At 49.3% G+C, this 119,841-nt stretch overlaps 1 protein-coding gene, 1 long non-coding RNA gene and 1 pseudogene across 3 annotated transcripts; 1 reads left to right on the forward strand and 2 right to left on the reverse strand.

Moving 5' to 3' along the window:
* Positions 1-11,813: 11,813 nt before the first annotated feature.
* Positions 11,814-90,677, forward strand: FBLN5 (fibulin 5). Of its 2 annotated transcripts, none has more exons than XM_066276183.1 (11): positions 11,814-12,367; positions 15,780-15,834; positions 18,670-18,718; positions 23,150-23,404; positions 63,173-63,295; positions 66,715-66,831; positions 70,869-70,988; positions 75,226-75,348; positions 76,422-76,548; positions 80,071-80,266; positions 89,729-90,677. In XM_066276183.1, exons 1-11 carry the CDS (start codon positions 12,351-12,353, stop codon positions 89,888-89,890), a joined length of 1,344 nt encoding a protein of 447 aa, XP_066132280.1. In that variant the 5' UTR covers positions 11,814-12,350; the 3' UTR covers positions 89,891-90,677. The 2 variants fall into 2 exon arrangements, with proteins under 2 accessions (XP_066132280.1, XP_066132279.1); XM_066276182.1 differs by having other exon boundaries at positions 11,815-12,367; positions 18,667-18,718.
* On the reverse strand, positions 52,441-55,139 carry LOC136335126 (uncharacterized). The gene is made up of 3 exons (XR_010731272.1): positions 55,005-55,139; positions 54,524-54,731; positions 52,441-53,135 (listed from the first exon to the last, which is right to left on the reverse strand). It is a non-coding gene; the product is annotated as an uncharacterized lncRNA (long non-coding RNA).
* Positions 90,678-103,934: 13,257 nt separating the features above from the next.
* Positions 103,935-104,503, reverse strand: LOC136335386 (large ribosomal subunit protein eL31-like; annotated as a pseudogene).
* Between the last annotated feature and the right edge of the window lie 15,338 nt (positions 104,504-119,841).

Here is a 119,841-nt window from a genome sequence, read left to right on the forward strand (position 1 = left end):
AACGACCGCATAGATGCTTCACCTAAGATAACGTGTGGAAGAGGATCCCTCAGACAGCCTTTTTTATTCCAGTTCAGAGGTGATTTTATGCATCATGGGGCCCTTGCTGTTTCTGCGAGATAATCAGTCATGTCTGCATTCTTTCTTAAGATGTGGACCTTGAATACTATTCACTGTTCATGTGATGGCAGTATTGGAAGGAACATGGCTTTTAAAGTTGAGAGGTAGATTGGTTAGACCCTTTCTGTGTGACCTTGAACAAAACTACTTTGACTCTGGGGCTGATTTTTCTCATCTCTGAAACAACCAATATAGTAAACCTCTGGGGTTGTAAGGATCAAAGGACACATTCATTCAGAGTCTTTGTTAAATGAATAAATGTGCCACTTGTAGAAATGCTTTGTAAAAATCTCTATTTCTATACAGCTGTCAGAGTTGAGATTACTGCCAAAAGGTGGATAAGTAGGTCGATGTGGGCTTGTTACGGAAGCCAAGAATTGTTGCGAGGAGGTCGGGAGAGGTCACAAGTGTGGAGTGCTTGCTGCCTGGTGAGATCAGCTCTGAGGAGACTCCCCGGCTGTAAGGACCGGAGAGTTGTTGGCTTTGACGTAGAGCAGCGTTGGTGGAATTGTGGGAGGAGAAGCCGTATTCCTAAGATGCGCGATTGGAGATAGTATGTGTAGACCAGGCTTCTGAGAAGTTAGACTGTGAGGGGGAAGAAGGTATCAGAAGGAGAGAGAAGTGGGGTGGAGGGAGAGTTGGATTCCGCTGGGAAGCTCACGCGTGGCGAGAGTGGAGAGAAGGGGTCCCGAGAAGGGAGATCTGCTAGAATCTGAACATGGAGGGATTGGCCTTCGATAGAAGATTCCCTTTATTGGCACAGGTGTGTTGGGAGAGAGGGTGATGTGGAGAGCAGGTGGATTTAGGTGGAGGGAAGTTGTGGGAATTTTCTCCTGTGAGATTGGCAGGGGGATTTATGGGCTAAAACCGAGGGCCCGGGGAGGGTCTGAGGCTTGAGAAATTCACAATTAAGTGGGAGAGCCGGACTTACGTCCACATGACCAGAGTGTGAGAAAGGCTGCGAAGCCCTGACTCGCCCAGCAGACGGATGGGAGGAGGGTGTGGTTGTTCCAGGAAGCACCCTGTGAGCACTCGCAGAGGAAGCAAGCTAGCGAATGTAACGTCGGGCAGCGCTTGCCCTGACCAATTCTAACGAAAGACAAAACGTTAGTAACCTGAACTTGTTTTCCTGTCCTTGAGGCTAGGTCATGTGAAAGTATGACATGATTGAAGGTTTTACAGCTTGTTATTGTCATAATTTAATACATCCAGTAATTGAATGATCCTTGATAAATACACAGTATTTGTTCTGGAGATAAAGAAAAATTCAAGAATGTTAGTAAGTGGATCACTTAAGGCAAATGTTTGAACCCTTAAGTTTGTTTTCTGCCTTGGCTACTACTGTGCATCCAAATTTTAGCCCTTCTGGGTTAAGAAATTAATAATTTGCACTACGATGGTATTTTAACTGTGATGATTTTCAGCTGTTACTGTTTTCTGTGAGTACTCTCCTTTCAGCTCTAACATTCTTTGACTTTAGTGAACTACTTCTGAGCCTCAAAAATTAAATCTCAGTGACTGAAAATATTTGTAAACTTAATGTAAGAGTTTGGTAAAGTTGTGTCCTAGACCTCCTAGGACTGTTAAAAATGTAAGATACATTATTCTTTTCTGTAAAATATAAGGCATTTAAGTGTGGAAGGACATTGCACTGTGAGATGTTTTCCTCTAAGAATGGTGGATCAATGTATATTCTTGAATGAATACATTCAAGGGGCAAGGTCCACTCCAGATTGGTAAAGGGAAACACGATTTCTTCTAAAGAAAAGATTGGAAGCAAAGTAACATGAATTTGTTTCAGGTTGCCTTCCATTTAGGTCTATTTAAAGAACCATGGTGTCTTCTGTGAGTTCATACATACATTAATCCCTTTATAAAAGGAATTTTCAGGCAATCTCCCTGAATAGAAATGGGGTGGTGATGATAAAGGTACAAATTCTAGACTAATGAGGTTTTGTGTTTTTTTTAAACATAGATGGAATTTGTGGTCTTTGAAAACTTTTGGAATCATTTCAAACTCATCCTCCTAAAGCATTAGGCGTGCCTCGTGCCTGCAAGCGTGCAGCTAGATTCGTCTAGTTATGTGCGTTCAGCCCGTGTTGCTCTCTCTGGGGCTGCGTTTGGTAGCTGCAGCTCCTGTGTTGAAAATAGTGATGAGAAACACTGATTCTCCACAAAATTGCTACTTGAGAAATTGACTTCCATTCTTTTGTTTTCACTCCTAATTTTTCCCTTGAAACATTAGCTTTCCTTGGTGAAAAGTAATGTTACTTCTACTGTCATCCTTTAATTAGTGTATGTCATATATTTCAATCATTCAAGAATAGACAATATAGGTATTAGGAGCAATGGACATCTGGCCATGGCAGTGTGAAGAGGTCAGCCAGTCCTCCCTGCGAAAAAAGTGAGTATAAAACCAAAATGGTCAAAAACAACCATTTGGGGGTTCTGGTAATTGCTTTTGCACGCAAGCAACCGAAAATCATTGATTTTTGAAAAAGTTCTAGAGCTTCAGGTAAGAACCACTGACTGGAGTCCGTAGCCTTCCTGCCTGGGTCTCACCCAGCCCCGCAAGCATCCCGGCTTCTCCAGCACCAAGCCAATCAAACATCCACTTTGTTGTTTCGGGGTGAACTCCATTGAGGTGGGAGGGGGCTGTGCAAAAACTTGACCCTTCATCAGTTAAAAGGGGTGAACCAGGAAAGAAACGTGGAGAAAACTCAGTTTTGCTAGCCTCAGGTTGTAATTCCAGGTGAAGCAAGTGGCTGACCAGGGGACATTTAATAAGGAGACCCTGGAACAGAGAAAGCCATGAAGGGTCCTGGCTAATGGCAAGAACTGACCCAGGCACAGGGGAGAACCAAGCAGCCCAGCAGGAAGGAGAGCCTCAGCCAACATGAGCCTGGCCTGTGAGTATTTCCCAGTCTGCACCCAGATCCATCGGCAATGCGTGGAAGCCACGTGGGCTCTAGGTGTCAGCGCCTCCTGCTGACCATGAAGCCGTGCAGCAGCGACCTCTGGGAAGCCGTAGTAAAAGATTCAAATGAGAATAGAACAGCAGAGACATCAGCAGCCACTGGTCTCGTGTGGGGAAGACAGAGTCCTCAGTTTAAAATCCAAATCTCAAAACTCAGAAAAATACATCAGAATCAACAATGGCTACACTACATATAATCTGAATTGTCCAGATTCCAACCAACCACTATGAGTAATGAATTCAAAGAAGAAATTTGACTCATACTCAGGGAAAAAACAGTCAAAAGACGCCTAACAACTCAGGATTAGCAACTCATTTCAGCCTCCTACCGCCTCCTACTTTCTCTTTTTATTTTGGAGGCATTTTCACATAACACGTCCTAACACTGTAACAAGGAGCAGCCAGTGTTACTTTTTGTAGGACAAATAGAGATGATCAAATAACGTATGCCTCTCCTGTTCCTGAATTCTCTAGGAATGTGGTTTAAATTCAATATCCTATCCAGACACACAGAGATCCTTACATGGTCTCCTATACTTGGTGTAAAATCTTTTCTTTAATGCTATATGATAATTGTACATATTTTTTTATTTTTATTGGGTGAAATTAAAAGTTGATGGCATGACATTGTTTCCTCTAGTTTTTGAGGTGTTGATTTTACTGGTCTGGTAAATGCAGGAATCTGGGGATCCACTATTGTATGCGGATTGTGAACAGAAAATGCGGTGTCATGCTATTATAAGGTTATATTAATTATATTAACTTTGCCCCAAACCTCAATACATATTGAGTGTCAGAAAACTGACAACGAAACAGAGGTGGCTACAGAGGATGCCATTCGCTATTTTCCCAAGTGCAGCTCTGGGCCTCCGAGGCAGAGTGTGCTGGCTGGCCAAAAGTCTTTTTGATAGTAGATTTAAAATATAATCATATTTTACACATGATTATATATTAAAACCACAAGTTAAAACGATTTGTACAAAAAGCCCAGGTGTTTTCATGATGCACTGAGTTTCCTGAGAATTCCAAGTATGTGCAGAAAATCCCGACCTCCTTGAACACGTTGGTTGCAGGAAGTACAGTTAGAGACCACATGTAATAGGAGCAGCGATCCTGGGGTAAAGCACAAAACCCTTATTCCAGTCCCTGTCTGCCTACAATGATATGGCCTCGGGTACATTAGTCACTCTGGGCCTTAGTTTTCACATCTGTAAAACTGGGTCACAGTAAGTGATTTATAAGGTTCAGGACTCAGTCACCTCCCCCAGGCAACGTCCCTTTTTAACATTCCCAAGGCTGGGCAGGCACCTCCTTGTGCTCTCCCTTGGCCTGTGCACTACTTGGCTCAGTGACTCACGGTAAAAATCAGAGAGAGAACGTTTCCTAACCTTTATGGAGGCCCTACTGTGCGTAGGCTCCTGCTAGGTGCCTATGAACGCTATTTTCTTTGCAACACATCCTGATGTTATTTTTGCCCCCATTTCACAGCTGAAAACACAAAGCTCAGCAAGGGTAAAAACTTGCTTAGGGTGCTGTATTTGTCAGGGTTCTTCAGGGAAACAGAACAAGTATTTTTAAACATTACGTATGTTTAACATAAGCATGACACAGAGGACAGAAACCACGAAGGATGGGGTGAAGATATCTAAGTACTAGGAAATGTAAAAGGCATGCATTTCCAAAAATGCCATTGGTTAAAAGGTGAAAAAGACAACAGGACTCAGTCACGTCCCCCAGGCAATGTCCTGACAATGTAGATGCAATATAGACGACAATGGAGAAATCTCTTCTCTATAGAAGTAAAGATGGGCAAAGAAAGATTATTGGTGCTCCTTAGAGCTTGTGGCAGAGCTGGCTGCTTGTCCTCCGATGTCCATTTTCTGCTTTCACAGTAAGAGAACTCCAGATTTTTAGCTAAGTAGGTTCATGATCTCTCAGAACACAGACTACATCTCCCAGTGTCCCTTGCAGCTAGGTGCGGCATCAACTTCCATCTGGCGGTCTGAAATGTAGGTGTGGTGGTGATAATGCTCCATTTTGGACCGTGTAGAGGAGGTCAACACCTTAGAGATTGCTAGGCAATAAGATAGAAGGAGCCTGAATCTCCAGTGCCTTAAAGGAACAGAGTTGCCACACTCACCCTAGACCACCAACCTACAGAGCGTGGGCACATGTATCATATCATGAAACACAGCGGTTGAGCTATTTCTTTTACAACACACACCACTATCACCACCACCATCCAAAACCCAAAACCAAAACTACCACTAAGGTGGGATCTTTTTGGCTTTTTTATTAGTTTGCAGAAAGTAAATGAATTCCCCTGACTTGGTACTTGGTGAGTCAGGAGAGGAAATGGATTTAGGGTGCTAACTCATAAGGAGGTGAACATTTGGGTCTGCAGAAAAATAGAAAAGTTAGGGATGGTGAAAGGGATTTGAGAGTCATCTGCACAGTGCTGACAGTTTTCGGGACCTGTGTCCTGTAACAGCTGTAGGACCGGTGACTATTTCCACAACAAGCAGGTAGTGAAAAGGAGTAGGGAGGCTGGATTTAACTGGGGGGACTCTGACTAGGGAGGAGGGGAAAGGGAGGAGGCTGGAGCCAGGATAACATAAAGTCATGGACACGAGAGGAGATGGATTATCAATGGTCAAAGCCTTCAAAAAGACAAAAGAACAATTAAAGATGGAGGGCATGGTACTTGGGCCATAAGAGCACAGGGAAATTTAGGAAGCACCATTTTGGGTGAATGGTGGAGACATGGCCAGATTTCAGGGGGTTCAGGTGGAACCAGTTGGTGAGGAGGTGACCAACAGCTGTACTCGTGTGTCATGGGTACTAACTGTGTAAGCAATAAGTCAGAGAAAGCAAGTGTTCACTTTGAGAAGGAACATACCTTCCAAGAATTGTGGATAAGTGTGCTTAATTAACCATTGCTGGCAGAGGCCTCTCACACATCCTGCATTTCAGCGAAAGGCTACAGACTGAGCTGCCAGACTCCTGCACTGTGTTCCTGCCTGCTGAGCCCACCCTTATGAAGAAGCTCCTGAAAGCATCTCTGGACCAATGGGACTGAAACCTGCCCTATCTAATTGGAACTGCAGAACTACATTCTCATTTTCATCTTTATTAACCAATCAGAGCAGCTCCATAATAACCAATCAGGATGCATGATTCTGACCAATCAGGGCAGTGCTCTTTGGACCAACCAGACTGTGCAAATTTGAATTCCTCATTTACATAAATTTGGACCAATCAGAGATGAAGGTGGGACTTCCTCTATAAAAAGCAATCCTTCCTTTGTCTCGCAGAGCCCACTTTTGGTTTCTCCTGGAGGCTGCATTTCCCAGGTTTGCAAAGTGATTACTTAAATAGTTTCTCCTTTACCACACCACATATTGGGGATTTCTGTTGATATTAGATTGGTGGCAGTGAACTTTTGTTGAAACAAGGCGTGGTGAACTGGACGAATGGGGGCCCTAGAATCAAAGGGGCTTGGTTTAGGCTAGCGTTCGGGTTGTTTATTATCTGTGTGGCCACAATATCTCTGAGTCTGTTTCTTTTTGTTTTTTAATTGATGAGAGAGAGAGAGAGAGAAAGGGAGAGGGAGAAAGAGAGAAATATCAATTTGTTCTTCCACCTATTTATGCACTCATTGGTTGATTCTTCTATGTGCCCTGACTGGGGATCAAACCTGCAACTTTGGCATATCAGGACGACGCTCTATCCAGGGCCACCAGACCAGGGCCTCTCGGTCTGTTTCTTCATGTGCAAGATGGAGGGTTTCCTATTTCATAGCATCCTTGTGGGAGTCAAAGGAAGAGGTGTGTGGAGTCTAGCACAACCATAAACAGTCAATGACATCACCTTCCCTGTTTTGCATTCTCTCCAAGGAAGACATTGTGATGTAGTTATTTTTGGACAGTGAAAAAATAAACATTTTAATATTAATAGTCAAAATATATTACCACCTATATTAATTTTGTAAAACTTCCCCCAATTTGAAGAATTATCTTTAAAAATAATAGCCCATCTGTGTTTCCAACCCATGGCACAGTGAGGAAATTGATTTTGACTGAAGCCAGGAAGGTCCCATTCCACAAATGATAACCTCTCATGTTTACATTACAATTTACATTTTGTGAAGTTGTTCTGTAATTGTGATTGTGTTTGGTCCTGATGGTGGGAGGTGAGGTAGATGTTGGGATCTCTATTTTGCAACTGAAACATTAAAAACCGTTTAGAAAAGGAAGGGATGATCTTTGGAAGCCAGTGAGGGTCAAGAGCAGTTCCTGCTCAACAAACCGCATTTTCTTTTTTAAAATAGAATTGCTAGGTCAGGAAATCCTATTGATAATGTTCATTTTGATGTTAGCAGGACAGTTGATAAAGTCTCCCACCAAGTGGACAGTTGGGCGTCATCAGGACTAGATGGGGAAATGTAAGCCGAGGAGGAGAAATTGGAGGCACCCCAATTTAGACAATCAGCAATGGCCCCAGAATGTTGAAGAGAGGAAAGTGGATGAGTGCCAACCTGGACAGGGTTTCACTCTAGTACCTGTCCTAGTAAGTTATATATGATAACTGTGATAAAGTCAAAGATGTCACCATCAGCAGATCTGTGGTTGTCAAAACTGGGAATGATAATACCTTAGATAATAAAATTTATGTTGAAAAAGATTTGGAAAATTGGTCAAAAATTTAGTAGGGACACATGCAAAACTTTGTTCTCCGTTAAAAAAAAAATTAGCAGCCCTGGCCGGTTGGCTCAGTGGTAGAGCGTCGGCCTGGTGTGCAGGAGTCCCGGGTTCCATTCCCAGCCAGGGCACAAAGGAGAAGCGCCCATCTGCTTCTCCTCCCCTCCCCCTCTCCTTCCTCTGTCTCTCTCTTCCCCTCCCACAGCCAAGGCTCCATTGGAGCAAAGTTGGCCGGTGCACTGAGGATGGCTCCATGGCCTCTGCCTCAGACGCTAGAATGGCTCTGATTGCGGCAGAGCTACACCCCAGATGGGCAGAGCATCGCCCCCTGGTGGGCATGCCGGGTGGGTTCCGGTGGGGCGCATGTAGGTGTCTTACTGCCTCCCCGTTTCCAGCTTCAGAAAAACACACACACACACACACAAAAAAATTAGCAATTCAAGTGCAGGATGGAGGAGATGGTGTTGAGCAGCTTGTGGACTGTGGACTGTTTCTGTTGGTGCAAGTTCAGCCTGAACCAAGAGGCTGATGCAGCCAGTAGAAGGGGAGGCTGCCCAGGCTGCAGCAGGGTCCCATGACCCACAGAGAACCAGGAGTGATCAGCCTGGAGAAAAGGGTACCCGCTCCTGCAAGAGGAGGGCCTGTTTTCACAAAAAGGAAGCTGGCCATGTAACAGAGAGACAGGCCCATGGCACCGAGGTGAGAATTAGGACCCAGGAAGGGTCCTCCACAAACAGGCAAGTAGACTTGGGTTCAATTCAAGACAATTTTCTAACAATCTGAACTGTTCAACAGGGATTGGGGCCAGTTTTTGTTGTCCCCCCCCTTTTTTTTGAGTGGGCTGTTTTTGTGGTTATTTCCTTGTTCATGGAAGTGGATAATATACTAGCTATTGAAGATGTTTTGGAAATGTTGTGTCAGGGTGGGGATTTGGACAGAGTGACAGTCACCAGGACAACTGACGTTTGATTCCCACAACAACCCTGAGAGGTTAATATTATTTCTATTTTGCAGATGAGGAAACAGATGCTGAGAGGTTAAGCGACTTGCACAAGGTCACCTGGCAGGTAAACTCAGACCCAAGTCATTCACCGCAACCCGTATTCTCTCCCTCTTCTTCCGGCCCTACAGCTTTAAGGTGGAAACAATGTCTGGGGCCCTGAGCAGTGGTGCTTTCAGGATCCTCAGTTTGCTCATGTAGAAACAGATACATTGATTTCCTCTCCTTCCTTATCCTTTAGAAAGATTGATAGCATAAATGAGGTCATGCACTTTGTCGTTTAAAACTCCCCCTACTCTGCCAAATAGTCCTACATATATCGAGTATATTTTTCAATAAATTAACTTCATCTTTTGAATAGGTAATACAGACTCCTGGTACAACATTCAGATTTTCCTCTCAACATCTCTTCCTGAGCCTCCTACCCAGGGTCCTTCCTAGGACACTTTTCTGCTTCTGTTTATATACAAGCAGAACTTGTGCATATATTTTTTCTCAATAGTGCATGCTTTACACACAGGTCTACAGCTTGCTTTTATACTTGTTACTATAGTCAGTTGATTTATATGAAATTTCCAATATTGTGCCATTTTGCCCTATGAACTATATGGGAAATCCTTTGATATTAGCACACAGGGAGCTGCTTCAGTATTTTTAAAAAATAAAGTGTAACATACAGAGAACTTCACAAATCCTAATTGTATACTGCCCTGTAGAACCAGCACCCAAATCAATAATTAAAATATTACCAGCAGCCAGAAGTTCCCTTGGGCCCCTCCCACTCACTACCCTGTTTTGATTTCTATATAAATGGAGTCATTCAATATATACTTAAAATTTTTTAAATTTCATTATTGATTTTAATTTTTTAAAATTTTTACTTATTTTTAAGGAGAGAAGAAGGGAAACATCAATTTGTTTTTCCACTCATTCATTCCTGTATTGGTTGATTCTTTCTTTTTATTGATTGACTTGAGAGAGAAAAAGAGAGAGAGCACACAAGAGAGAAAGAGAAGCGTTCATTTGGTCTTCCACTCAACTGCGCATTCATTGGGGGCTTCCTGTATGTGGCCTGCCCAGGGGTCAAACCTGCAGCCTGTTATTTCTGGACGATGCTCTGACTGAGCTAACTGACTAGGGCTATTGGTTGATTCTTGGATGTGCCCTGACAGGGAATCAAACCCGCCACCTCATCATATTGGGATGACACTCTACCCAACTGAGCTACCCAGCCAGAGCTGATATGTACTCTTTTGTGTCTAACACTTTTTTTTATTGTTTGCATGGTGGTCCATTTTTGGAAGTACCTCACTTTATTTAACTCTATTGTTGCCCAACTGATGGGTGTGAAGGCTGTTTGATTATAAGCTTTGGGAGCAGTGAACAATCTCATAAATATAATGTATTTTAAAAAATTTTTATGATGGGAAATTTCCAACACATACAAAGTAAATGGGATAAATAGACACTCAACTTAGACAACTATCAACAATCTGTCATTGTTGTTAAATGTAGTTTTAGAGTACTGTGGGTGCTAAAAAAAAAAGTAATACTTCTCCCCCACCTTCTAAATTCTTCTAGCTGGGCTAGTAATCAAATTCACAGAGACAGATTAACAGTAGAAAATCAAAATTTTAACACATGCACATAGGAAATTCACACAATCACAAACAACACTGTTTCATGTGAGGTGACATTGGGTGTGTATGATATTTTGAACAAAGGAGAAAAGGGAATGGAGCCTTAGATTTGAAGTGAGAATGGGCAATTTACAGGGAGCTGTGGAAGAGCGGAACGTGTGGCTGGTAAAGTTTTGCTGGCCCACCAGAAACAATCTAGTAAATAGGCCCCTCAGACCCCTTCTCATACACCATACTCAGTTCAAATTCAGCTGCTCAGGCAACATCGTAAGCTCCCTTCCCGAAGTAGGTCTTTCCCTCTGAATCTGTGAGGCAGCAAAGGAGGGGGGAGGGTCAAAGTTTCTTTCTGAGTCTTTTCTTAATTACCAGCTTAAAACTTAATATCCTAAAAAAAAAAATTAATATCCTCAAAGGCAGCTTCAGGGTGGCACAGGGTCGGATCGGTCCCCTTCAGTACAATTACATTCACTAACCAGAAAAACGCCCTTTGAGAAGGCTGAGCTGTAGACTTGGAGTCTCCGCTGTAGAACCATGGGGTTACCTACCCTCTCTGAATGGGGAGAAGAATTCCTACTGCAGGGTTGTGGGGAGGGGTACTGACCTCAGCCACGCCTTCCCAGCTGTAGGTAGCTCTGGCTGGTGGAGGGGCCCAGGGAGGATGCACGCGGGGAGGGAGGTGCTTGGACTGCTGCCAGCCCACTTTGGTCTTTTACAGAACAGTGTCTGGGAAGATTTCATTTGATGAAAAGGGTTCCAATGCTTTAAAAAAGAAGGAAAAGATGGAAACCACCGATATAATGACTATAAAGGACTCATCCTAGTGATTTTAGGATATCATCCTGATTGTCCTTTTGTCTTTTCAAATCACCTTTTCTGTTGTTTAAATTACTTTCCAGTCAAGGGGACACTTTTTTTTCTAATAAAAAATTTTTTTTCGAGCTTTGTGCGAACATAATTGACATATAACATTGTGTAAGTTAAAGCTGCGCAACGTGTTGATGTGATACATGGACACTTTTTAATGAAAGCAAGACCGTGCCCGCGGGAATCGCGCGCGGAGGGCGGGGCGGGGCGCGTGTCCCAGAGAAGGTTTGCATTGCACAAGCTGATGTCTTGAGTTAGCGGCAGCCAGATCCCGTCCTCCTCCACCCCTTCTGGAAAATCGTGAGTTCCTGTCGCTTACCCCAAGCCTCTGCTTCATTGGTTCTGGTTTCCCAATAAATCATAAGATTCTAGTCCCTGTCGCGGTGTTGGCCATGAGTTCAAGTTATTGGGAAGGCGTGTTTTCAGGCGTGTCCCCAAGCCAGAGGGTGCTGGGGTGCTGGATCCCCTCCCCCGCCTCGGCCACGACCGCCCAGCCCGGGGATATCCTCCCTGGGTGGGAAGTAAAGGGTCAAGAGGCCCTCCCAGCCCCCCGCCCCCCGCTCTCCGCACTTGCCCGCCAATCGCCTCCAGCGGAGATGCTGGGAGCCCGAGTGCGGCTGCTCGCCCCGGGGAAAGGGCTCTCCTCCCAGCGCTGAGCACTGGGTCCTGGCAGACGCCCCAAGATTGTTGTGAGCGCTGTAATCTGAACCAGCTGTGTCCAGACTGAGGCCCCATTTGCATTGTTTAACATACTTAGAAAATGAAGTGTTCATTTTTAACATTCCTCCTCCAATTGGTTTAATGCTGAATTACTGAAGAGGGCTAAGCAAAACCAGGTGCTTTCACTGTCGGCTCTCCAGTGGCTCGGAGGACCCAGGCTCTCCCCTTGTCCTCTCCACGACTCGCTGCCCCCCCCCCCCCCGGAATAAAATATCAGCGAGCCCCGCGGGCCCAGAAGAGGCCGAAGTTCAGGAACTGCTCCGAGGGTCCCGCACTGCGAGCTCTTTTTCTTCCCCCTTTTTGCTTCTCCGGCTCAACGCATCTTGGACATGCCAGGATTTAAAAGGTAGGTTCTCTCCTCCGGACCGTCTCCTCCAGGATCTGGAAACCTTCCTGAAAACCTGATGGGTGGAAAATGGCTATGGACTGATTTAGGCGGTGTCAGGATATTGGAAAAGGCATTAGCTAGTGATGCAATGATATTGTTAATTATAAAAAGCTGCGCCTCTGTGATTTTCATCTTCTTTTGGGAGTGGGTATTTTATAATACAGTTTCAGAGTCAGCATCCGCGAGAGGTCTGCAAAAACCTCAGAGCTTGATTCCTCTTTCTTTTTTGGAAAGGGCAGAAAAATCAGTGTGCCGTTTTTCCAGAAATTTATGTATTTTTTAAATTCAGGAGACCGATTATGGGTCACTGGCAATTATTTTGCGGCATGGGCTGTTGGACAAGCGAAGGGGCAAACTGCACATCCTGGGGCCGAATTGCCCTCTATGTGGCATTCAGGAAGGGCATGCGACCCAGAGGCTCATGCTAATGAAAAGTGGGGACCGCAGACAGGACTGCATGTAAGCAAACATTGGGCTATTCTTCACGAAAATTGCAATTCCATTCAAGGAATCCTTAAACTTTAAAGCACTCTATCTAGCTTATGTCTGCATAGTCTTTATTGAGCAAACTCTTGAAAATGTAGCTGCTTTAGACAGATTGTGTGTGTGTGTGTGTGTCTGTGTGTGTGTGCACGCGTACGTGCATGCGTGTGTTTGTGTTCACATGCATATGCAAAAAACTAAGCTGTAATAATGTCATTCTGGATTAGGGACATACTGCCCTGGTACTCTGTTGGTCTCTCTGGGTTTTCTCACAGTTTCAGATGGTGCACAAAGTGGGTGGACCCACCAGTTTTCCAGAGTTCCAGGGACCAGTGATGAGCATTAGAGATATCCCCGATATTCCTATAGTTAATTTATTTTTGTCATTTTCTAGAGTTGTTCATCACAAGGTGCAACTGTTTGTGACATATGAAAGCAGCATGCTTTAGGTGTTATTTCATTTTTTTTGGAAAACCCTCTCAATCAGTCTGGAGCTTACCTGGCCCCTAAGGACCCAGCCATGGCTCTTTCTGGAGGCTGGGCATGAGGCTGGACCTCTCAGAGGAGACCGCCTTGGGACTGCCCTGTAGCCGGAGGGAACAGGCTGTTGGGAGCAGGAGGAGAAATGGGGTTAGCATGCCTTTTCCACTAGCTCTTGAAGTCCACTGCATTCAGGCAACCCGTTCTGTCTCCAACATAAACGAGACAGGGTTTTATAACCAACTGAAAGGAAACTTCATGTGAAGAAACAGGAAAACATTGAAATTCATAATATACAGCCTGGAAAATAAATTTGTTATTGTTCTTTCATTCCTTCCAGATATAAATCTGGCTGTCGCAAATATCAAAAAGCCCTGGGATTTGGCTCTGCACTTTATAAGGTCAGAGCTGTCTCCAGCGTTTTTAGAACCTGGCTCATGCGGGCACTTGGATGAAATGAAAACTTGTGGATGCTCAGGGTCTTTATTCTTTGGATTTCAGACTAGATGAAGGAATTGGGCTTGCATCTTCTAGTGTCACATCCGGTTTCTGTTTCTCTGGATGTCACCTTAATTTTGTCTCCCCTTCCCAAGTGTCCAAAACTGTTGATTCAGATGAACCTTGTATTATTGAACACTTTTTATGAAGGGAAGGATTATAAAGTAGAGGTGTATATGAATAGGAGCAGGGCACTGAATCCAACCAGGTCCCAGGTCCCACTGCTGTGCTGAAGAAGCTGTCAAGATCACCTCCTCCAGGAAGCCTTCCCTGATGTTCCTTTTCCTAACTCAGAGCCTGGCTCTCATAACACTCAGTGGGTATTTCTGTCAGTCTCCAAAATGTATAGACATTATTGATTCATGTGGCTCTCCAACCAGCTACCTAGGGCAGTGTTTGGGTCCTAATTTTGTAGCTCTTCTGCCTAGGGTCCACACCTGCAGCTAATAGCTGCTCAGATAAATCCCTGTTAAATTGAATAATAATAGCACCAAATAAAGCTCAATATTTGCATAGATTTTTGTATTTTTTTTTTGCCATCTTAGCCATTTTTATGTGTACAGTTCAGTAGTGTTAAGTACATTCACATTGTTTTGCAACCAACCTCCAGAACTCTTTTCACCCTGCACAACTGAAACACTATTCCCATTGAACAACTCCCCATTCTCTCCTTCCTCCACCCCCTGGCAACCACCACGCTCCTTTCTGTCTCTATGATTTTGATTGCTATGGGCACCTCATATAAGTGAAATCATACAGTATTTATCTTTTTGTGACTGGCTTATTTCACTTAGCATGATGTCTTTAGGGCTCATCCAATCTATAGCATATGTCAGAATTTTATTCCTTCTTAAGGCCGAGTAATATTTCATTATATGTAGATTCCACATTTTGTGTATCTGTTCATCCATAGATGAATGAAAGGTTGCTTCCACCTTTTGGCTATTGTGAATAATGCCGCTATGAACAGGGGGTGAACAAATAACTTCTTTGGAGACCCTGTTTTTAATTCTTTTGGGTATATATGCCCAGAAGTGGAATTGCTGGATCATATGGTAATTATTTTTCTGTTTCCCACCATGGCTGCACCATTTTACATTCACTCCAACAGAGCTCAAGGGTTCTGATTTTTCCACATCCTCATTAGCAGTTGTTGTTTTTGGCTTTTTTTGGTTATAGCTGTCCTGGTGGGTGTAAGGCAGCATTGATACTGTATCTTTAAAGCATGTTGGCAGCTGTGATTTTATTGGAAAGAAGCTTGTGGTGTTGAAGGACAAGAATCTCGGGCTCAGAGAGGTTGGGTGGCTTGTGCATGTCACAGCCGGCCTGACCCTCGATGTCACAACTCCCCCTAAGTCTTCCGGCTGTGCTTCTTCTCCTGTGGCCCAGGTTCCCTGGTCCCCTTACCCCCACAGCCAGTGTGATGCATGCTTTGGGATTAGGTGACTTGCCCCTGACACCTTCCTTTCATCGAACCCAAGTACTTCACATTTGTATTTTGCTTTCCTTTCATTGTGTGAGGGCATAATGACTCCTTCACTCTGTTATCATGTCAGAATCAAGGTGTTTGAAACCCTGACCCATCTCCCCGTGTAGGGAGTGAGATTAGAGCGACTGGCCAATACCTTGTTAATACCAGATGTGTTCTTTGAAGTAGCAAACCCCTTTATTTAAAAAATGCCATCTAACACGTTATCCCAACCTAGGAAACCAGCAGCAGAGAGCCGGTTCTGTATGGGATGCTTGGGGCATGTGGGGTCTCCCTTGGTTTCTCCAGAGTCCCCCTCCCACCATGGAAGTACAAGGTGACATGGCCATTGTAAATGCCCACAGCATGAGCTCTGTGTCCACCCCCGGACCAGGATCTGGAAGTCTCCTGGGCACTCATACCGACTTTCTCTCTCTGCAGGATCCTCACTGTCACCATTCTGGCGTTCTGTATTCCGAGTCCTGGGAATGCACAGGTGAGGTTTTAATTTTGTTAATTCTCAATAAGTGTGTTAAAAGTCAGGCTGCCGAGGCACGCGTTTTAGAAGCTTAGGACTGGTGAGAGCAGCTTGGCAGTGTACCTAAATCGAGTTCTTCCTGATACAGAGATTAAAGCTGGGGTCAGGAAGGCTGAAGCTTGACCCAGGTGATACCGTTCACAAGTGGCAGGGCTGAGACCTCATCCAAGATTCTTTTCTTTTTCTTTTTCCTTTTTTTTTTTTTTTTTTTTTGTGTGTGTGTGTGTGTGACAGAGACAGGGACAGACAGAGAGAGGGACAGATAGGGATAGACAGGAAGAGAGAGAAATGAGAAGCATCAGTTCTTTGTTGCGACCTTGACATTAGTTCATTGATTGCTTTCTCATATGTGCCTTGACCGCAGACCTTCAGCAGACCGAGTAACCCCTTGCTTGAGCCAGCGACCTTGGGCTCAAGCTGGTGAGCTTTTGCTCAAACCAGATGAGCCCGTGCTCAAGCTGGCGACCTCAGGTTCTCGAACCTGGGTCCGCATCCAGTCCGATGCTCTATCCACTGCGCCACCGCCTGGTCAGGCTCAATCCAAGATTCTTATAATCAGATCATACTCCCTCATTTGTGTCCCTTTGGGGGGTGTCCTGACTTCTCTTAAATGTTAAATCAAATGTGCTCTAGTGCTTCTGGGCAGTGGTGCCCCTGTAAGCCTGCACGTGGCATTCATTGGCAAGAAGGGCTGGAACCCAGCCCTCCTCGTCTCCTGAGCTTCAAGGCACAACCTCCTGGCTCATCTGCTCTGCTTCTTCTGCTCCGAGGCTCTGAGACTCCTGAACCTGCTCCCAGGAGTTCAGGCTCAATCCTTGTCTCCACAAGCCAACCCACAGCTCAGCGGGACGGAACAGAAGCCTTACTCCTATAAAACGGGAGGCCCAACGCCTTTCCGAAAGGCCCCTGACTGCCGACGCCCATGACGTTTTCCTAAGCACATCAACTTGCACTGCGGGTTGTACATGAAGCCTACAGCCCTCAGGGCTGTTGGAGATCTACATCTGGAAGGGTCTTTGTGTAATTGTCTTGCCGAGGTTGAAATGGAGGAATTTCCCCAATTCTTCTCTTAGGAAACTCACTGCACCTAAATGAATAGCTTCTGTTTTAAGTACAGACCTCAGAATTAGGTAGAGGGTTTTATAGGGTTCAAAGACCTCATGCTGGGTACTGAGAAGGTAAGGTTAAATAGCACCCAAAGAGAGTGATTGCCCCTAAAAGTAGTCCTGTCCATTCCCAGAAAGGGCTGAGCCAGGACATGCCTTATCAGTGAGATCAGGTGTGAACACGACTGCACCTCGTAACCCCGGGATGACGAACCTATGACACTCATGTCAGCACTGACACGTGTAGCCATTTTCAATGACATGCGGCCGCATGCGGCCACATACAAGAGAAGTATGGGGCCACATGCCGAGAAGGACATTTCATCCTCAGCTCCTGCACGGCCAGGTGCGGTAGCCGAGGATAAAACATTTGCTGTAGTGTAGACACTCTGTGCCGGAGGTCTGTAGGCCAAAACAACAGAACTCCGGCACAGAGCGGCTAGTTCTGGGACTTCCAGTTAGGCCGTTAGGGGATCTTTGACCTCACTTCCAGCCAGCGGAGAAGGGAGCAGGGGAATGCCGTGGGGGACGCATCTCTAGGGGCCCTGTGATCGCCATTACCAGCAACCACATAACCATAGCAACCATCATCCAATCTACTGTTTTGGGGTGTTGTGGATTTCTAATTGACCATCATTACTGAGATAAGTGAGGGGGAGGCTGGGAGAGGCGAGGGCCTGTGCTATGGGTGCTGTTTCCCACCATTAGAAATAGCGGCAACCATCTTAATTTACATAAGATGCAACTTTCAGAATTTCAAGACAGCATCTGGGCTCACGTGTTTGTTGACTTGAGGTCAAAGCTTGAGAATCTGGAAAGGTGCCGCTTGGAGAATCAAGAGGAGTGCCACTATGAACAGGAAATTTGGAGTGCCTGGAACCGATTACCAGATACTTTTAGCACTCTGAAAAATATAGCAATGACTTTACTCACAATTTTTCCCTCTATGTACTTTTGTGAGACCTTATTCTCAGCGTTAAATAATATCAAAACCAACAAAAGAAACAGATTGACAGATGAAGTTAGTAGCACTTGCTTGGGCTTGAAGTGTACAAAATACCAACCTTCAATTGAAGATTTAGCCAATGAAATTCAGCAACAAAAAGTCACTAATAGGCAGGTTAGTTAAAGAATTCCCCCTCCCCCTCACTTATCTTAGTTCACGGCACCCCACACAAGTTAAATAATATCAAGACCAACAAAAGAAATTGACTGACAGATGAACAAAGAAGTCACTAAGCAGGTAAGTTAAATAATTAGGTTTTGTTTTATTAAATACAGTTATATATTACACTTATACATTTTTGTTATTTAAACTATAAATATCGTGAAATTATGGTTTTTTTCTTGAACTGACACACCACTCGAGTTATCCTCAGTTTTTTGGCGAATTTTGACACACCAAGCTCAAAAGATTGCCCATCACTGTCGTAACTAGAGCATGAAAAAGCCCTGTAACCATCTGATAAAATGGTGCTGGTGCTTCAAAAGTAATGCCAGGTGTAAAGTTATTGTACAAATAAAAAGGACACATAGATGTTATAATACAGGTGTTAGTGTTATGGATGCTTTTTTTCTTCTTTATTTCCTGAACTTTCTGTGATGCATTACAATGCTTTTATAATTAAACAAATATAAGCAAGTAAAATGACCTCGTCTCCTCCTTTCCTCTCCTTCTCTGCAGCAGCAATGCACTAACGGGTTCGACCTGGACCGCCAGTCAGGACAGTGTATAGGTAAGAGGCCCCTGAAGATCCTTCGCTGGGGGGGGACGCTCGGTGACGGCCCAGTTGCAGGGATGTTTCTTCCTTCGCTGTTGTTCAATATTGTCAAATCTGTATTAACCTTGCCGTGGGAGAAAACATTGCCACGGAGTGGTTGAGCTTAATGACATCCTTTTATCCATCACCTTTGTGCCCATCACCTTAACCAGGGGGCAAGGATGAGTAAGACTTGAGCCCTATCCACAAGGACCTCTCCAGCTCTACTGGTTTCCTGTGGCTGCCATAATCAAGTGCCACCAACCTAGTGGCTTTTTATTATCTCACTGGTCTGGAGGTCAGAAGTTCAATGGAGGTCTACCAGGCTAATGTCAAGGTCCCGGCAAGATTTTGTTCCTTTCTGGAGGCTCTAGGCCAGTGGCAGTCAACCTGGTCCCTACCGCCCACTATTGGGCGTTCCAGCTTTCATGGTGGGCGGTAGCGGAGCAACCAAAGTATAAATAAAAAGATAGATTTAACTGTAGTAAGTTGTTTTATAAAGATTTATTCTGCCAAACTTAGCAAAAATCCGACATAAAGTATTTGGTAAGTAATTATTATTATACGCTTTAACTTGCTGTAACTCTGCTTTATAAATTTTATAAAGTACAGTTACTTCCCTACTTTATAAGTCACCATTACTGTGGAACCAGTGGGCAGTTAAAAAATTTTACTACTAACAGAGATACAAAAGTGGGCAGTAGGTATAAAAAGGTTGACTATCCCTGCACTTGGCAAGAATCCATGTTTTTGCTCATGTGTGTTGTTAGCAGAATTGAGTCTTTCTTTTTTTTGAATTGAGATATAATCGACATAACATTTTGTAAGTTTAAAGTGTTCACCATATTGATTTGAGATACTTATGACTTGCAGTACGATTACCACTGTAGCATTTGCCAACACCTCCATCACATCACTCCCACTTTTTTTTGCGGAGAGAACATTTATGACCTACTCTCTTAGCAGGTGTCAAGTATATGGTACAGGATTGATAACTGTACTGACGGTGCCGTGCGTTAGGTCCCCAGACTCACTCGGCTGTAACTGAAAGTGGGTGCCTCTCTACCAGCCTCGCCCTATCTCCTCCAGCCCCCAGCCTCGCCCTATCTCCTCCAGCCCCCAGCCTCGCCCTATCTCCTCCAGCCCCCAGCCTCGCCCTATCTCCTCCAGCCCCCAGCCTCGCCCTATCTCCTCCAGCCCCCAGCCCCTGGCAGCCACCATTCTACCTCCTTTTTTATGTTTGGCTTTTTTAGATTCCATGTATAAGTGAGCTTATACAGTATCTGTTGTTCTCTGTCTGACTTATCTCACTTAGCATGATGCCTCCAAGATCCACTTGTGTGGTTGCCAATGGCGGGATTCCCTCTTTGTTGTGACTGAATAATATTCCAACATATCTTTATTCATTCATCCACAGAGGTTGTTTCTATACCTCGACTATTGTGAAGAATGCTGTAGTGAACATGAGTGTTTAGATATCCCTTTGAGATCCTGTTTCTATTTCCTTTGGATATATACCCAGAAGTAGACCTGCTAGATCATATGGTAGTTCTATTATTAAAAAAAAAATTTTTTTTTAATCAAGTGATAGGCAGGAAGGTGGAGAGAGAAACTCCCACATGTGCCCTGACCGGGATCTACCCAGCAACCCCCGTCTGGGGCTAATGTTCTGCCCATCTGGGGCCCCTGCTCCATTGCTTGGCAACTGAGCCTATTTTATTTTAGTGCCTGAGGTAAGGTCATCGAGCCATCCTCAGCGCCCGGGGCCAACTTGCTCATTCAAACCATGGCTGTAGGAGGGGAAGAGAGGAGAAGGAGGGGTAGAGAAGCAGATGGTCACTTCTCCTGTGTGCCCTGACCAGCAATTCAGCCCAGGACTTCCACATGCCAGGCTGACACTCTACCACTGAGCCAACCAGCCACATCCTCTATTTTTAAATTTTTGAGGAACTTCCTTACTGCTTTCTGTAGTGACTACACCACTTTACATTCCCACAGAATTCAGTTCCTTGTGGCTGTAGGACTGAGGCGCCTGTTTCCTTGTTGGCTGTTAGCTGATAACCTTTTCCAGTTTCTGGCTGCCTCCCTCTTCCTCAGCTCATGGTCCCCTCCTCCATCTTCAAACCAGCAGTGCGTTAAATGCTTTTATATGCTTCGAATCTCTCATTTTTTCATAGTCACATCTCTGATCAACTCTTCTGCCTCTTCTACTTTTTTTTTTTTTTTTTGTATTTTTCTGAAACTGGAAACAGGGAGAGACAGTCAGACAGACTCCCGCATGCACCCGACCAGGGTCCACCCGGCACGCCCACCATGGGGCTACCCTTTGCCCACCAGGGGGCGATGCTCTGCCCATCCTGGGTGTCGCCATGTTGCGACCAGAGCCACTCTAGCGCCTGAGGCAGAGGCCACAGAGCCATCCCCAGCGCCCGGGCCATCTTTGCTCCAATGGAGCCTTGGCTGCGGGAGGGGAAGAGAGACAGAGAGGAAGGTGCGGCGGAGGGGTGGAGAAGCAAATGGGCGCTTCTCCTGTGTGCCCTGGCCAGGAATCAAACCAGGGTCCTCCGCACGCTAGGCCGACGCTCTTATCGCTGAGCCAACCGGCCAGGGCACCTCTTCTACTTTTAAGGACATCTGTGATTACACTGGGCCCACCCCGATAACCCCCCCATCTCTTGGTCAATTGATTAGCTACTTTAATTCCATCTGCTGGCTAATTCCCTTTTGTCTGGTAACCTAACCATAGGTTCCCAGGATTAGGACAGACATTGTGGTGGCTGTTCTCCTAGCGCACCATCTAGTGGGCGAGGTACACCTAGATGGAGTGAACTCCACCGGGTGGAATAAAGCTGTCACCAAGTTGAGGTGGTAGCAATGGACCCTGAAAAAGGAGGAGAGTGATACCTTCTGTCTGGGGTCAATAAAGAAAGCCTTCATGGAGGTCACATTTGAGTTGGATCTATGTATCCATCTGTCTATCTAGATATATCGAATTCAGTATATATCCAATTATGTATGTGTGTGTATATGAGATTACATATGAGAAGAATGAACAGGATCCTGAGACGTGGCATTCCAGGTGGCGGGTACAGGGGTCGAAAGAAGAACATTCAGGGTGCAGTATAGAGTGGCGTGTTGTGGACGGAGCACGGGACATATAAAGAGAATGAGAAAACACCATTGCCCCCCACCTCAGATATATATTTAGCTTTTTAATTATATTTGATTTAGGCCAAATCATATATGTCTTTCTTGAGTTCACATCAGCTCAGAGAACCAGAGGAGAGGTAGATGTTTTCAGAAAATAACAAGCGGTGAGGAATAAAACCCGGCCGTGGAGAATCTAGGCTTGCACTCTGACTTCAAGTGGAGGGGTGAGGGTGTGCCAGGGGACGCAGAGAGGGGCAGCGGCCATCTCTTCCAGCCTGCCGGGCATCTGGATGATTTCAGACTGCCAGCTCCTGAACGGGCGTTCAGGGTTCCAACTTTCCCTTTCCCGAGGTGGGAGCTGGCAGGAGCTCCTCAGGTGGGACGGCTGCGTGAGCTGTCGCGATTCAGCGATCTCTGCCCTGGCCCCCTGGCCCACGTGGAGCGGCTCCCAGGCTGGTAGAGGGCCCCGCCTGCAGGGCAGGTCCGCTGCCCACGCCGGAGCCAGAGTTCAGGCCTCCCCTGTGCCGCGCAGCAGGCTGGTGGTTCTCTAGTCTAGTGCACCTGCCTCCCCTTCCAGACACAGCCCGCAGAGCACCAGCCTGGCTGAAAGCGGGCGCTGTTGGCTGGCACGGTGTGAGCTGATGTTCCAGTGAGGCTCCACTTTCTTAAGTAACTGTTGTAGCTCTCGGCCAAGCCTCGTCCTCCCTGAAGCCAGGGACTCTTTCTCCCCCGCCCAGCTGTTATTTGGGGTAGAAATGGGAACAATTCTGAAGTCTATTCTAGTGTTTTCCGAGTATCCTATGGGCACACAAGGGTATCTGAAATGCCATATTTATTTTAATAGTTATATGTTATTTTTACTGTTACCTTCCATTTATGCTAGTTGATAGTGTTTTAATTTGTTCTAGTCATGTACAGTTTTAAAAAGTACATTTACTTGAGTTTCAAATGTGGGTTCATTTGTTAAAAATAAAAGTATTAAGCATGTGATAATGCCAGTTTTTGTGGATAAGGCCAAGACTGTGCTGGTCGTATGTGATGGCTAATGTTCGGGTGACCCTGGTCAATTTGATTCAACTCAGCTGCCGTCTGGGAGTCCCTGCCTGCGATGAGCCTGGCTCTGTTCGGGGACAGGTGCTGGTGAAGCGTGTTTTGGGCGTCCTTCATGGCTCTCTTGGCACAGAGCTCTGCTGAAATCAGCCCCATGCACAGTGTGGCGAGGGGGCCACTGATGCTTGTCCTTCTGTGGCCTTCCAGATGTCGATGAATGCCGGACCATCCCTGAGGCCTGCCGAGGAGACATGATGTGCGTTAACCAAAACGGCGGGTATCTGTGCATCCCCCGGACGAACCCGGTGTATCGAGGGCCCTACTCGAACCCCTACTCGAACTCCTACTCAGGTCCATACCCGGCAGCTGCCCCGCCGCTATCGGCTCCGAACTACCCCACAATTTCGAGGCCTCTCATCTGCCGCTTTGGATTCCAGATGGATGAAGGCAACCAGTGTGTGGGTGAGTAGCCCAGCGCCCGAGCTTCCTGTCCGCTGTGCTGTGGTGGAAGCCATGTCCCCAGCCCAGCTGGCCCACCCAGGGGCGCTAGGCTGCCCTTCAATGCGCCGGAGAAACAATGACTTACTTTCTACATAGCTCTTTCCCATTTAAGCAGCCTGTGTCTCTGGGGACCCTCCCACCTAAGGAGTTGTTTAGGTTGCTGTGTCATTGACAGTTCTCCAGAAAGCTGATTTGTTTTCCTTTATTTTCATATCTATCTATCTATCATCTATCTGACATCTATCCATCCATCTATCTTTTGATCCTATCTATTTATCATCTATTTGAAGACCACGATAATATTTTCTCTATTCAATAACAAATGACTTAGTAAGTGAATCCCAGAATGAGATCTAGAAAGGACCAACGCTTTCTTTTATACATCCCTCCTCACCCTTGAATGGAATGTATGCTCCTGAAATAAAAGAAGCCTTGAGGACCCAGATCAACTATTCTGGGGAAAAAAGGGGGTTCTCTAAGTGGAGACCAGTGCCCTACTGGCCAGAAGGAGCCTCGCGGGTGGGAGCTCATAGCAAGAGTAGGTCTCTGGGATGAAGAAGGTGACCGTGAGGTCCCAAAAGAGTTGCGTGTGTGACAGGTGCCTAGTGAGCACTGGTGTCCTGTTGGCCAGAGCGGCCTCGGGGGAGGGTTACCTGGAATCTTCCCTGGTCACTTGGCTGTGATCAGACCAAAACCTTTGTAACTGTCTCCAGCTTTGGGAGATGGTCCGGAGTGATGATAAGTCCAATTTTTTTTGATCATGTACCTTATCTACAAAATCTTTTTGTACCCTGACTCCCATTATATGCATGTTTATAAATTACATACATATCTGGTTATGCTAATATAGCTTGAAGAGTATAAAGCCTCCATAAGAAATAGAAAAGTTAAAGGATATGACAAAAATGAATGTGAATTGAGGTTCTAATATTTTCTTTTCTTTTTTTTTTTTAATATTAATATTTTTTTATTAAATTTAATGCAGTGACATTGATAAATCAGGGTACATATGTTGAGAGAAAATATCTCTAGATTATTTTGACATTTGATTGTGCTGTATACCCCTCCCGCAAAGTTAAATTGTCTTCTGTCACCTTCTATCTGGTTTTCTTTGTGCCCCTCCCCTCCCCTAACCCCTCTCTCCTTCTTCACCCCCTCCCCCCTCCCAATATTTTCTTTCTTTACTCCAAAAGTTTAGGAGAACCTCAGTCTGCTTAGTGAGATGTTCACTGGTCCCAGTTCAGGGCTCTGGAGTGTTGAGCTGTAACCAACTGTTAGCGATTGTGTGGTTATTTGTAATGTCTTTTATATGTTCATGCAAGTAATTGCATTTATATTTGAATATATGCAAATAGCATGCAAATGTGTGTCCTTCAGAGCTACCAGTCTCAAAGGGTAGGGGGAGGGGGGGAGAGAGGACTAGAGCTGGCGGCCTCTCTGAATGTCGATGTCTGTGCCAAGGGAAAGGATGTGGGATCCAGTCAAGCCTTGGGCTGAGCCTCGGTGGACAAGATCGGAACACGCTTCCTATAGCAAGCAGCAGAACCGTAGGCGTAACTGGAAGAGACTTTCCCACCTTAACTTTGGTGTCTTCATTTTGTAGAACAGGGCACGTGGACTCCAGTGAGTCAGACGCGTGCCGAGGTCGGACGGGAGTCCTGCTCTCCCGACAGCCAGTCTGCACTCTCCTAGCTCAGCCACGCGGCCGCTTGTGTCCAGAGAAAGAAATGATCTCCAAAGCAAGTGCAGAGAAAGCGAGGTCAGGGTGGTGCAGCTCTGCCAGGTTGTCCTGTTGGGCCAGGCAGGCCCGGTGACCTGTGCACCTCTCGAAGTAAAGAAGGGGGTATAGCCCTGGCCAGGTTGGCTCAGCGGTAGAGCGTCGGCCTAGCGTGCGGAGGACCCGGGTTCGATTCCCGGCCAGGGCACACAGGAGAAGCGCCCATTTGCTTCTCCACCCCTCCGCCACGCTTTCCTCTCTCTCTCTTCCCCTCCCGCAGCCAAGGCTCCATTGGAGCAAGGATGGCCTGGGCGCTGGGGATGGCTCTGTGGCCTCTGCCCCAGGCGCTAGAGTGGCTCTGGTCGCAACATGGCGACGCCCAGGATGGGCAGAGCATCGCCCCCTGGTGGGCAGAGCGTCGCCCCTGGTGGGCGTGCCGGGTGGATCTCGGTCGGGCGCATGCGGGAGTCTGTCTGACTGTCTCTCCCTGTTTCCAGCTTCAGAAAAATGAAAAGAAAAAAAAAAAAAAAAAAAAAAAAAAGAAGGGGGTATAATGACAATTCAAGGCACCCCAGGCTTTTGGGAGGGGCTGTCATCTGGTGCCTTGGGCAGTCTCAGGCCCCTTCTGAGGAGCAGCTGGGAAGCGCCACAGCTCCGCAGTGTCCCCCTGTCTCCCACAGGCCTCTTTCCAGGGTCCCAGTGCCCATGAGAATGAGGACATGGCTAGGAAACCTATTCATCTCCTGGTCCCTATGATGGCATGCAGCTTTATGGCTCTAAACCTGTCACACGGGAGCTGTGGAGCCTTCATAATGGCCCTTTTGTAAGAAAAATACAATCTAGGAACCCTAGTGAGGACTGGCACTGGGCCCGTCCATTTCCAGAAAGTTCAGCATTATGCATTCATAAGTCTGGAGTTCTTTCTAACTTCCCTTCACTCCACCCACCATTTCCTGATTTACAGAGGGTCCTTCTGGGCATTGAAAGAGGTGGCCTCATGGGGAGGGGGAGAGAGGGGACAGGGAAGGGAGTGTCTCCTTCCAACACTGTTCCCTCCAGGAAGAGGGATGAGAGAGGTGGGCCTGGGAACCGGCCCCAGGGGAACAAGGCACAGGGGCCCAGAAGAGGGCAAGGCCCCGAGAGGGGACATCGATGTCACTGCCCAGAGCAGGAGAATGATGGTGTTTCCCAGACGTAGGTCTGGCCGTTGGGAGGAAGCATGGAACGGGCGGTGTGCAATGGGGGAGAATTGGGAACCGTTGGAGCTCCGGTGTTTTGAGAGAGGTGGACCGCGTTCTCCTCCACCTCCTCCTCAGAATAAAGAACAACAAACCAGGCCACAACAACGGCAGTGATAATAACAGCAAACATTATAGAGGGCTGTGCCCCAGGACCTTTACATGAACGAGCACATTTCATCCTCCCCGCAACCCTGCAAGCTAGAACTATGGTTGTTCCTGTTATATACTGACACCCCAAAAGCACGGGCGGCTTAGGGAACTCATTGAAGCTCCTGCAGAATCATGGGGCCAAGCCACGATTTGAACCCATGGAGGGTCTGGATGAGGAAACTGAGGTTCAGCGAGGTAAAGGTTGTCCAGAGCTTCTCAGAGAGACAGTACTGGAGCCATAATTAAAGACGAGGAACTTCTCCCTCCCCCCGCCCCGCCTTTTTTTTTCTGGTAAAACTTGGAACCCAGACAAAAGCAGAGAGCATGTAAGGAACACTTCCCTACCTACCACCCAGCTTCAGTATGATCGGTATAGACCCGTCTCGTTTCTTCTTTCCCCTTGCCGTGGGGACGTCGTCAGTCCCAGGCACGATATCATTTCATCCTTAACGACTTCAAAACGTACCTCTCAGAGACAAAATTTCTTTTAAAAAGGTAGCCACAGTACTGACATCAAACCTACAAAGGTCAACAATAATTCCTTTTTCTTCTTAAATATCTAAGTAGTGTTCAAATTTCCCTGATTGTCTCATAAATGTCTTTTTTTTTTTCTTTTTCTGTTGGTTGGTTTGAGTCAGATCCAAACAAAGACTACAAATTACATTTGGTTGACAAACCTCTCAAATCCCTCTAAATCTTTCCTGTGTCCTTTGCCACTTGTCTGCTGAAGAGGCTGAGCGGCTTGTCCTCTGGAACTTCCTGCGTTCAGAGAGGAGCGATCACACTCTCTGGTGCTGTCTCTCCTCATCCCGCTCTTTTCCTGTAAACTGGGAAGAGTTAGATCTCAGACTTGACCCAGTTCGGTTTTCATTGTTTTTGGCAAACCACTTCCCAGGTTTTTCTGTTCCCTCCATGTCCTGGCTGCTTCCCCTAAGTCCGTGGAAGTCTGTCCAAGAGTTTGTAGAAGCAGATGGACACCCCCTTTAACTTTTTCTGATCCCCTTTCAAGCAGTCTCCTTCCTGTACCCATTAGATTGTGCCCTGTTTCTGCAGGTTGGGCAGGGCAGGCTTGGCACCTGGGTCCCGCTGGGCTGCTGAGACTCCTTCTCCACATCTCTGTTTTCAGTTCCTCTTGGATGGTGGCTAGACCCTGCTCCTTCTGAAACAGAGTGTGGTCTGGGTCCGTAAGCCCCTAGAGGTAAGTCTGGATCACTCAGGACACTCGCAGACAGAGTGAGCAGTGACCCAGGGGCCAAGAAAGTTTGTGTCATTTAGAAAAGCAGCATCTTCGCTTGAGGGTTCTCAGCACCTGGACAACCTCCCCGAGGGTGGTGGGACTCACGGCTTGCGAGAATGCCTCCCCCGGCTCCCGGGCCCTTGGAAGATCTGGGACGGAGAGCCAAAAGGACATGGATAATTGGCAACAAGGAACATGCTGCTGGAAGGACATGGTTAATTGGCAACAAGGAACATGCTGCTGGAAGGAAGCCTTACCTGCCTAGACTACAACCAAGACCCCAACCAAAGGCAAAATCACACACATTCCGAGGGTTCTGAGCTGGCTAAAAGACTCCTCAGAAGCAGGACGGTGTAGGGTAACAGTGTTGGTGCCGCAGGCTCCGAGGGAAGGGGGAGCTGAGCTGAGGGGTCAGCGTACCTGGATTTGAACCGCCATTCTGGAACCTTCCAGTCACAGCTCACTGCCTCGCGGCCTTTGCTGTAGGTTCCTGAATGTGGCTGCCACTTGTTTCTGAATGTCCATCTCTTTGGGGGCTCAACTTGTCACCTCTCTGGATGGACATTCTTAGTTCTTCTTTTGCTTGTCAACTTGGCAATGGCAGAGTTAGAGACCCTGCCAATAACTAACGTGCACGGACTGCTTTGCAGCTTAAAAAGCAGCCATTGACTAGAGCCACGCTGTGCAGGGGACGGCGGGAACTCGGGCCATTTGTGATGAAGCAGCGTCTTTGGTCTCCTGGCCCGGGTTTTCCCATTGATCCGAGCGCCTGGGCGGGCAGAGGGGAACACATATGGATCCTTTTGGAAGACGGATGGTTGTTGGCCTGAGCCGTTCTCTTGAGTTATTTTTCCTGAAAGCCAGCCAGTATTTATTCAACTTTTGTGTATAGAGAGCTTCGTTGGTGCCAGGCTCTGGCCTAGGCACTGAGGGGGCAGGGTGTCCAGGCACAGCCACGGGGCTCTCTCCAGAGCTCTGTGTGAAGGAAGGGAGATTAGACAAAAAAGTAAGCAGCTGAAATAGCAGGCAACCTCCGATTGGTTCCTGAGGATGTGGGTGTCTTGGGGTGGAGAGGGGTGGGAGCTAGCAGGCAGGCAGGCCTTGATTCTCACCTGGGCTTAGCTGCCTCCGAGCTGGGAGACCTGGGTCTCCAATGGTAATAAAAATGCCTATTTCATCGACAACTTGTGAAAATGCCTCGTCCAGAGTCTGTGCGGAGTATCCTGCAGCAAATACTGATGGGGAGAGATCTGGCCGGGAGAATAGGAGGTGGGGTGGGAGTGGGTGGGGGAGGCAGCTGTGTCCGCGGAGGATAGCCCCCGGAGAGATTCGCAGGGTCCGACAGTGTGTCGGAGGCCTAATTCTTGAAAACCTCTCAAATGACCTAGAACTGAGCTTGTTGGACAGCCACCTCGCCGGGCCTCACCAAGTTCAGCCCTTTACAGAGACATCAGTCAGAAGCTGCTTCAAAATACCAGCAAAGCATGGGTGTATTTACATCGCAGAACAGAACAGTGGGACGTAGTCCCAAGGTGGCGTTTGCTCCCAGCAGGTGAGACAAGGAGAAGAACACTTAGACTCCTCCCTGAGCCCCCAGTGTCAGGCCTGGGGCTCCTGCAGGTGTTTCTTCTGATCTTTTACACAGGCATGGCCTGTAACTTGAAACCAGGTTTTCAGAAGGAGACCAGAAGGAAAGGAGGAGAAGCCTTCCCGTTGCTGCTGAGATCTTCAGCTGCTGAGGGAACTGGGACCAGGCAGGCCTGGGAGGAAAGGGGACCCAGGGCTGGGGTTGGGGCTCCACTGTTGGCTTTGCTCGGGTGTCCTTTGCACTGGCCCTGGGCAAGCGTGGTCAAGTGCAGCCCACTGCTCAGGTCGTCTGCGCTTGCACCAGGCCTTCCTAACCTTGGGCTGGGGTGGGGAGCCAGCAGGCAGCTTCTCTGGAGCATCTGCAGACAGGGACCACTGCACCAGCTTCCACAGGATGCATGTGAGAATGAAACGGGACGATGCGGGTCAACCGTCCAGCGTGGAGTCTGGCTCGTGTGCGGTTCGGGCTCATCAGGGTCAGCGTAGTTTTGTTTGCATCATTTCGGTTCTCATTATCCCATTATGAATTCTCCTAATACAAACTCTTCGTTTTGTTATTCTGTTATTGTTATTGCCTTTTGGAGGGTGGAGGGTTGAAGTCTTGTCACTTTTCAGCCTCAGGGGTTGGGGTGATGTATACTTCCAAGGGGATCTCAGCCAGGAAGGGACACCAGGAGTCATCCAGAGCAGCCTAAATTGAGATATCACATTGTAGTGGTAAAGGGACCAGTTAGGACACCAGTAAGAACTGTGCTTTGATCCCAGATTTGCTATTTATTAGCTATGTGACATTTAAAAAGTCACTTGGCCTTTCTGGTCTATATATATATATATTTTTTTTTTTGTATTTTTCTGAAGCTGGAAACAGGGAGAGACAGACTCCCGCATGCGCCCGACACCCGGCACGCCCACCAGGGGGTGACGCCCTGCCCACCAGAGGGCCACGCCCTGCCCACCAGGGGGCGATGCTCTGCCCCTCCAGGGCGTAACTCTGTTGCGACCAGAGCCACTCTAGTGCCTGGGGCAGTGGCCAAGGAGCCAGCCCCAGTGCCCAGGCCATCTTTGCTCCAATGGAGCCTCAGCTGCGGGAGGGGAAGAGAGAGACAGAGAGGAAGGAGAGGGGGAGGGGTGGAGAAGCAGATGGGCGCTTCTCCTGTGTGCCCTGGCCGGGAATCGAACCCGGGACCTCTGCACGCCAGGCCGACGCTCTACCACTGAGCCAACCGGCCAGGGCCTGGTCTATATTTTATTGTTTGCAAAAGAAGGGATGGTGGGAAATTAGGGGGTTTTTATCTAGGGATTGTTGATAGAATTTAGACAGTTCATTTTGTGTTTTTCCCCACTAACTTCTAATGAAATTTAACATTACCTTCAATTATATAGGCAATGAATAAGCTATAGGACTCTTAGCAATTCCTGGCAGTATTAACAAGAGAAACACATATATTCATGATGTTGGTTCTGATACCAGTTCTTATGTTGTTCTGGTGCCATGTTGCATAAAGAGCATTTCACTGGACCTGCACTTTCAGAAGCTTAGGCTTTCACAGTAAGATTTATTTGGAGTTAAAAGAGATGGTTGCTTACAGGTCCTCCATGTCTTATCTCCATCTGTCCTGCTAAGGAAAAAGTCCACGCTTTCAGACGGATGAGATCGGGCGCGTTCAGGGTGGTATGGCCGTAGACAGTCCACGCTTTCAATAACCCCAGTATAGAAACAAAAGTCCAGATACTCTGCAGGACAGTTTAGCCCATATTAAAGCTCAGTCCAGCCCAGGTGCTGCTCAAAGCCTGGACTTGGGAGACACTGGCTACCAGCCCGCACAGCATGGGAGCAAGTGGGGCCAGCATGTCCCCAACCAGGAGGGCCCAAAGCCCGGATCTCTTTTCAGCCTGTGTTTATATTTTTGGGCTGGGAAGGACTAGCTATTCTTTAAGCCACCCAGTTAGTTTCTTTAGAGTTTCATGGGCTTGCATTGATTCCTCCCACTAGCTAATCAGATCCTCTTTCTAGGTTAGACTGACAAGCCACTGTGGTCACCATTCCGGCTTCCACTGCGCATGCCTTCAAGTGGAAGCACAGAAGCGCCTGCCCCCCCCCCCAACTGGCAGTCGCTTGGGGGAGATCTTTCCCAAACCTGAGTTTGGAGGGCGGAGGCACCATGGACTCAGTGCACAGTGCACCCCTGAGACGTGCACTTGAGCCTCGAACGCTTTAGTCTTCCCGGAAACTAAGCTAAATGGGATGTTGCAGCTTCTTCGTGAAGCAGGCTTCCCAAGTTTTATAAAACATCATCTTCAATTCCCTCTGCTCTTTTCCCGTCAAGTATCTCGCTGCCCGCCTATGTTAACATTTATACATCACATTACACTGTAATGCGGTAGCAGTTCTTCTGAAATATTTTGACGTTTTAAAATATTATTTGGAAATATCACCCTCACTTATCGCTACTTCAGAATTGTAGAAGATGTTAGGCCAGATGTTAGGCCTGCTGCCCACCTGTTGCATAATGCACCAAGGAAGAAGCATCTATATTACCATATCACAGATTTAAAAAAAAAAATATTTTGACAACTGTCTTTCAGTATAGTTGTTTTCTCTTATAATGCTGTGATTTTAATGTTATGCGACCAGAAGCATTATTCTGAGAAGGGTCCATGGGCTTCGTCAGTCGGCAAAATGGATTCATAGCATGTACACAAAGGGCTTAAATTCTCTGGGCCAGATGATTTTTCAAGCTCCCTCCAACTCAAGAATGTTCTACTATTCTAAACCTGCCCAGTCCGCAGGGAAGCTACCACTGCCCAGCCAGCCTGGATTTTCTGTTAACTCATCATCATCTGGTTTGCTCGGTGATGTGGGGGGTCTCTACTTGTGTTTCAACCAGCCTGTGGGCTCAGGGACGTATGTCTTCTGCCAAGATGGTGTCAACTGTCCGTTTATGAAGCAGCCCCTCCCACGCACAGCTGGAGCTGGCTTTGGGAGCTGGCCCTGACCTGCAGGGAGGTGGGAGCCCACGGGCGCGCCCCGGTGCCTTTGTGGAGTAGACACTTCCCTGGTGCCTCGCATGGCGGTTTTCTCAATGACTGACACATTTTTCTTGGCTCTCACTTATGTTCCTTGATCTGGTCGTGTTTCTTTTAATTATGTTCCACTCTGGAATTAGCCAGTTGTGTGTGGAAAGCAAGAGATGGTGCAAGAGGCCCGAAGAAGTGCAGACTGTCACAGCGGGACCGTCCAGCTCTACTTTTTTTTTTTTTTTTTTTGCATTTTTCTGAAGCTGGAAACAGGGAGAGACAGTCAGACAGACTCCCACATGTGCCCGACCGGGATCCACCTGGCACGCCCACCAGGGGCGATGCTCTGCCCATCCTGGGCGTCGCCATTTTGCGACCAGAGCCACTCTAGCGCCTGAGGCAGAGGCCACAGAGCCATCCCCAGCGCCCGGGCCATCTTTGCTCCAAAGGAGCCTTGGCTGCGGGAGGGGAAGAGAGAGACAGAGAGGAAGGAGAGGGGGAGGGGTGGAGAAGCAAATGGGTGCTTCTCCTGTGTGCCCTGGCCGGGAATCGAACCCGGGTCCTCTGCACGCTAGGCCGACGCTCTACCGCTGAGCCAACCGGCCAGGGCCAGCTCCACTTTTGACGGTTCTGGCTACAGTGGGTGCATGACCAGGTCTCCAGGAAGTGCCTGCTGGAGGACAGGAGGCCACGTCACCTGCCAGGATGCAAGTAGCCGCAAATGCCGGGGCCAGGGCCGCAGACGGGTTAGCTGTATGTGTTTTCATTTAGTGGGAGGTGCATATTATGCTGCTTCTCAAAGACGTGTGACATTTTAATGTGTTGAAACAGTAGAAGGTGATTGTATTTCTGTTGTCTTCAAAGCTAGTAGATTTCTTTTCAAATGCGCCCTTTCGATGGGAGTGAATTGAGCACATGGCTGGTGAGCTCTAGGAGAGGGTTGTTCGCTTAGGGCTGTGCCCACAGGGCAGCCTCTGTAGATGCCCCTGGGCTCTCGCCTGCTTGTGTGGATGGTGTCTGCAGGGCACCTGCGGCTCCCACCCCCACCTTGGTGGGACGCAGGAGGTAGAGCGATTTAGGGGCTCTTTGTGCTATCAGGGATGGATTCTATGAAATAAAGAGGTGAAAATACCACATGAATATTAGTGTTATGGAGAGTGTGTGAAAGAGAACAATAAAACTGATTTAAACCGTAAATTAGGGATCATCTCTGAGGTTGCCAGTAACATGTGTCATCTGATAGGCCCACGTCATAATACCTGCTGGTAGGGGAAAAAAGCTCTTTATTTCCTCAAAGGACCTGGAGGGGCTATTGGCCGGAAGCCGTGGGTGGTAGTATGATGCCATGGGAAGAGGATGGGCTTTAGCTCCAGACTTACTGGGGTTCGAGTCCCACCCCTGCACAGTTGCCTGGATCAGGACATTCACCCTTAGAGTGTCCCATCTACCAGACAGGACAGCAGTGCTTACCTAGTGGGGCAGTTCTGGGGCTTAGCAAGGGATCTGCTTAGTGTCCGACGGCGGGGTCTGCGCTCCCTCGGTGACTGCTGCTGTCACTCCCCTGCCCCCACCCCAGGGGGCAGCAGCTGCTTTGCTCCACATCTACCAATCTCTGCCCAGTGACAGGTCCTAGCGCAGGGTGCTGTTGGCTGCTTGTTGCGGGCGGAGAGGTTTGGGGAGGGAGCAGGACTGCCTTTCAGCTGGCAACCAGTCCTGACACTTCCCTCCTCCACTCTGACCTCACTCAGACCTCAGACAGGCTGCCTCCAGCCTTTCTCTGGGGCCCCCTTAGCTCTGGAAATGACAAGGAGTGACATGGCTACATACATTCTCTTCTTTCATCTGCTGCCAACCTCTCTGGACACATGGACACACGGACAGAAAGACAGACTCTGTACCACGCTGACCGGGCAGGCTGTGAGAGGGGAAGTGCTGGTGGGCTGGGCTGACCCCTCATCAGAGAGACCTCTGAGTCAGATGACCTCCCCCGGCAGACCAGCCCCCTGCTGGGCTCCTGCTGGGAGACAGAAAGACCACGGTTCGGCAACCCCAGGGATGAGACAGATGGCAGACAGGTGCAGGCCTGCGCTCATCAGGGTGTGGTGTTAGGATCAGAGCAATGGACAGGTACTGCACTGGCATCCACTGTTTATCCCAGCGTCTGACAGCATGGGCTCTCCATAAGTGATTGCCCAATGAAGGAAGGAAGGGATGAAGGAAGAGAGAGAGGAGGAAGGGAGGGAGGAAAGGAGAGAGGAAGGGAGGGAAGGAGACTGTGGACTCTGTTAAGCTCAGGCAAGTGAGAGGGGAGTCTGTACTCATTCCCATATTCCACCCCTCATCACCCACTGAAAGCACCCCTACTGTGCTGGGGGCCAAGAGGGGACTGAGCTGACCAAGTGTCCTTGTTCCTTGAGTGCTCTGTGGCCTGGAGCCGTGGCCACCATGTACGCCCGTCCCAGCATGGGCCTCACACTGCTCGCTGGCACTCAGAGACTATTGCCTCTGTTGACTTTACACTGTAGCCGAGAGGCCGATGGGACAAGGTGCCTGAGAGGAACCCTCTGACCAGATGGACTTTACAGAGAGATCCATGCACTGCCGTCCCCCTCTGGGACGTCCCAGAGGGGCCCGTGGGAGGCTGTGTTCTTTCCCCTTGGAGCCAGGGCTTCCTTTCCTCCCTTGGGAGGGACAGGCTCCCAAGGATTTGCCTCCAACCGGGGCCAGCTCCTTGCACAACTCCAGGGGGCGCCATTCAATTGTATGACACACCACTGGCACCCCCTGGAGCCCAACAGCCGGCCCAAGGCTCCTGTTTTTCTTGGAAACAGAGGGACGTGCTTGAGGAAGGGTCCCTAGGCCATCTCCTTGGGGGCTGGCAGGAAAAGGACATTCACAAGATTCCTTCCCTCCAGAGGGCCTCAGACAGCAGACTGGATGTCAAGGACTAACCTTCCATTCCCCTCCAGCTGTCGGAGCCGGGCCAGAGGGGATATGGGGACAGCCAGCACTGGGCCCTGCCCCAGGCCAGCCAGCGTCCTCAGACTCCAGGGGACGGCAGGCAGCGTGGGGCCCGGGAAGCAGGGAGGCTTGGGGGACTTGTCAATGCTGTCTGACTTCCCTTCAAACTGAAACGTTTGCAGAAACCCAGCCAGAGTTGATTTATGAGCTCCACATATTTCGCAGGTCTTAACACATCCCCCAGGAATCAGTGAGGTCAGACAGAACAGACTTTGCATCCGCAACCAGCATGAAATTGGCATTTCCAATAGTTCCCATGGGAATTGGGATAATAATTGAAGGGAGAGTAAATGAAACAATGGAAAGACACACACACGCCCATAAAACCTGACTCTGCTTCATTCCTGTTGGGGAGAAAGACAAGTCATCAGCTGTCTGCATCTTAGCTGGGTAAAGGGATGGCCATCTCTGCCGGAGCCACTGTGACCAAATGTAGCCTGGTGGGCCTGGGCTGCTAGGACAAGCAGTGAACTCACGGCGAACTCAGCAGTGACTGGAGCGTCCCGTACTGGGTCCTCTGGTGCACGCTCCGTAACTGGGACAAATAGACACTTGTGATTATTTATTTAACATCTCTATCCAACAGGAACTTTCTGTCTTGCTCACTGTTGTATTTTTAGTGCCTGATATTTGTTGAACAACCAGAAAAGCTACATGAGGTGAACTGTATGTATGGAATTCAGATGAGCAAGGGAAACGGATTATGCCTTAGATGTCCAAATAGGTTAATTTATTGTTGTTAAGGGACTGGACAGCTTCACTAATCATTTATCAGGCCGGGGTCTGCGTTGTGCCCACAAAGCTGAGTCAGGCTGCATCACTGCCCTGGGGAGTTCACACTCTCCTGCCCAGCGCTGGGGTGGGCAGAGGACATACGGAGCCCATCACATACGTCGTCATCAATGGGATGGGGCCGCAGCAAAGCAGAGACGAGGCCGTCTGTTGGCGCTGGCTGGCGTGGTCGCAGAGACCTTCCCCGAAAGCAGGTGTTCCACATCTGTGCAGCGTTGGATTAAACAGATATTCACTGTGCGTCTCTGTCGGATACTGCCAAGCGCTGGAAGGGGATCTAAAGACGAATGGAGCCCTGGCCGGTTGGCTCAGCGGTAGAGCGTCGGCCTAGCGTGCGGAGGACCCGGGTTCGATTCCCGGCCAGGGCACATAGGAGAAGCGCCCATTTGCTTCTCCACCCCTCCGCCGCGCCTTCCTCTCTGTCTCTCTCTTCCCCTCCCGCAGCCAGGGCTCCATTGGAGCAAAGATGGCCCGGGCGCTGGGGATGGCTCTGTGGCCTCTGCCCCAGGCGCTGGAGTGGCTCTGGTCACAACATGGCGACACCCAGGAGGGTCGCAACATGGCGACGCCCAGGATGGGCAGAGCATCGCCCCCTGGTGGACAGAGCGTCGCCCCTGGTGGGCGTGCCGGGTGGATCCCGGTCGGGCGGATGCGGGAGTCTGTCTGACTGTCTCTCCCTGTTTCTAGCTTCAGAAAAATGCAAAAAAAAAAAAAAAAAAAAAAAAAAAAAAAAAAAAAAATAAAGACGAATGGGACGCGGGTGCTGCCCTCAGAATCTCGCCGCTGAGCGGAGATGAGTGGGGGTGGGGAGGGAGGACATCCATAACCCATCAGGGTCTTACAGGAGCCGGAGTGTGAGGGTGGCGAGAGCAGCGTGGCCCGGTGCTGCTGGAGCGGGGGGCCCGTGGGAAACACGGGTTCTGCTCTGGGAATGGTTCCGATGGCCTTGCTGGGAATTCTGGAGGGTTGAGTAAGAGTTCTGTGTGGGAGATGGGGAAGGGCTGTCTGGGTCAAGGGAGTAGCGTGGACAGAGACATGGAGACGAGAGTTTCACGGCACGTGACGAATACTGTGGGGGCCAGCGTTGGCCATGAGCACGTTGGTCGCCTGCCCATTCCTGGTACCCACTCTGTTGCTGCATGGCCTTGGATGGGGGGCAGGGCAGGATAGAGGGAGAGATGAGGCTAGGAAACTGGCAGGGACTAGACTCTGGGGGCCTTGAAAGCTCTGTCAATGGCCTGGGCTTTGTTCTGTGAGTGCTGGTTTTGCAGTGGGAGAGGGGTGTGTCGACATCTGTTTGGAGAAGACTCCAGGTTGTGGGGCCCAGCGAACCAGGGTCTTGATGTAATCTCAGCACTGCCGCAGCTCAGCGGGTAGTGGTAGCTCCAGCCCCTTCTCTTCCTGGGCTCCGTTTTCTCATCTACACAAGAGGGGCTGGACCACCATCCCTAAGGCTCCCTCCATAGTGGCCACTCAGGATGTGACAATCTTATAACTAGGAGACGAGAAGCGTCTAGAGGCAGGTAGATCCTGCAGGTAGTATCTTTCCCATTGAGACAGGGCTTTTTCACTTGGTCTGAACTCGGGGGGCTCATTACTGGGCCAGCTCGAAAGGATGATCCCCTCCATGTTCTCCGCATCCTGGCTGGAGCCTCTAACCCCGAGGCAGAGGCGGGCCCTTTTCCGGGCCCCTTGAGGAAAGGGGCCTCAGTCCACGGTGGAGAGAGTGGCTCTGACTAGGATGCTAATACGTGGCCTGGTTCCATGAGACATTCTGGCACAGCCTGTATGGCTCCTGGGGAGAGTTCGCAAGCAGTTGGCGTAGAACACAAACTCCCTGTGAAGCCACGAACCCTCTTGGAGTGGCCAGTCAGGTGGAAACCTAGGGGTCCCACTATCAGGCCTTTCTGGGAAATCCCCCACCGCAGACCTCCTAACAGACCCTCTTAAAGGATCGTCTCGATCTCATTTAGCTCCAGAGAGCAGGCGTTGGCCAGGAACCAGGTGGCGTTAGCCTGTGGTCTGTCGGCTTCGCACTGTGGGAGGCTGGGTTCTGTGGTTACATCCTTCAGCGACCTGCTTAATTGTAATAATTTCCACTTGAACACTGCCTCTCTCTTTTCCCGGTGCTTTCACATTCACTAGCCCACTGAATTCTCAGTCAGCCCCGTGGGCAGGCTCAATATTGTGTCCCCCATTGTTGAGGCTACTTGGAAGGGCTCTGTGACTGTCCTGACACCCACAGTTTGTCTGTGGGGGGACCCACCAGAGTGCAGCTTGCTGACTCTCAGACCCTGCCCCTCCCATAGATGTCCTGGTATTCTTTGTTGCTCTCAGGCTACACTGGCCTCCCTTCTCTTCCTTAAACATCTCAAGCTCTTCCCTACCTCAGGCCCTTTGCACTTGCTATTTCCTCTGGGACTGTCTTCTGGCTGTTCATGTTGCTGGCTCATTCTCCTCTCTCAGGCTTCAGCTTAGTTCAGATGTCACTGGCTTAAAGCATCCTATCTCTGACCAACCTGTCCAGAGTAACCATGTTGCCGGTCTCCATCACAGCTGGTACTGTTATCTCTCACAAACTCGAGCATGTGTCAGACCACCTGGGGGAGTTCAAACACAGATTGCTGGATTCCACCCCCAGAGTTTCTGATTCAGCAGATTTGGGGTGAGGCCTGGATTTCCAAGAGATGCTAATGCTTTTGGTCTGGAGACCCCATGACTTAACTTATTTTATAAATGGGAGTTGGTACCTTTTGTCCCCCTTCACCCATTTTTCCAGCCTCCATCCCCTGCCCCTGACTGCCACCGTGCTGTTCTCTGTATCTGTGAGCTCACTTTTCTAAAGACTCCACGTGTATATGAGAGCCTACGGTCCCTGACTTATTTCACTCAGCACAGTGCCCTCAAGATCTATCCATTTTTGGTGCAAATGTCAAGATTTCCTTCTTTTTAAGGGCTCTGTGGTACTCCATTGTGTGTATATGTGGCGTGTGTGTTTGTGTGCACACTCTCTTTACTTGTTCACCTATCAGTGGACACGGGGAGTGTTTCCACGCCTTCGCTGAATTTGTTTGTTTCTTGTCCATCCGTCTCTTACCTTGTCTCCGCTGTCTCCCTAGCGCCCGGCCATCCCTGGTGCTTGCTGCGTGTCTGTTAGTGAGCGCTGGCTGAACACTCAGCCAGGACGCCTTGCTTTATAATCTTCCCACGTGTAAGAAGGGAAGAAGAGCCAACGTTGACGGAAGCCCGGGGAGTTATTCGGTCTGATCTCTTCTCCCCTGTTACCTTTTTCTTTAACTTTTTACATTTGAGTTTTTTGGTTTTTAAGATTTTATTTATTCATTTTAGAGAGAGGAGAGAGAGAAAGGAGAGGAGGAGCAGGAAGCATCAACTCCTACTTGCTTTGTAGTTGTGTCTCATGTGTGCCTTGACTGGGCAAGCCTGGGGTTCCGAATTGGTGACCTCACCTTTCCAGGTCGACACTCTATCCACTGTGCCACCACAGGCCAGGCCGCTTGGGCTTTTACTAAGGGTCATTATTAATTTTGTATATAGTTTGTATGGGTGACTTTTATAAAATCCCAGGTGGATCAATTGGACTGTCTGGGTTCAAGGAGGGTTGTCAGAAGAAGTCCAACCAAGCGACAGGACATCCAGCCCCCCGTGGATTCCCAAGTCTCCCCATCTCTGTGCGGTTCTTAAACCTGGACCCTCACCTTACTGGTCAGCATGGGGGGAGGAGCCCACACGTCCTAACTCTTCTCAGTTGGGACATATTACAGAAGATCTATCCCTGGTCGATGGGTGGGGCATTGCAGGCTGAGCCTATGGCTCAAGGTTTTCCTCTGTGATGAGCAGATTGACACAAAGAGGAGAGTCTTGACCTTGGGCGTGTCAGCAGCACGTTCTAATAAACCGTGACCCAGCCCAGCCACGACAGCAGCAAACCTCTGGGAGCTTTCTGGGCAAGGGAATCGTGCGACTGGCCTGCACAGAACACTTCTCGTGATTCCCAACATGGTACTCGCAGGACTCGCGAGAGTCTGAGGCCTCTGAGGCCCAGGCCTACTCTTTGGAGTCAAAAGAACAACGTTGAGATTTTGCCAGACTGAAACTGAGTTTTAACTGTAAAATTTTATCGTCCCTGGCAAGGGGGAGTTGAAGATAAAACCTGGACTGATTACAGGTCCTCTGAAGCTGTTACTGGGGACAAGGAGTGCTGAGGGTGGCCTTCGAGCTAGCTGGCTGGTACTTCGTTCTCCAGTTGGGAGTAGGGCTCCCTCGCGGACTTACAGGAATGGAGTGTGTGTGTGTGTGTGTGTGTGTGTGTGTGTGTAGGGGACAGGGTGACAACTCATGAGGACACCGCCTCATGGCTGCCATGGACTACGTCTCATGGGAGCAGCTCCTTCCCAAGGGGGTCAGGGAGGTCTCCGCAGAGAAGGGCGTTCACAGTTTAGTGAGGAAACCTGGGGAGCAGGGCTGGGATGTCATTTACCCCGGATCACCGCTAAGGTCATTTGCAGGGATGGGATAAAGCCCAGAGCCTCTGGGTTCTTCATCCCAAGAAAGAGACTGGAAGCTGAGTGACCGTGGGCAGTGAGTCACTGCTCCCCGTGGGCTTCCGGAAGGTTAGTGACTCCTCCGTTGTGAGGGACTGAGGACACAAATGAACAATGAACGATCTCAGATTGACAATTGTGAAGTCTTTGATTTTATTGCCCATGTTCATTTTTATGTCTTCCAAGCAGTTTGGTCAGGCTGGTGTTTGTCAGGGTAAGGTAAGTCGGGGCATGAAACGGGACGGTCTCTTTAAAGTGAGCTCATGGCCTAGGACTCAGTTCCTTGTACAGGACTCTGGTTTCACAGGAATTCTCCCCCAACCCAGTCACATGGAAATGCCACCCTTAATCCGCTTTCAAATTAGAGAGCTCTGTTCTTTCCACATTCAAGCTCCATAGAGACTTGTAAAAGGAGTAAGTTTGGCTGCTAGTATTCTCTCTCTCTAAAGATGAAAAACAAACGAACACAAAATAAATGAGGCAGACACGCCACAGAACAGTTAAATAGAAAGAGATGGAGACAATAGGAGAGGGTGCAACCTGGCCTTTAGCTCCGATAGGAGGAGAGACCAGGGTCGGTTCTGATAGGAGGAGAGGCCAGGGTCGGTTCTGATAGGAGGAGAGGCCAGGGTCGGTTCTGATAGGAGGAGAGGCCAGGGTCGGTCCCAGCGCAGCCTCCGGACCCTGCTGACCCCGCAGCCCCGGAGAGGCGCGTGTGGGCCCCAGAGCAAGGTGCAGGGAGCCACATGCATACCAACAGGGGCTCGTCAGCAAGGCCCCTGAGACCAGACAGGACCGGGGAAGGTGAGGCTGCTCGCTTCCTTCTGGAAGATGCTGGGGGAACACACCGAAGGTGGAAGTCTGCCCGGGCTGTTGTAACAAGCTCCACACACCGCAAGCATTTATTTTCCCACGTTCTGGGGGCTGGACGACAGAGATCAAGGTGTCAGTGACGTGGCCTTCTTCCGAGGACCACAATGGTGGTGGTGGTGGGGGGTCTGCAGGCTTCCCTCCTTGGCTTATAGAAGGCTGTCTTCACATTGTCTCCCCTTTAAGGACCTCTGTGTCCAAATTCCTTCATATTATGAGGATGGCAGTCCTATTGGATTCAGAGTCACCCCACTCACCTCATTTTAACTAATTACCTTTTTAAAGGTAGTTCATTATCTCCAAGTAGTCCCATTCCGAGGTAGGGACTAGGGACTAGGACTTCAACATATGAATTGTGCGGGGACATAGCCCAGTCCATAACATGGGACCCAGTGCTGGTCCTCACAGGGACCCTTCTGAGATCTGAGACCCAGGGGATGCCATTCTCTTTTCTTCCTCTTGGTGACCCAGGCCACACGCAGTTTCTTCTTGAAGGCCTTCTCAGACCGCTGTTACCCCACCCCAAGCTCACTGGGGTTTCCTCCCCACCCCGCACTGAGTTCCCCAAACACTCAGGTTGTTCGTCTCCTGGGCCATTTTTCATCGACTTCCTTAGACTTAATGGGAAGTGTGTCTGCGCTCCTGACGTCTTAAGACCTCATGTCTTATGTATCTGTGTTTCTCTCGCGTCCCTTACGTCCTGTCTGGCACGTAGAGCAGGTTCCATGCTTGTTGGCTCGTTGATGGGCCAGCTATCCCAGGAGGCTGGGTGACAAGCGCCAGGTCAGCAGGAAGATGCGACTGTGAACAAGACGGCAGCAGCGTCCCACCTCCCTTGGGCTCCTTGCGCCCGCCACCCCAAGGCCCAGCTCCTGGACTTACGAGGCCCAGGAGCCCTTTTCGCCCTTTTATCCTTGTTTGACCACACAGGTCAACGGAAGAATCTGCGGACTGGGCGCTCAGCATTCTTAAACCCCCAGAGTTCAAAGAGAGTGACTCCTTTGGCCAGCCTTGAAGAAACTCTTCAATCATTTCTTGAATAATGGCATTCTTTTGGCTCAGCTCTGTGGCTAGACCTCCTTCCACCCCCAGTCCTGTGACCTTCTGTCCCTTTGTTTCTTGGCTGGAAGTCTGGGTCTGCTGCAGAGAGCAAAAGCCGTTTCAGCAGAGCGAAGGGTCCTTCCCATGAATCCAGAGCCACACGCCCCAGAAAGCCTGACTGTGCAGAAACAGCTGGCTTTTGGCAGACTGATTTTGAAAAACAATGCTAATAATTTAAAAGCACTTTGCTCCAGCCTGGTGTATGGCGGATAAAGAATGCGCTGTCGAATGTGGCAAGTCACGCATCTTGTTAAGAGAAGACTCATTTAAGGATTCGCTTTGCAAGATGTCCTCTCACCTTCCCCTTTCACTTCCAGTAGGAAAGCTGCTTACCTGGCACCTGGGGGAGGGGCGGTGCCTGGGGGAGAGGAGGGGCCTGGGGGGGTCAGTGGGCTCCCAGGATGGTTGGCTGTGGGGGGAGAGGCGGGGCCCGAGGGTCAGTGGGCTCCCAGGATGGTTGGCTGTGGGGGGAGAGGCGGGGCCTGAGGGTCAGTGGGCTCCCAGGATGGTTGGCTGTGGGGGGAGAGGCGGGGCCTGAGGGTCAGTGGGCTCCCAGGATGGTTGGCTGTGGGGGGAGAGGAGGGGCCCGGGGGTCAGTGGGCTCCCAGGATGGTTGGCTGTGGGAGGAGAGGCGGGGCCTGAGGGTCAGTGGGCTCCCAGGATGGTTGGCTGTGGGGGGAGAGGAGGGGCCCGGGGGTCAGTGGGCTCCCAGGATGGTTGGCTGTAGGGGGGAGAGGAGGGGCCTGGGGGGGGGTCAGTGGGCTCCCAGGATGGTTGGCTGTGGGGGGAGAGGAGGGGCCTGGGGGTCAGTGGGCTCCCAGGATGGTTGGCTGTAAGGGGGAGAGGAGGGGCCCGGGGGTCAGTGGGCTCCCAGGATGGTTGGCTGTAGGGGGGAGAGGAGGGACCCGGGGGTCAGTGGGCTCCCAGGATGGTTGGCTGTGGGGGGAGAGGAGGGACCCGGGGGTCAGTGGGCTCCCAGGATGGTTGGCTGTGGGGGGAGAGGAGGGGCCCGGGGATCAGTGGGCTCCCAGGATGGTTGGCTGTGGGGAGAGGGGAGGGGCCCGGGGGTCAGTGGGCTCCCAGGATGGTTGGCTGTGGGGAGAGGGGAGGGGCCCGGGGGTCAGTGGGCTCCCAGGATGGTTGGCTGTGGGGAGAGGGGAGGGGCCCGGGGGTCAGTGGGCTCCCAGGATGGTTGGCTGTGGGGAGAGGGGAGGGGCCCGGGGGTCAGTGGGCTCCCAGGATGGTTGACAGCTGCCGGGATGCCTGGGTCCTCGGACCAGTCACCTTTGCTCTCTCCATTGTGCCTTACACACTTCTAGAATTTTCTATGTGTGCCTCGACATGGCAAAGCTTGGGAAGGACTGCTTTAGACTGATGTGTTCTGCGGAGATTTCTAGGAATACAGAGCAGGTTTCTCAATATTTATCTTTTAAAATGAAACACATTCACTTATTACTCTTGGTGTTCTGGCTTTTGACAAAGTAAATGCCAACATAGGACTCTGTGGTTCAATAAAACTGTAGGGCAGTTTGATTACTCTCAGTGTGCTAGTCATCAGAACTCTTGGTTGCAAGGAACGGAGAGACCCAGCTCCAAATAGCGTAAGTGAAAAATAAAATAACAAAACACGAGAGTTAAAAACCACATGCCCACATAATTTATTCTTCTATAACTGACAAGTCCGCGAGTGGAACTGGCCTTAGACATGGCTGGACCAAGGACGCAGCGGTATCACTCGGGCGTGGATTTTTCTCTCCCAGTCCCCTGTGTCCAGCACAGTGGCTTCCTCAGCCTCCGGCGGGCTCTCTGAAGCAGTGGCCCTGGCAGCTCCGGCTCTCCTCTTACCGGTCCAGCAACCCGGACAGAATGCCTCTATGGCTAGAGCCCCAGCCAAAGGGTGAGCTCAGGCTCTGGTAGCTAGTTTGGGTCCCAAGTCCATCCTTGAGCTCATGACTTGAGCAGCAACACCTGGGGCATTGACTTACCAAGCCTATATCAGTCCAGACTTGAAGCCAGTAATGGGTCTAAAGCTACCTGGAACACATACACTCAGAGTGGGGGGAGGTGGTTTTTTGAAGGAAAATTGGAGTGAAGGGATCTTAGATGTTGAGTGGGCAAGAACTATACCTTGGGAGCCCAACTTCCACATGGAAAGAGAAGAAACAGTAGGACCATAATTTTGATCTGAGCCAACAGTGCCAGATAACCAAAGGCCTGCTTACTGGCTGATTCTGTGTACATGGTGCATGCACCCTTCTTGATGGTGGAGGAGGACCACCAGTAAAGAAGGCTGGGGCCTGGAGCCTTCATCTGTGCCACCCACCTGTCCTCAGGTGTGCAGGTACCCGCATTGTACTAATACTCCCTTTCATTATGAACTGTCAGGGAGATGACGTCACAAACTCTTCATAGAAGTAGGTTGTTACTGTGCTCTGAGTCAGTGTCTCCTGCCTTACTTGAATGTTTTGTGCTGCTGTCTTTCCATTATTGCCCTTAGGAAAAACAGAAAGTGGTAGATTGTTACTGTGTATAACCACCACCATCTTCATCGTTGCCACCATCACCATCACCATCACCGTTACCATCCCACATCAAAGTACCTGTGTGTCTCTGATCCTATTTTATTTAAATGTGATACCCTTGGTCATACAAGCTAACTGCCTCCACTCACATGTGCAGCACTGTTAGTCCTTCTTTATCTCCTGGCCCCTTTTCATAGTAAATTTTGGGAATGTCCTTGATTTTCTTATCTATAATATGAGGATAATGCTTATCTCATACAGTTTTTTGGTAAGGATTAAAAGAATGCATACAAAGCGTGTGATGTTAGAAGGTACTCAGTAAGATGCATAGCTATATATAGCCCTAAGATATGTTTCATGAGAGTAATTAACTTCTTCCCTTAAAAACAGCCCCGCTGGTCACTTACAATGAATGACACAATAGCTATTTCTAAGAGCTTTGAACTGAAATGATGATCTGGGTGCCCCATTGCCCTGTACCTGAGAAAGAAAATCTTTTTATTTAATTGAATTTTTAGGGTAAGACCAATTACCATAATTTTACAGGTTTCAGGTCCACAGTTCTACAGCACACCCCTGGCCACAGTATTGTGTGTCCATCCTCTGCCCCCCAGGTCAAGTCTTCGTCCATCACCATTTATCCCCCATTCCTTCCTCCACCTCCCCCACTCACGGCAGTCACCGCACGGAAAGTCTGTAATAGAGAGACGCCTAAAGAAAACCTTCTGAGCAGTCCCTGGGGCTCTCAGCTGGATGCCAGTCAGCCCCTTACTTGCTGTGTGACCTTGGAGAACTGTCTTAAGCTCTGAATCTCGGTTTGCTCTTCTGTTAAATGGGGTAGCAATTCCTGCCCTGCCTACTTCACCGGATTAGTAGTGGTGCAGAAGAGACTTTAGTGTCTATAAAATTTGCAGGACTAATTGTTTCCAGAGCATTAAGAAAAATTGCTCCATTATAATATTTGTGAATGTGTTGTAGCTGTTGTCAGTCTGTTTTAGTAAGCCACGAGCTGAACTGTGGAAAGGGCTTATGCAAGATGTGATATATACACAAAATTCCATGTAACATGTGTAAGCCAGAAGCTTATTAACTATGCCCATGGGAGAAGCCAGTATCCAACCTCAGCACCTGAGGGCTTCTCCATCATGGCGCCCTCCATCTTCCAAGGTCTCTGAGACTTGCTCATGTCATTCAACATGGTGTTCCTTAGCTTCCCATCCATGTTGTTACATGGAGCTGTTGTTTCTTTTTTACTTTTGTATATTTTCCCACTCTGAGACTACACTAGAGTCAGTATTTTGTCCGAAGACATTTGGATTGTCTTAGGTGTTTGCTTTTAGAAAGAATGAGCTAGGAATATTCTCTGGGTAACAAAACTTCTTTTTTTTAAATGAAATTAAAAATTTTAACTGAATTTATTGGAATGACAATGGTTAACAAAATTATGCAGGTTTTAGGTGACAGACTTCTTAATTTTTGCCAATCCAGTAATTGTAACATGTTTTTTTTTTCATATTTTCAATTGCATTTCCCAGGTTATTAATGAAGTTAATCATTTTTTAGTATATTTAGTGGCACTTGCATTTCCTCTTTTGTGAAATAGTCTGAGCCTAATTTTTGCCAATTTTTTTATTAGATTTTCTTTCTTTTTTTTTTCTTTTTTTTTTGTATTTTTTCTGAAGCTGGAAACCGGGAGAGACAGTCAGACAGACTCCCGCATGCGCCCGACCAGGATCCACCCGGCACACCCACCAGGGGCGATGCTCTGCCCACCAGGGGGTGATGCTCTGCCCCTCTGGGGCGTCGCTCTGCCTCGCGACCAGAGCCACTCTAGCGCCTGGGGCAGAGGCCAAGGAGCCATCCCCAGCGCCCAGGCCATCTCTGCTCCAATGGAACCTTGGCTGCGGGAGGGGAAGAGAGAGACAGAGAGGAAGGAGTGGTGGGTGGAGAAGCAAATGGGTGCTTCTCCTATGTGCCCTGGCCGGGAATCGAACCCGGGTCCCCGGCACGCCAGGCCGACGCTCTACCGCTGAGCCAACCGGCCAGGGCCAGATTTTCTTTTCTTTCTGTACTTGTGATTTGTATGAATTCTTTTACTATCTAGATACTAACCCCTTTTCAGTTATATAGGTTGCAAATAACTTCTCTCAATTTGTGGCTTATCTTTCTGGCGTTTTTGAGCAATGGACATTCTCAATGTAGTTGAATTCATTAATCTTTTTCTTTTGTAGTTAGTGTTTTTGAGGGGACTTATTTGAGAAATCCTTCCTATGCTAATATCATACATATGTTTTCTTATATTGGTCTTTTAAAAGTTTTAAGGCTTTGACTCTCATGTCCAAATTGTGTATATGGTTCCACTTTTCTTCGTGTGTACAACCACCTGCTTCTCCATCACCTTTTATCGCCTGCCCCCCCCACCCCCAGCCCATTGCTCAGCAACCCTCAGCTTACCTATCGAGTGTCTACACCTGTGTTGTACCTTTCTGTTCTCTGCCATCTTTCATTGTCAGTTGTGCACCAGTGCCACTCAGTATTAATTATCGTAGCTTTATAATAAGTCTTATTAAATAAGCCAGTCTCTATTTTCTTCAGGAGTGTCTTTGTTATTCTTGGGCTGAAGGCCTTTCAAAAATAAACTGTTGAGATTTTGGTTGTAATTCATTGAGTCCTTAGATAAATTTGAAGACGACTGACATCTTCATTTGATTGATGTTTTTACATTCTTGAACATTAACTCTTTTTCCCTTTTAAGTTTTCTGTATCTTTCAATAAGGTTTTATAATTTCCTCCAAACAAGTCTTGCAGTTTTGTCTAGACTCGTTCCTAGGAAGCTGTTGTTGTTGATGCTATATTAATAGCATCTTTAAAAAATTCACTGTTACTTTTGTTGCTGACATGTAAAAAAGCAATTTATTTGTAAATATTGATCGTAGATCCTTGTGAAATTCTGTTATTATTTCCAGTACTTAGTCTGGAGAACCCTTTATTCTGACACTCACACTATCTGTGAGCAGTGAGATTCTTTTTCTCTGATTCTCATGCATCTCATTTATTTTTCATGTTCTGCTGCGCTGGCTAGTTCTTATAGAATAATAATGAATATGGGTGGTGACAGAGGACAACCTTGTCTTCTTCCTGATGGTAAAAGTACTATGTCTAATGTTTCCTCATTAAGAATGAGTTTGGCTAATTTTTTAAAATTATTAACTGGCATTGATTTTTAGCAAATGCTTTTTCTACAACTATTGAGATAAATATATGCTTAAAGAATCTACTTATTAGGGAATTACATTGATAGATTTTTTAAAAATTCATTCATTCCTAGGATAACTAACTTGGCCATGATATAGTATAATTTATTTAAAGTATACTGCTGGATTTGTTTGGCTAATATTTTGTTTAGGATTTTTAAAAATCGTGTGTATATATTAAAATAACTCATCCTGTTCCTTTTTAAAAATTTTCTTGCTGAGTTTGGTATAAACATATTAGCTTAATAGATTGAGATGTTCTTTCTTTTCTATTTTCTGGAAGGCTAGAATGACCTAGTCATGAAAAGTTTATTGGAATGTGTCTATAGATCATCGAGGTCTGTTTTGTTTTGTTTTCTTTTTGTGTGAGGTGATTTTTAGCTACTAATATAGTTCCTTTAACAGTTATGGGACTATTTGGACTTTTTACTCCTTATGAAGCCAGTTTTGTAGTTAATGTTTTTCTAAGAATTTGTCCTTGTAAGTGTTCAGATGAATTTGCATGAACTTTTTCACAGCATTCTTTGTGTTATCTTTAAAATCTCTGCTGAGCCTGACCAGGCGGTGGCGCAGTGGATAGAGCGTCGGACTGGGATGTGGAAGGACCCAGGTTCGAGACCCTGAGGTCGCCAGCTTGAGTGCGGGCTCATCTGGTTTGAGCAAAAAGCTCACCAGCTTGGACCCAAGGTCGCTGGCTCGAGCAAGGGATTACTTGGTCTGCTGAAGGCCTGCGGTCAAGGCACATATGAGAAAGCAATCAATGAACTACTAAGGTGTCGCAATGAAAAACTGATGATTGATGCTTCTCATCTCTCTCCATTCCTGTCTGTCTGTCCCTATCTATCTCTCTCTCTGACTCTCTCTCTGTCCCTGTAAAAAAATAAAAAATAATAAATAAATAAATAAAATTTCTGCTGAATCTAGTTCTGTTTCTACTTGTAATCTGAATAGCGATGTGCTACCTCATTTCTTTTAATGCTAAAATAAAATCCATATTATTAACCATTTTTAAAGAACCCACTTTGGGGCTTTATTGATATTTATTTATTTATTTATTTTTAACTTTTTATTTCATTATTTTTGCTCATTATCTTTTCTAATTATTTGGATTTCTTTGTTTCATAATTTCTTATGTGGAATGCTTAGCTCATTAATTGTAAAACTTTCTTCTTTCCTAACATTAGCATTTAAGACTATATATTTTTCTGTGTCCTACAGGCGTAGATTATGTAGTACAGGTAGTTCCCGGGTTATAAACAAGATAGGTACTGTAGGTTTGAAAATGTGTAAGTCTTTATATGCACAGAAAGGTAAAAATAAATACCATGTTAAGATAAACATCTGTCTAAGTTGCATTTAATAGGTAAATCCACCTTACATATAAATTCAACTTAACAAACCTACAGAACCTATTATATTTGTAACCCTGGGGACTACCTGTATTTTCATTGTCATTAAAAATTGTGATAATTTCTATGGTCTATGATTTATTTAGTGATGAGTTTCAGATTTTATAGATTTCTGGAGGTTTATCTTTTCATTACTGATTTCTGTTTAATTGTATTATCACCCGGGAATATGATCTGTGTGATACTGATTCTGTGAAGTTTGTTTGGAACATGATTTGTTCACTTTGGTATCCACACTGCCTAGCATAATGCCAAGAATGTAGAAGTTGTTTGGTAAACGTTTGCCGATCTAATGAATGACAGATGAATGAATGTCTAGTGACCAGGCATTAGAGGAATTGTCTCTTCCTGCTCAGCCAAGTCGTCCAATCCTGCCAGCTACATCATATTCCAAATAGCCTTGCAAATGAGCATCAGAGATATAACGGTCCTCCAAAATCGTCTTCTGGCCTGCCCACCGCCTTCCTCCTTTGGCCTGGAAAGCAGACACTGAGTAGGTGGGTAAGAGGCTGCTCACAAAACTGGTTGTATGAGACCATCGGGCCCAGGCTTGAATAATAGAGTTAGGTCATGGCTTTCCATTTATGTCTTCTATGACCTGCAGGAAAGTATTTCTTTTCTCATGCTAATAGTCTCTAAAAATACTTGTAAGGTGGTAATTCCTCCAATGGAAACTCTTCTCACTGGAACCATGAAAGCAATCAGGCATGATCCCCCCTTTTAAACAATGGAAAAATTGACATAAACCTAATTATGAGTCTGTGGTGAGGCTGGTTGAGTTCTTAATCTGTACTTTTTGTTCTACACAATAATCATCTCCACCTCATTTTTGTCACTTATAATAGTAGGATGACAACACCTAAGACTTGCCTAAGAGAATATGAAAGTAGGAAAAAAAAAATTGACTGCATTCTACTTGTAAAGAGCATTTGAAGACAAAGAATGAAAAATATATCCATTCTGTATTAGTCAATATGCATTGTTAAATCAGTGAGTGAATGAATGATCCGTCTCTATTTTGATGAGTACATTTCTCTTTTTGGAATCAAGACCACATGGCCATATGAAGGAGAAAAGAGGAAACCGTTAGCTTCTCTGTCTTTTCCTGAGCCCCAGAGAAGTGCCTTTGAAGATGCCTATTAAATAGGTCTTGAAAGAGGTCCAGACATTCTTATTTTAGAGTAAATCTCAGAAGGTGGCAATATTAACACAGTATAACAACATTTATAAATTGCAACATTTGTATAGTATAACAATATTCATATACTGTAGCAATGGTCATATACTATAACAGTGTTTATATATTGTAATAGATATTTGTAATAGCCCCTGATATGGGGCTAACCAGACAGTAGAAGACACCTTTACTGTGCTCCCCAATACTTTTAAAAGTGGCATCAGTTAAAAGCCCTTCCCATTCGGTCGCCCTCTTACCTTAAGATTTCTCCTGCTCTGTCCTAGTCTGGTGCACAGGCCTTGGTTTTGTATGCAGAGGCAAACTGTGGGCATGTCGCAGCCGTGTTACGTCTTTTCCTCTTGCGTCCTCCAGAGGGCCTCCTTAGCCCTGCCTAGGCCAGCGGTGTAGACAGGGAGGGATGAGGCTAGTGAACTCATCAGGGGCACGGAGGACTCAGATTCATGTACCTTTCCAGGTAAAGGAAACTCAGACCTTGCTTTTCAGGGAAGGAAACAGGCCGAATACTTGCCCCAAGGCCGCCAATGAGCTAGTAGGAGGTTCTGAACTAACCCTGGGCTCTCAACCCTCGTTTTCTCTTCTCTTAGGGGGTGAGTTTCCCACCTGCTCCCTTCCTCCTCTCCCTCCTCTCCTTCCTCCTGCTTCTTGACATGAAGCTGGAACAGTCAGACGTGACAGAGGGCCACTCTGTGCCAGGCATGATTCAAAGACTCTATTTACATGAGATCCTCACAAAACCCCATGAATTTTGTAACATCACTAACTCCTTTTATAAATGAGGAAACCAGGGCTTTTAGTGGCTAAAAACAAACATTAACAAAACAAAAAAACTTGTTTACAGTCACACAGCTAAAAAAACAAAGTGGAAACGGCTGGGTTTGAAACAGGTCTGATTCCAAATCCCATGATCCCACCACCTGTGTGGCCTTTGAACCACATTTCTCAGAAACCCAAGCTGCCCGTAGTCCAGGCCTCTTCCTTTCTGCTCCCCATCCTTCCTCCCCATCCTTCCTCCCCATCCGTCTGCCGTCACCTTTCTCCCCTCCACTCCCTTTCTCCCGGGCTCTGCTCCCACCCCGGGGGGTCGCGTCTGAACCCCGCTGTGGAGAAGGGCCGAGACGAGTGGGGGCTGTCTGGCGGGGGGGGGGGGGTAAGCTCCTCGGAGTCGGGGTCCTGGTCCTGCCGTCTCCCCCCTCACCAGGATTTTGTTTCAGTTCAGGGGCCAGTCCGGTCCCTAGGCGGGAACAGGTCACACAGTGTAGAATGGACTTCAGTGAAGAGATATGCTTTGATTTACAGATGTTAACTTTTTATTGGGGTAAAAACACATAACATGAAACTTACCATCTTAACCATTTTTAAGTGTACAGCTCGGTAGTGTTACGTAGGCTCATATCGCTGTGCACACAGTCTCCAAAACTTGACCTTCTTGCAGAACTCAAAGTCTGTACACGTTACACACTAACCACCCGTCCCCTCTCCTCCCAGTCCCCGGCAGCCACCATCTGCTTTCTGTCCCTAGGAGTCTGACTGCTGCGGATCCCTCAGATAAATGGAAGAACACAAAAGCGGTCTTCTTGTGACCAGCTTATTTCACTTAGTATAATGTCCTCAAAATTCATCCAGGTTATCGCGTGTGTCAGAATTTCCCTCCTTTTTAAGGCTGAATAAGATTCCACGTGTATGTTCACGATGCGTATCTATCACATTTTGTTGATCCATTCATCCGTGGATGGCCACAACAGAGGGTGGGGTCCTGGGGTCCCCGGAAGAAAGTCCCTAAAGGAGAAGCGGGAGGCTGGCTGCCCCATGTGGGAGGCTGGCTGCCCCGTGTGCCGCTGAGCAGTAGGGAGGGCGAGGACTGAGCCGAAGGATGTGATGTCGCGGGGTCGCTGGTGACCTTGATGAGAGAGGCTGCGGCAGAGGGAAGAGCCGGAAGCCTGACTGGAGTGGGTGGAAGAGAGAGTGGGCGGAGCAGAGGCAGAGTGGGGACCGTGGACGACAACCTCAGGACACCTGTGGCAGAGGGGCCCCGAGAAACGTGCTGGGGTCTCCAGAGGGGAACATCGGGCCGTCTGCTGTTACTGGTTTTTCATTAGAATTTCCCCCACTGCTGCTGCTGCTGCTGCTGTGATGATGATGATGATGAAAATTTGTTGGCTAGGAAGCCAAGCGAGCAGCCTTCTGAGCAGGCCCGTGACCCGACTTTTCAGAATCGGGACTATGTTTTGGAGGGCTCACCTTATTGTGGCTTTTTTAAAATATGAAAGTCAAGCTGTTCTGATTGACACTAACCTAGACAGTTCATTAAAACATAAACCTTAAATTTAGTTTTCACTAAAATTAGTTTCATCTCTTCAATCTCTTTCTTTTCTTTCCCCCCTTTCCAGTTCTTTCATCCCCGTTCTCCCTCCCTCCCTCCTCCAGCCCCCTTCGCTGGGCACCTGCTGCTTCCATAGCGGGCTTCCCTCCCCCTGTGCCACCCACGCGTCTGCTCGTGCCAGCAGCTCTTTGCTCTCGGAATGTGCTGTGCCCGGCTGGCGCCTCTGCACAAACCGTGCTCCATCCACTCCTTTGGCTAACTCTTATTCATTTGAATTAGGCTACAAGCTAAGCTGCCATAACAAAGAGACCTTGAACACACGGGTTTAGGTGAGAGAGAATTTTGTTTCTCTCTCCTGGCAAAGTCCAGAGGCAGGCGGTTTGGGACCGGTAGGGTGGCTTGGCCAAACTCAACGTGTGGCTTTCACCTCTGGAGGCAAGGTGGCTGCTCCAGCTCTCCCCATTCATCACACCTGCACCCCAGCCAGTGGGAGGAGGGAAGTAACAACCGGACCACGTGCTCATTCTTTTAAAAAAATTATTATTATTTTTCTATTGATTTGGGGGGGGGTAGAGAAAGAAAGAGGAGAAGGAAGAAAAAGAGAGAGACATCAACTCGTTCCATTTAGTTCCATTTAGTTGTGTACTCATTGATTGCTTCTTCTATGTACCCTGACCAGGAATTGAACCCACGACTCAGGTGTACTGGGACAACGCTCTATTCACTGAGCCACCTGACAGGGCCCTTATTCTTTTTAAAGCATGACCCAGAAGTTGTTGCATGTTACTTTTACTTACATCCCACTGGCCAGAATTTAGCCACATAGCCACATTTCACTGTAAGGGAAGCCAAAAAACATTCTTTACTTGGGAGAATGGGTGTTAGAGGACAATCTCCACTTGTGGCAGCTTCTGCCACATCACACACCTACGTTTACCCAAATAGCTTCCATTCCAGGAAGCCTGTTCCTGCTGGAAGCGTCCCCCTTCTTCTCTCCAGCACAGCACTCACCATGCAGAGAGGGGATTGTCTGGTCCCTTACCTGGTCACTGTAGACCCACATGGCCCAGGTGTTACTTACACTTGACTCCCTAGTGCCTCTAGCAGAGTTGGCTCGTGGTGACCATGTGCAGCGTAAGTGCATCCTGAAGAGCTGTGTTATTGGCCCCGGACTCAAGCACTGGGCTCCTCGTGGCGGGCGAGGAGGGCTAGAGTGGCCTGCTCGTGACCACAGAGAGCTGGATGGAGATAGACAGCCCCTGTTCCTTCAGCTTGGGAAACACGCAATCCTGAAAAGTGTTTAACCAGTTCAAATATTTATTTTAGGTTCAAGTGATATAATCCAACTCTTACCAAGTCCAAAGTGTGGTAGGGAGCAGGGCATGGCTGTTTCAGGCCTGTGCTGCTTGGGGGTGGGGCCCTGCCTTCCAGACTCTCAGGACGCATGTCCCCCCTCCCGCCAGGAGACAGTGTGCCCAGGACGCCCCTCTCTCTCTGTGGCATCATCCCCGCACGCCTCTGGCCCCGTGTTTTCACCCCTTCCTGCCACTCGGAGGTTTCACCTGCTCTTGAGCTGCAGCCTCGGCAGCTGTTCTCTGCCGTGCTGGGGTCGTCTGCTGGAGGTGGGACGGGAGCTCGGGCAGCACCCACGTGGAGGAATGAGGGCGGGAGAGGAGACCAGCACGGTGAGTGGGCCTCGGGATGCAACATCCTCCTCCTTCACCTGCTGGCCCATTTCTTATAACTTATGTTTCCTCCTTTTTCCTAGGCGGCTTCGGGTTCCAGGAATGGGTGTGTGTGAAGGGACTGTCCTATGTCATTGTCCCAGATGTGGGGTACTCCCGATTACATGTTCTCACCATCCTCTGCAGTGCCCTCCACACGCGCACTGTGTTCAATAGCGGTCTTCCCCGTGGCCCTGCAAGCCCCAGGAGGGCAGGCGATGGCGGCCTCATTTCAGCAGCAAGGAAGCAGGTGCAGAAAGTCAGTGACACGCACCAGGTGACCCTGGTTAGTTAGTGACGGAGCCAGACGTGGTAGCAGGGCTTTCTGATCACGGGTGGGGATGAGAACACGTGCAGTTTTAATAGCACGTTCCGAGAGTGACGGCCGGGAATGTCTGCGGCTGATGAAGGGCCGATCGAGTCCTTGCAGTGAGTTTGCACACCTGGGCGTTCTCACAGCCGGCAGCAGGCTGCGGGTTTTGTCCCGAGCTTGATAAGTGGATCTCGTTTCCTGGTTGTGCCCTAAGAGGTCCGGTGGATGCCCATTATCAGGCCAGGCACAGGTGCACCTCTTCCTTCCTTTGACTGTTGAGAAAAAACTTCTTTCCTTGTGTGGGATGTCCAGCTGTCCAGGAAGAACGGGGAAATGACTCCCCCAGGCCAACCACACAGTGTTGTCCAGTTTTTGTTGTCCATGCTCTCAGATCAGCCCTGGGCAAGGGCAGGGGTGGGGGCCTCAGCCCCCAGACACTCCACGCTGGGCCTGGGGCTGTGTCGTCAGACCTCCTTCACCCCTCGGGAGTGAGATACGGGCCGCAGAGCTGGGCGCTGGTTTCCTTTGATGTCCTCTGGCTTAACTGCCTTTCCCCGCTGGCCTTCCTTTCCAGTAGAAGTCACTTCTATTCTCTCTCACTCCAGGCGCTGTTAGCTGCTTAGGATGCAAATGTGGGTCAGATCCATTTCCTGCTTTCAAGAAACTCGGGTTTAGCGGAGGAAACGGAGCTGCACACACGAACCATGTTCTCCAACGTCAAGCGCTCTCAAACTGTTTGTGCTTAGCACGTGTGCATGTGTAAAAGTAGACCCCATGTGCTGTGTTGCCAAGGAAACACACAAAAAAAGCTCTGGGTTTTCTAAGGAGGGGACACACAGCTTTGAGTGGTCGAGCCACAGGGTCTTTGTCTGGAAGCTGCGTTTATTGTACTTTCGGGGGAGACACTGGAGACCGGTGGACTAGTAACAAAGTTATTGCAATCATCCAGAGAAATGACAGTGACGCCTTGGAGTCTTTGGGGGTGGAGAATGTATAGGAAAAGGGGAATGTGCAAGGTTTTCAGAAGAGCTGCATGAGTAGGGAGCGGGCAGAGGGGGAGGGGGGATTTGAGGATGACTAGGGTTTATAGCCCAGGATACTGACAAGCGGTGACACCATGAACTGAGACAGCATCAGACAGGAGGGAGTGGAGACGGGGACAGGGATATCACAGATCCTGACGTGAGAACAGGGAGGCAAGGCTGTCAGGAAGGACTAGGCTCAGAGGGAAGGAGGAGGGGAACTGGAAAGAGGAGGGGCAACCGGGAGGGAAAGAACAGGAGTCAAGAGCCGCAGCCTTTACAGACTGGGCTCTCAAGCAGTCCTTAGAAAGGGAGGGTCTGTTTTCTTGCTTCACGGTCACAATTAGGACCAAAGCCTCATGACCTATAAGTAAAAACACCACGTCTAGATTGGCAGCGAGCAGCCTGTCCCTTTACTCTCAGGACATCTTCAGGATGCTCAGGCAGGAAGGGATCTGTCCGTCCGTCCGTCCGTCCCCCCCCCCCACCACATCCCCCATGACTGCAGTGACCATTCACACACCAGCAAATCTGAATGGATTTGGCCAATCCACTGCCCAGTGTGAAAGGGACTAAAGTCAGCTGATGTTTACCAAGCACTCTGGATGAAAATCATTACTCAAGAACCAAGTCATGTGATCCCCATTAGCGGCAGAGTTTGTTTCTGTAGAAGATCAGAGCTAGAAGGGGCCTTTCAGAGTCTCCTCCAAGCTCTGGCTTTATGGACAGAAAAGCAGAATTCATGAAGAGTTTGGCCCCTGCGTTCCAGCTGGTTTCTTCTAAGAGGAGAGGGTTTTGTGTTGCTTGGGAAGTGGACCGCGTGTCTGTTGCCTACATGGAGGTACAGAGTGAGCAAGCTTCGTACCCTCCGCTTAGTACCAAGCATCAGGAGAAGTGCTGTAAACGCAGAAAGACCTGGTTCCTGGTGATGGCCCGTGGACCCACAGACACATGGAGTGCAGATGGCCTGGGAATCCAACCAGCGAGTTCTCAAACGCTGAGGTCTTTAATTAAGCAGGTGTTTGGGAAGTAGGCCCTGTGCAGCTTTCAGCTTTGGCTGGGCTTGTCTCGCTGAAAAATGGAACTGGCCCAGCTCAGCAGCAGGCCCGAAACTGGCTTCAATCGGAGACGAAGGAATGTACCATTGTTATTTTCTTCCTTCTTATCAAGCCCCATTAATTTGAGCGAGGAAGGAACAGAAACGGGCTGGGAAAACATGTTGTTTCACTGGGTAAAAATTTACTACCAAGGAAATGATTTTGCTGTGTCCAAAAAAGGACTAGTGGAGGCCTTTGGAAAGGTGTAGCCCTCCAAGTACTTTGGGACAGTTCCTTCCAGTGTCACCCATTGAGAATGTTTCCTCTTGGCTGACGGCTGTTCTCACACAGGGCAGAGACGTTCAGCTGAGGTTGTGGGCCTAGTGCTGCCAGCGTCAGCCCTTTGCGGTTCTCAGTCTCGGGGAGGGAAGACACAGGCAGAGGCACGAGTCGCAGATGGTGCGAAGGGTGATCCTGCTCGGCTGTGGGATTCAGTAGGGGACATACATACACACACACACACACACACACACACACACACGGCTTTCGAGGTCTACCGTCATAGCATCGTAGACGGACCCAGAGAAGCTGAAGTGCAGGGGGAAACCGAGCCCGGGAAGGAGTGCTCCCTGCCTTTGCGCACCTCTGGTCACAGTCTCCGAGCACGTGCCTGGGGCTCTCAGGGGCTGGGGGAGTCGCTGGCCCTGGCTCTGGCTCTGGTTGAACCAGAGAACTATTATACCTCAGAGCCCCAGGGCTGTCATCCTGGTATCTTTCTTGACCTCCAGAACGGAGCCTGAAGGAGACAGAAGCCAAGATGCTAGAAAGAGCGAGCCCTGTACCAAGGAAGGGAGCCATGTTTCCTGGGCACCTGCGATGTGCCAGACGGTGGTGACGGGACCTGTGAACACACTAATCTGAGAACTCCGGGCAGCCCATGAGGCAGGCTGCCGCAGCTCTGTTTTACAGGGCACCTGAGGGTCCAAGAGGGTAACGAACCTGCTCGTTAATACTCCGCCATTACGTGCGGGAGCCTGGCTGCACCCCAGCTCTGCCTGCCCCCAGAGTTCTTATTTTTTTGCCCACTAATACTTCCTGGGAGACGCAGGCCTCGGGTCTTTTTCCTCTGAAGTGTCGGTGCTGGGAGAGTGGCCTAGGAAGTCTTCTCGCCATGCGCAGGCGGGAGCCGTTCGTCTCTGCATTGTTGTGTAGTGTTTTCCAGTGTTTGAAGGGCACTCTATTTCAGTTAGAATTTGTTAGGAAAGCAGTTTGAGTATTTCCCTTCTAACTTATTGGAATAAGTGATTAAATATAAATTCATGTGTATATATATCATACATATTATATATAAGTTTATGTGAATATATAATATATAAATATGTATATACATGAATTTATGTAAACTATGTATTTATCCAATATTATATGTTTCATATGTAATATGTACATTCAAATATAAGAAATAGTTGGCATGCATATACATGTCATTTATAGTCAAGCACGTTATGTATAGTTATGTCAGCACAGTACATCTGTATAGCTAGCTGTAAAGGTTTTTATGAAATCTCTTGTGTGAGTAAACACTAAGATTCTATTGGAGCCGCTGGTCTACGTGGGGCGGAAGAGTGGGCTGCATGCTGTCTCCCGAGAGCCGGCCCCCTCCCACTCCCGGGAAGGACATGTCGTCAGCAGAAACGACAGTGTGGTACGTGAGTCCTGAGAGTTCGTCTGACAGAGACAGGCTGCTGTGACTGCTTGCTTCCATCACAGTCACCCGCTCCAAGGTGTCTTTGTGGCCTGCCCCCCCCCCCACAGTGTCCCTTCAGTGGGCCCAGAAGATCCCATTCCTCTGCTGTCCCAGGTCGTTGGGTAGTGTGGCCCGACGACCGGAGGCCGGCTCCCCATCTGGCGCCTCCGTGAGACCTTGCCTGGGCTTGAGGGGCGTTCTTCAGTCACTGCCTCAGGCACCGGCCCACAGGAAGCCCCGTCCAGCTGGCGACAGGAGACGCACTAGTGGTGTGAAACCTAGACCGGCATCCCTGGTGTGTGGCCTGCTGGCTGGAGGCCAAGCGGCCACTTCTGCCGGTGACCTCCTGGAGGTTGGGAGGGGGTCAAGGAAGAGGGGACTGGTTTTGATGACTTTCCTAAGCAGCACCTGTTTCAGATTGTGAATGTTTGCACTGAAGGGACGTCAGCAGGAAGGGGTGACGGCCTGGACAGAGCTGCGTGGGGCAGAGCTGTGTTGCTCACCGCAGAGGATGCTTTGTTCCTGGGCAGGCACAGCTCTGGGCTCTCACTGGCTGCCAGGTTCTGGGGAAGTCAGCAGGTACTTGCCCCCAGTTGCCAGGGTGCTGGTCGCCGGGGCAGTAGATGGATGCTACCCTGCCTGGGGAGAGATGAGCCGTGGTTGCTGTGGTGCAACCCTCCAAGCACCCAGGAAGCTGCCCCGGGCTGCAGCTCACAGCAGGGAGGCTGGAGCTGGCAGGAGGACTCTCAGGAAAGCCTCCCATGGGGACTGGTACATGGAGGGACTGGGTACAAGGCTAGCTGTCCCAAATGACCTGGAGGTTTAGAGGACACGTGTGAGCACGCGCGCGCACACACACATGGCAGAGCATGAAGGATGAATGAAAGAATGAGTGAGCAGGTGACTGAATGAACCCAGCCTTCTCTTCTCCCAGGAGACTTCCTGAATATCACACAGAAAGGACAGGAAACAGCAGACACGGTTTGCGTCCGAGGATGACGCTTACTCAGGTTGCCGTAACTTATACTTCTCCACTGATGCAGAAAAAGATGCTTTGCCAAAGAATATCCTTGGAGTGATTCAATGTAGTTTTCCTTCTGTTATTTAAGTCAAAGGTATTTAATGTAAGCAATTCCGCTGTGAGCTGGAATGTGTGATGGGTCTTCTAGCCCCGGGCAGAGCCCTCCGCGTGGACGTTTCCATGGCCGCTTCGCCGGTGTACCTGCTGACGGTGGTGTTCAGTGGGGCTGCTTGTTTTAGAGTCCATGCACCAGAATGGTCTTGGTAGCAAGCTGGCTGGGAATAACTTGTCTGGAAGTAAAGGCATTAATGTTTGCTGTTCGCATGTTCATTCATTCATTCACCAAATAGTTACTGAACATGGCCTGTGGACACTGCATTATACTAGGTATGCTTTGAGGATACAAAGATGGGACGACCCCCCAAAAAAGGAAACTCCAGGGACGTAAGTTCTCAAAATACATTTATATTAACAATCCATTCTATCAGATGGTAAAAGTTATAAATTTAGTTTTTTAAAATGTACATCAGCAGAAATGCAGGATAACCAAGTTCGTTCATTAACTCAGTAAAAGTAGTGGAGTCCTTTTTTTTTTTTTCCAAAGATTGAACTTTCAAGATTTTGTGTCCTTTGTGTCCAGGTTTGACTGTTTTGCATGTGCCTTTGTGTGTGCACGTGTGTACACACGCATGTGCACACTTAGTCCCCGCGGGCACTTCTGAGCTCAGTCTGGTCCACTCGCAAGTGTTTGGTCTTCTCTTTGGGGCCCTGGGGGCGAGCTGTGTGCATGTGTGTTGCACAGACAGGACCCTGGGAACTTGCTGTCACCAAGGCTCTCTGAGGGCGCTCTCCCCGTGGGTCTCCCTCACCCTTGGTTCCCCTCAAGGCAGGAAAAGGAGCCCACATTCCTAAGGCAGTGTTGTTCCCAGGGTACAATCGCCATCCATCACTCCCCTCCGGAAAAATGTAAATGTGCTCTAGCCGATAGTGGCACTATTTATTATCCTAGGCTTTGCGCAGGCGTGGCTGCTGCCCAAGCCTTGTTCACAGCTCCCCCGGGAGGCTGTGCTGGGTGGGCAGAGCCAGGGGCGGGAGGGAGGCTGATGGCAGAGGCAGGAGCTCCTGCAGCTGAGAACAGGGCTGGGTCCTTGCCCCCGAGCCTGTGCGTGGTCAGCGTGTCGGGTGGAGTGGAGGCCGCCGCCACCTTGGAACCAGGTTCTTAGAGTCCGTCCACGTGGAGAGGGCTGAAGCCTGGCTCCCCGCAGTGCCCACGCATGCAGCTGTGGTGTTTGACTTGTTGCAGGTGGGTGGTGGATTGTGCTGGTGTCACTGGAACCCGAGACGCCGTTGTTTGCCTGGCTGAATGTTTCATTGAATCAGTTATGCCTGCTTCCTGAGCTCGCAGCTGCAAAGGCCCGGGTCACAAAAGACCCTTGGCCTCAGGGAGCTTACACTTGCCCTCCCCACCACAGTCTGCAATACGCAATGTCAGAGGACAGTCAGTTTTCCAGGAGGGGCAGGAAAAGGCAGAAAAAACAGTCTTCTCTCCTCTGCCCAGTCTGCCGGCTCCCTCCTGACCCGGCTTGGTCCCTGCGTTAGGGCCGCTGTCCTTCCTGCACAGGGTGAGTTTGGAGTCAGGCAGGCAGGGAGGCCTGGGCTGAGCTCTCGGCTGGCTGCTTATTTGCTCCTTCAGTGCAGTTTCCCCATCTGTAATATGGGGGGGGGGGGGTGAGCCCAGCGCAGAGGGCGATTGTGAATAACTACAGTAACATATGTGAGGTGTTGGGCACACTACACAGGCTCGGTGAATTGCAGCTTTGGATGTTGTTTCCAACTGTGTGATGGTCCATTCGGGGAAGGCAGGGAGGGAGGGCCAGTGAGCAAACCCTGACTGCGGTGACACGGGGGACAGAGGTGCAGAGAGGTGTGGGCAGGACGGGCGAAGGAAAGAGGTTGGAGCCAGGCCAGGCATGTCCAGGCCTTTAGGTCAGAATGAGAGTGGGATGTCGGGAGTTCTGGTTAGAGGGTTCTGAAGGCTCTCCTGAACAAGCAGTTTGGGGAGACAGGGAAGAAGGATTCGTTTTAGCTGAAACAAACAGTTCTGAGTGCTGAATGTGTACACCAGATGTCTTGAGAAATACGGTTATGACTACAGCGTGGTCTTTATGCTTTGAAGCTTTCAATTAAGATGGGACTGACTTGGACACAAGCACCTACACACCGCCAGACAGATGGCCATGGGCATGTAGCAGAGTAGAAATCCAAGTGTGAGCAGAGGGCACAGAGATCAGCCACAGGGGCGGAGGGAACAGTGAGGGCTCCGGGAAGCTTCGCAAAGGGGCAGGAACCCCGGACTGAGGGGTTGTCACGGATGGATCCAATCGGTGACTTAGCTGGCAAGCTTCCTTTGTCAGGAGACATTTCCTTTTCTTCTGTTGTGTTCTCAGAGGTATCATAGCTCTACGCACACAGTAGGTACACAAAAGACCCCTATTTAACACGTGAATGGGTAAGCCTAACCAAAATGCATTTTTAAATTAAGTAACAGTTATTATCAAGGTAGCCTGCTTTCAGAGAATGATGGGCTGGAATGGCAGAAAAAGCTGATGGATATGTTTGTTCTCTTCCTGGCCAATTCACTTTGTGGATTTCTGGGGGGCAGACTAGCTCTGCCCTCCCCCCAAAAGACCTGGATCTCCTTGGGGGCACCCAGATAGAGCAGGGAAGTGCCTCTATCTTCTTGGATATAACCCAAGGACACGGTCAACTGCCTCCCAGCCAGACAAGCCAGCAGCTGGCACCTCTGCTGGCTCCAGCGCTCTAAGTGGACGTAGGTGACATTCTTTGGACTGTGTCTGTGTTACAGATGTGGATGAGTGTGCCACAGACTCCCACCAGTGCAACCCTACGCAGATCTGCATCAACACCGAAGGAGGGTATACGTGCTCCTGCACTGACGGCTATTGGCTGCTGGAAGGCCAGTGCTTAGGTAAGAGTTCTCCAGGGCTCGTGGGACTCTTGGAAGCTAATGGTTGCCAGGGGTATTGTGAAATGCGGGCATAGCTGGGTGGCCTAAGGGCAGGGGTCTTTGCTTTGCGGGGGTTTGGGGGGAGGTACAAGGCTATTGAGCTTATGTGTATCACCACCACCTTTTAAAAACCAGTTGTCACCATCACTGTCATATCATCATAAGATTTTTTTTTTTTTTTGCAAGAGAGACAAAGAGAGGGACAGATAGGGACAGACAGAAAGGAAGGGAGAGATGAGAAGCATCAATTCTTCGTTGCAGCACCTTAGTTGTTCATTGATTGCTTTCTCATATGTGCCTTGACTGGGGGGGGAGGCTCGAGCTGAGCCAGTGATCCCTTGCTCAAGCCAGTGACGTTGGGCTTCAAGCCAGTGACCTTTGGGCTCAAGTCAGCGACCATGGGGTCATGTCTATGATCCCACGCTCAAGCCAGCGACCCCGCGCTCAAGCTGGTGAGCCCGTGCCCAAGCTGTCGACCTTGGGATTTCGAACCTGGGTTCTCTGTGTCCCAGGCTGACTCTATCCACTGCACCACCACCTGGTCAGGCATAAGAATTTTTGAATGTCTTTTTAAAGCTCCTGTTTGATTTTACCTACACCTTCTTTCTTCCCTCAGAAAGTTTATATCCAAGGCAGGAAATGATAAAGGTGAGAGTTATTCTGTCCTAGTTAGAACTCATACTAAGAGAAGGGAATACTTTGCTTAGTCACAGCAGAGTTCCAAGTCCCAGACGCGGATCAGTAGGTTGTGAGGGATCACCCTCTCCACCCAGCGCCCCACCATAGCCGCCAGCATGCCCAGCCCCCTCGCGGCTCTTTCCTTTACTGTTCAGGAGTCAGCCATCACCAGTGGAGAATTTTGTTTCTTGCAGTTGGCATCTGCTCTATGATGTCTCTGTTTATTTTTACTGGAGGATTATTTTCCTTTCTTTCCCCCTAGATTTTGGTCTAGCCAAGCAAGTTGAATTCATAGCAATCTATAGCTGTCAGTTCCATTTCTATTTCGAGGGTGTGATTTCTATGCTGTTTTCTTGGGGAAGGCCCTGCCAGTTTAAATCCTCTAAGACACTGTTCTGTTGTCTGAAAGTCAGTCCTGGAGCTGCTGAGAAACAAATCCAAACAGCATCATGGAAACCAAAAGAGAAGGTTCTTTTATCCCAGTCTCCTTTGACCGAGACTGAGTTGAGGTCGGCTCTAGGGCCCTGTCCGCAGCCTTCTCGGGGCCTGATAAGCCAACCTAGACTTGGCGTGGGCCTCCCTTCCCAGCCTGCACCAAAGAGCTGGCTGCACACGGGCATTTGTGAATATGATGGGCGCTGTGCATTTAGCCAGCCTCAGCTATTACGGAAAATTTGATGCCACTGCTTTGAACATAAGCGGATCATTGTGAGTAGCTTATTTGTATGGGAACTTAATATGTAGAATTTCAGAGCTGGAAGGGATGTTAGATATTATGTCATTCAACTTTTATAGAGTTGGAAACTGAGACTCAAACAGGAGGGACATTTTGGACAAAGTGAATTGGGGCTTAAAATCTGTCTCCTGTTTCTCAATCCATTTTTTTCTTCCACCACAAAGGGGGCGCAAGAGAGGATCAGGTGACAGGGACACACAGGCTGGATTGATTATGCCGAGGAAACCCCTCCGGACCTGAGGGTGGCCAGCCGCTAGAACAGTCCTCTACCTGGGAGGGTGGTTCTGGTCCACAGAGCGCAAAGCTCTGGGAGGGACACGCCTGCAGGTCTAACCTGGTGCCGTGGGCTGCTCAGACCTCACGTCCGGAGTGAAGAATTGTATCAGCTGGGGCTGAATTCATGCCGTCCCCTGGCCAGGCTCTTCCTTATCTGTTAAAACACCAAGTCTGTAGCCGTTCACCACCGCTTCTGTGTACCTTTGGCGGCATTGCTTTTGGAGAAAAATAAGGGGCTGGGCTGCCTTTCCTCCAAGGGAGCCCTAAGGTGTCCTCGCTTCCCCTTCTGCCGCCCTGTCCCGGGCGATATATCCAGCTGCACCCCAGCAAGAGGGGGACTGGCAACTGTACAAGTCGATGTGCATTTTTTTTTTAATTTTTTATTTATTCATTTTAGAGAGGAGAGGGAGAGACAGAGAGAGAGAGAGAGAGAGAGAGAGAGAGAAGGGGGAGGAGCTGGAAGCATCAACTCCCATATGTGCCTTGACCAAGCAAGCCCAGGGTTTCGAACCGGCAACCTCAGCATTTCCAGGTTGACGCTTTATCCACTGCGCCACCACAGGTCAGGCTCGATGTGCTTTTTAAGCAAGAGCTGCAAAGCACTCAGTGGGGTGGGCCCGGTTAGAAGCTACCGGGTCTCAGAGATACAGCAGAATCACAGGGCGGGCAGGGCACAGTCTCTGAGGAAGGTTGAACAGGTGGGAGGGGGAGGTCCTTTCTGGCAGCAGGTAGTAGGAGCCAGGAACAGAGACTGAGGCTCTGAGCTGGCCTCCAGAGCCCTTGGGTGGACCCTGTTCCAAAGGAACCAGGGTAGCAGGGAGGGAATGGTTAGTTTAGGGTAAATGAGGAAGAAGTAAGAACCAGTTATAGCTACAGTCAGATGTTGGTCACAGCCGGTGCTTGTGTCGGTAAGGACTCTGTCTCCACCTGTCGGCTTTATTCAAGACATCCTATCCCATAGGAGTGAACTCTCCAGCCCATGAGCCTACAGCTTGGGGGGCTGGGAGTGCTTTCCCAGGGACAGCAGGCTCCCCATGGCCGGGTACACGTCAGCAGGGAGGTCGGGCTGCCTGCTCCGCTGGAAGGACCCATTCATTCACAAGCTGCTTGCTCAGGGACTCAGGGAAGGCAGCCTTGGCTCGGAGGAGGGGGGTCTCTCCAGAATCTGTGTCTGCTCTGGTGCAAGGAAGAGACCCCAGGTGAGCTCCAGTGTCCTTGTGTCACTGGGTCCAGGAGTCTCCAGACGGTGGTGCTGCCAGCTTGTCCTTACCTACATTTGCTCTTGTTCCTGACAGCCGGACACTCCTGTTGTCGATGGAGCTAGTGAGGAGCCTGTAGATTCCTCTTCTACTCTGAGCTAATCTGTCCCTTCCCAAGGATCTCCAATTTGGTTCTTAATGTGAATAAGCTCTGAGAGGCCGCTCTAAGCCGAAATTTCTTCCACAACTTTCAGGATAGTTTCTAGGGTTCATAGGACTGAGGAGGGTCGAGGAGGATTATAGGAGATCGAGTCTTGCGATCCTGAGGGTTTCACCATCTCTCACACTCAGCTCCCCTTGGCTTCCCTTTGTGATCTCTCTCCAGAGGGGATGGGCAGTAATGACACGGGGGGGGGGGGGCACAGCGGGGGGGGGGGGAGTGTCGGAGACTGAGAAGAAATGTCTTACCTTGCATGGGTTTCCGTTCCCAGACATTGATGAATGCCGCTACGGCTATTGCCAGCAGCTGTGTGCGAATGTTCCTGGCTCCTATTCCTGTACGTGCAACCCTGGTTTTACCCTCAACGAGGATGGGAGGTCTTGCCAAGGTATGTGATGCGGGCGATAACGTGGGCACGCTCTGAAACACGAGACGCTGTCTTCTTCGGGCTCTGACAGGTGACGTTGGTGGGAGACGCTATGGCCGAAGCGCCTGCCTGCTCCTTGTCACTGCCCGCTCACCCCTCTGCTTATGGAAACCCGAGCCCTGAGCTGAGGTTACACGCAACATGTCAGAGAGCGCTCTGAGTCCTGCCCAGAGTCAGACCCCGGTCCCCCGCCAGCGGGGACGTTGGATTCTTCCTGTCTGCTCTCCGGAAGGGCTTGCCGATTTTCTTGGCTAATCAGAGATTTTCCTGGGTATCCTGTTGCCTAAATTCAATTCCTGGGGCCAAAGTGGGGCGGTCAGAAAAAGACTCCGGACCCCTGATGAATTGCGACATAAGCACACACGCTCTATGCAAGGGCTTCTGTGGGTAATTTTGATGTCTGTCGCTCCAGTTTTCCCTTCAGCCTGTGCTAGGAGGGCCCGTTACTTAGCAAAGGGTCTGGTGGCAGCAGTAACTTCCCCTGCTACTCAGCATTCCCTACAAAAACAGAATGGAGCAAAGGCCTTTTCTGGTTTTCACACGATCACTTCAAACACTGATAAGAAAACAAGCTACATGCCTGTTGTGGTTTCCATCTGCAGGTTTCTCTGCTCAGGGAATGAATGGGGGACTTCAGACTCAAGGAATCAGGGCAAGTCCCGCCTGGCCGCCGCTCCCTGCCCCAGCCCCCGGCCCGGGCCTCCAGCCCCTGGCAGCTGCTCTGTCCTGGGTGGAGACAGTGCCGAGGACTCAGAATGAGGTCTTTGTCTGGAGTCTGCCACCAGGTTTTGCAGGGCCCATTTCCTTGTCACACCATCTGAGGTCTGGCTGGCCGGCTCCTGGCCAGCTAGTTGGAGGATATTATGTCTCCATTAGTTTAATCGTATCTAAATCACTGGGTAAACAGGAAGGCATCGGCCTTAAAGAGTTTGATCCTCAATTCTTTGGAAGTCTGTCCTCCAAAGCTGGTCCTGCTGATTGTTCCAAGAAGTGTCGACTGCTCCTCTCGCCAGGAGAGGTCCTTTTCTACTGAGAGTGGGGACCTGGCTGGAGGTTGGGGGCCGACGGAGCAGGGCCCTCCCTTGTCACTGGAGTGGGAGCAGGCGCCTGGCTCCCTGGCCGCTGTGATAAGCAGCTCAGGGCAGATGCCGGCTTCTCCATGCCAAGGCAGGGGTTGAACATGCCAGCCCAGGCTTTCCCCCGGAGGCTGGCTCGGTGCACCCAACACCTCCCAGGGACAGCCGGGCACGGCAGAGCCAAAACGCCATGTACACACGAGGCCTTGCAGGGCAGGCCTGTGACAGGAGCAGATAATACCAATGATGCCAAGTCCAGCAGTGGGCACAGCACCCAGGCCTGGACATGGGCACTTGGCCACTGGGATGTTGCATCAGCGACACAGGATGTTCCGAACTCCATGGGGCTTTTGTGATTCTGACACCTTGTGCGAGGAAGTGGGCTTGGCACTCTTCCAAGCATTGTCTCATCTGTTCATTCCACCGAATCCTCACAATAGCCGTAGGGGTGGGCAGGGCAGACGTTTGTGGCTCTGCTTTTGCAGATGAGGAGATCAGGGAGCAAAAAGGGTAAGCAGTTTGGCCAGTCGTACAGCCAGGTGGTGGCAGAGTTGAGAGCAGAACCAGGGCCCCGCCTTCCTGTCCAGCAGGTGTGAGCGGGGTACAGTGTGCCCCCACAGGACCCAGAAAGGCTTTGGGCATCTGTGGATCTCAGGGATGGCAGGAAAGGGCAGCCAGGATTCTCTGGGGCAGAATTCTTTGGGTCTCGCTGCTCTGCAGAATCATCTGAGAGCTGAGAGTGTGGGACTCAGGCTCATTCATTGCCATGTGGCCAGCGTCTGGCCGGAAGCCGCGGACGCCAGCCCTAATACTCGCCAGTGCCGTCTTGCCTGACCCTGTGCTCCACAGCCTGGCGCCACGACATTTTCCTAGCCTCCCGGGCAGAGAGCCCCCAAACTCCCACGGGCCCCCGGGGAGACTGGTATCTCGCTACACCCTCTCTGTGTGGCTATTAGTTTTCTTTCTCCAAAATGCTCCCCGGGTGCCAGGAAGCAGCAAGTATGTGGGCATGGCATCAGCCCTCCTCTTTAAGAAAAGCGTCTCAAGCGGCTCACTGTGAAGGCTTTTAACTCTGAAAACCCTCAAATCTCTATTCAGAGTCTTAAGAGATTTACCGGGACTTTTGCGGAGGATAGAAGTTCTCTCAGCTGGAACTTTGATCGCTGACATGAGGAGCATGGGACGGAGTGTGCTTAAAGCTGGTCAGCCAGTGCTAGTGTATAAGGAGGTGCCCTCCCTCCCCCCTCCCCCCTCTCCTTCCCCCTCCCCCATCACAATGAGCTGCGCAGAATGAGTCTTGGGTTTTATGGAGAGATCCTTGACTCATGTTCCCATTCCAGCTGTGCCCTGTTAGCTTGGAGATTTGCGTATATCTCTCAACCTTAAAACAAATGCGAGCATCTTGTTGATGTTTAATTGATATTCAATGAACTTCCCTCTTAAAGACACATGATTTTTATGAACTTTGACATATGTATACTCCCAGAAACTATCACCACACTCAAGATAATGACCATTCCATTGTTTCTAACAAATTCTTTATGCCTCTTTTTGGCCCTCTCCTTAACCTACTAAAGTTGTAACATAGGGGGGTGGCCCAAAAGCAGGGTCATTGTAAGGATCCAGTGAGTGTGAGATCCTACGTATTATTATCAGTGATGTTACTTATTCATAACTGTCTTAGTCAGCCCAGGCTGCCATGACACAATATCATGGGGGGGGGGGGGCTTAGATAACAGGAGTTTATTTTCTTACAGTTCTAGAGGCTGGAAGTCCAAGATCAGGGTGCCAACATGGCCAGGGGCTTGAAAGGGCTCTCTTCCTGGCTTGTCAGTGGCCAGCTTCCCTCTGAACCTTCACATGGCAGAAAGAACAAGAGCAAGCTCTCTTTATAAGGGCACTAATCCCATCAGGAGGTCCCCACCCTTAGGACTTAAGCTTAATTACTTCCCAAAGGCCCCATCTCCAAATACTATTACATTGGAAATTATGGCTTCAACGTGAATTTTTTTGGGGAAGGGGTGACACAATTCAATCCATAGCAATAATAAATAGAATTATCATTAGAATTATCACAATTATTTATGTAAAACATCCAAGTCAGTGGGGGGCGAGGGGAGAGTTAATTGGCAACGGAATGCAGTAGGTGATAGGAAAGAGCAGCTATTGCCTAGAAATTCCCGTGGGGGCCTGGGAGCGCGGACTTCCCAGGAGGTGGATACATGTGCATGTGCATGCGTGCCCACGATGTGCATCCGTGTTGTTTTCATCCTTCCCATGCCGTGAATCCGGAAGGACGTATGGATGGAGCCCCTGATTCTTCAGTGAACACTTTCAGGGACTGACTTCTCAATCTGATAGGTCCTAGATGGAGATCCTTGGTACCTGTGGATCTGGTCTCCCAGTCATAGTAGATTTTGTAGCTGGTGCATTTAAAAAAATTTGATTGATTGATTTTAGAGAGACAGAGAGAGGAAAGGAGGGAGAGAGAAAGAGAGAGAAGCATTCACTTGTTGTTCCACTTAGCTGTGCACCCATTGGTCAATTCCCACATGTGCCCTGACTGGGGATCAAACCCACAACCTTGGTGTTTCAGAACAACACTCTAACTGAGAGCTAACCAGCCTGGTGTTACTGGTACATTTTTAACAATTGAATTTTATTGGAGTGACACTGATTAACATAGTTATACAGGTTTCAGGTGTCCAACCAATTCTCTAAAACATCTCTGTATACTGTATTGTGTATTCACCACTCCCAAGTCAAGTCTTTGTCCATCACCATTTATACCCCCCTACCCTCTGCCCCCCACCACTGGCAATCACCACACTATTGTCCGTGTCCGTGCTGGTGCATTTTTATCTGCCTAGTGTGGAAGTTTTGTTGTGGGAATGGTCAGTGATGCTCTTTGGCTTTCCACAGATGTGAATGAGTGTGCAACCGAGAACCCCTGTGTGCAAACCTGCGTCAACACCTATGGCTCTTTCATCTGCCGCTGCGACCCAGGATATGAACTTGAGGATGACGGAGTTCGTTGCAGTGGTAATGGGCTGTAGCATTGGAGACTTCCACCCGGTCTAGGGGCGCAGGGGTGGGTGTGGAGAGCAAGGGCTTCCTTCACAGGTGTTTCCTCTCATTTCCCAGAAGTGTCTCCAGTTTGGGACATTCCCCAGTGCAGTGGGGTCACAGCCACACAAAACAGAGACGAGGCACTTCTTGAAAGGTGCAGCAGAGTCCCGCCTGCCTTTTCATTTGAGCCCAAATGCAGAAAACCATGGAGCTACCTTTTCGAGTCTGCGACGGGCGTGAAGAGGGAAGGGAGTCACCTGGTTTTGATGGCTGAGTTGTCCATCCTCACCCAGCACTGACTCAAGTCCTGGGGATACACAGCTAGTGCTGACAGAGGGCAGCGACCCAGAAGTACTAGCACAGCCCATAGGGGAGGCCGGGAGGGGTGTGTGTGGAGTGAATGAGGTCATGTATGGAAGCGCAAACGCCTCGTGAGGCTCTGAAAACTCTACAAATACTCAGTGCCCAGCGCCAGGCCTGGCACAGAGTGAGCGTGCAGTAAGTAGTTTTCAAAGCAATGAGTGGGTGATTGACGAGTGAATGAATGAATTCTTAATTTGTTGTGAGGACATGGATGTGATGGCTTAGCTGACCGTTTATAAATCCCTTCCAAGCCCGGGAAGCTGATTCTCTGCCCGTGCTCAGTGTGGATTCTGTTACAATTTTCTTATTAACCCTTGTCATGAGAAACTTGTACGCTCTTGTAAACTCCTTGAAAATAGGGACAGCACCTTACTCACATTTGTTAGCACCCTACACAGAACCACGTACAGCTCTTTCTTTTGTTCTTCCTTCTTTTCTCTCCCTTTTTTTTGGGGGGGGAAGAGAGGGTAAATGTTGAATTAAGCTTTAACCCGTCCACTTTTGGCATCATCAGCAGTTGTAAACAAGCACAGTCCGAATTGATGCTGCTTCACTGTATTTTAAAAAATAAGTGGGCCATGCCCTAGAGCAGGGGTAGTCAGCCTTTTTATACCTACCGCCCACTTCTGTATCTCTGTTAGTAGTAAAATCTTCTAACCGCCCACCGGTTCCACAGTAATGCTGATTTATAAAGTAGGGAAGTAGCTTTACTTTATAAAATTTATAAAGCAGAGTTACAGCAAGTTAAAGCATATAATAACAATTACTTACCAAGTACTTTATGTCGGATTTTCACCAAGTTTGGCAGAATAAATCTTTATAAAACAACTTACTATAGTTAAATCTATCTTTTTATTTATACTTTGGTTGCTCTGCTACCACCCACCATGAAAGCTGGAACACCCACTAGTGGGCGGTAGGGACCAGGTTGACTACCACTGCCCTAGAGTGTGAAAATCTTTTTGTCTATTGGAATTTGTCATTCTATTCTAGAATGGAAAGTTTCCTAACCCCAGGTTTCATTCTAACCGGAACTGACCCAGGTCATGAACGAGACTGTGTGGTAGCTCCTCTTCTGACTGGAGTGTTGTTCCAGGGCTGAGTTCTCTGAAACAGAGGAACACCTCCCCCGAGGGCCGGGAGAGCCAGGGTGGCGAGGAGGCAGAGAGCCTTACACCGATTGAATGTCAGTCCCAGAGCAGTAAAAAAATACCCTCAGGCCTGAAAAGCTACTTTCTTCCTGGATTTCAGTTCCCCGCATGGCACTCCTTGGGGAATCTGGGCCAAGGAACTAATTGGCAGAGAGTTTAGCACGAGGAGGTGGGATCGCTTGTTTCTCCCGAAGTTCCTGCCCATCCGCAGAGGTGGCGGGGCTGCGCGACTCTGCAGCCAGGCGGAGCTGAGGGCACGTCCTGCCTCTCCTGTGCAGTGCTGTCCCTGGCCAGCCCGCTTCCGAAGCCCGTCTTCTCATGCGTTAAAAAGCAACAGACGCTGTCATAGGGTGATCACAGAGATGAAGTAAGCTGGTGTATCTAAGGGTCATTACAGCTGAGTGGATGAGACCTTTGGCTTTTCAAACAGCTTACGTCCTTGGTGGTGTGGCAAGGATTTTCAGTTGACTCACTTTACCTAAAATGGCTAACTTCTCCATGTTCACCACGACTTTCCTCAGACTTAGAATGACCTTGACCCCTGGACACTGAGGGCTTTGGGCCTCAGATAGCAGCGTGACACAGAGAGAGTTTGTTTCCTGTCCCTTCCTTCTTACCCCCTTTCCCTGCTGATCGTTTGCCCCAGGAAATGTTGCCCTCACTGTTATCTCAGCTACTATGGTCCCTCCGTGCAGCACCAGACCCCTCCTAGCAGTGTGCCCTTGTCATTCAGGGGTTTGTGATGCCGAGCTGATCCCAGAAACCCATGGGTTCTCACGTGGGTGAATGAAAATGGCCTCAAGTGTGCTCCCTGCCAGAAACTGGGCTTGTATCTTAGCTTTCCGATCTGGGGGTGGCAGACCCTAAGATGAACTGAGTGTGTCTGTTGGAGCCCTTCCTGCCAGTGGGAGATGGGGATGGGCGCTACCTTCTCCTTCTCGCAAGAGTTCCCCCTGCTCAGCCCCCCCCCCCAACCTCAGGAGCCCTAAGTTCACCCATTTTAAGTCCTAAGTATGAACAACTCAGGGAGACATTACGGAACTGTGTCAACAGGTGTAGGATCTGGAGGCTGGCTGGGTTTCAATCCCAGCTCTATGGGTTCTTCATTATCTGTGAGTATAGTAAGTATAGAACCTCTGTAAGCCTCAACCTTTTCTCTGTAAAATGTGGCCACTAATCACACCTCCTCCGTAGGGCTGAGGTGAGGATGAAATCAGACGAGGCAGGGAAATCTAACTCAGCCCTTGGGACCTAACAAGTCTCAGAGGCAGCCAGGTTTTACTATTGCCTCGACTGAAGGTCTGAAAGGGGGTCTGCGAACTGAGCCATCATCAGCCTCCTTAAACTCGCCTCACCCCAGCACCAAGCAAGAATTCTCCGCAGCAATGCCAAGCAATAGAAATGCACTGTGAGCTGCAAACGTGAGCCGTGTTTGTAATCTAGTAGTCCACACAGAGTCAGGACACTCTCTGTTATGATGTCTGGGGCCAGAGACATGGATTCTGCAAGGCTCCCGGGAGAGTGGGCGGGGGCACGGCAGGAGCAGGCCTCACTGGGCATGCGCTAACTTTCAAGTCAGCGTCCCAGTCCCCTTGGCCCGTAACCACTCACCTGAAGGTGCCGGGAGAGACCGGAAGGAGTTTTCCCTCCTGGACATGAGAGCATCAGTCATGGAACATCTGGAATTACCCTCTGTTGGAGGAGTCTCCTCATTTGCTGCCACCCACGCTGGGGGATTCCAGCCATCGGTGGTCTGGGAGTTAGAGAGCAATCCGAGGACATGTCACATGGGGAAACTAGTTGAAGCAAGTTTTCGGGAAACAACAAATGAAATAAAAACATGTTTTCTTTGGCATGTTTTTTGAATGAGGCTCAAATGGGGGCTTGGTTGCCAAACTCTGTGTGTGATAAACTAAGTTGGCTTTTCTGCAGTGCCTGCTCCTGCATCAGCTGCCATGGCCTCCATCCAGTTCAGAGCCCCCTACCCCTACTCCACATCCCCACCTCGGCAGCTGGAGCGTGGCCCAGCTCCGGGTACCCATGTCCCCAGGACCTCCTGAGACAGTAGGACACTGAGGGACAGTGTGCCCCGCCCACCCTATGCCACTCTAGAGTTTTCCCTTTCAAGGAGGTTTTTGGACATAATGAAGTTTTAATATAATGGACACCCCCCCCCCCCAGTCTTCTCAATATGTCCCTTTTAGTTGTGATTTTAGGAATAATATTGCTTTTCAACTTGAGACGATTAGTAAAGTTGCCCTTTGAGAAGACCTGGGCCAGTGAATGACTCTTTGGTCCCGGGGAAGAGCTGTGTACCCAGAAAAGTCCAGCAGGCAAACAAATCTCACCTCCCGAGATGGAGGGTAGATTCATCTACTGGGAAAAATGAGCCAGCAATGACAGATAATATAGCAGAGGCAGAGGGTGTGGGAAGTTCGATGGAGATAGATTTCATCTCCCTGTAGGAAATAATTTTCTAACAATTAGAGTTGTCAAAAAATATCAATGACCTTCCTCGGCGGGTAGTGAGCTCCCCATCATCGGAAAGATTCAAGAAGTGAGTTGGCAACTTCTTAGCAGTGAAGCAGTTGTATGTGTCTGGAGGGTGTAGAAGCTGGAGCCGATGACCATGGAGCCCCTGGTAGTCACCAGGTAGTCTGTGATTATAAACAGCAAGTGTATCTTGTCACCCACAGATATGGACGAGTGCAGCTTCTCCGAGTTTCTCTGTCAGCATGAGTGTGTGAACCAGCCCGGCACCTACTTCTGCTCCTGTCCCCCTGGCTACATCCTACTGGACGACAACCGAAGCTGCCAGGGTAAGGCTGTCCTGCGGGGCCTGCTTCAGGGAGATGGGAGGTGGGGCCAGCCCCGGAGGTCCTCACCCGAGAATCCTGTGCAGCTGTGCGAAGGCGACAGGGGTGAAAGCATGAGTGGGTGTTGGTGGCTCCCAGGATGGCAGGTTCTGGGCAGGATGCCCGGGCTGGTGCTTTCCTGACCTGTGATTCATCCTTTGGCCCCAGAAAGGACGTGACCACTCTCATTTCTGTAAATGACCCCTGCAGATAGAGTGACGTCCTCTAAGGGCTGGTCCTGCCTCCCTAGGCAGGTAGGTCTCTGAGGACGACTTCTCACCTAACCAGGACTTTGTGTGGCCTGACCAGCCAGGCCCGGGTTTCCTCGTGGCCCTTGGAGGGCCCCGGTCATTCTTTCTCTACTGACGTCCTAGAGAACGGATGCCAGGGAGACCTCGCACCTCTGACTGTTAGGTCCCTGAGAGGATCTGGACCCTGGGCTGTGTAAGGGCTGGGTCTCGTTCAGATCAACTGCTCGGCCCAGTTTTCAGCCCCATGCTCCACCCACTGGGGCCAGTGGGGGAGGCTGGTAGCTGAGCAGCTGGCCCACTTTCAGTGTCCTTGGGCCTGCTGTACCCCAACATCAAGCAAGAATTCTCCAGGGCAGTGCCAAGCAGTATAATATAATATGAGCTACAAATGTGAGCCGTACGTGTAACTTAAATTTTTCTAGTAGTCACAGTAAAAGAGTAAAAAGAAACCGGTAAAAATAATTTTAAGACTATATTTTATTTAATGTAATATATCCAAAATATACTGCCAACTGCACTCCGTGTAAAAATTATTAATGGATATTTTACGTTCTTTTGTACTAAGTTGTTGAAACCTAGTGTCCGTTTTCCACTGACCACGCATCTCAGTTTGGACTGGCCACATTTTAGGTGCTCGGTAACCACACGAGGCCAGTGGCTGCCGTAGTGGGAAGTGCCGCTCGACAGGAGGACACGGCAGCCCCGCCCCACCCCCCACGTTGGGCTCAGGCCCAGCGCCTTGGAGGCACTGCCCTGCTTCAGCCTCTGGTCTCCCCTGCCTTTCAGACATCAACGAGTGTGAGCACAGAAACCACACGTGCACCCTGCAGCAGACTTGCTACAATTTGCAAGGGGGGTTCAAGTGCATTGACCCCATCCGCTGTGAGGAGCCTTACCTTCAGATCAGTGATAAGTAAGTCATGGCTTCCGCTTGGAAAATGGGACCGCAGCTGAGGGGGCTGGTTCAGGAGGCTGCAGGGTGGTGTGTATAGAACATACCCGGGAGACCTGGCCCGCTCTCTCTCTCTTTCTTACATGCAAACACACACACACACAGTTCTCAATCACTTCCCACTCATGCCAGAGCTATATGGAGATTGTCTAGAGCAGGGCTCCCCAAACTTTTTACACAGGGGCCAGTTCACTGTCCCTCAGACCGTTGGAGGGCCGGACTATAAAAAAAACTATGAACAAATCCCTATGCACACTGCACATATCTTATTTTAAAGTAAAAAAACAAAACGGGAACAAATACAATATTTAAAATAAAGAACAAGTAAATTTAAATAAACTGACCAGTATTTCAATGGGAACTATGGGCCTGCTTTTGGCTAATGAGATGGTCAGTGTGCTCCTCTCACTGACCACCAATGAAAGAGGTGCCCCTTCCGGAAGTGCGGTGGGGGCCGGATAAATGGCCTCAGGGGGCCGTATGCGGCCTGCAGGCCGTAGTTTGGGAACTCCTGGTCTAGAACTACAAGAGCAGAGGCAGAGTTTATGAACTGTCTTTTTCCTTTGCCACCTTGGTTCTAAGTACACAGGGTCTTTTTTGGAGCTGGGCTTCTCAGCTGTCTTGTGCACAGGAACCATCTGCTGGTCTTGTTAGAGTGCAGTGGGCTCAGGGCAGCGTGAGAACCTGGCTTTCTGACAGGCACCAGGTGAGAAAGCTGCGGCCAGTCTCCCTGGGCTGTGCTGTGGGTAGCGAGGAGCAAGGATGTCATTAGAAAGTTCTCAGAACCAGGAGATACTCAGCTTGCTTTAATCAAACTTCTGACGTCACAATGTTCAATGTTGTGCTAAATCACCAGATGGCAAATATTTGAATTGAGGATAGAATTCAAGTGAAGGCAATCTCTACAAAGAAAAGCTCTAGGCCAGTGTTCTGTGCGTGGCCAGCCAGGAGTTGCTTTTCTTTCTTTTAGTCCCATGTACCCATCACAGTTCCTCCTCAGTCTACACACACACACATGCACACATGCACGCACACATGCACACACGCACGCACACGCATATGCCTCTTCTGCCCGCCTCTCTACTAGTGACACATTTACTACTTTGAGCAATGCCCCGCCCTAGCACTGGGGTGAACTGAACATGCCCATGGGGTCCCCCAGGAATGCAGCCTCTACGAAGGCTCCATGGCTTACCAGTGTGCTTCCTGATCAGAAACTGACAAAGCAGAGACAGGCAGGTCCTTTAGAGACGTCTTTGCTTGTTGCTGTGAGCTGTCTGAGCAGCAGCCCTTCGAGACCGGGCTCTTTGATTTCTGGTTCCAGGGCCCTTTGCGGCAGAGCAAAGCTTTGGGCTCCTCTTGTCGGCTTCCGTTCCTGGTTCTCCATGGGCTTCTCCGGGAGGCCCTTGTCTGTGGCCAGGGAATTGCCCTGGTTCCACTCACAACACTAAGCTGGTATTTCTGCTGAGGTCCCTGGCAGGCACTGAAAATGCTAAGCGGCACCCACTTCCAGGTCCCATTGCCATCTGACCGCAGCCACCTCTTCCAGGTCATTTCCTCGTCCAGGCGTTGGGCACTCCCGCCAGCCTGAACAGGACGTGCTCTCACTTTCCCCACGCCCCGGAACGTCCGGCCTCCCGGCTTCTGGGTGCACCTTTTCTGCCATATGGAAGGCATTGCTTTCCCTGCCACATGGACAGATCTGCCCCATCCTCCGACCTCAGCTCCATGCCACCTCACCCAGCTGTCTGCGATCCCTTTCAGCTGGGAGCCATCACCCTCTCCACCCAGCGTCTTCTAGGAAACAATTCTTTTTTATGTGACACGTGACATTTTAATGTGACCATCTGGCACCAGCGACATTCGACTTGGCAATTTTGATGCAGCCTTTAAAAAACAAAACATTAAAAATTCTTTTATACATTCATTTAAGTGTTAGTCAAGCTTCTGTCATGTGCTGGGTGCTGTGGGTTTTGCTCTCATGATAGTGGAGGAGAAAGATGTTGAACATACTGTCACAAAGGGACACACAGGCATAGATGGTGATCAGTGCTGTGAACAAAACAACCAGAAACTTACAAAATGAAAGACTAGGGTTGGACCTGGTCTAGACTGGGAGCTTGTAAGTCCTTCTGAGGAAATGACATTTGGGCTGGAATGGGAAGGTGAGCGGATGTTAACATAACATGGACAGACAGAGGGAACAGCATATACAGAGGCTACAGGGCAGGAGTGACCGTGATGTCTTCAGGGAATGGAAGAAGCCCAGGTTACTGCAGCCTGGCCAGTGAAGTGGACAGCGACCTAGGGGGAGGTTAGAGAAGTCAATAGCGGCCAGACCCCATGGGGTTCAAGTGCACATTTAGTTTTTATTTGGGTTGCAGTGGGTGGCAACTGTGCAATCTTTGAGCAGGATTGAGACGTAATCTGATTTAGGTTTGACAAAGGACATTCTGGCTGCCATGTGATGGATTGGAGGGGGGGACCCATTAGCAGGCAACCCCAGAGGTCCAGGTGCGCCAGTGAGACAGTGCTGTGGCAATGGGCATGGTCAGAAGTGGTTGGATCTGGACTATATTTTGGAAGTAGACCAATAGGTTTTGAAGATAGACTGGGAGTCAGGGGAGAGTGGCAGAAACATGACAAGGCCGACTTTCATACTGGCCACCAGGATGTGTCCACAAACGTACCTCCTCCTGTTGTGCACTCTGACCCCCAGGGGCAGTCCCAGGGATGAGCTGAGAGACAGGGTATGGCCGTGGCAAAGTTAAGGGGTGTCTGTAACAGGCATCCCCTGGTACTAGGAATCAATGATTTTATATTATGACAGTGCTGTTACTAGTGTTTCCGATTAGCCGCTTTGTGTTAGAGACATTCATGTCTATGATTTATTTCTTCTATTCGAAGGGGAGCTATCTGAGGTCAGGATCTTTCTTTTCTTTGCAACTACAAAGTGTCTTAACGTCGTGTCTTATACACAGTGAATTCTGAGATCTTGTTTATTCAACAAAAGGATTACATTATGTTCTGCACAGACGAGGCTAAGTGTGACAGGGAATGCGAGGAACCACCTGAGACCTGTCAATGTAACGTAACTGTTCACCATTAAATAGGAAAGAGAGTTTTTAGTGAGTGTGCACAGCGAGGGGAGTGAGGGGCTGTGCAGCGGCCGCATGTTCCATGCGAATGTGAGGCACACTGGAGTGTTCCAGTGGTCTGGAAACTGGACACTTAAGGTCTACACTCTAGCAACAAGAATATCTGATTGGGCAGAATAGGCCATTGTCCAGGAAGCCGAGAGCTTGCCTACCTGCTGGAGAGCTTTTAAATGAGAGCCAGGAGCAGAGAGGGTCTACAGTTACAGCATTTGGATGATAAAAATGAGGTGGCCTCCTTTTCAAAAGTGTTTAAAATGAGGAAGTCGGTACAGGCAGCATCTGGAAAGGATTTACCACGGTCTCACTCGATTTCCCTCCTCCACAGCCGCTGTATGTGTCCTGCCGAGAACACTGGCTGCAGGGACCAGCCCTTCACCATCTTGTACCGGGACATGGACGTGGTCTCAGGACGCTCCGTTCCTGCTGACATCTTCCAAATGCAAGCAACGACCCGCTACCCTGGGGCTTATTACATTTTCCAGATCAAGTCTGGGAACGAGGGCAGAGAATTCTATATGCGGGTAAGCGGGGGGGGGGGGGGGGGGGGGGTGACGGGCGACGGTCACTATTATCAACAACGCACGGTGTCGTCTAGCCTGGCGCGTGCTTCTTCTAGAAACAGGTCACAGTGCCGCTGGAGAGGGGGCGTGGGCGTGCAGAGTGAAGAGAAGAATGGAGGGAGGAAGGACTTCAAGGTTCTGGTCCCCGTCACTCTCTGGGTGACCCTGTGAAGGCGGCCCCCCACCTGTGAGCCTCGGACCCGCACCTGTACTGCCAGGAGTTTGGCCAAGACGCAGTCTTCTGTCTCTCCCCTCCCCCACTTCTCTGGGAGGGGCGCGTACATTACCTTTCATCCAGCCACTCGTCTGACGAGTAGCGGTCAAGCACCTGCTATGCACGCCTAGAAACTGAGAGGATAGCAGTTTATGACACATCCCCAAGCCCCTGCCCTCATGGCGCTACCTCCCTTGCAGTGAACGTAAAAGCACGCCTCCCAGGAGTGGGCTCTGCCCACGTTGTTGGACACAGTAGCCGTTGTGCTCTTTAGATTTAAACTAATTCAAATTAAATAAAACTATAAATTAGGTTCTTCCGTGGCACAGTCGCCGCACGTGACGACTGTATTAGCTCAGGTATAGTCACTTCTATCATCGTAGAGAGTTCGCCCGGAGCAGGGACACTGTGCCAGTGAACACTTGACAGCACGCACTGCAGACTGTTTGCGTGTTTGTAAGTCCCACGCGTGCAGGGCCGTGCCGTTTACATTACTGAGCCGCATCTCCCGCAGCCTCTGGGCGCTGCCACCTCTTTAGTGGCCACTGGCTTAGATGGCTTTCACATTTCAGTGTGAATGTGGGCCCTGGTCCACAAAGTGGATTCCAGAGACCGTGGAGTGATCTGAGCTGTCTAGAATAGTTGCGAATGTGGCGGCTCAGGCCCCATGTAGCAGTTTCCCATGGCGGCTGTAAGCGATCACCAGAAACTCAGTGGCCTAAAGGCAGCAGTTTCATGCTCACACAGCCTGGAGCCTGCAGTCTGAAGTCACTTCCCCTACGCGGCCACGGCGTGTGGGCCACTGCATCCCCTCCGGGGGCTCGAGGCAGGAAGCCAGGCCTGTCCTCTCCAGCTTCTGGTGGCTACCAGCATATCTTAACTCATGGCCACATCGCTCCAGCTCCTGTCTCGGTGGTCACCCCGCTGCCTCCTCTCTATCCAGCCAGTCTCCCTCTGCCTTATAAGGACACTTGTGGTTGGAGTTAGGGCCCACCGGCTAATCCAGGATAATCTCTGTGTCACAATCCTGAATCTAACCGCACCTGCCGAGTTCCCTCTTCCTTATAAAGTAGCACTTGCGGGTCCCAGGGCTTACGACCTGATGTCTCTGGGAGGAGGGGCACTATTTAGCGTCTATACCCAGGAACCTGCATTTCTAACAAATGCCGCAGGTAGTCCCCCCGGGTTACTGTGGGAGGCAAGACTCAGAAAGCTAGGCCATGAAAGTTTGTCCAGTTTAATGTCAGATGGCCCAAGGGCCTGCCTGCTGACCACATCTCTCTACCCTGCTCTCTCAATCTCGGGGCAGGATCTTCCAACCCGTGCCTCTGGGGATGGGACTGTCTGAAAACAGGGAGGTCTCGGAGACAGAGGTTAGGACAGATTAGAAAAGGTCCTAGGTGCTGGCGTTGTGCCTGTATTCTGACTAACATGTTTTTGGCAAGATCCTAACGGGCCAGGTCACGTGTAATAACACGGCCTGAAGAGCCAGCACCAGTAAACTGGCGTAGCGGGGTCAAGGGCTTTGGAAGAAGACGGAATGCGTCGAGGAGAGAGGAGCTTATGTAAGATGAGAACGATGGGGCTGTGTTTGTGTCTGCCTTTCCCCAGACGCATCAGCAGCAGCTGTCCAGCAGAAACCCGCATCTGAGAGCTTCTCTGGGCTGGCTGCCCTTGGGAGCAGAAGCCTAAGCCACTGTCACTCACCAGTCTGGCCTCCCGGCTGTACAGACGCAGCTGGCCCCATCGGAGGGCGCGTAGAGGCCTCTCTTGGGCAGCTGACATGCCATCATTGATACCACCTGCCTCCTTCCCCCACTTCCCCAGCAGAATAGCAGATCTGCAGAAGGTGGTCCTGTCTAGGCAAGGTTGGCTCACCATGATACCATGCACTGAAGTCCCCCTAGACCCAGATGTCCCCTATGTGGCTGGCTGGTAAGAGGTACCCCATGATGGTGGGGAAGAAGATTATCCTACACACGGAGTAGACAGGTGTGAGGGCTCCTTCCTCGTGAAGTGGAAGCTTCTTCTACTGCCTGGACTGTCACAGCAACTAGGGGACCCTTGAAACTCCCAAAGCTCAGCTGTGTGTGGCTTGTGCCTCTCCGGGAACATTGAGAAGGGCCGTAATTCTTTAGTATTTATTCAGGGGAGGGTGTCAGGATGCGGAAGGGAATGAGGGGACGCAGGCCTGCCCTGGGAATGGCTGAGGGAACCTAGGGACAGGGAGGTGGCCCCTGGCTGGGAGGGTCCCCAGAGCTGCACCTGGTCCCAAGGGCTGAGTGTGGGACGCCTGTGGCGAAGCCACAGGGCCCAGGACGAGGACAAGGGACAAGGCAGGCTCCCACACATCCAGACTGTCCAGAGCGGCAGCCCTCCTCAGGCGGCCATACAAGTCGTTCTCTGTTAACATTTTTTTTTTTACATGATTTTATTTTTACCTATTCACGGTATAAACATGAGAATATACAGATAAACCGAAAAGGTATAGCACAGTCATTCTAACGTGGACTCGAGCCAGGCCACCCTGCCTCTGCGCTCCACAGTTGACCAACCGCGTAACGCCGGGTATGTGATTACCCAGCCTCTCTGGGCTCCAGCCTCCTCGTCCCCAGGGACAGGGTAATGAAGGCAGTGCTTACTTTAGGATGAGGTGAAGTCTTGCACTTGCCCAGTGCCTGGGACACAGAATGACTGTTTTTATCAAACAGCTGTTTGGCAAGGTACCTTGTTCTCACCCTGCTGTCTTGAAACGGCCCCCTCTGGGCGACAGCTCAAGTTAATCCCAGGGGATTCACAGGTGCTCGCAGCTACTACTGAATGTCTCATTCCTCCACCTCGAAGTCCGAGCTGCTTAAGGAAACTTCACCCTCTCAGCCTCTCATTCGGTGTAAAGGTTCTCCTGCTCTCCTGCTGGGGTTGGGAGTGGCCTCTGTGCCCCACCCTCTCCCCCTACCCCCCACTGCCTGTGCTGCCCCGGCTTCCCCAGGGCTGGGGGTACAGATGGGAAGGGAGGGGTTAGAGGCTGGCTGCTGACTGCTGCCCTGATAAGCAGGCCTCAGCACTCTCCCTCGGGGCAGAGACCTGCATGCGCTTGCTTCACTGGGTGTTTGTGGGGTTTCTGGAGGTTTCCCTGAGAACTGAGCACGTCCGTTCCCTGGCTGGGCGATGGGGCCTAGTCGGCCACTTGCCTCTGCCTCTATGTCCCGCATGGACTCTCTGGGGCAGGGGCCGCCGGCCCACCCTGGCGGGCACAGCTCACACCAGGGCTGTGAGGACACCAGCAGCCAGGTCCCCTGCAGCTGCTTCTGTTCACTGCAGTGCGAGGCCGCTCCAGGGCCCTCTGGACTTTTCCAGGAAAGAGCTCCTGGACCGGGTCCTGCTCTCTGCATCCCTAAACGTCAGGGCATCCACATCTCTGATCAGTACTCTTGAAACCCCCTCTTGCTAGAGCTGGGAGCTGGCGCGTGTGTTCAGTACCCGTTTATAGGCTGGAAGTGGTGACAGAGCGAGAGGAACAGGGCTGGCATGGGGCCACCACCTTCCTCCTGTGTAACAGAGCAGACCCCACCCGAAGCCTCCCGCGCTCGCCCGGTGCAGGCGCTGTGCCAGTGCCTCCCACCCACCCCTCCTTTCATCTTCATGGCAGCCCCATGGGTAGGGCTTGCTGCCACCCAGGTTTACAGGGGAGCGCACTGAGGCACAGAGAGGCTAAGCAACTCGTCCAAGGCTTCACCGCCAGGAAGCACCAGAACGGGATTCCGACCCAGGCAGTCTGGCAACAAAAGCCTGTCCATACTCTCTTACCTCTCTCTGGGATGTGGCGTATTCTCACTCACTCTTCTCGTTTGGGGTCTCGGCAGAAGTTGAGATGACAAGTCTCCTTTAACATCTAGTAACAATAGAAAGTGTTCAATAAGCATTAGTCAATACTGCATTGATAGTCTCGTTTTCCTGCCACTGCTGTTGCTACTGTTAGGAGGCTGTAAGCTGCTGGGCCCTGGAGAGCTTGGCAGGGCTGCCCAAGGGACTGGAGCACCATGTGGGAGGTGGGGCTCAGTGGCCAATCAGCCTCTCCCACCCTGAGATTCACTAATTACATTATAAGCACTTGAGAAGAACATCTCACCCAACAGGCAAACCATGTACACACACGCATACATGCACGCATACACAGACATGCATGCATGTGTAAACACGTGCCTGTCACATGCATAGCCACTTATGTAAATGCATAAATACACATACACCCATGTGTACACACACCCACATGCACACATCCATGCATTGCACACATATCCATGTGCACACACAAGCACATGTACACACACGTGCACACATGCTCCTTTCACAAGCCCTAGTGGTAATCTGTCTCACTCTGAGTTCTAGACAGAGGACTGGTGAGTGGCTTTGGCTAGGTGACACAGGGACATAATTTGGGCCACAAGAGGAAGCATGGTCATGGGGTTCAGACCGTGCCAAAGTACATTTAGTTCATGACACATGCGGATCAGGTGACAGGGCTGGGGAAGCTGACTGGCCATGGCCTGGCTGCGTGCCCCGTGGCAGACAATGCTGTCCCACAAGTTGATTCAGAACAAACCCAATTGTGTGAGAGCCGGGCTAAGAAGATGGACGTCGGTGGGCTGTTGGCGACCTGCTGCCCCTACTCCCACTGCGGAGCTCAGGGGCTCGGGAGCTCATTCCTCCTTCCGCCACCAGCACTAATGCACTAGGTATGCAGCTTTGAGTCAGGCACGAGGTCAGGAACGACGGGACAGAGCCTCTGCCCTCAGGGAACCCACAGTACAGGAGGGGCAAAGGGACAGCCACCAGGCAAACAGCTACAATGCAAAGCAGTGCTTCTCGAGTACAGTAAGGGCTGTGGGCCGTCAGGAAATTGGGCGGTGCTAAGACCTCATCCTAGAGCTCAGTGGTCAGAGCATGGCGTTTGCAGGAGGCACTCTAGTATCATGCGCTAGTCTTGTGACTAATTAGTGTACTTAATTTAAGCTACTGACATTGCAGGGTGATGAGGATCAAATGAGAAATGTATGAAAGGTAGCCAACTGCCTAGTATCAACTACCACCACCTCCACCATCACCCCCACCCCCACCTCCATCAACATCACCCCCACCCCTACCTTCATCATCATCCCCCACCTCTACCATCATCATCACCCCCCATCTCCACCATCATCATCATCCCCACCTCCACCTTCATCATCACCCCCACTTCCACCTTCATCATCATCCCCACCTCCACCTTCATCATCACCCCCACCTCAACCATCATCACCCCCACCTCCACCATCATCATCACCCCCCACCTCTACCATCATCACCCCTCACCTCCACCATCATCATCACCCCCACTTCCACCATCATCATCATCCCCACCTCCACCTTCATCATCACCCCCCACCTCCACCTTCATCATCACCCCCCACCTCCATCAACATCACCTCCACCCCTACCTTCATCACCCCCCACCCCACCATCATCATCAGCCCCACCTCCACCTTCATCATCACCCCCCACCTCCACCTTCATCATCATCCCCACCTCCACCTTCATCATCACCCCCACCTCCACCATCATCACCCCCACCTCCACCATCATCATCACCCCCCACCTCCACCATCATCACCCCTCACCTCCACCATCACCCCCACCCCCACTTCCACCATCATCATCATCCCCACCTCCACCTTCATCATCACCCCCCACCTCTACCATCATCACCCCCACCTCCACCATCATCATCACCCCCCACCTCCACCATCATCATCACCCCCACTTCCACCATCATCATCACCCCCCACCTCCACCTTCATCATCACCTCCCACCTCCACCTTCATCATCACCCCCCACCTCCACCATCATCATCACCCCTCACCTCCACCATCATCATCACCCCCACTTCCACCTTCATCATCACCCCCCACCTCCACCATCATCATCATCCCCACCTCCACCTCCATCATCACCCCTCACCTCCACCATCATCATCACCCCCCACCTCCACCATCATCATCATCCCCACCTCCACCTTCATCATCACCCCTCACCTCCACCATCATCATCACCCCTCACCTCCACCATCATCACCCCCCACCCCACCATCATCATCAGCCCCCCACCGTCATCATCACCCCCCAACTCCACCATTATCACCCCCACCCCTACCATCATCAGCCCCCACCCCCACTATCATCATCAGCCCCCCATCGTCATCATCATCCCCCACCCCCACCATCATTATTACCCCACCCCCACCATCATCACCCTCCATCACCACTACCATCATCACCACCTCTACCCCCCACCATCATTATCACCCCCACTTCCACCATCATCACCCTCCATCATCACTACCATCATCACCACCTCTACCCCCCACCATCATCACTTTGCACCAATGACCACCAAGTCCACCATGACCACCAAGCCCACCATGAGCAGGGGCTCTCAGGAGGCCTGTTTCATTAGCCCCCTGACTCTGCCCTCAAAGCCGAGTGAGGCATGTGGGTGGCTGCCCTCGGCCTTCCCGGCCGGCACTGTGCGGCAGGCAGGCCTTCTCAGGCTGCTCCAGACCTGAGCCCGGAGGAGACTGAACTTGCTGACCTCTCGAGCTTCTTTCAAACCCAACAGGCAATGATCTTTCCGTACTCTGGAGACTTACTGGCAAAGCCCAGAGAAACAACCTGGAGGTTTCTGGTTGTTCCACTCACTGTCCCAGGCTCTTCAGCTCTCCCCACAGCTCAGGTCCCCAACCTTGGCCTTTGTTCATGCAAACAATGAGAGCTGGCAAGATATTTGTCTATGTAAATGCTGTATTTCCCTGTGTGCGTGTGCCTGTGGGGTCCTGGCCCAGGGCTCCCAGGTTTTGCAAGAGTTGACAAGGAAGTCGGAGCCAGCCTCTGCGTGAGCAGGTGCCAGTTTCCCTGGTGCTGACGTGAACAGGGGAGCCGATGCCAAGAGGAAATCGCATCCGCGGACAGTGGAGGTCCCAGTAATGGCTGGCACCTGTCTGCTCTGCCGGCCCCACCCTTGACATACCAGTCAAGGGAGTCCGGAACTTTATAGGGAGCCCTCCCTTTATGACGGAGGCAGATAAAACACCTGGCGTGGCCGAGTTTCTCGATTGTGAAGAGCTGTCGCTCTCAGATTTGGGGCACATCGCTGGGCTCTGTGGCTTGTCGGAAGCGATTGGCCAGCACGCCCTGCTCCACCATGCTGTCCCCTCTCGAGGGGCGGCTCCCTGGCTGTGTCACTGGCTCCGAGCATCTCTCCTGAGGACAGTGCTAGGAGGGAAATACACATCAGTCACCTCTGATAGCTGCAGTGAAATGGGCCTGGGTTTGGGGTCAGACCGAGCTCCTGAATGAACTCCCTTGGCTCTGCCCCTGACTACTGGTGACCTTAAGCCGTTACCACCCTCACTAGGCCTCAGTTTGCTTATTTATAAATGGGGAGATAGTCAGACACCTTCAATATTGCAGCCAGGTCTGTGCTTTTAAATGTTTTGAAAGAATTTTCCATTGATTTGAGAGAGAGGAAGGAAGAGAAAGAGAAGCATCCACTCATTGTTTCACTTAGTTCCCTCATTGTTTGCCTCTCGTATGTTCCCTGACCGGGGATCAAACTCGTGACCTCGGCACGCTGACCAGGACCCGTGACCAGGACAACACTCTATCCACCGAGCCACCCAGCCAGGGCCGGCAGGTCTTACTTTTAGATGAGCACTTCTCAGTTGGTAATGTGCCCACAGCTCGGCTGGGGATCGTGTGAAGCTATAGCTTCTGGCTCAGTAGGTCTCCGGTGGGGCCTGGGGTCCCGCATTTCTAACCAGCTCCCTGGTGACACAGATGCTGCTGGCCCAGGGACCACACTTTGAAGAGCCAGAGCTTTGAGAGTGTTCACAAGGATTAAGCACACGCACGTAGAAGTAGCCAGGAGCGCGCCTCACACATGGCAGGTGCTCAACTGACGTCAGTCTGCGCTCTCTGCCTCCTCAGAACTTTTAGAAGAGTCAGTGCGGAAGAAAAGTCCACGTAAAGTTGTTAGGACCACAGTGACAGGGTCACAGCCTGGTAGCACTGGAGGTGACTCCGAGTCTACAGGGGAGCCCCAACGGGGGCTGCACACTGCACCCACCTGCAGACTCATTAACATGTTACAGTTGCCCTGGGCATCATTGAAAAATCAACAGAGACAGAAAATTTGGAATTAGCCCCTGGAATTACTCATTTAAATAAAGTGCAGGAGCCCTGGCTGGTTAGCTCAGTTGGTTATAGCGTCATCCCCAAACACCAAAGGTGCAGGTTCGATCTCCAGTCAGGGCACATACAGGAAGTGACCAGTGGATGCACAACTAAGTGAAACAACAAATGACTGCTTCTCTCCATCTCTCTGTCTCTCTCCCTCCCTTACTCTTGCAGTCTCTCTAAATTCAATCAATAAAATCTTTTTTTTAAAAAAAAAGTGTCTTAGGTGCTTTGGAGGCTGTTTACTTGGGAACCACTGATCTGGCACAAACCCTCGTTGTAGAGATAGGGCCCCAACAGCTGAAATGCAGCTTTAGGGCACTCAGTGTCATCACCTGTTTGTTCTTTCATTCAATACATATTTACTGAGCGGCCTCTGTGTGCCGGGCACCACAGTGGTGTGTAGGGGAGTCAGTGGTGACAAACCTGACCCCAATCCTAGCTCTACAGAGCTCGTGGTCTAGACATCAGACGTGGGCCAAATAATAGTGTGGATGATGACACATGGTAATAAATACTTTCCATTCTATGCAAAGTAGCAGGTGCAGTGGCAAGGGTGGGGCGGGAGGGGTGACCAGTGGAAGCAGGAAAGGCCTCTCTGAGGAAGTGATGTTTCCAGCTGAGACCCAAAGAGTTAGCAGGGATGAGCCAGGTAGAGTGTGGGCAAAGCCAGGAAGAGCGTGGCACCAAGGAGATGCTAGTGTGACAGCAGTGGGCCACAGGGTGCCCTGATGGAGGAGGTGTGGCCCTTGGCCAGACCACATGGGTTTTCTGCTGTGAGGATCACGTGAGAGGCGTGTGTCCCCCCCGACGGACAGCTAGCTGTCCGCTTCCCTCACCTTCTCTGCTGTTGCTTGACAGCTTCTGGGATGGAGCTTGTCCTTCCGCCTTAGTCTGGTCAGGCCTTCTCTAACAAGTGTCCCTGGTTCTGTCCACAGCAAACGGGCCCCATCAGTGCCACTCTGGTGATGACACGCCCCATCAAGGGGCCCCGGGACATCCAGCTGGACTTGGAAATGATCACTGTCAACACCGTCATCAACTTCAGAGGCAGTTCCGTGATCCGACTGCGGATACACGTGTCGCAATACCCGTTCTGAGCCCAGGGCCAGAGCCTCTGACTGCCTCTCAACAGCACCAAGGGACAGGAGGAGAGGAGACGCGAGAGGGAGAACGAGAGCGACACGACGTTGGGCCTTTCCTGCTGAACGTCCCCAAGAGTCAGCCCCACTGTCCCGGCCCCGCCTCTATTAGGGCAGACCTGTCATCCTCTCGGACACGCTACCCCCCCGTTTCTGCAACGCAGTTATCGAAAAGTATTATCGTTGGCACCCTGACCTGAGAATGACGGTGATTTTCCGAGACCTTCAGTTTCTCTTCATATTTTTCAAAGAAAATAGAGGTTTGCTGGGGTCCAAGTCCATGCTCCAAGACTGTGAACAGCGCCCTCTCACCTCCTCCACGCCTTCCCTCTCGCTCGCTGATTGCTGCTTTGCGAAGACCCAGAGAGCCCGTGGGGACACTGCGTGTAGCTAGTTTGCTTCTTGTATGTACAGAGAAGCCACTGCAGGATCTAAGGGTTTTTAAAAGAGTTTATTTCAAAAACCATGTCTGGTATTTTTCAGCCATAAAAAAGTTTTAGTTGTCCTAAAATTCGTGTAACTGTTTAATCCTTTTTGTTGTTGTTGTTCATTTTGAGTTTTTTAAAAGAATAATAAGTGGTAGAATTCCTTCGAAAGGCCTTCAGGCACCTGTTATGTTCTGTCTTTCCAAACCCAGTCTCCTCTCTATTAAAAATGTTTTCTTTGAGGACCCCTAAATCATGCTTTCTTTAGAATTTTTACCCAACTGGGTTGGAAGGCAGAGGTCTCCAAACTGATTAAATATTTGAAGAGATTTTGTGTTCGGTTCATTGTGACCTCGCAGCCGATTCAGCACTTGGTTGGTTGTAGGTCTCCTTGAACCTGTGTATTGTGTACTGGTGTGGAAGGCTCTCAGAGAGCTTGATCACTGCGACTCGGGCACTTGATGGGTGTGTGTGGGTGTGTGTGTGTGTGTGTGTGTGACAGAGACAGAGAGAGGGACAGACAGGAAGGGAGAGAGATGAGAAGCATCAGTTCTTTATTGTGGCACCTTAGTTGTTCATTGATTGCTTTCTCATGTGTGCCTTGACCTTGTGCTCAAGCTGGTGAGCCTTGCTCAAACCAGATGAGCCTGCACTCAAGCCGGCGACCTCAGGGTTTCGAACCTGGGTCCTCTGAGTTTCAGTCCAACACTCTATCCACTGCGCCACCACCTGGTCAGGCCCGAGACCTATTTCACTTGACAAAAAACCCCAGCAACTCCTCGGTTATGTGGGTAATTTCCAAGGACTCTTCCAGAACAGAACTCTATTCAAGTCACTGTTAATCAGTGCTCCTCCATCTTGACTGCCTAGTAGGATGACTAGTGGCGCTTTTAAGAAAATAAACTGATTTCCTGGGCATCACTCCCAGAGATTCGGACTGAAGTGGTTTTAGGTAGGGACCAGGCTTTGGGGATTTTTTAAAACTCTAATAAGCGGCTGGAGTGGAAAGCACATGGTTATTATAAACCCTATAAAGAGAGGGAGACAAACACGGCCCCAGTCCTGGCCACCTTGTCCTCAACATCTTTCTCAGTTACTTGTTGGGTTCATCATCCTTCTTCTGACCAAGGACTTTGGATTTCCTTCAGGTGTTAGAACCCCAGGCAGGGACAGAGTCAGCAGGGCAAGTCAGAGATTAGAGGACAGGCGGGGACAGCTGCCTTGGGGTCCGTTCCAGAAGTGGACCCGTGACCTCGGACGGAGGAGGGCACTCCCTGATGGCCCAGGTTGTGTCTCTTGGGTGCTCCCATTCGACCTGTTACATGCCGGAACTGTGCCCCGGATCCTCACGGTGAGGAGGGGGTTTCTAGATCCCGAAGAGCCAGCTCTTCAGCGGAAGGAACAGCGTGTTTGGCTTCCTCGCCCGGAGAGCATTTCTCCTATGCACGTCGCACACCTAACGCTGCTGTGGGCTGTGGTGTTTTTTCTCTATGACCAGTCACATTTCCCGTCGTGCTCCTTCAGCAGGTCAAGCGCCGTGAGCAATGACACGAACAAGAAATGGCTCAGAACGCCCTGTTCCGCGGCTCGGCTCGGAAGGATGATTTCCTACAGGCTTGCCAGCTCAGGGGCCCGGCTCCGCTCTCCGCGAGCAAAGGCCAGAAGGTGGCCCCGAGCCGGGGCTCCCCTCGGGTGGGGAGGCTTCGGCTTCAGAAATGGGCGTGGAGTTGGGACACTGCGGGTTTCTGTGACCTCTGCACCGATCCGTCGGCTCCGAAGGACGGACTCACTCAACACAGCACCGGGGTAAGGTTTCCGTGAACTTGTGGAAGAGAGGGAAGGGAAGCTTCGTCATGGTGACTTGAGGACCCGTCGGTTTCAGAAGTGCCACATTGGGAGCCAGACGCGAGTCTCCGAGGGCTCGCGTGCTATTTGTCCCTGTCACACTGTGGCTTCCTGCTCCTCGGAAAGCAGGCGCAGAGACTGACCAGCCTGCTCAGAGCTCCTGGGGCCTCCACGGCCTGACGAACTCAGCGTCAATGAATCAGAGGCATGTGGGATCAATTTACCTGAAAATACACTTGGGTCTAAAAATTAAGGGAAAAACACTCAGGGGCAAAACATGTCCTGCAAGGCCAAACCCCAAACACTTGGGAAAGTGTCAGAGGCTCCCGGAAACTGAAAGCTGTTTGCTTCCCTCGCCCCTTGGGAACAGACAGATGTTATTATTTTCACAAGGCTGGGGACAAGCCTGCTGTTTGAATCACACAGTACTCCGTCCACAGGAGTCTGGAGGGCCGGCCGTTCCACGGAACCTGGAGCTAGCCGGGCATTCCACACCTGTCCCTTGTCAGCTCGGCCACTGTCCCTCCCCGCTGGGCCACGAGCGCGTCGTGTTAACCCTGCTCTGTGCTATCCCCTCAGGTCCCGAAGGGTGAAGAGTTCAGGGGTGCGAGGGACATCTGCAAAAGTCCTTGTGTTACCACCTCATCTGGGTTCAATATGGACGAAAACTTCCACTCAGCTGCCTCTAATTCGCAAGTTTTGTGATTCCTTGGAAAGGCCTCGGGGGACGACAGCCAGCATTTCCCTCCGACTGCAGATTTAGAGTTTCACGGTGGTTTGCCAATCGTAACACTTTCTAATTGGTATGGAATCCGCCTACCTGTGGCCTCTCAGGCCTCAGTAGCATACTTAGAAGTTTTCCTAGGTAACTGCTTGGCCCTTGGGATGTTACTTTCCCAGATGGTGGAAACATTGCCGTGGGCCTGGCCTGATTACTTCATTTTCAGTGGTTTAAATTTGTTTTTGTGGCCAGAGTGTTTATTATAATGTGCACAAGTTCTTCCTGAAATAAGAGGGTCAAGAGAGAGAGAGAGAGAGAGAGACAAAGAAGCAACTACTCTTTGCATCCCTCTCAACACACAAAGTCCTACTGGTAAATATCTTCTTCTTAAGGGGGGGAGCAGGCCCTGGTTGAGCACCCTCCCTCCCGCCCACCCAACTTTGGTTGAGCCAGTTTCTGAATTCAGAGACATGAACGAGATAGATCCAGTCCATCGATAAGATATTTATTTATCCAGAAGTTTATGCAGCCTGTGAGACCAAATTAGAAAACAGTGTGAGAGGAGCATTTAGCAATGTGAAGGAAGTGATTTTGGTTAGGTTTTAACAGTTATTGACCTTGATTTTTGTAGGAAAAACAGCTGTGTTGGGCTTCCTCGCTTGCACCTCGCATGATGAGTGCGTGCGCGTGTGGCAGAGCCACGCGTGTGTAGCCTATGTAAGGCTGCGGGTGCTTGCCCTCGGGGTGGATCACTAGCCCACCACTGTGGGGGGTTGTTTTGCTGTTCATTCACCTGCTGTTGTCAGAAGTGGTTGCCGTGTTTGCTCGCCCACCTTTGCAAGAATCTTTTAAAACAGAAATGGCCCAACACTTTCCGGCTCCACAGTTCCTTTACCGTCTGCCCAAATCCAATGTGAACCTGCCTGGCCTCGACCACGGTCATTACAATTTTATCGTACAGGAATTCTAATGAATATCTGTAAGGCCAGGGGCCGCAGCCATCACGGCCATGCACGTGCAGGTTCCCATTAGATTTGGGCAGACGATAAAGAAACAGTGGAGCCCAAACATGGCGGGTCGTTCCTTTTATTCGAGTCTCACACCGGCCAACGAGCAAACACACAAGGGAAAGCATTTTCCTTTCACTCAGAGCTCACAAAACCACTGGCACATTCTCCGGTTCCACAACCAGGAGAATCATCTCCGTTTTTTCCTAGAATCAAAGGCCCCACCAGTCTCAGTGGAGCTCGCAAGAGCCCTCACCTCTGCTCCCCATCTCCTTCTCTCTGCACAAACTCTCTTCTTCCTCAGCACCCTGCATTCTCTCTGCTCGCACTCTGCAAACATGGCTTCCTTCCTCTTCTCCTTCTCCTTCTGTCCTTTTAAAACTTTTCTGACGCCAAAACCTCTCCTCCAGCACACATTAGCAAAACAATGGCCCTTCCCAAGCAGGAAGGTAATTTGCAGTTTCACAGATCACATACCTGGCACTGCCCAGCACCACTTTTTAACACTAAAAGTGAGCAAACTAAAAAAAATACAAATTTTACAAACTCATTTGCCCAACAACGTCCATAGGCACATATCTGAAATTTAGACTATAATGCCTCTTGCATAGAATTATTAAATACATTGAATGGAAACAAAATCAACATTAGGAGATAATTTTCATCTCTTTGATACAGTTTGTATGTACTGTAATGCATTCTTTTCTAGGGGAAAAAAAAGAGCAACATTTAACAAAGCCCTTCATTATTTTAGAATTGGCCAGGGCTCATCAACCACAAACAAATATACAGATCGTTCCTTCTTGTTGATATTTTTGTTTTTCTTACTGTCTTTACTTAGTAGAGGACTATTGCCTTGAGAATTCCTGAAAACTAAAATATGTTAAAAAACAAAAACAAAACCAAGAGGTTTCAGAACAAAGGAAGGGCTAGAAGCAACATTTATCACTTTGGTATCTTTTATTGTGAGTCATCCTCGAGTTAGAATCTCTGACTTGCTGATGCTTTGCGATAATGACACTTTCCTCGCAGCCCTCAGTGAAATAAGCCATTAGGGAGAGAAAACAGGTGTCAACACAGGAATGATCCATTCACTCGCCATTGATGGCTTCTCCGAGGGGTGATGAACATGCAGATAGACAGTGACAAGCCCTTTTCAGGAATTTGGACTATTCTTGAACAATAATAATAAAATAAGGGCAAGGGTAAATTGTACATCTATGCAAACACCAAGGTCATTATAATGCTCATGTATCAAGATCCGATAAATTATACATTAATTAATACTGATTTAGGGCCAGAGTCATCGCATAGCTTGATTTAAAAGTAGGTTTCTTTGGGAAAGGGTTATTTTGGTTTCAATTTAGCCTTTTCCCCTAATTCTTACTACCCTCCGTATTACTTGGAAGGCATTCGATTTTGCAGAACTGGCTTTTTTTTTTTTTTGTATTTTTCCGAAGCTGGAAACGGGGAGAGACAGTCAGACAGACTCCCGCATGCGCCCGACCGGGATCCACCCAGCACGCCCACCAGGGGGCGACGCTCTGCCCACCAGGGGGCGATGCTCTGCCCCTCCAGGGTGTCGCTCTGCCGCGACCAGAGCCACTCCAGCGCCTGGGGCAGAGGCCAAGGAGCCATCTCCAGCGCCCGGGCCATCTTTGCTCCAGTGGAGCCTCGGCTGCGGGAGGGGAAGAGAGAGACAGAGAGGAAGGAGGGGGTGGGGTGGAGAAGCAAATGGGCGCTTCTCCTGTGTGCCCTGGCCGGGAATCAAACCCGGGACTTCTGCACGCCAGGGCGACGCTCTACCACTGAGCCAACTGGCCAGGGCAGAACTGGCTTTATTACACGGTAGTGACTATAGCTCAAAACAGGCACCTTGAGTTCTTCTGAGGTGTGTTTTTTTCTCTATTTCTAAATTGAATGTATTGGGATGGCACTGGTTAATAAGATCGTATAGGTTTCGCACGTAGCATTCTGATACATCATTACGTTGTGTGCTCACCGTCAATGTCAAAGCTTCTTTCATTGCCATGTGTTTGACCCCCTTTACCCTTTACTACCCGCCGGCCTCTTCTGAGTTCTAATGTACAAACCATTTATTATCATTTATTTTTAAGGAGGAGCCTGGATTGTAGTTACATTTGTGAAGTATAACATCCCCCTGATCTTAAAAAAATTTTTCACCAAAAAGCCACTGTGGAAACCAAGCTGTGGTATTTGCAAAAAAACAACTTAACTCTTTACAGTGATCCCATAGTCTTAGGTTTTGTTTTGTCTTATTTTGTTTCATTTTCTTCTGATTCCATATTAAAAAATGCCCCACAGAGACTTCCCTACGCCTGGCATTTCCAGACCACCTCATGTCCGTCTTTCTGAGAAGCAGACCAGTGCAGAGGCACTGTTGAGATCGGAATACACTTCTTCCGGTGAAACCATGAGTCACGAGGACCCTTCCTGCTGGGAATGGATGCACACTTACGAGAGCTAGACCCCCTTGTTTCCTGTTGTGTTTGTTTTTTCTGTTGGGACTCTGGAATTTATTAGGGCAACTGTAGAGCTGGGGCAGCCTGGGAGAAGCAGGAGCTAGTCCTTCAGCTAACACTCAGCTGATGCTCTGAACACTCGGATAATAAACGCACTGCTGCCTTCACGCCTTCCCTTCAGCCCTGTGCTTCCATCGAGGGAATCGCCCCGAGGCTGCTCTTGTTCTTAATTTTCACCAGATTTCACTCAGCCCCACTGCAGCCTTTGTTGGTTCTCCAATTACCCACTGAAGGCGGAGGTGGGGGAGAGGAGGAGGAAGAGGACACGGGGCTGGTGCTCTTGTTCCTCCTGCCGAGGTTGAACTTACCTTCCTCGCTTTATTCCGGAGTAAGGTTGTGGGCGTGAGAGTCCTTTCCTCCCCCACTCTGCCTGCCCTCATGCCGTCCCTTTCTTCTCTTTGCTCCCTCCTTTCCTTCTCTGCACTGTCTCCCCACCTGCACCTGATCTCCATCCCCAGGCTGGAAAGGTGGTCAGGGACAGGTCCTGTCCAGTGGAGGCAAAGCTGGGTGTGTGGGGCACAGTCCCGGCTATTTACGTGTTGGACCCCTTCTCCCTCCAGCTTCTCTTCCCTCCCAAGCTGAACCTCTGACCGCCCTTCCTTCCTTCCTTCCCTTCTTTCTTCCTTCCTTCCTTCCTTCCTCCCTTTCTTCTTTCCTTCCTCCCTTTCTTCTTTCCTTCCTCCCCTTCTTCCCTTCCTTCCTTCCTTCCTTCCTTCCTTCCTTCCTTCCTCCCTTTCTTTCTTCCTTCCTCCCCTTCTTCCTTTCTTTCCTTCCTTCCTTCCTCCCTCCCTCCCCTTCTTCCTTTCTTTCTTTCCTTCCTTCCTTCTTCCCCTTCTTTCTTTCCTTCCTTTCCTTCTTTCTTCCTTCCTTCCTCCCCTTCTTTCTTTCCTTCCTTTCCTTCTTTCTTCCTTCCTTCCTCCCCTTCTTCCTTTCCTTTCCTTTCCTTCCTTCCTTCCTTCCTTCCTTCCTTCCTTCCTTCCTTCCTTCCTCCCCTTCTTTCCTTCCTTCCTTTCCTTCCTTCCTTCCTTCTTTCCTTTCTTCCCTCCTTCCTTCCCTCCCTTCTTCCTTTCCTCCTTCCTTCCTTTCTCCCCTTTTTCCTCCCTTCCTTTCTTCTTCCTCCCTCTCTTCCTCCCTCCCTCCCTCCCTTCCTTCCTTTCTTCCTTTCTTCCTTTCTTCTTTTCTCTTTCTCTTTTCCCCTCCCCCCGTCCCCTTCCTATCTCTCTAAAACCAATCAATAAATAAAAATATTAAAGTTTTTAAAAGAGAAAGCATCTCTATTCTGTGATCTGACCCAGGGTTTTCCTCCTGGCCGGTCATGAGGACTCACTCTCAGCTTCCTTCTGAACTCCAGTCTCTCCATTTCGGGCTTGGCTTCCTTCATTCCAACTCCCCTTATCAAGAGCCAGGCTACCCCACTCATTCCCACAAATGCACTGTTAGAAACCTTTCCAGCACTCCCTTTGTCCCTTGTCCGCCATGGTATCGAGTGGCTTGACATGGTGCCTGTATCCTTCCTGTAATCTGGAGCAGGCAGGCTGGGAAACCCTGGTGTCCCCTCAAACACAGGACAGTGCTCCGTGCCCAGAGACCAGGTTCTTGTTTCCAGCAACAAATAACCCTTAATTTTCTTTGTAAAGCATAGTCCAGTACTCTTCACAAATTACAGAAGGGAGCGTGTACAGCAGGGAGCGGGAGATGTTGGGGCCAGGTTTCAGGTGAAGGCACTCTGAGTCGGACTATATTGCAGACGCCGTCATTTCACAGAACACTAGTCCACGGAGGTGCTAACCAGAGCTCCAAGGTCAAAGAGTTCACCTGTTTCAGAGCCTGGAGAATCTGAATGCTGCATCCCTTCTTTAAAGATCCACCATTGACGTTAGAAAAGTAAAGCCCTGAGAAGCCCTGCAATGGGAAGGAAACCGGTTTCGTTTTGCATGAGGTTAATCAAACTTACTGTCCTTACGAGGGAAAGTTTCCCCCAGAGCACACTTCCAACATCTCCAGGAAGTTTCCTCAGTTTGGCCATTGCTGCTGTCTGCTCAGGAGAGTTACGGTAGGGTTTTTATTTTATTTTATTTTAATTTAATTGAGAAAGAGATGCGGTCTTATTTTTAGGAAGATCACTCTGGGAGTGGTATATAAGAAAAGACAGATAGAAGTCAGGAAAAATATTGCAGTTGTTCACCTAAGAGATCGTCAATCATCTCTAAACTCCTCTTTCTTAAGAGTAAGGCTGACTAGTTCCCTGCTCACACTTCTACTAACATCCCTTCTGCCTACAGGTCAAGGTTCAAACCCCTGAACATGAGTGACAAAGCCTGCGGTGACCTGGTTCCTGCCCGCCCTCCACTCCAATTCTCAAACAGTCGAAAGACTTCCCAAACCCATTAAGGCTTCTATATTCCTTTAGGCTGTTCTTGCTAGAGCTCTCCTCATGGACAGATCTTTTCTGTGCGTGCTTGGCAAATGTCTGTTTCTCTGTCAACATTCCCTTCAGAGGTCAGCACCTCCGAGAACGTTCCAAACCCATCCCTGACACCCTTCACCTGCACTGCCCACCCTCCACCTGCGCTTCCCACCCTCCACCTATGCTGCCCACCCTCCACCTACGCTGCCCACCCTCCACCTGCACTGCCCACCCTCCACCTGCACTGCCCACCCTCCACCTACGCTGCCCACCCTCCACCTGCACTGCCCACCTTCCATCTGAACTGCCCACCTGCACCGCCCACCCCCCACCTGCACTGCCCACCCTCCACCTACGCTGCCCACCTTCCACCTACGCTGCCCACCCTCCACCTGCGCTGCCCACCCTCCACCTGTGCTGCCCACCTTCCATCTGAACTGCCCACCTGCACTGCCCACCCTCCACCTGCACTGCCCACCCTCCACCTGTGCTGCCCACCTTCCATCTGAACTGCCCACCTGCACTGCCCACCCTCCACCTGCACTGCCCACCCTCCACCTGCACTGCCCACCCTTTACCTGCACTGCCCACCCTCCACGTGCACTGCCCACCCTCCACCTGCACTGCCCACCCTCCACCTGTGCTGCCCACCTTCCATCTGAACTGCCCACCTGCACTGCCCACCCTCCACCTGCACTGCCCACCCTCCACCTGCACTGCCCACCCTTTACCTGCACTGCCCACCCTCCACGTGCACTGCCCACCCTCCACCTGCACTGCCCACCCTCCACATGAACTTCCCACCCTCCACCTGCGCTGCCAACCTGCACTGCCCACCCTCCACCTGCACTGCCCACCCTCCACCTGCACTGCCCACCCTCCACCTGTGCTGCCCACCTTCCATCTGAACTGCCCACCTGCACTGCCCACCCTCCACCTGCACTGCCCACCCTCCACCTGCACTGCCCACCCTTTACCTGCACTGCCCACCCTCCACCTGCACTGCCCACCCTCCACCTGCACTGCCCACCCTCCACATGAACTTCCCACCCTCCACCTGCTCTGCCCACCTGCGCTGCCCACCCTCCACCTGCGCTGCCCACCCTCCACCTGCGCTTCCCACCCTCCACCTGCGCTGCCCACCCTCCACCTGCGCTGCCCACCCTCCACCTGCACTTCCCACCCTCCACCTGCACTGCCCACCCTCCACCTGCACTTCCCACCCTCCACCTGCGCCGCCCACCCTCCACCTGCGCCGCCCACCCCCCACCTGCACCTCCCACCCTCCACCTGCGCCGCCCACCCTCCACCTGCACTTCCCACCCTCCACCTGCGCCGCCCACCCCCCACCTGCGCCGCCCACCCTCCACCTGCGCCGCCCACCCCCCACCTGCGCCGCCCACCCCCCACCTGCGCCGCCCACCCTCCACCTGCGCCTCCCACCCTCCACCTGCACCGCCCACCCTCCACCTGCACCGCCCACCCTCCACCTGCGCCTCCCACCCTCCACCTGCGCCGCCCACCCTCCACCTGCGCCTCCCACCCTCCACCTGCGCCGCCCACCCTCCACCTGCGCCTCCCACCCTCCACCTGCGCCGCCCACCCTCCACCTGCGCCGCCCACCCCCACCTGCGCCTCCCACCCTCCACCTGCGCCTCCCACCCTCCACCTGCGCCGCCCACCCTCCACCTGCGCCGCCCACCCCCCACCTGCGCCGCCCACCCCCCACCTGCGCCTCCCACCCCCCACCTGCGCCTCCCACCCTCCACCTGCGCCGCCCACCCTCCACCTGCGCCGCCCACCCTCCACCTGCGCCGCCCACCCCCCACCTGCGCCTCCCACCCCCCACCTGCGCCGCCCACCCCCCACCTGCGCCGCCCACCCTCCACCTGCGCCGCCCACCCCCACCTGCGCCGCCCACCCTCCACCTGCGCCGCCCACCCTCCACCTGCGCTGCCCACCCTCCACCTGCACTGCCCACCTGCACTGCCCACCCTCCACCTGTACCTCCCACCCTCCACCTGCACTGCCCACCCTCCACCTGTACCTCCCACCCTCCACCTGCGCTGCCCACCTTCCACGTGCACTGTCCACCCTCCACCTGCACTGCCCACCCTGTGCTTCTGCGGTCGTGGTGACCACATGGAGTTCCGACACGCACACTCCTACAAGACTGTCGCTCATCCTCATAGACGGAAGGGCTGCAGTACAGTGCCTGGCACCACATACACAGCTGGTCAGTGTCATTTGAGTGAATGTGATTATGGGGAAGTGATAAGAGAAAATGGAGAAGGGGAAAGATTCTAGAGAGCTGTAGCAGATGGAATCAGTGGGTCTTGGCGACTTCCGGGGCGTGGCAGCTTAGGGAGCTAAGGGACACCCTGAACAGGAGTGAAAGAATACCTTAGAAGGAGGAGTTTTGGTAGTGGGGGAAGATTAATTCTACTTTAAACTTGCACTTTTTAAAACATCTCTTGTTATTGGGGAGGTATTATTTACAGCCGGTGAAATGCATAGCTCTTCATTTCACGGTTAGATACCCCGGGACAAAGAGCATGTGCTGACTTTGCGGTGACTGTGAGACGGCCGGGTGGACAGATTCTGAAGACGGTCAGAAGGTGTTCGATGAGGGTTTGGTGCTGGAGACTGAGCTCGGGGTCCCTGTGAAAGGTGGTCGTGGGATGCAGGTCAGGTGACCGCCTGGGGCTAAGGAACCTGATCTCAATGACCAAACACACTCAGAAGAGCAGTCTCTCCTCACAGCAGGTCAGTAAATTGCTTCCAGAGTGAGTGACAGGGCCCCTCTGCCCTGAGATTGTGGTCAGCAAATACTACGCATGAGGAAAGAATGCTAAGATAAACAGAAATGACTCATAGCCTAATATGAAAACTGAAAATTGCATCAACCGTGCTATCAGCTTCCTGAAAAAGCGTCATTTTCTAATTAACCCATTATATGAATAAATGTTCTTGGTTGGAGGTTGGCATTCATCCCCTCACCCTCAAGTTTACTGCATTAATTAGTATATAGGCAAATTTCTGTTGGCCTTAAGGGGCGTTAGGAGGTACGGTGATGTGGTGGGAAGATCTCAGGTGTGGAAGTCTAGACATCTCTGTTTTTTTATCCATCTCTCTCTGGAAAAAGAGAGCTTTTCTAGGCCTTTCTTGACTGAGGACAAGTCACTTGGCCTCTTTGATTCTCAGATTCTGTTTTGTAACGTGCAGAAAATTTTAATCCTGAATCCAGTATTTACTCAACTCCTGAACAAGTACTTTTTTTTTCTTTTGTTTAATTGGATGTATTGGGGTGAAATTGGTTCATGAAACCACACAGGTTTCAAGTGTACATACAGCTCCGTAAAACATCACCTGCACGCTGCATCTTGTGCCGTCGCTCCAAGCAGCGTCTTCTCCTGTCCCCATTCCTCTCCTGTGCCCACCACCTCCACCTACAGCCGCCTCCCTTGCCCTCCGGCTGCCACCATACTGTTGTCTGTGTCAATGTGTGTGTGTGTGTGTGTGTGTGTGTGTGTGGCTTAATCCTTTCCTCTTTCGTCCAGGCCCTCAACCCCATTCCCCTCTGATGCTGCCAGTCTGTTCCGTATCTCCACTCCCCTGTTTCTATTTCGTTTGTCAGCTTATTTTATTCACTAGACTCCATGTTTCTCCTCTGTCCCTGGCTCTGGTCTGGTGAGGAACCCCTGCTCTAACAGTTCTTTGCTCCGGCCCCTGGCTGGGCAGCCACCGCTCTCAGATTGAAAGATACCTGTGCCCTCTGTGCTACAGGACAGACGGGTGAGCTGGGCACCACTCGGGCCCTTCTCGGGAGTTCGTTCCGGCTTAGGCACCGTGAGCGCTGGTGCCAGTCTGGTGGGGCAGAGGGAACACTGGGGTCGGAGTTGAATAGACCTGGGTCTGGGACCCTCTTCTGCCGCCGACTAGTTTGTGACCTGGAATAAGTCACTCAGGTTTTCTGAGCCTCATTTTCCTCATCTGTTCAATGCGGATAAAGATACCTCCTTGTTGTTTTGTGGAATAAGATGTGTGTGGAAATACTTTTCTTTCCAATTATGAATCGCCCCAGGCCTTTCCTCATCTCCAATATTCCAAACAACAGAGCCAGTCACCTGAGCCAGAGTTCCGTTTATAAACAGTTCCTGGGACTCGACGAACCCAAGTGGCCTCACTTCCTTCAGCACATCCCCAGCAATTTCCTTCTCACTTCATTTCACCCTATTTCGTTTCATGGAGACTTGGAATTAGATCTATTCTATCTCTACTTTCTACAAATTGGGAGTGTGGTTTCTATCAGTACACTATGGATGCACCAGGGAAGTCGTTTTAATTTTATCGATAATGCCATCATATAGATTGTAACAGCTTAAAGGATCTAAAGTTACATCACGAGGTCCAATCACCTGCTTGGGACGAGGAGCCTGCGTGTGGGATGCAGGACGGACCAGGTGCAGGGGACCTGGCGGCAGACCTGCAGGGAGGTCTCTTGGTTCCTGGCCTAGCCCACTTTCCCCTGAAGTGCAGAATCTTTCCAATCCTGCTTGTGTCTCAAATGGTCTGAGAGCTCTTCGCTTAATCCACGGGGCTCTCCTTGCCCTTTTGTATGGAAGGACATTCACTAATTGAGACCAGTTTCACGACCCTTCGTGGGAACTCAGGAAGGTCGACGCTGGCACGGTGAGGGGACAGCAGAAACCACCAGAGGCCAGAAGCATGGCAGCTCCGGCTCCAGCTGAGACGAGACGCAGTGTGCATCGCCGAGAACGGGAGGGCTCTGGGGGTGGGGCAGAAAACGGGCTACAGGCTGAAGAATTGGGAGGCAGAGAGAAGCAGAAAGGGTCTTCACTTGATGCTCTGGTCTTTGAGGTTAATTAGGGTCATGAGCAAGTAGCCATGGTCTGGACAGCTTTGGTTGACAGTGGAGGCAATTTTTGGTGACACTGCAGGAAATCTGTCATGCACCCTTTTCTCTCCCTTCTTCCGTCCTTCCCTCTTTTTATTCTCTCTCTTTTTTGTAGTTTTATAACTTTATTTGGCAATCAGAAGTTCTCAGTCACGTGAAGTACCTGTAGATTTGTGAAAGTGATGACACATGTAGGTAGCCAACACACAGAGCTTGTTTGGTGAGTCTCCGTCCTCAGACGGCATCGGACGTGCCTTATTGCTCCGGCCCAGACAGCTGTGTTGGGCCTGGTGCCCATGCGCACATCTGGAGTTACCATCTCTCTCATGGCAAATTCCCGAATCTCCTTGTGTGCCCGAGGGGCATGCTTCTTGAAACCCACTCTGTGGGCACGCTTGTGAATGTTGATGGTGTGTTCTCTGGTCACGAACTTGTTGATGGCAGAATGTCCTTTCTTCTTCTCACCTCCCTTCTTTGTGGGAGCCAGTATGCCCAACACCCCATCTTCCTTTCTTTGTTCCCCAGATTTATCTAAAGCACTTAAAACAAACAAACAAAAAACAACAACAGGCCTTGTGCTGGATCCTTAAGTCTTTCCCTAAGAAACTGTGCTTTCTTTCTCCATGGTCTTCCCTCAAAAACTCACCTTTTCCCCTTTTGTTCTTCCTTCTCTTCCACCCGTCTGTTCTCCTCTCTCCCAGGCATCTTTCTTTCATTGGTAAGCCAGAGGTCAGCGGTGGCCTCCTGGCCTATGCGACCTAGAATAGGCCACACTGCTCTGAAGCCTTCAGCCTGGGCCCTGTGCAATTTCGAGGCCTTCCCAGATTTCTGAACATTCCCGTGGGAAGCAGAGGGGGCTTTTATTTTCACCTCTGACTCCAAACTCTGGACTTTTCCTGAATCCACTTGATTGATAGGCGTTTCACTATACACCCCATTCCCTAGTCCCTTGCCAGTTGACTTTGACAGGAAACTGCCTCTTAATTTCCATAAGAACAAGATGAAACAACACTGTACTGTATTGAATAGCATCCCCCCAAAATCCATGTCTGCCCAGAACACCGGAATGAGACCTTATTTGGAAATAGAGTCTTTCCACATGTAATTCATCAAGTTAGGATGAGGTCATACTGAAATTGGGTAAGCATTAAAACCAATGACTTATAGGTATACTTAAGTATCCTTATAGGAAGAGGAGAAGATACACAAAGATATAAGACAAAAAAGGCCACGGGGAGACAGAGGCAGAGTTGGGATGATGTAGCCACAAGCCACAGAGCACAAGAGATTTCCAGGGCCCACCAGGAGCTAGAAGAGGGGCGAGGTAGCGGTCTCCCCTAGCGCCTTCGGAGGAGGTGTGGTCCTGCTGACACTTCTCGACTTTAGGACTTGAGAGAATATAGTTCTGTGCTTTGCCAAGTTTGTGGTCCTTTGTTAGAGCAGTCTTAGGAAACTAATACAAACTCCATTTTCATTTGGGGTGTAGTCAGCTCTACCAAGGACCGGAGAGTGGAGAGCGGGACAGAGAGGGTGGCCACCTCAGCCCTCCATCCCGCGCTCTCTCCTGTCCCCTCCTCCATGCTCAGCTTGCCTCCTCACCCTCCCTTCTATGGAACCCCCAAACTCCAAATTCGTCTTAACCACATTATGCAGAAATTCTGCTCGCAGACTCAGCTGCCAGCCCACCATTCAGGCCGGACCCTTCCAGGCACTCAGCTGCACAGAGATACTTGCAGGAAACAGCAGCTCCCTTCTCAGAAGGGAGGTGTGCGTTTAAGAAGCAATTCCTGCCTGACCTGTGGTGGCGCAGTGGATAAAGCGTCGACCTGGAAATGCTGAGGTCGCCGGTTCGAAACCCTGGGCTTGCCTGGTCAAGGCACATATGGGAGTTGATGCTTCCAGCTCCTCCCCTCCTTCTCTCTCTCTGTCTTTCCCTCTCCTCTCTAAAAAATGAATAAATAAATAAATAAAACAAAAAGCAACAACAAAAAAACTAAGAAAAAAAAAAAAAAAAAAAGAAGCAATTCCTGTCCCCACTTTGAGAAGACATGTTCCTTTTCCTCTGCCTGTCCTGTAGCCTCCCAGAGACAGTGAGGTAGACTCAGCTCACCCCAGAATGTTCAGGGTGTGGGTTGTAAAGATCGAGAGGAACCCGTCTTTCTGCCAGCCAGTGGGTGCTGCCCTGAACATTTCAGGGAGATACTAAAGGACTGTGAGAGGCTGTCCCGCCCTTGAGGAACATTCCAGAATACCCTTAGCTTTTCTTATTTAAAAGCTTTGTTGGCCCTGGCCGGTTGGCTCAGCAGTAGAGCGTCGGCCTGGCGTGCGGGGGACCCAGGTTCGATTCCTGGCCAGGGCACATAGGAGAAGCGCCCATTTGCTTCTCCACCCCTCCCTCCTTCCTCTCTGTCTCTCTCTTCCCCTCCCGCAGCCAAGGCTCCATTGGAGCAAAGATGGCCCGGGCGCTGGGGATGGCTCCTTGGCCTCTGCCCCAGGCGCTAGAGTGGCTCTGGTCGCAGCAGAGCAAAGCCCCGGAGAGGCAGAGCATCGCCCCCTGGTGGGCAGAGCGTCGCCCCTGGTGGGCGTGCCAGGTGGATCCTGGTCGGGCACATGCAGGAGTCTGTCTGACTGTCTCTCCCGTTTCCAGCTTCAGAAAAAATACAAAAAAAAAAAAGCTTTGTTCAGTTCAGTTCAGTTTGTTTGGTCTTTCCTGTCTTTTTTTTTTTTCCCAGAGACAGAGTCAGAGAGAGGGATAGACATGGACAGATAGACAGGAATGGAGAGAAATGAGAAGCATCAATCATCAGTTTTTCATTGTGACACCTTAGTTCAGAGGTAGTCAACCTTTTTATATCTACAGCCCACTTTTGTACCTCTGTTAGTAGTAAAATTTTCTAACCGCCCACCCGTTCCACAGTCATGGTGTTCTATAAAGTAGTGAAGTAACTTTACTTTATAAAATTTATAAAGCAGAGTTATAGCAAGTTAAAGCATATAGTAATAATTACCAAGTACTTTATGTTAGATTTTTGCTAAGTTTGGCAGAATAAATTTTTATAAAACAACTTATTATAGTTAAATCTATCTTTTTATTTATACTTTGGTTGCTCCGCTACCGCCCACCATGAAAGCTGGAACACCCACTAGTGGGTGGTAGGGACCAGGTTGACTGCCACTGCCTTAGTTGTTCATTGATTGCTTTCTCATATGTGCCTTGACCACGGGCCTTCAGCAGACCGAGTAACCCCTCACTCAAGCCAGTGACCTTGGGTCCAAGCTGGTGAGCTTTGCTCAAACCAGATGAGCCCGTGCTCAAGCTGGCGACCTCGGGGTCTCAAACCTGGGTCCTCTGCATCCCAGTCCGACGCTCTATCCACTGCACCACCACCTGTCAGGCTCCTGTCTTCTAATAACAATCTCTCACATTCTAATCCTCTACCTCCCTCCCTGTACTTTTTCTGGGTATGGAACTTTGAAACATTCTGGCATCCTTATGATTCTATTTTCTATGCTTATAAATTTCTTTCTCCTTTTTCTTTTTATTAAATGTGAGGCATGGAGGCAGAGAGACAGACTCCCACATGCACCCCAACTGGGACCCACCTGTCAAGCCCCCTACAGTGTAATGCTCTGCCCATCTGGGGCCACTGCTCTGTTGTTTGGCGATTGAGCTATTTCAGCACCTGAGGCGAGGCCACAGAGCCATCCTCAGCACCCGGGGTCAACTTACTCAAACCATTTGGGCCATGCCTGTGGGACGGAAAGAGAGAGAAAGAGAGAGAGAGAGAAGGGGGAGGGGAGGAGAAGCAGATGGTCACTTCTCCTGTGTGCCCTGACAGGGAATGGAACCCAGGACTTCCACACACCGAGCCAACGCTCTACTGCTAAGCCAACCAACTAGGGCTGCTTGTAATTTTCTAAGATCCATGGAGCAGTAAGTGCTCTTTCCATCTTTTTATTGGAAAAAGGCAAATCACACCCAGAGGTAAATGAATTTGCTCAAGATCATCCGCAGTTAAGTGGCAGCGCTCGCCCCAAGCTGCAGGCCAGTGCCCTTCCTGCAGTTGCCAGGGCCTTTCTCCGACAGCTGTGTGCGTCAGCCTTTAGCCTGGAGAAATCCACGCAGTTTAGACTCGCCATCTGGTTAGAGGGACAGCTCCAGATACGTAAGCTCGATTCCATTTTGATACCACTTTGTGTTTTAAGAACCAATTTCTAGCCTGGTTTTAAGTTTATTAACTGGTTTGAAGCTCTGGATTTTGACTCTGGACTCAGAGAAATGTTCTTACTAGGTTACACGAATATTTTGCAACTCAGTCCTTACTTTTTTTTTTTTTTACTCAATAATAGTTTGCGCAAACAATGCATCCCACAGGAGAAACTTACGCCAGACCCCAGATGTTTAACACGTTTGCTTCAGATATTAGAGTTCATGGCCTCTTGTGCTTGTTAAACCAAAAAATGTAAGACCATAGAAATGATTTTTAATATTTAGGAGTTCTGCAAGGTCAGGCTGGACTCTGGGTAATTGTGGCATTTTATTTTGAAAACAGGTTTTTCTCGAGTGTGTGTGCGCGTGTGTGTGTGCGTGTGTGTAATTTTTAAAAATACTGCAAGCAGAGATTTCAATAAGGGCGAGCATGAACTCTAGTTTTGACTCAATTCTAGTTCATTTTGGTTGATCTATGCAAAATGTTTTTTAAAAAATAGTTTCTTTTCTAATCCTGACATTGACTCTTCAACTTGTAACCGCTCTGCCAGTCAATCAACCAACCATTTATTGATAAACCTTGGGGTTCAGAATGCCATAACACTAATAACAGCCAGCATCTACTGGGGATGACTGTGTCTTTGCATATGTTACATCATTCAACCTGCCACTGTCACTACTAGCACCTTGGTCCCAGCCACCCTCCTCTCTGCTCCATTACGGTCCGTGGCCTAGCCAGTCTTCCTGCCTCCACATTTGCCCCCTGATAGCTGCAGCTTATTCTCAAAGCAACAGCTGGAGTACAGATGTTACACTGGTTCATGTCATTGCTCCACTCTATAGCCTCCGATGGCTTCTCACCCTATGGAGTCAAAGCAAATAATCATAGGCTACACTGTGTCCTTCACGCCGACCCCCACCCCATGCCCCTCTGTCCTCCCTGACTACCGCTCCCCCTCTCTTTCATTCCCATTCCTCAAGTGTGCCAGGCAAGTTTCTTCTGTGCGGTTCACTGGTCCAGCGTAGGTGACAGCACGCATGCTCCATTATGTGAATGAAGGTAGAAAAGTGGGGAATAATTTGTTTCAAACAACTGACAACAAGTTAGAGATCTACTGGTAGGGTAAAAATAAAATCCAAAGCCTATGATGGTTTATTTTTTTCAACAATCTTTCTCATAGGAAATTTGGCCCCAAACAGGTTTCCCTTCTGAATTGAAAAAGTCAAGGTTCGTGAGGCAAAGCATTTGTATTCCAACAGAACATGCTTACTGTTGGGAGAGGGTTCGTTTTCACTTACTGTAAACCATTAAGGGTTGCTTATGCTACATTAAGGGGATCTTGTATCTTCAACTAACTTCTTGAACCATTGAATGAGCAATAACACCCAAGATTAAGGCTCTCTTGAAATGTGTTTCTGCTGATTAGGAATATACTTTTTGAAGCACTAAAACTTTAAAATAGGACTAAACTTTAAAATAGTTTTAGTTCTTTTGATAGATAGTAGAGCCAAAGTACTGACCACTTTTCCGACTTGGCAGCCAGACTCTATGTATCATGTGTAAAGTTTCACTTGATTCAGCTTTATTGTTATAAGCTTTCGTGGCTCCACTCTGCGTATCATGATACAGTGTATAGATGTGTTTGCCCACGGCTCCCACGTATCTTTTCCAGTATCCATTCTATCCCATAAGTAGCAGCAATGTGGTTTGGTAAATTGATCTCAATTTGAGGGTCAGGCCTGATTAGTCAAAGCATTATCTTATCCTCAGTTATTTGTTCAGGAATGTGCATCTGTCCCCATTCTGGCCAAAGAGAGATGAGGAGAGGTTTGCCAGCTTCTGGAAAAGTGTGTCTCCCAGGAGTGGTCAAGGGGAATCCCTTCTACCCCCTCACCTGAATTGAAAGAGGAAATTCTGATCACGCTCAGCAGCCATTCCGCAAACACAAGGCAACTAGAAGTAGGACGGAGCTTACATAATCTAGAGCAGAGCAAAGGGAAGGAAAACATTCACTGATAAGAGGTTGGGTTGCTGAATCAATGACTCGGAAGTCTGGTCTACCTTTGGACTTCCTTTTAGGTTAGCATGTCAGTTATCTATTGCTGGATAATAAACCTTCCCAGAACGTAGTGGCTTAGAACAACGTTATCATTATTTAGTTCATAAATCTGCAGTATGGGCAGGGCTCAGTGGGGAAGGCTTGGCTCTGTTCCATGAGGTGTCAGCTGGGGGTTGGAGGACCCACTTCCCAGACGGCTCACCCATGACACTGGAAAGCCAGCATGGGCTCAGTAAGATCTGAAAGTCAGAACCCTGGGCTCCTTTTCATGTGGGCCTTTCCACCAACTCAGGCTTCCTCAGAGAGTGGTGTCCGGATTCCGAGGGCAGGCACCCTAAGAGAAGCCAGTAGAGATTGTGTTGCTGTTTATGACCTAGCCTTGGACATCAAACTCCATTATTTCCACATTCTGTCATTTCCGCAGTCCTCTCTTGGTCAACCAGTCTCTAAGGTTAGCCTACACATAAGAAGTAGGGTATCCCGATCTTTGAAGAGAGGAAATTCCAAGAATTATAAACATGATTTAAAACACCACACTAGCTAATATATTTCCTTATTTTTATGACCATTTGATTTATGTTTTTATTTGTGGCTGAAAACATCCTATTGACATAGTGTCATCTCAGCTGTGGACAGCAGAATGTTTTAAATGAACAGTTCTCAACAACAATGCCAGCGGTAACATGGTTACCAGTAATTTAGTAGTAATTTAGTACCAAGGTTTTGAAACTATTTACTTTTTTTTTCTTTTGAAAATCAGAACAGACTCAAGCTTACCACTACAGCAGTATAAAAGTCATTTAACTTAATTCTAGTAGACTTCTCTAAATGGGTCATCAAGTGGTGGGATCAGAGTAAGAATGTGGTCCTTAGAAGCATTGCTCCAAGTTAAGAGATTTTTTTTAATAACATTTTTTAAATTTAATTAATTGTGTTTACATAGATTCTAGGGTCACCCCAAATGCATTCCCCCTCTCCCGTATTCCCCTCAACATCTCCCCTGCCCCCTCTCTATAGCGTCCTCCCCCCTTCCCTTCAGGTTTATCCCATCCTATCATCCCCTTTCCCTCTGTCCTCTTTTCCTCTGGTCCCTTTGATCCCTCCTCTGTCTCAATTCCATTCCTCAGTTCTCATTATTCCTTGGATTCCTCGAATGAGTGAGGTCATATGATATTTTTCTTTCTCTGCCTGGCTTATTTCACTCAATATAATAGTTTCCAGGTCCCTCCATATTGTTGCAAAAAGTAATATTTCCTTTTTTTTCATGGCCCCATAGTATTCCATTGTGTATATGTACCACTGCTTTTTAATCCACTTGTCCACTGACGGACACTTGGGCTGTTTCTAGATCTTCGCTATTGTGAGCAATGCTGCCATAAACATGGGGGTGCATTTCTTTTTTTCAGTCGGTGCTATGGTGTTCTTGGGATATATTCCTATAAGTGGGATGGCTGGGTCAGAGGGCAGTTCCATTTCTAATTTTTTGAGGAATCTCCATACTGTTTTCCACAGTGGCTGCACCAGTCTGCATTCCCACCAGCAGTGCAGGAGGGTTCCCTTTTCTCCACATCCTCGCCAGCACCTATCCTGTGTTGTTTTGTCAATGAGCGCCATTCTGGCTGGTGTGAGGTGGTATCTCATTGTGGTTTTAATTTGCACTTCTCTAATGATTAGTGATGTTGAACATTTTTTCACTTGTCTATTGGCCATCTGTATGTCCTCTTTGGATTTGACTGGAGGCCTCTTTTAACGAGAGTTAGAAGGTATTTCCGAGCTCCTGTGCTTAGGGTCAAGTTCTTTTGTTTCTCTACACAGGCTCCCGTTAAGCCAGCGAGTCGAAAGACTTGTGATCATATGGAATGTTCTCTTTATAGTTCTGATGGTCTTTCTGTAGGAGAGTGAAGGAATAAAGAAACTCTTCTCAATCACCTGCATTGTCCTGCCCTGTGATGAACTCTATCTAGTTAAACAAATAATTTCTAAGTGTCCACTGTGTTCTTAGCACTCTGCCCAGCACTGCAGATATAATGACTATGAACCTAGAAAATTAAATGCAATTGAAGAGCAATGGTCAGGGGCTATTTAAAATTAAGGGCTAAATCAGCCTATATAGCCTGCCCAGGTGGTGGTGCAGTGGATAGAATGTCGACCTGGGATGCGGAGGACCAGGGTTCAAAACACCAAGGTCACCTGCTTGAGCATGGGGTCTCCAGCTTGAGGGTAGGATCATAGACATGACCCCATGGTCACTGGCTTGAACCCAAAGGTCGCTGGCTTGAAGCCCAAGGTTGCTGGCTTGAGCAAGGGGTCACTGGCTTGGCCAGAGCCCCTTCACCCCCCCCCCATCAAGGCATGTATTAGAAGCAATCAATGAACAACTAAGGTGCCACAACTACAAGTTGATGCTTCTCCTCTCCCTTCCTGCCTGCCTGTCTCAATTTCTCAAAAAAAAAAAAAAAAAAAAAAAAAAAGGAAAAAAAAACAGCCTTATAATGGAGAGGGGAGTGAATGAGGGCTAAGTATTTACTGGGTTTCAAGGTGCTTCCTTACTCAGAGGGGCGGCAGCAGACCACTAGATCCTTCCTTTCCCAACTACCTCTGACCGAACCAGAGTGACCATCTGACCTGGGAGCCCAACCATAGGCCAGCCAGCAGTCTGTGCCTTGTGTGTCAGGTCTAGCTAAAAAAAATAAATAAATAAGCTGAGCCCATTAGATTCCTCTCCTAGGGGTGTTCATTACTCTTAGGTGATAGGCCCTGAGTTCAAAGGACTAGTAGATTGGCCGTAAAGGAAGTCATTATGGAGTTGAGGGCAGACAGCTGCTCTGAGGGACCAGAGGCTCAAAGAAGCTGGTTGAGGCGTGCGGAGAAAAGCGGCCTCTCTGATCTGAGAGGCCGAGAGTCTGAGCTGTGTCGGGTGCTGCCCCGTCTAGCCCGCCTGTTCGGATTCTGAATTCCTGTGTGTTCCCATTGTTTCCTTATTCGTGTTAACGCTGGGGTGAGAATACCATGCTGTGCCTTTCCCTAGACCTAAGTTCAGTGGGTTTCTGTCACTTGTAACCATCTGAGTTCTGTTCAGAACAAATCAAAAAGTCATGGAAGATACAATGATTTTAATCAGTCTTGAGTAACAGCTTGAGTTTATGTAAAAACAATGGCTGTGATTGGATGAAAGGAGCTTGACCTTTAGAGTCATACACAGTTCTAGGTTCAAATCCTGGCTCCTCCATCCCTACTTTCTTTTTTTTTTTTTCCCCAAGGACAGAGAGAGAGTCAGAGAGAGGGATAGATAGGGACAGACAGACAGGAATGGAGAGAGATGAGAAGCATCAATCACCAGTTTTTCGTTGTGACACCTTAGTTGTTCATTGATTGCTTTCTCATATGTGCCCTGACCATGGGCCTTCAGCAGACTGAGTAAACCCTTGCTCAAGCCAGCAACCTTGGGTCTAAGCTGGTGAGCTTTCTGCTCAAGCCAGATGAGCCCGGGCTCAAGCTGGCGACCTCGGGGTCTCGAACCTGGTATCCTTCCGCATCCTAGTCCGATGCTCTATCCACTGCGCCACTGCCCGGTCAGGCCATCCCTACTTTCTGATCTTGGAAAAGTTACTTATCTGTAAAGTTTAGATACTAATATCTACTCTGCATGGTTGTTGCAAAAATTAAAGTGTATATTTGTATATGGACCATTACCACAGTGCTTGTCACATGACAGGCCAATAAAGAATGAATGCTATTATCATTCCAAACATATTTATATGGGAGAAAGGGAATAATTTAAAACCCTGTCCCCAGTCATGTAAATGGGTTTTGACTGAGGCATTTTGTATTTCTCAACATTTTAAAATGGCTTTATATGTTTGGGAGGGTGGTGCGTGCGTATTTCTTTGGCAGAGGCATTGTTTGTCTCTCCTTGCCCCCTTCCTATCAAAGCTGTATTCACGATGTTCTTGGACCAGTTGTTGTTATTAATCAAGTACGTGGTATGAGATGAACAGGGGTGATGAGTTGGTCAGACAGCCAAGCAAGTTCATGTTTTGCAGGAAAAGCCAAATTGTTTCCTGAGGGGATGTTTTTCCGAAATGGAAGGGTATGCTTCACTGGCCCTCACAGACCCTGTCCCATCCCTGGAGTGCCGTCACCTTGTAGGGTGATACGATAGCCCTTTCAGAGCCAGTGCATGGAGTGTTGTCGAGCTGGGCGGGAAGTGTGTTAGCCTTGTTGTTGGCCTTTCTTTCTCCTGGTAAATGAAGGCCACATCAAGTAGAAAATGGACTGCAGACCTCCCACATTTCCTCCCCCCCCAAAAAATAATAGTAAGTAAATCCCAACATCATCAGTCCCTCATAAACTGAAAGGGTTTGGGAAGCTAGCGAAAGGCAGAGAGTGGTGGGAAAAGAAGGAATGTCTGAAAAAAAATAGGGTTATAAAATGTGTTGAGGAACCCCCATATGAGTTTCTACTTCATATGAAGACTGAAGTATATGTCGAACTAATAGATTAAGATAAAATTGTCTTGAAAATATGTCTTTGGATATTTGGTTCATCTGCCAACCACATTTATTCACGAATTTTCCTTGTGGGCTTGGAGCAGATTTAAAGAGAGGAGAAGAAGGCTTGGCGTCTCAAGCTGCCTGGGGATTTTGTTGGGTGTGTGAGTTTTCCTAAAACTCTGATAAAGCAAAAATCACTAATGACAGGCTTCTGGGTGGTTTTTTTTTCACATAGTGATTTAGTTATTATTTGCAAACAACCGTTAATATTCAGAAGTTGCCTTCTGAAGAGGTTTTGAATCTTTCTCTCCTCTGCTTTGACAAATATTTAGCTTTTACATCTAACCAAAAGGATAGAAAATGTCAAGTAGAATTTTACTGAGAGTCCAAGGATGATCCTCTAGCTTATCATTGGTCCAGTTGTGCATACTAGTAACGTGGCAAGAGAATCCTGGGCACACTGGTCTGGAACTCTGGGGCCACAGTAGGATAAGAGGACCTCCCCCACCATCCCAGAGAATCATGGTCAGAGAATATGTGAGGTAACTATAGCTGTGTAACAAACAGTCCCAAAATGCCATGGCATAAAACATCAGTCATCTATCATTTCTCATTTGTCTACTGGTCAGCTGGGAGTGCACTGATTGAGTCTGGGCTTGTCTGGGATGACACTGCTCCATGTTCCTCATCCCCCTCAGTCCAGCTGGCTGACCCAGGTCAAATCTTCTCACGGTGTGGTAGCCGCACACTTGCAAGGTGAAGCAGAGGGCTTCGATCTGGGAAAGTGAACCACTGGAGCAGGGGTCCCCAAACTTTTTACACAGGGGGCCAGTTCACTGTCTCTCAGACTGTTGGAGGGCCGGACTATAAAAAAAAACTATGAACAAATCCCTATGCACGATGCACGTATCTTATTTTAAAGTAAAAAAACAAAACAGGAACAAATACAATATTTAAAATAAAGAACAAGTAAATTTAAATCAACAAACTGACCAGTATCTCAATGGGAACTATGGGCCTGCTTTTGGCTAATGAGATGGTCAATGTGCTCCTCTCACTGACCACCAATGAAAGAGGTGCCCCTTCCAGAAGTGCGGCGGGGGCCGGATAAATGGACTCAGCGGCCCACAGGGCCATAGTTTGGGGACCCCTGCACTGGATATTACTGATATAAGAATATAGGAATTGTGGGAGAAACTGAGAAAGTAAATTCCTGGAAGCGGGATTGAGGGATCAGAGGAAAGTTGCTAACCAGCCCCCATCAAGCCCTGCATATGGACCTATGGGCTCTCGAGTGGCATCCAGGAGAGCTATGGAAAGTCTATGGATAGCTGTCACCTCTGCAGGTCTTCAGTCAAGCTCGGGATGTGGGCCTGGGTCTCTAGTGGTCTGCATTGCCAGTGATTCAGGGAGAAGAGCTAGACTTGGGAGCAAGGACCCCCTGGAACACGCCAGCTTCTCTGTGTCTGTGTGCCACTGTGTGTAACTGTGAGGATCTTCAGAGAATGATAGCTCTGTTTCACTTCTACCCTCCAAAGGACTTGTCCAAATTTCCCTTTTTGCTCAATCCAACATAGACCCATATAGGGAAAGAAATTTTGGGAAGGGTAGTTCCAGCTTCAGGAAGTTGAGACAGTTTAAACTCTTGCAAATGGAGTAAAGAAAAATGAAGTTATTTCCTTCAGATTTGAATCATTCCTTCCAATCCAGGGACTTAGATGTTTCTCCACTTTATTCAATAAATCTGCAGGCCTTTGTTCTAAAGCGGGGACAGTCTGACACCACGTGCTCCATGTAGCTCTCATCCTCTTTAAACCTGCTTCTCAGCCTGGGTGAGTGATCCTGTAGGTGGAAGCAAACCCTCTAATTCCCACCTCCCCAGAATTCTCTTCTCCTTCTCTTCCTTTATTGTCTTCCTTTGATCTCACTGCTGCTATTGCCTCCTGCCTTCGGGGCTAAGTATTTTTCATTTAGGCCTCCATTAAACTATCAGCCTTTCGGTGCTATGAAATTTTATTGATTAACAGGGTTTGGAGGAGAACAGGGCTTTGGGTGAGGGCATCGAGAAAAGAGACCCTTCGCATGATCAGGTCTCTTGGTGAAGCATCTATGACTAGCCATTTTCCCTTTGTTACCTTAGCTTTAGTGGGTACCAGTCACCCAGGAGAGAATGGGTCAGGAGAAGGGAAAAAAAGAAAAAACTCATCCCACCACCAATTGTCCCTACTTTATTTAACGTAGGTGTCCTATAGATTAATATATAAACTCCTTAGTAAGATATGCAAGAACCCACAGGAGGCCCTCTCTTCTCATTCCTATCGTCTGTCACTCCTCAATATATATTTTAAATGACATTGGACTTCCATGAGGCCACTCAGGGAAATTCTTCAACATGCAAGAACGAGGCTGACACTGGCTGATAAAGATGATGAAGACAATGTGATGGTAACCCTCTGCTTGTTTTCAAGTCAAGATGTCAGCATCCTGGTCAAGTGGCCATCTGAGAGAGAGAACAAAGAGCTGTGTATCCATAAGGATTTTTCTTTACCCATTTGGGACAAACTTAAAGTCTTTATAACCTTAGTGCTTTCTTTGACAAGTTTTCATGTCCCATGTTTCCCATGCAATGCCTAAAATAGGAGGCAACATTTTCTAGTGTTTTATGTCATCTGTATGTCATAATTTATGACAACGTTAGTCAGGGGAAGTAAAACTAGCTGATGGGGGGGAATGTCCCCAAATATTATTAGTTCACACAATAAGGTTCATTTTTCACTCATATCACAATCCAGTGAAGCTTAGTGAATGGTGGGGGGAGCTTTATTCCCTGAAGTCAATCATGGCCAGAATGTTTTCCATCTGGGCTCATATCAGCTTTAGCAATGGTTAGCCATGGTTTAGCGATGGTCCAAGGAAGTCAAGGAATGGGAAGAGGGAGAGAGTGTGAAGATGGCTCACCAGTTCTTAATTGCTAAAATCCAGAAGAGAAACTCTACTACTGCTCAAATTCCATTGGTGAGAACTGGTCACATGGCCTTTCATAGATGTAAGGGGAACAGACAGAGTACTTTAGTTTTGTGCCCAGAAAGAGGAACCAAGGTTTGGTGACCATTCATGACTCTGCTAAAATGTCACTTTCTCTCTGAAGCAAGTGCTTAGGGCTGTACCTGGTATACTATAGACACTAAAAAATGTTTGTTGAATGAGTAAATGAATTAATGAATAAATACTTACATATAAACTTCTGCTGTCATTTCTTTCTTTTTTTTTGTTTTCAAGTCAAGATGTCAGAAAAGCAGAAAATGGGAAGGGGATCATTTGAGGGGAAATAGAAATCTGCCCACACCCCCCACTTCTGCATTGTATTAATATGATCATTTATATTTGTGAAATTATTTTACAAGCACTCTAGGAATTCATATTCTTTTAGAGATTTGTTTTTCCTTCATTCAACACATATTTTAGTGCTTTCTATGTGTCAGGTGCTATGCTAAGTGTTCAGAAAACAGGTGGGAGTTCATAATTCCTATCTATTGGTAACTCAGAATAGATTTAGTAGGAAAAGGAAAAAGAAGCCAATAATCACAGTTATTGTATAGGTGCCATGATAGAGATATGAACGGATCATGGCAGGAACATCAACATAGGGCACTTAGTTCACTCTGGAATCAGTGTTGTGGAGCTTCATCTTCCAGAAGAGGTGATACTGCAGCTAAATGAACCTGAAATTGCCAGTTGGTGCCCATAAAATAAAGTTAAGGGGAATTGTGGTACAAATTTGACAATGTAGGGAATTGCAATTAACTCAGAAGGTAAAAAATGTGTGATGAGGCCCTGGCCAGATGGCTCAGTTGGTTGGAGCATCATCTCAAAGTACAGAGGTTGCTGGTTCAATCCCCAGTTAGGGCACATACAGCAATGGATCAATGTTCCTGTCTCTCTGTCTCTCCCTTTCTCTCCCTCTAAGGCAGTGGTTTTCAAAGTGTGTGCCAGGGTGCACTGATGTGCCCTAGAAGATTTCCAGGTGCATCCTATGGTATTCTAGAGAAATATGTGCCTGTTGGGGACCAAAAACCAACAGGGTTTTGGAGTTTAGATTTTTGGGGGACAGAGATGTGGGGAATTGGCTGTAAGTTGACAGTCTGCCTAAACCCCCACCTCACTTGCCTGATTAGTTTGCAAAAGGCTGTTAAGCTGTGGTGCTGGATTGTTTACACTACCCCCCATGTTCTCTGGAAAAACTGGAGGCAAGTTTCTTCTATCCTTTGGTGTAAAGTTAAGATTTGCTAATGGTCTCACTTTGCCCTATAAATAAAGCAAGATGCAGTTTATGGGCATGCTTTGTTCTTGCCAGCAGCAATTATAGGGCCCTCCTGAGCCCATGTTTTCTTAATTCCACATATTTTCTTAATTCCACACCATTCCCACTCAGAACTTGGAATTACTAGCTGCACTGGTCCACAGTATGTGCCCAGATATAAAAATAAATATAGCTACTCTATTATACCATTTCTTTATGGAAAAACCACTCTTTTTGTTAACACATCATTATTTTTATTTATTTTTTTATATATTTATTATTAACACATCATTATATAACTTTTAGATAAATACACCCAAATAAAATGGATATATTTCTCAAAAGGAAGTGAGCAAAAGTTAAGTGTAAATAAAATAAGACTTGAAGGCTAACAGGCAGAATTTAATTTATAGCCTTTTCTATCACTCAACACTGAACAATACAATTGGATTAGAAATCCATTCATAGAAGCTTCAAGTGATCTTGGTTTAACATCAACAGAAGAAGAAGAACTGGCAATGATCAATCGTGGATTGATGATTAAACATAAAGAATTGTCTCTTGAAGCCTTTTGGGTTTCTATAAAAGAATATGTGGCAATATCTAAAAAAGCTTTGAACATTTTACTACAATTTCCAACATCCTATTTATGTGAATTAGGATTTTGTACCCTCAACACAATTAAGAGTAAACAGAGTGGAATTCTTCAATGTACTGATGAGGAAATGAGAGTTTGCCTTTCAAATATATGCCCAAACATTGAAGAAATCGCTAGGACACATCAGGCTCATGTTTCTCATAAACACAAGAATGAAAAAACTTAACACATTCGCACCGGGACCTGCCGAATTTACTAAATCTTACTAACAATGTATCTATATATATATAAAAAGATAACTTTTTGTCTTTTTTTTTTCATTTTTAACCCCTTTTTTATGAAGTCTAAAAAGTATAACTAAAAAAATGTAACATAAAAATGT

This window comes from Saccopteryx bilineata, chromosome 4 (genome assembly GCF_036850765.1).
Source record: "Saccopteryx bilineata isolate mSacBil1 chromosome 4, mSacBil1_pri_phased_curated, whole genome shotgun sequence".
NCBI classification, from domain to species: domain Eukaryota; kingdom Metazoa; phylum Chordata; class Mammalia; order Chiroptera; family Emballonuridae; genus Saccopteryx; species Saccopteryx bilineata.

Bases quoted from the DNA above. Each gene is read 5' to 3' on its own strand.
- FBLN5 (XM_066276182.1), top strand. The intron at 15,835-18,666 runs GTGAGGTTTTAA...CCTTCTCTGCAG, and splicing joins CGAGTCCTGGGAATGCACAG to CAGCAATGCACTAACGGGTT. The intron at 18,719-23,149 runs GTAAGAGGCCCC...GTGGCCTTCCAG, and splicing joins CCAGTCAGGACAGTGTATAG to ATGTCGATGAATGCCGGACC.